General features: G+C 42.3%; 4 protein-coding genes and 2 long non-coding RNA genes across 12 annotated transcripts; 5 read left to right on the top strand and 1 right to left on the bottom strand.

Annotated features, from left to right (window-relative positions):
* Nucleotides 1-22,722: 22,722 nt before the first annotated feature.
* Nucleotides 22,723-25,342, top strand: LOC144995087 (uncharacterized). 2 transcript variants are annotated; one of them, XM_078954514.1, is made up of 3 exons: nt 22,723-22,826; nt 23,078-23,423; nt 23,670-25,342. In XM_078954514.1, exons 1-3 carry the CDS (start codon nt 22,723-22,725, stop codon nt 24,798-24,800), a joined length of 1,581 nt encoding a protein of 526 aa, XP_078810640.1. In that variant the 3' UTR covers nt 24,801-25,342. The 2 variants fall into 2 exon arrangements, with proteins under 2 accessions (XP_078810640.1, XP_078810639.1); XM_078954513.1 differs by having other exon boundaries at nt 23,078-25,338.
* A 264-nt stretch (nt 25,343-25,606) lies between these two features.
* LOC144995086 (uncharacterized) lies at nt 25,607-27,436 on the top strand. The gene is made up of 2 exons (XR_013658719.1): nt 25,607-27,142; nt 27,305-27,436. It is a non-coding gene; the product is annotated as an uncharacterized LOC144995086 (long non-coding RNA).
* Nucleotides 27,437-48,284: 20,848 nt separating this feature from the next.
* Nucleotides 48,285-63,310, top strand: LOC144992612 (equilibrative nucleoside transporter 1-like). Of its 2 annotated transcripts, none has more exons than XM_078949443.1 (13): nt 48,285-48,466; nt 49,277-49,394; nt 51,889-51,970; nt 52,087-52,259; nt 56,858-56,997; nt 57,084-57,218; nt 59,188-59,285; nt 59,503-59,584; nt 59,760-59,830; nt 60,704-60,812; nt 60,893-60,978; nt 61,861-62,060; nt 62,382-63,310. In XM_078949443.1, the coding sequence occupies exons 2-13, from the start codon at nt 49,369-49,371 to the stop codon at nt 62,491-62,493; spliced, it is 1,314 nt and encodes a 437-aa protein (XP_078805569.1). In that variant the 5' UTR covers nt 48,285-48,466; nt 49,277-49,368; the 3' UTR covers nt 62,494-63,310. The 2 variants fall into 2 exon arrangements, with proteins under 2 accessions (XP_078805569.1, XP_078805568.1); XM_078949442.1 differs by having other exon boundaries at nt 59,745-59,830.
* A 17,356-nt stretch (nt 63,311-80,666) lies between these two features.
* On the top strand, nt 80,667-86,563 carry LOC144992638 (uncharacterized). Its single transcript, XR_013656712.1, has 6 exons — nt 80,667-80,806; nt 81,953-82,073; nt 85,196-85,358; nt 85,573-85,765; nt 85,858-85,935; nt 86,486-86,563. It is a non-coding gene; the product is annotated as an uncharacterized LOC144992638 (long non-coding RNA).
* Nucleotides 86,564-91,652: 5,089 nt separating this feature from the next.
* LOC111947145 (uncharacterized) lies at nt 91,653-100,660 on the top strand. 5 transcript variants are annotated; one of them, XM_078949441.1, is made up of 8 exons: nt 91,653-91,738; nt 92,449-92,554; nt 92,716-92,786; nt 92,865-92,891; nt 94,171-94,893; nt 94,975-95,145; nt 98,593-98,685; nt 99,491-100,660. In XM_078949441.1, exons 5-8 carry the CDS (start codon nt 94,281-94,283, stop codon nt 99,721-99,723), a joined length of 1,110 nt encoding a protein of 369 aa, XP_078805567.1. In that variant the 5' UTR covers nt 91,653-91,738; nt 92,449-92,554; nt 92,716-92,786; nt 92,865-92,891; nt 94,171-94,280; the 3' UTR covers nt 99,724-100,660. The 5 variants fall into 5 exon arrangements, 3 of the variants coding, with proteins under 3 accessions (XP_078805567.1, XP_078805566.1, XP_078805561.1); XM_078949440.1 differs by lacking the exon at nt 92,865-92,891; XR_013656657.1 differs by lacking the exon at nt 91,653-91,738 and adding an exon at nt 98,447-98,470 and having other exon boundaries at nt 92,358-92,554; nt 92,865-94,893; nt 99,491-99,716.
* Nucleotides 100,661-110,667: 10,007 nt separating this feature from the next.
* LOC110014915 (reticulon-3-B-like) lies at nt 110,668-143,907 on the bottom strand. The gene is made up of 8 exons (XM_020702194.3): nt 143,644-143,907; nt 139,882-140,032; nt 137,933-137,989; nt 137,722-137,860; nt 114,019-114,088; nt 112,072-112,118; nt 111,160-111,218; nt 110,668-111,031 (listed from the first exon to the last, which is right to left on the bottom strand). The coding sequence occupies exons 1-8, from the start codon at nt 143,840-143,842 to the stop codon at nt 110,983-110,985; spliced, it is 771 nt and encodes a 256-aa protein (XP_020557853.2). The 5' UTR covers nt 143,843-143,907; the 3' UTR covers nt 110,668-110,982.
* Nucleotides 143,908-144,179: the final 272 nt, after the last annotated feature.

Genomic DNA, 144,179 nt, shown 5'->3' with positions numbered 1-144,179 from the left:
AATATATTGTTCATTTATTTACAATACTCTTTAAAATGTTGAGATTTTTTTATATAAAAAAAGTTTAATTTTATATGAAATTACAAATGTTCGTATGCATTTGAATGCAACGCTCCGAGCCTTCATGACCCAGCGACCTGTGAAGGCAACATTCTACCCAGCAACGCCTCCGGATTGGATGAGCAGCCCAGGTGCAGGATGGGACATGGTCCGCCATCTTACAAACAGTTGCTTCCAACACTGTGAGGAAGCGCACGCTCGGAGCTGTTCTTCGTGTGTATGCCTACTTACATGTTTATTGTTGATAAGCCAGCCTGAAGAAGATTTATTTTGATCGAAACGTTGCAACCTTGGCTTGTATTATTTTTTTATTATTAAACCGAAGTTGATCGGTATATCACGTTTCCTAGTTTATTATTAGCATAGCCTCCTAGTATTAGCATAGCTTCTTAGCCACGTGTGACGGAGGTACCTTCTGCAACGGGCCTAAGTACACCAGGACCACAGTAAGCCATGCCACCGCGCCCACACGACGACGGATGGATACTGGTGCAGTCCAGAGGAGGCAGACGGAGGGAACGGGCCTATGAACGCGACAGGCCACAGAACAGACGTGCAGCTGCGGATTTTTCCAGCTACCCACGCCGAGACGGACGCCGATCCTATGCGGACGTCACCAGAGAGGGAGCCCATTTTCTGGAGCCGACCTTCTACGGCAGACAGCAGGTGAGACATCGCCCTGCACCGCAGCCGTTCTATAGCGGGCCGCGCTACCCATTTCAAGATGGCGCTCAACGTGCGCCAAGACCTAGGCCACGCGGTCCCTCCAACCAAAATGGCCGCTACGTCTTTGTACCAGCAGGTGCTCGGAATGAAGCCCCCCCCCACAGGGTACAGTCTAATGACCCTGATTTCACAGAGAAGGTGCGTGTAATGAACAGACTGATTAAAGCTGTACACCACCTCACCAATGTGTCCAGAGAGGCTCATCCTCCCTCCCTGGACAAAATAACAAACAATCTAGCTACAATTATCAAACCAGCATCCCCAAATCTACAAACACAGACTTTGATTGACGGCAATGCTAGAAATTGGGCCTTCACTACCGTTCTCATCCTCAGAGAGCATTATCAAAAGAACATTGACTCTGAAGTTCAAAAGCTCACCCAGTTTCCTTCACCAGACTGGAGAGGCCCCTTTGAAATAGCCACAACGTGGGCGAAACGTAATTTAGGCAGACGCCTGAGACAGGATACAATAGACCGTGCCCAGGCGGTCATCATTGCCAGGACGACAGAAACAGCACCTCCTGCTCCACTTCCTGTTGCTGCTGCCGTTTCTTCTCTCCCAACGCAGACAGCTGACCAGACAGCAGAAGAGGACCCACATGCTGTGATTGAGCTGGCTCCATCATCACCTCCAGTGAACCAGCCTCCCTCCACGAGACCACCGAGCTCAGCTGCAGCACAGCCACCCCCTTCACCACAAAGCAGCAGTCATCAGATCACCACGATCGCCCAAATCCACGCAGCGCCTCCACCTGCGCCAATCTCCCGGGTTTCAGTGGAGACCATGACAGAACCACAACAGGAGGACTGGTCACCTCTGTTTGACCTTGAGGAGGCAAGTGAAACAGAACTTTCTCCTCCCAATTCTCCATCTCGTCTTTCTCCTGTAATTCCTCTTCCACCACGCATAAATCGCTCTCAAATAAGCTCTACGGCAGAAAGTGTCGTACGAGTTCTCGACATGCAGAAGGCTGACTCTGAAGCCGAAGAGGAAATCACTCTGGAGCCAGAACCAGCAGATGAGCAGATCACAGCGCTGAGCCAGAGAAGAGTAAGCCAACGCTCCCCCCACAGAGAAGGGAGTCCTCCTCCTCCCGTCCAAACCAGCACCATGGAAAGCAGAGGGTACCACACACTCACCCCTGCCACTCTCTCCAAGCTGAGATCCAGCGTGCAATCTCGCCTAGCCATCGAGCGAGCAGAGCAGACGACAACTTCTGCAGCAGAAATGCAGGTGTGTGCTCCAACACGACACGACAACACGCCCCGCAAATTTACAGAATGGCACCTGCACATACAACAGAAGAAGGTCATCATAGGAGACTCAAACATCAGCCGCCTCCCACCTTTCAAAGGTGGAAATGTACAATTGGACAGTTTTCCTGGCGCCAGATGGCATCATGCAGAATTTCTCCTGAAGACGGCCACCTTCCAAACGGAACCAGAGGTTCTCCTGCTATCCTTCGGTCTCAACAACAGATCCCAGAGGGATAAAAAAGCTCCAGTCAAAGAGATGATCAAAGCCCTGACGGTGGCAGGACAGAGATTCCCAGACGCCACGATCCTCGTCCCTCACGTCAGTTTTTCACCTCACCTTTCACCAGATGAAAAAGTCGTCCTTATCCATTTAAATCAACACATCCAAGAACTGACAGACTACATCCCCCCACTCAGTGGCTTCTTTGAGACCCAAACTGACAGCATCCACTGGACGGCAGCTACCGCGAAGAGGATTCTGGAACACTGGGCTTCGTGGTTAAACTGAAGCTCCCTCTAAGCCTCTCACAGAGGGAGGGGAAAGATGGAGTTATGAATCTATGTGATAACTTTGTTCTTTCTCTTACACAGCTTTCCCTGCTGAGCAGAGGTCTTACTTTCATCCCATCCAAATGTAACAGTAAGAATTTGACCTTTCAATCCAGACATGACTTACAGGAGTACCATCGCAGAATTAAGTTAATCGTTCACTATAAGGACAAAAACAGCATCCAACCTCAGCCATTTACATTGAAATCTGACTGGACCCCCCCATCTGCTACTCTCCCACTACAAATTAACCGTTTAATAGACCAGGATATTTCATACTTTGAGAATGATTTTAAAATCACTCATAACACTCCAAATTTGAATGGGGAGGAAACCAAAGCTTTAAAAGAATTAGCCCAAAATAAAGATATAGTGATCAAACCAGCCGATAAGGGCAGTCTAACTGTAATTATGGATAAAAAAGATTATTTATATGAAGGTTACAGACAGTTAAATGATGTAACTTATTATCATAAACTCAATAAACCCATTTATTTAGATACAATCCCCCTAGTAGATACAATTATTAATAATTTATGGAAAAAGAAATTTATTAATAAAAAACAAAAAACTTACCTGCAGGGCAACTCGCAACCGAGGCCCAGACGTTTTTATATGTTACCCAAAATCCATAAGGATCCCCAAAAATGGACCGTTCCATCTAAAATTCCTCCTGGCAGACCCATTGTTTCAGACTGTGAGAGTGAAACCTATTATACAGCAGAATATTTGGACTTTTTTCTGAATCCATTATCTAATAAACATGACAGTTACCTTAAAGATACATATCATTTTATTGAAAAAATTAAACAGCTAGTAATCCCAGCAGACTCTTTTCTTTTCACTATGGATATTGATAGCTTATATACCAATATTGACCACAAAGAGGGCATTGACAGTATTAAAAGAATCTTTCATAAATACCCAGACAAAAAACGACCAGATAAAGAACTTCTCCAATTATTAGAGATTAATCTAAACAGAAATGATTTTGAATTTAATGGAGAATTTTTTGTTCAAATTAAGGGCACAGCTATGGGCAAAAAATTTGCACCGGCTTATGCCAACATATTCATGGCAGAGTGGGAATCCTCTGCACTACAGAAATGTGCTTTAAAGCCGCTCTGTTATTACAGGTACCTCGACGACATCTGGGGCGTGTGGACCCACTCTGAGCAGGAGTTTGGGACCTTCCTGGGGACTCTCAACAGCCACAACCCTTCCATCAAACTCAAATCAACATGCCACGCCTCTTCAGTCGACTTTCTAGACACGACCACATTTAAGGGAAGTGACTTTCACACCACACACAAATTGGACATTAAAGTTTATTTTAAACCCACAGACACACATGCACTGTTACATAAAACCAGTTTTCATCCCAAACACACATTTGCAGGTCTGGTTAAATCCCAGCTGCTCCGCTTCCACAGAATCTGCACCCAACAGGCAGACTTTAAAAAGGCCACCAAAATTCTTTTTTCGGCATTATACACAAGGGGTTATTCCCGCTCCTTTCTAAGAAAGTGTTTTAAGTCATTTCAACAAATTAAACCTATTGATACAGCCCCCCTTTTACCCATTGTCACAACACATTCGGCAGCCACGTGCAGGATGGTGAGAGTCCTCAGGAGGAACTTCCGGGATCTTGTTCAGAGCCAGGGGCTGCTCGAGGAGCACAGATTTCTGCCAGCCTACAGGAGAAACAAAAATCTTAAGGACATTTTAATTAGAGCCAAACTTCCTCCCCCTACACAACCAAAATCCAGAGCACTCACCTCTTTTTTCAAACATTTGGATTGGATTTGCAGCCACCACAACAAAAATGTGTTTCCGTCTCTATGCAGGGGGAGCCCCCACTCTCAAAACTGCATTTATATTATCTCCTGCTCCACCTGTGGGATACAGTACGTTGGGGAGACTGGAAACACTCTCTTAGTTAGATTCACCCAACACAGACACAACATCACAAAACAAAAAAACACAGACACTTACCTGGTCCAACACTTTATGCTTCACGGATGGGATTCAGTTAGAGCAACGATCGTTCAGATGAATCCCAGATGGTCAACCCCTGAGAGAAGAAAAAATGAAAGAATTTGGATTTCTAAATTAGACACCCTCCATCCAAAAGGTCTTAATGAGAAAAAAACATCTTTGTTCTCATAGGTGACGCTTGGCTGCTCTTCCTTCCATTGTCCAGCAGAGGGAGATGCTAAACATTCCCTCTACACATTCATATTTTGTAACCCCCTTTCATTTTTGTGTCCAGCAGAGGGAGACCAATAATTGACACAATCCATCTCCATATAGCCCTGCCCAAAGATTTCTGCCCCTAAACCTAACCGTCTCTGACTTGAAGGCCCTAAGCCTAATCAGATTGTGAGAATTTAGATTCAACACAAAAAATACTAAATTTTAAATATTCTATATGGTCTGGAGAGGAGGGCGAGATCTGAGTGGAGACAGAAATGGTCTGTACATATGGGGGTTCCAGGTTTACAGCGTGGAGCTCTCGCCCCAACCCTAACACCTAACTCGTCTGAACCTTCTGCTTCTCCGCAGGGTCTCTGTCTCTCTTCTCTCCCCCCCAAATCACTTCTTTCTATTTTTTTAAAAAAATTGAATATTGCCATGTTCTTTATTTTCATGACTGCAATTTAAAACTAACATCTATCACATCTTTTTCTTTTAAAGGGATTACTCTCACCTTTGCCACTGCAGCCTTAATTATATTGGATAAAAAACAATACTCTAGTTCATTTTTTGGTTATCACTGTTACATTAAGAACAATATACAATAAATGCATAGTTGAATGTTTTTTTACACAGAACACAGTGATTGATCCTGTGCAGAATTTCCATAGCGTTGTAATTTATTATATTCACTTACTATTTTTTTGCATTCAATTCTTGAAAATGTAATGTTTAAATATATTGTTCATTTATTTACAATACTCTTTAAAATGTTGAGATTTTTTTATATAAAAAAAGTTTAATTTTATATGAAATTACAAATGTTCGTATGCATTTGAATGCAACGCTCCGAGCCTTCATGACCCAGCGACCTGTGAAGGCAACATTCTACCCAGCAACGCCTCCGGATTGGATGAGCAGCCCAGGTGCAGGATGGGACATGGTCCGCCATCTTACAAACAGTTGCTTCCAACACTGTGAGGAAGCGCACGCTCGGAGCTGTTCTTCGTGTGTATGCCTACTTACATGTTTATTGTTGATAAGCCAGCCTGAAGAAGATTTATTTTGATCGAAACGTTGCAACCTTGGCTTGTATTATTTTTTTATTATTAAACCGAAGTTGATCGGTATATCACGTTTCCTAGTTTATTATTAGCATAGCCTCCTAGTATTAGCATAGCTTCTTAGCCACGTGTGACGGAGGTACCTTCTGCAACGGGCCTAAGTACACCAGGACCACAGTAAGCCATGCCACCGCGCCCACACGACGACGGATGGATACTGGTGCAGTCCAGAGGAGGCAGACGGAGGGAACGGGCCTATGAACGCGACAGGCCACAGAACAGACGTGCAGCTGCGGATTTTTCCAGCTACCCACGCCGAGACGGACGCCGATCCTATGCGGACGTCACCAGAGAGGGAGCCCATTTTCTGGAGCCGACCTTCTACGGCAGACAGCAGGTGAGACATCGCCCTGCACCGCAGCCGTTCTATAGCGGGCCGCGCTACCCATTTCAAGATGGCGCTCAACGTGCGCCAAGACCTAGGCCACGCGGTCCCTCCAACCAAAATGGCCGCTACGTCTTTGTACCAGCAGGTGCTCGGAATGAAGCCCCCCCCCACAGGGTACAGTCTAATGACCCTGATTTCACAGAGAAGGTGCGTGTAATGAACAGACTGATTAAAGCTGTACACCACCTCACCAATGTGTCCAGAGAGGCTCATCCTCCCTCCCTGGACAAAATAACAAACAATCTAGCTACAATTATCAAACCAGCATCCCCAAATCTACAAACACAGACTTTGATTGACGGCAATGCTAGAAATTGGGCCTTCACTACCGTTCTCATCCTCAGAGAGCATTATCAAAAGAACATTGACTCTGAAGTTCAAAAGCTCACCCAGTTTCCTTCACCAGACTGGAGAGGCCCCTTTGAAATAGCCACAACGTGGGCGAAACGTAATTTAGGCAGACGCCTGAGACAGGATACAATAGACCGTGCCCAGGCGGTCATCATTGCCAGGACGACAGAAACAGCACCTCCTGCTCCACTTCCTGTTGCTGCTGCCGTTTCTTCTCTCCCAACGCAGACAGCTGACCAGACAGCAGAAGAGGACCCACATGCTGTGATTGAGCTGGCTCCATCATCACCTCCAGTGAACCAGCCTCCCTCCACGAGACCACCGAGCTCAGCTGCAGCACAGCCACCCCCTTCACCACAAAGCAGCAGTCATCAGATCACCACGATCGCCCAAATCCACGCAGCGCCTCCACCTGCGCCAATCTCCCGGGTTTCAGTGGAGACCATGACAGAACCACAACAGGAGGACTGGTCACCTCTGTTTGACCTTGAGGAGGCAAGTGAAACAGAACTTTCTCCTCCCAATTCTCCATCTCGTCTTTCTCCTGTAATTCCTCTTCCACCACGCATAAATCGCTCTCAAATAAGCTCTACGGCAGAAAGTGTCGTACGAGTTCTCGACATGCAGAAGGCTGACTCTGAAGCCGAAGAGGAAATCACTCTGGAGCCAGAACCAGCAGATGAGCAGATCACAGCGCTGAGCCAGAGAAGAGTAAGCCAACGCTCCCCCCACAGAGAAGGGAGTCCTCCTCCTCCCGTCCAAACCAGCACCATGGAAAGCAGAGGGTACCACACACTCACCCCTGCCACTCTCTCCAAGCTGAGATCCAGCGTGCAATCTCGCCTAGCCATCGAGCGAGCAGAGCAGACGACAACTTCTGCAGCAGAAATGCAGGTGTGTGCTCCAACACGACACGACAACACGCCCCGCAAATTTACAGAATGGCACCTGCACATACAACAGAAGAAGGTCATCATAGGAGACTCAAACATCAGCCGCCTCCCACCTTTCAAAGGTGGAAATGTACAATTGGACAGTTTTCCTGGCGCCAGATGGCATCATGCAGAATTTCTCCTGAAGACGGCCACCTTCCAAACGGAACCAGAGGTTCTCCTGCTATCCTTCGGTCTCAACAACAGATCCCAGAGGGATAAAAAAGCTCCAGTCAAAGAGATGATCAAAGCCCTGACGGTGGCAGGACAGAGATTCCCAGACGCCACGATCCTCGTCCCTCACGTCAGTTTTTCACCTCACCTTTCACCAGATGAAAAAGTCGTCCTTATCCATTTAAATCAACACATCCAAGAACTGACAGACTACATCCCCCCACTCAGTGGCTTCTTTGAGACCCAAACTGACAGCATCCACTGGACGGCAGCTACCGCGAAGAGGATTCTGGAACACTGGGCTTCGTGGTTAAACTGAAGCTCCCTCTAAGCCTCTCACAGAGGGAGGGGAAAGATGGAGTTATGAATCTATGTGATAACTTTGTTCTTTCTCTTACACAGCTTTCCCTGCTGAGCAGAGGTCTTACTTTCATCCCATCCAAATGTAACAGTAAGAATTTGACCTTTCAATCCAGACATGACTTACAGGAGTACCATCGCAGAATTAAGTTAATCGTTCACTATAAGGACAAAAACAGCATCCAACCTCAGCCATTTACATTGAAATCTGACTGGACCCCCCCATCTGCTACTCTCCCACTACAAATTAACCGTTTAATAGACCAGGATATTTCATACTTTGAGAATGATTTTAAAATCACTCATAACACTCCAAATTTGAATGGGGAGGAAACCAAAGCTTTAAAAGAATTAGCCCAAAATAAAGATATAGTGATCAAACCAGCCGATAAGGGCAGTCTAACTGTAATTATGGATAAAAAAGATTATTTATATGAAGGTTACAGACAGTTAAATGATGTAACTTATTATCATAAACTCAATAAACCCATTTATTTAGATACAATCCCCCTAGTAGATACAATTATTAATAATTTATGGAAAAAGAAATTTATTAATAAAAAACAAAAAACTTACCTGCAGGGCAACTCGCAACCGAGGCCCAGACGTTTTTATATGTTACCCAAAATCCATAAGGATCCCCAAAAATGGACCGTTCCATCTAAAATTCCTCCTGGCAGACCCATTGTTTCAGACTGTGAGAGTGAAACCTATTATACAGCAGAATATTTGGACTTTTTTCTGAATCCATTATCTAATAAACATGACAGTTACCTTAAAGATACATATCATTTTATTGAAAAAATTAAACAGCTAGTAATCCCAGCAGACTCTTTTCTTTTCACTATGGATATTGATAGCTTATATACCAATATTGACCACAAAGAGGGCATTGACAGTATTAAAAGAATCTTTCATAAATACCCAGACAAAAAACGACCAGATAAAGAACTTCTCCAATTATTAGAGATTAATCTAAACAGAAATGATTTTGAATTTAATGGAGAATTTTTTGTTCAAATTAAGGGCACAGCTATGGGCAAAAAATTTGCACCGGCTTATGCCAACATATTCATGGCAGAGTGGGAATCCTCTGCACTACAGAAATGTGCTTTAAAGCCGCTCTGTTATTACAGGTACCTCGACGACATCTGGGGCGTGTGGACCCACTCTGAGCAGGAGTTTGGGACCTTCCTGGGGACTCTCAACAGCCACAACCCTTCCATCAAACTCAAATCAACATGCCACGCCTCTTCAGTCGACTTTCTAGACACGACCACATTTAAGGGAAGTGACTTTCACACCACACACAAATTGGACATTAAAGTTTATTTTAAACCCACAGACACACATGCACTGTTACATAAAACCAGTTTTCATCCCAAACACACATTTGCAGGTCTGGTTAAATCCCAGCTGCTCCGCTTCCACAGAATCTGCACCCAACAGGCAGACTTTAAAAAGGCCACCAAAATTCTTTTTTCGGCATTATACACAAGGGGTTATTCCCGCTCCTTTCTAAGAAAGTGTTTTAAGTCATTTCAACAAATTAAACCTATTGATACAGCCCCCCTTTTACCCATTGTCACAACACATTCGGCAGCCACGTGCAGGATGGTGAGAGTCCTCAGGAGGAACTTCCGGGATCTTGTTCAGAGCCAGGGGCTGCTCGAGGAGCACAGATTTCTGCCAGCCTACAGGAGAAACAAAAATCTTAAGGACATTTTAATTAGAGCCAAACTTCCTCCCCCTACACAACCAAAATCCAGAGCACTCACCTCTTTTTTCAAACATTTGGATTGGATTTGCAGCCACCACAACAAAAATGTGTTTCCGTCTCTATGCAGGGGGAGCCCCCACTCTCAAAACTGCATTTATATTATCTCCTGCTCCACCTGTGGGATACAGTACGTTGGGGAGACTGGAAACACTCTCTTAGTTAGATTCACCCAACACAGACACAACATCACAAAACAAAAAAACACAGACACTTACCTGGTCCAACACTTTATGCTTCACGGATGGGATTCAGTTAGAGCAACGATCGTTCAGATGAATCCCAGATGGTCAACCCCTGAGAGAAGAAAAAATGAAAGAATTTGGATTTCTAAATTAGACACCCTCCATCCAAAAGGTCTTAATGAGAAAAAACCATCTTTGTTCTCATAGGTGACGCTTGGCTGCTCTTCCTTCCATTGTCCAGCAGAGGGAGATGCTAAACATTCCCTCTACACATTCATATTTTGTAACCCCCTTTCATTTTTGTGTCCAGCAGAGGGAGACCAATAATTGACACAATCCATCTCCATATAGCCCTGCCCAAAGATTTCTGCCCCTAAACCTAACCGTCTCTGACTTGAAGGCCCTAAGCCTAATCAGATTGTGAGAATTTAGATTCAACACAAAAAATACTAAATTTTAAATATTCTATATGGTCTGGAGAGGAGGGCGAGATCTGAGTGGAGACAGAAATGGTCTGTACATATGGGGGTTCCAGGTTTACAGCGTGGAGCTCTCGCCCCAACCCTAACACCTAACCCTAACCCTAACCCTAACCCTACCCTAACCCTAACCCTACCCTAACCCTAACCCCTAACCCCTAACCCTAACCCTAACCCCAACCCCAACCCCAACCCTAACCCTAACCCTAACCCTAACCCTAACCCTAACCCAACCCTAACCCTAACCCTAACCCTGCCTCTGCAAGGAGGTGGGGCCCTGTCCTTCCACCTAACCCTAACCCTAACCCTAACCCCAACCCCAACCCTAACCCTAACCCTAACCCTAACCCTAACCTATGATTTTATTGACAAAGTGAAACAATTAGTCATTCCACAGGATTCAATTTTATTCACCATGGACATTGACAGTCTTTATACAAACATAGACATAGAGGAGGGAATTCAGTCCATCAGAAACTGTTTTTTCAAGTATCCAGATCACAGAAGGCCTGACAAGGAGCTGCTGCAACTGTTACAAATCAACCTGAGAAGAAATGATTTCATGTTTAATGATGATTTTTTCTTACAAATCAAAGGTACTGCCATGGGTAAGAAATTTGCTCCAGCATATGCAAATATTTTTATGGCAGAATGGGAAACTTCAGCCCTGCAAAAATGTTCATTGAAACCACTGTGTTATTTCAGATACCTGGATGACATTTGGGGAGTATGGACCCATTCTGAGCGAGAGTTTGAGATGTTTCTGAGGACACTCAACAGCCACAATCCATCCATAAAGCTAAAATCCACTAGCCATAAAACATCTGTGGATTTTTTGGACACTACAACATTTAAAGGTGATAATTTCCACATCACTCACCAATTGGACATCAAAGTCTTTTTCAAACCCACAGACACACATGCTCTCCTACACAAAACCAGTTTTCATCCAAGACACACCTTTGCTGGATTAATCAAATCGCAGCTCTTAAGATTTCACAGAATCAGCAGTCAACCATCTGATTTCAGGCAATCCACAAAAATACTGTTTGCATCCCTGGCCACTAGAGGGTATTCTCGGTCCTTCTTAAGAAAGTGCTTTAAATCCTTTCTTGAAACCAGACCCATCAATCTTTCACCCATCATGCCAGTTATTGTCACGTATTCTCCCTTCTCCCTGAAGCTGTTGAGGGTCATCAGAACAAACTTTCAGATTCTCGCTCAGGAGACCACAGTTCTGAAAGACCACACAATCATTTCAGCCTTCAGAAGGAATCAGAATCTTGGTGATCATTTAGTGAAGGCGAAAGTTTCCTCTTCTAAGCAAACCTCATCCAGGAGTCACTCACAGTTTTTCAGGCAAAAAAAGTGGCTCCAAAGTTTTTATAACCACAATGTTTACCCCTCATCATCAAGGGGCACTCCGCACTCTAAGAACTGTGTTTATTTGATCACCTGTCTGAAATGTGGGTTGCAGTATGTGGGGGAAACAGGAAACTCCATATTGATCAGGTTCACCCAACACAGATATAATATACTCAAGCACAAAAACACCCACACACATTTAGTTTCTCACTTCATCTCCCATGGATGGGATTCTGTAAGTGCGTCAGTAATTGAAACTAACCCCAGATGGACAACAGCTCAGAGACGCAGAGCTGAACGGATTTGGATCACAAGACTTGAAACCACACATCCAAAAGGGCTCAATCAGAAGGGCCCTTAATAACCTCAACACTTTTATTCATTATTCATTTAGTTCGATATCTCAAATTTAACACCCCCCCCCCTTCTCCTAACCCTAACCCTTTGACCTTTGCCTAACCCTAATTTTCGAGCACCCCCCGTTTAACCCTTACCCCTGGGCTTAACCCTAATCCTAACCAGAACCCCTTGTTCTGCTCTAATCCTAATCAAAACTCCATCAGGATAACATTCAATTATAACCTATAAAGCTGGGCGAGCAATCTGTTTTCCCCACATACTTCATTTATTTATTTATCCCAAACAAGGATCCTATTTGAGTCTGAGGGAGGATGACCTCTGGACTGGGTTCCAAGATGGCCCGAGCATTAAAATCACGCCGCCTTTGGCGGCGCGATTTTCAGTCGACTTCCCCTAACCCTAACCCTAACCCTAACCCTAACCCTAACCCCCTAACCCTAACCCAAAAACCTAACCCTAACCCTAACCCTAACCCCTAACCCTAACCCCTAACCCTAACCCTAACCCTAACCCTAACCCCTAACTCTCTTCAAGTGTTATTATAAGTCTTTTAAATATGTCTATTTTAACTTTCTATTGTATTTCCTCACTGGGGTTTCCAGAATAAAGTTTTACAATATAATTCCTTTTGAACTTTGTATCTGTAATTTGGTAAAAATATATTTTCCAACTCACAAATGACCTCACCTTGAAGTTCCAAGGAATATACACCAGAGGGCGCCAAAGTGAATTCCCCAATGCCGCCACTAGGGGGATCCAAATCTTTGTCTAATTCTACAAATAAAAATTCATTTTTCTTTGACAAAGGTTCTCATTTGATTTGGGGAAAGAACCATATCCCATTTGACAGAGACTTGCTGGAAGTCTGATCCTTCTGTGGGTGACTTGACAATCGACCCCTTTGCAGCAGTAGGATTCTAGTCAGACTAAACAGACTTTGACTTTAAGCACCCTACAGCTTGGAACCCCTTGATTCACAACATCTCTCAAAGTTATGGGTTTGAAGTTAAAAAAAATTCTTTCTAACTCTACCCTTTACATCATACAAAGCAGTTTTCAACAGTAAGGTAAAACCCTAACCTTTCTGAAACAAACTTTCGAAAGGAATAAAAATAGAATTTGTTTGAAAGAACCCCACCAGAAAGGGATCATGGGTAATGATGACGTCAGGTCCTCTGATTGGCTGGTAACTAATACTTTAATTCTACCTACTTAAGCAACCATAACTAACTAATCACACACAGAAATGAGTAAACAAAAACCAACACAACAACAGAGGATGATGGAAAAACGATTTTATTTCACCTTGGTTATTTTATGACAAAAAAACAATTGGAGCCCTCTGATTGGACCATGGGGAACCCCATACAAATAAGGACAACGAGAACAGCAAAATGACCTAAAAGGACCTAAAAGGTAGTATAAAAAATGGTAACAAAGACATAACAAACATACACAACAACTCACACAAGGTAAAATTTTACAGTCTCAGAAGACCAACAACTTTAGGATCAACTCCTTTTGGAAAAACGTGAAGGACAAACACATACTGGCAAACCATCACTCAGGAGGATAGTGAAATAAATGACCTCTGAAGAGACCCACCACGACCCCTGCTGGACAACTGGAAGACGACATCTTACGAAGGACTTCGCTGGAATCTGCTTTGCTTAGAGCAAAAAAGAGTCCTTTTCAGGACTTCTCCTCTCCCCCTCTTCAAGCCTCACACCTCGGCCCAGACTATCGACGCCCAGGACCGACGAAGGACCCTCCGGACCACCTTGAAGGCCAACAGACCTTACCTCAACGAATCCAGGATCCAGACCCGGATGACGCAGCTAGAAAGCGAATCCTAGACCCCAGATCCCCAGAGGCGTAGAACCCTAACCTCCTCGTTCATCCGAACGGACCACCACTGAGGAACGCCCTTCACTTCAGGGGAGCCTGGGCTGGCTAGCAACCTGACGGTGACAACCGCTAGCCAGTGAGGAACCGGGCTCTCGGTGAGTTTTGTGTGCCTTCCTGGTTCCGACTATAGGAACAGCACTCTGGAAGGTTGTCTTGGATTGATAAGACATTAAATCACTTTCCAGTCTTCTAAGGGGTTAGCCCTACGCACTCACGAACACCCCACCACATACACAGTCCGAACTTCAACTGAAGGACGCAGGTAAGCTTTTTTATAGGCATTTGAACCACCTGAACTTCGAACGGACCAATCAACAAGGACCAGCTACTTCACCCAGTGGACCAGAACCTTTCAAACACGATTTGGGTTGTCTCCAAGACCCCCCACTACGTCATTTTTCTAAAAATCGCCGTCGAAGTTTTTTTACACATCTCAGAGCAATAGCTACCCCTCAAGGATCATTTTTAGCGAATAAAAAACCGTAAAAAATAATTCTAAAGTAATAAACGACACAGAACAATTTTCGACCGAACCGGAAGTACCTGGCCGCCATCTTGGATCACCCCCGTTTTTTTAAAAACACCGTTACGTGAAATCAACCGTCGAAGCCGTTTCTCACTACCACGAAGGTAAAATACCCTCTAATAATCAATTTGACCGAAGAAAAAACCGTAAAAGTCGTTTCTAATCGTTTAAACGAATGAAAACAAATTGACACGTGACCCCGCCGAACCGGAAGTGCTTGGACTCCATTAGAATCCGGACGAAATTTCTAGAAGACTTTTAAAGCAAACCAACCGACCAATTTTCAATTTAAAGGGACAAACACGTTCCTAATTACATGTAGAAGCCATACTGAACGACAAATCAGAGTTTTCAGTCCGTTTCAGAGATCGTTTTTTTGTAGATCTATCCGCCATCTTTGTAGTTCTTCATAGAATCATTGTAACGGGGTTTTTACGTTTTTTAAACCACATTAAACAACGAAACTCGTTTCTAATTGATCAAAAACATACCAATTCACATCCAAAGACCCTTTGTTACAGACGTATAACTATTAATGGACAAATTTATGTTTAATTGAAAAATTGTAGTTCAGATCGCCATTTTTGTAGTCTTTTAGACTCCTCTCTACTAATCAAAGAGGTCTGTTCTTGGTAAGTCTACAAAAGCATTTTTCTTTTACATTTTGACCCATAAAATTAACAAAAACATCTTATCATTCGTCCTAATCATCGTGAACACCTTCTTGTTTAACCGTCCGAGGAATCATTTCAAAGATATAATATAAACCTATAACAAAACAATCAAATTGTGCAATAAATTAATACAATTTCTAATAATACCATAAACCAAAACAATCTAATCAAACCATTACTTTGACACACGAAAACCATAAAATAAAATAATAAAAATTTAATAGAGAAATTTCAATTCGAAACAACCACAAAATTGGACACTTGGAACTGACCACAGGAATTGATCAACCTGTGGGGCCTCCACGGTGAGGGCGTCTGGAATAAAAGGCCGAAACGTCTGTTGACCCGTTGGAATTTCCACTGAAGATCAGCTCCAACCAATCTAGTACTTTAGCCTTAGCTATCATTATAGTGATTTTTGAATTTCCTCAGACTTCACTATTTTGACTTAAATAGACATAGGTAATATTTCCTCAAAACCAAATTCCAAATTCAAAACAAAAATAATTCAAATGAAAAACAAAAACAAAAAATAACTAAGAAAATATATAAACCTCCAATGGATCAAACAACGTAAAAACGCAACTCCTTACTAGACGTGGTGAGACTACTCTTCCCGATTTCCAACATCAATTATTTGAATGACCGTGAGGGCAACTCCACACCTGTACCACGTCCTTCGATTCGCGGCACCATCACAAACAAAGGACCCGCATTGATTCTGGCTGCAGCCACCAGTGACGCACAAAAACAAATACCAAAGGTAAAACGTCTACTACAGAGAGCCTTTGACCACACTGGACCAAGGTGAAAAGGAACCTGAAGGAAAAGGAATGGATCCAATGTCTACAAACAAGAACACCCAAGGAACTAAACGACAAGGACAATCAATGACAAAGCACCCCTGGAACACCAGAAGTCCGGTTTACACACTTCCAGGACCGAACAACTTGAAAAGGAATCCCTAAAACGACCCTCCAGACCATCCATTCTGATAGTTTTTCCGATTTTATTTAAAGTACTTCCTTTGAATAAAAAATGTTTTTGGTCAATATTGTTTCTAAAAAAGACCTTCTTGACTTACTCCATCACTAGGCTTAATCCTTTTTACTTCTTTGGAAATACAACTTCTTTATGTTATGGATTCTTTATATTAAAAAATTATTTTCATTCTCATTACAACATAACTCTTACTAATTAAAATTGGATCCCCACATGTTTGATTAAGAACCACCCTTCTAAGCCAACCCCCACCCCCACCCCACCTCACAACACCCGTCTCTTCCTCTTTCCTCATGATAAGCCCACTACCTCAAGAGATGCTCTCTGTTCCCTCTTCAACCCATCTTTCCTCTTGGACCCTTTTATACACCACATGCACGCCAAGGTAGTAGATTAGTCTATACCACCACAACTACATACTCAAAGGATTTTATCCTGGGCACACACCACTGATACAAAGTCCTTTCCTTTCACCTCTTGCACTCTCCACCCCTCCTCTCCACCACACCGCACAGACTTCTAGGTATCAGACTTGTCTGTACCATCACAATCTCACCACATACTCAAGGGTCTCATCCTGGTTACGCCTTACTGATCCACTCATGTTCCCTCATATCTCCCTTCTTTCCTCCCAACCCCTCTCACCTAATAACATCCCCCACACACACAATCCTTTACCTTAATTAGATCCTTATACCTACTCTCAGACCCACCTTCAATGAGACACCTGACCCAAGACCCTCTTCTAATCCTAACCACTCATTATAAACATCCCCCCCCCCCGCCCTAAACCTAATTAGATTCTAAAATCTACTCTCAAACTCACCTTCATTATGACACCTTAACCGGGACCTCTCTTCTAATCCTAACCATTTATTATAACCAAAATTCCCCCCCCCCTTTTTTATTTTCTACTAACTCTTCCTTTCTGTATTTCCTCCACTAGCTACCTACACACACAAGGTCACTTACAAAGTGACCAAGTACATACATATGGGAGATACTTGCACATGCATGGCCCAGACACCACACAGTACATCTCATCCCACCAGACACCATACACCACTGACGAGGCACCTGTAACTGTCCGTTACCTCGACTGAACAGGAGTGAGTGTGCAACCCCCCACCCCCTAGAGATCTCAAGGCCGCCAGGCTGACCTCTTTGGGGCTCCAGTTTCGCTTCGCGAAACTGTCGCAAAAACCTAACCCTAACCCTAACCCTAACCCTAACCCTAACCCCAACCCACAGACTTGGACCATTCCCTTTGAAGTCCCTCCTGGACGACCAATAGTTTCGGATTGTAACAGTGCCACCTATCACGTTTCACAATACATTGAACAATTCCTGGGCCCCCTCTCCACCAAACATCCCAGCTATGTTAAAGACACATATCACTTCCTGGAAATAATCCGGCCCATGGCTGTTCCCAAAACGGCTTATCTCTTCACCTTGGATGTAGACAGCCTGTATACCAACATCAATACTCAAATAGGCCTAAAAACCCTCCAACATATTTTTCAAACCTACCCAGACCCCAAGAGGCCAGACAGGGAACTACTCCAGCTCACAGAACTCTGCCTCAACAATAATGATTTCTTTTTCAATAACCAGTACTTTCTCCAGATCCATGGGACAGCCATGGGCCAGAGATTTGCCCCCTCCTACGCCAATCTGTATATGAGTGAGTGGGAGCGAGAGGCACTGGCAAAATGCCCTCTAAAACCCACGCTATTCCTCCGTTACTTAGATGATATTTTCGGTATTTGGCCCCATTCTCTCCCCCAATTTGAAGATTTTATCAATATCCTTAACAACCACCACTCCTCCATCTCAGTCAAACACCAAATAGAACCCCAACAAATCAACTTTCTTGATGTAACAGTTTCTTTCACGGCCTCCAACACTACTCACAAATCCTTCCAGACTAAGGTCTTCTTCAAACCTACTGACACTTATGCACTCCTACATAAATCCAGCTACCATCCCAAACACACTTTCAAAGGCATAATCAAATCTCAAATCATCCGCTTCCACCGTATCTGCTCTAACCCCACCGATTTTCATAACGCCACCAGTATTCTCTTCAAAAGTCTCCGCCCTCGTGGCTACTCCAAACGTTTCCTCCGCTCAATCAAATATTCCACCTTGGCCTCTCTCGCTCACACTCACTCTCCCCCTCTTCTTCCAGCCCAGGCCCATCAATCTCAGCCACCCAGCCCTACCCCCTACCCTAATCAGGGTCTGTATCCCAAATCCCACCCTTCCATTCCTGTAAGCCCAGCTCCCTCTACCCACCCCCAAGAGCCGAATCAGGCATCCAGTGCCCCCTACCCGAACCAGGGTCTGTATCCCCCCACCCCAAGGCTGAGTGGCCGGGACCCGTCTTACACACAACTGACACAAATAAACACAAATCCTCCTCAATTAATTCCCTTGGTTTCCACATTTTCACATAGAACTACTCCTCTCTTCCGGACCATTAAACAAAACTTTTCAAACTTTCAGAATCACCACCAGACATTCCAAAATCATAAGATCATATTAGCTTATAGAAAACACAAGAGCCTCCAGTCCATTCTCACTAGATCAAAATTCACAGAAAACAAAAAAACACCCAAGCTTCCCCATAACCACCACTACAAACCAAGAAAATTTATCACCAATCATCACACTGGTACAGGTTTCCCGACACTAGGCTCATTCTCCATCACGACAACCAATGTAGTGTACATTATCACCTGCACACTTTGCCACATTAATTACATTGGTGAAACTAAACACTCTATCCATACCCGTTTATCACAACATCTGCGTAACATTGGGACAGGCCGACTCACCACTCACCTAGTTCAACACTTCCAAACCCACTCACCCACTTACCTCATTATATCTGGTTTGGAGAAAAATGACCGTTGGACCACTGGGCAGAGGAAGAGGGCAGAAAAAATTTGGATACATAAATTAGGGACAACCATACCAGGGGGGCTTAATGATGAATAATCACTCTGTTTACATGCCCCTCCCCCCGGTTGGAGATCTCTACCTCCCCCAGCAACTCCCCCCCCCCTCTTTTATTTTATTTATTGATTTATTATTATTGTTTTTTTTTTTTTTTTTTTTTTTTTTTTTTTTTTTTTTTTTAATAATTCAACACATCCCCCTCACTATCATATACCACTTTCCCAGAGAACTCACTAAAAAAAGTTAACTCAACCAGTAAATCTCTCGGCTACAGTGGCCGACATTCAGAGTTCGATTCCCCCTGCTTCTCCTTTTTTTATCGTTTTACTCTTTCCTCCCCCACTCGTTAAGGTTTTCCAAAATTTTATTGTTGATTGTTTTTATACTAACCTTATATTAATTTATCATTTTTAGCATGTTGTACATATTTCTTCTACTGTAAGGATGTTTGTTTTTTAGCACTTACTTTTAGCACTTATAACTTTTTGTACAGCACTTTTAATACTAACCTTGAAAGCACTTCTTTTGGAAACCTACTTCTCTTTTATCAAACACAAAAAGTATTTATGCAAGGAGATTGATTTATACTTTGATCATATTCCCTCTTTCAATTTTTTAATTTATGTTTTCCTTTTTCTTCTTTTCCTTTTTATTTATTTATTTATTTATTTTTTTCCCTAAATTGATTTACACTTTTCACTGGTGGGACATACAATGTCATTAGCTCACACTGAACTGCCCTGCCTGCCAACCTGAAAACCAGGGTTCAACTCCAGCTCTCTCCACACCTTTCTGAAAGCAGATCCAGAACAGGTTTATTTACTATTATTATTATCTTTTATTGTTTTCTACCTTCTTTCCACTGTTTCCTTCCGTGAGCTCAGTTGGCCTGTGCTAAAAAAAGTTAACCCAACCCTAATCTAATCCCAACCCCAACCCCAATCCTAACCCTAACCCTAACCCTAACCCTAACCCAGGCACCATACACCACTGACGAGGCACCTGTAACTGTCCGTTACCTCGACTGAACAGGAGTGAGTGTGCAACCCCCCACCCCCTAGAGATCTCAAGGCCGCCAGGCTGACCTCTTTGGGGCTCCAGTTTCGCTTCGCGAAACTGTCGCAAAAACCTAACCCTAACCCTAACCCTAACCCTAACCCTAACTGGGCTTTTACTACCATCCTGATTTTGAGGGAACATTATCAGAACAATATCAACGAGGAGCTGAACAGACTCTCTCAGCTTTCCACAGGAGGTTGGAGAGGACCTTTTGAGATCGCCACCTGCTGGGCCAGAAGACACCTGGGCACGCGTCTGAAACAGGAAACCCTGGACCGCTGCCACAGAATGCTGAACACCAGGTTAAGAGAACCGGTCCCCCCCTCTCCTCCTCCCTCTGTTTCAGAGCACATAGAAGAACTAGAGGAGGATTTAAGCTTGGAGCTGACTCCATCACCTTCACCAGCAGTCCAGCCCCAAACCCCAAGGCCACAGAGCCCAGCAGGAGCACGTAAACGTGCCCCCAAAAAGACCAAGAGGAAAAGCACAGAACGGGACTGGTCACCCCTGCTTGAACTCACAGAGATGGGAGACACAGAGTGTTCATCCCCTGCAGCATCTCCTCCTCCTCCTCATCATCATTCTCCGATGACTCCTCCACCAACACGAAGAAAGACCATCCCTGCAGCAAAATCATTTCTCATCCCAGAGCTGCAGCCAGTAGATGCTCAGCGTGCATCGCAGGAGCAGAGCACAGAAGCTCCTCACCCCACCCCAGCTGGACCTGCAGCATTCTCTGCAGCAGCTGTGCAGGTATGCACTCCAACACAACATCTCATCACTCCACGCAAATTCAGAGACTGGCATCTCCACATACATCAGGAGACGGTCATTGTGGGAGATTCGAATGTTGGCAGACTCCCATCCTTCAAAGCTGACCACATTCAAGTGGACAGCTTTCCTCAAGCGACATGGCAGGATGCTGAGTTCCTGTTAAAGAACGCCACCTGCCATACTCAGCCAAAGACCATCCTTTTGTCCTTTGGCATCCATCAGAGGACACATAAGGACAAGGACATCCCAGTAATTGAGATGTTTCATACATTTGAAGTGGCAGAACAATTATTCCCAGAAGCCAATATTGTTATTCCCATGATTGGTTATTCACATCGCCTGCCACCACAAGAAAAAGCGGTCCTGGATCATCTGAATGAACACATCGGGGAGCTGTGTAACCACATTTGCCTTTCAGATGATCCAGTGGAGACAGACCAGGACAATGTGAACTGGACAGCAGATACGGCCATGAGGATGCTGAAATATTGGAGTCCTAGGTTTCTCCCTCTTGGTCCGACAGAGGGAGTGAATGAGTAATTCAATCAGGTCCCTCGCCCCCCTTGTCTTCATCCAACAGAGGGTGGTAAAGAGCAACCTAGTCTTAAGGTTTGATTTTAAAATGTCATTTCTTTTGGGTTTTATTATGGTTTTCTGACTTTCATTTCAATCATCCCCATTCAGGTAGCTCTAATCCCAACCATGGAGTATATTTTCTAACCCTAATTTGTGATTTCTGATCCCCAGCCAGGTGAATTAATTGCTCTAACCCTAACCGTGTGTAATTTTTGCCCCCCCCAACCCTAATTTGTGATTTATGACCCCCAACCAAGTGACTTAATTGCTCTAACCCTAACCGTGTGTAATCTACTTACCTGCAGCGGCCACCAGACCGATCTTTTCATGAGCGGGATGATCCTGAAACACAAGGAAAACATTTTATTCAAGGGGGATGAGGGTGGAACCATGGTGGGGACAGAAATGGCCAGTGCCTCAGGGCCCCGTGCTTACAGCGTGGGGTTCTTATTTTTCATATTCCTAACCAGCCCGAGCCTTCTGCTTCCTCGCTAGGTTCTTCCTCTTCTCCTCAGATCTTCCAACTCCATTCAGGATGACATGCTGTAAAAACGCAACCACCTTAAATTTTGAAAAAAATGATTGTGTAAACTGTTTTATGTTCCTATTAAGGTCTGATGGTCAGCATAACCTTTTATTGAGGAGAACTTCATCAATCACTGCAATTCTTTATAAGTTAAAGTCTGTTTTCCAGATTATTAGTCACTAAAATGCATACAAATGTATATTGTACATAGAAGATATTTCAATTAAGATGCTTTAAGGATAATTTGCTTCATTTGTTATATTGTTTCATGTTTTACAGTTCAAATAAGCTAAAAAAATATTGTTCTATGTGAGATTTTAAAATCACGAGTGTCATTGAATGCAACCCTCCGAGTTGGCATATTCCTATTCTCCACCGTGCCAGTGGAGGGCGCATCCTGCCCGGAGACAAGGACTGATTGGTCACTGATGACCCCAGGTGCATTTTGGGTGTGGATCCGCCCTGCAGACGGTCTTTTGACTCTGATCTCCACACGGAGCGGACCTTTCTCGGAGCGCAGCTGCATTGGCAGGTTGTCATTGTTTTTCAATTTATTCAAAGCCGTTGCCTGATGAAGACTTTTCATTGTTCGAAACGTTGCAACTTCGGCTTGTACATATATATATTTTTTACCTGAACGCTCCTGAAAATAAACCGAAATTCGTCGGTGAAAACACGACTCGACCTCCATTTTGTTTTTGCATGAGCATAACCAGCTAAGTCTGAAAGTGCAAATATGCCACCGAGGCCGCATGAAAACGACTGGATTCTGGTCCAATCCAGGAAAAGCAGCAGAAGAGGTCGTGTTTTTGATCGAGACAGGAGCACATTTGTACGTCATCCAGAAGGGAGGCCACGACGCTCCTATGCTGAGGCCGTCAGAGAGGACCCGCTGCTTAGGGAGCCCAGCTGTTTCGGAGCGCAGCACGTAAGACACCGCAGCATACCGCCAGCATCTGATCACTGGCACGTTTACCCTGACGGGGAGGAGAGGCCACGTGCTCAGAGACCTCAACGCTACGCCACACCTGCAAACCAATATGGCAGCCACTGGATCACAACACGGGGAGACGCAGCTGGAGCGCCCCCCCACAGAGTGCAGTCAGATGACCCGGATTTCACTCAGAAGGTGCGTGTCATCAACAGACTGATAAAAGCAGTGCATCACTCCATGAATGTGTCAAAAGAAGGTTACCCTCCAACCCTAAACAGAATAAGCCGATATTTGGCAACAATCATCAAACCTGCTTCCCCCAGCTCACAGACACAGACTCTAATACAGGGGAATGCTGAAAACTGGGCTTTTACTACCATCCTGATTTTGAGGGAACATTATCAGAACAATATCAACGAGGAGCTGAACAGACTCTCTCAGCTTTCCACAGGAGGTTGGAGAGGACCTTTTGAGATCGCCACCTGCTGGGCCAGAAGACACCTGGGCACGCGTCTGAAACAGGAAACCCTGGACCGCTGCCACAGAATGCTGAACACCAGGTTAAGAGAACCGGTCCCCCCCTCTCCTCCTCCCTCTGTTTCAGAGCACATAGAAGAACTAGAGGAGGATTTAAGCTTGGAGCTGACTCCATCACCTTCACCAGCAGTCCAGCCCCAAACCCCAAGGCCACAGAGCCCAGCAGGAGCACGTAAACGTGCCCCCAAAAAGACCAAGAGGAAAAGCACAGAACGGGACTGGTCACCCCTGCTTGAACTCACAGAGATGGGAGACACAGAGTGTTCATCCCCTGCAGCATCTCCTCCTCCTCCTCATCATCATTCTCCGATGACTCCTCCACCAACACGAAGAAAGACCATCCCTGCAGCAAAATCATTTCTCATCCCAGAGCTGCAGCCAGTAGATGCTCAGCGTGCATCGCAGGAGCAGAGCACAGAAGCTCCTCACCCCACCCCAGCTGGACCTGCAGCATTCTCTGCAGCAGCTGTGCAGGTATGCACTCCAACACAACATCTCATCACTCCACGCAAATTCAGAGACTGGCATCTCCACATACATCAGGAGACGGTCATTGTGGGAGATTCGAATGTTGGCAGACTCCCATCCTTCAAAGCTGACCACATTCAAGTGGACAGCTTTCCTCAAGCGACATGGCAGGATGCTGAGTTCCTGTTAAAGAACGCCACCTGCCATACTCAGCCAAAGACCATCCTTTTGTCCTTTGGCATCCATCAGAGGACACATAAGGACAAGGACATCCCAGTAATTGAGATGTTTCATACATTTGAAGTGGCAGAACAATTATTCCCAGAAGCCAATATTGTTATTCCCATGATTGGTTATTCACATCGCCTGCCACCACAAGAAAAAGCGGTCCTGGATCATCTGAATGAACACATCGGGGAGCTGTGTAACCACATTTGCCTTTCAGATGATCCAGTGGAGACACACCAGGACAATGTGAACTGGACAGCAGATACGGCCATGAGGATGCTGAAATATTGGAGTCCTAGGTTTCTCCCTCTTGGTCCGACAGAGGGAGTGAATGAGTAATTCAATCAGGTCCCTCGCCCCCCTTGTCTTCATCCAACAGAGGGTGGTAAAGAGCAACCTAGTCTTAAGGTTTGATTTTAAAATGTCATTTCTTTTGGGTTTTATTATGGTTTTCTGACTTTCATTTCAATCATCCCCATTCAGGTAGCTCTAATCCCAACCATGGAGTATATTTTCTAACCCTAATTTGTGATTTCTGATCCCCAGCCAGGTGAATTAATTGCTCTAACCCTAACCGTGTGTAATTTTTGCCCCCCCCAACCCTAATTTGTGATTTATGACCCCCAACCAAGTGACTTAATTGCTCTAACCCTAACCGTGTGTAATCTACTTACCTGCAGCGGCCACCAGACCGATCTTTTCATGAGCGGGATGATCCTGAAACACAAGGAAAACATTTTATTCAAGGGGGATGAGGGTGGAACCATGGTGGGGACAGAAATGGCCAGTGCCTCAGGGCCCCGTGCTTACAGCGTGGGGTTCTTATTTTTCATATTCCTAACCCTAACCCTAACCCTAACCCTAACCCCTAACCCTAACCCTAACCCTAACCCTAACCCGCCAGCGACAGTCCAGCCCCCATCTACAAGGCCACAGAGCCCAGCTGAAGCACGTCAACGTGCCACCAAGAAGACCAAGAAGAAACACACAGAACGGGCCTTGTCACCTCTGCTCGAATTCACAGAGAGAGGTGACGTAGAATGTTTGTCCCCTACTTCTCCTCCTTTTCATATGTCTCCTCTGACTCCTCCTCCATCAGGAGTGAAGCTCACCTATGCAGCAGAACCATCTCTCATCTTGGAGCTGCAGTCATCACACGCTCAGCGTGCATCGCGGGAGCTAAACACACAAGCTCCTCACTTTACCCCAGCGGGACATGCAGCAAATTCTGCAGCAGCTGTGCAGGTATGCAGACCAACACAGCATGCCATCACTACGCACAAATCCCGAGACTGGCATCTCCACATACGTAAGGAGATTGTCATCATGGGGGATTCGAACATTGGCAGACTTCCACCCTTCAAGTCTGACCACATCCAGGTTGATAGCTTTCCTGAAGCCACATGGCAGGATGCTGAATTCCTTCTAAGGAACGCCACCTGCTACACCTTACCAAAGACCCTACTATTGTCCTTTGGCATTCACCAGAGGACTCATGAGGATAAGGATGTCCCGGTGACTGAAATGTTTCAAACATTTCGGGTGGCAGAAAAACTGTTTCCAGAGGCCAAAATTGTCATCCCTATGATTGGATACTCACATTGTTTACCACAGCAACAAAAAGCAGTCCTGGACTATCTCAATGAACATATTGGAGAACTGTTTAACCACATTTACTTTTCAGGTGACTCCATTGAGACAGGGCATGACAATGTGCACTGGACTGCTGACACAGCCCTGATGATGCTACAACACTGGAGTCCTTGGTTAAAATAATTCTCCCCCCTCAACCTGCTTAGAGGGAGGGAAAGGTTGGAGTGAATAACCTGTATTATAACTCTTTTTCTTTGCTTTTAGTACAGTTCCAGCACAACAGGTTTGCATCCCATTAAGACGGAACCAGATTCACTCCCTCTTTGTCCAACAGAGGGAGCTTATGAGTAACCCAATCAGGTGCAGTTCCCTTTCTGTGGCCATCCAGTAGAGGGGTTTAAAGAGTATTTAGCCCTAATGTGAAACCATCATTTGGACTCACTATAGCTTTCTGGCTTTTATTCTAATTATGTCCTCCCAGATCATTTTAACCCTAACCAAGTGATTGAATGTTCTAACCCTAACCCAGTGATTTTTGGTTTTCTAACCCTAACCCAGGTTTTTTTTCCTCACCTTAACCAAGTGAACTTCAGGCCTTAACCCTAATCTGCATAATTCATAATCCCTTAAACACATTCACTTCTCTGGACCCAAAATTAGGTATTTATTACCTTTACTTACCTGCAGCGGTCACCAGACAGACCTCTTCAGCAGTGGGAGAATCCTGAAACAGAAGAAATAAGCACAATCCAGAGGGGATGAGGGTGGAGCCATGGTGAGGACAGGGAAGGCCAGAGCTTCAGATCTCCATGCGCCTCGCATGGAGAACTTAATTTTCTCACTCCTAACCCTAACCCCTAACCCTAACCCTAACCCTAACCCTAACCCATAAAGACACTGTCATCCAGATCAATTCCCCACCAGGACCTGGGTTCAAACCCAAGAACAGCAGAAACAGAGGTACCCAAGGGACTACTGAGCAATATCTCCAACAACACCCACCATGCCTACACCTCAGGGCAATGCCTTTTTGGGACCCACACCAACTCCCACTTGGCACTTTGAAGACAACCTACAGCTGCAACATGGTAAGAGCATCCTCACCATGACCCAACCCCATGGACTTACATCTTGGAGCAGGGCTGACTCTGAAATGGCTTTTTACTCTGCACTTTTCACACAAGCCCCTTTAGTTTCTTTAACCCTGTTTGCCCGGATGTCTTACTCCATTCTTTTATTTCCCCATTTAGATCCCCCGTGGTCTCCAGGTGTGTGGTGCGGCCCCCCCCCCGAAGCATAACCATGCTAATAGAGGACAAAAGCATGATGAACGGGCATGCAAAGGTCGAACATGACCTGCAAAACATCCCTTCTGAGTCCTCTTCCATTGGGGGACCGTCTCCATGGGCCCTGGAGACCTCGTTGCTTCTCCTCTTCCCTTCTTTTCCCTTCCTTCCCCCCCCTCTGCTTTTTCTCACTCCCTCTCCCCTAGTCACCCTAAACAGGGAACTAGCCCCCCCCCCCTTTTTTCTTAAACCAAATGGTGAAGCGTCCCTAATCAGGGAGCTAAACCAACCCCTCTCCCCCCTTTCCCCCCCCCTTTCCCACCCCCCTCCTCTAGTCACCCTAAACAGGGAACTAGCCCCACCCTCCTCTTTCCTTAACCAAATGGTAAAGCATCCCTAATCAAGGAGCTAAACCAACCCTCCCCCCCCTTTTTATCCCAACCCCTCTCCTCTAGTTACCCTAAACAGGGAACTAGCCCCACCCTCCCCTTTCCTAATGGTGAAGCGTCCCTAATCAGGGAGCTAAACCAACCCCTATTTCCCACTCCCCCTCCCCTAGTCACCCTAAACAGGGAACTAGCCCCACCCTCCTCTTTCCCAAACCAAATGGTGAAGCGTCCCTAATCAGGGAGCTAAACCAACCCCTTTTTCCCACCCCCCCTCCCCTAGTCACCCTAAACAGGGAACTAGCCCCACCCTCCTCTTTCCCAGACCAAATGGTGAAGCGTCCCTAATCAGGGAGCTAAACCAACCCCTCTCCCCCCTTTTCCCCCCCCCTTTCCCACCCCCCTCCTCTAGTCACCCTAAACAGGGAACTAGCCCCACCCTCCTCTTTCCTTAACCAAATGGTAAAGCATCCCTAATCAAGGAGCTAAACCAACCCTCCCCCCCCCCTTTTTATCCCAACCCCTCTCCTCTAGTCATCCTAAACAGGGAACTAGCCCCACCCTCCCCTTTCCTAAACCAAATGGTGAAGCATCCCTAATCAGGGAGCTAAACCAACCCCTCCCCCCTTTCTCCCAGTCCCCCTCCTCTAGTCACCCTATACAGGGTACTAGCCCCCACCCTGCATCCTTAATCAGGGAGCTGAATACCTCCCCTCCATAAACCTACTTGTAAAGAGGGTAGCATCCCCATCCAGGGAGCTAGCCCCCCCCCCTTTTATTTATTTATTAATTATTTCATTTATTTATCTTATTATTTATTTATTTATTTATTTTTTTCTTATAGATTAATCAAAATTAAAAAGTAGGATCTCTAAGGTTTTTTTAGGAACAGCAAAACTTTTATACTAACCTATTTTAACTGATTTTATTTGTCTTTTAACCTGCATGCATTTGATATATATTTTTTATGTTTTAATAAGGCGTGGCACTTAATTTTAGCACTTATTTTAATGTACTAACAATTCTCTATGGATGTTTTCCATGTTTTTAGCACTTATTTAACTTTGCTGCTTCTAATTTACCCACAAGATTAAGTTTTACCAGATCCTTAACAACTTGGATTAATTGATTTTTAATCTTTTTTTACTATAAATATTGATCTAGTTGGTCATTTTTAGACTTTTTTATTATTATTTTCTTTTTATTTTTTTATTTTTTTTGTTTTCTTCTGTCTCCCGTCCCTTTCTTATCCCCCTCAGCACCCAAAAGTCATTGTAAGGCTTGGTAGCCTAATGGTAAGGACAACTACCCTTCATGCAGACATCCAGGGTTCGAATCCAGACCGGGCAGACTGACAGTTGGAGTTTGAATTCTCCTTTATTCATTTAGTGCTTATTTTTTATTTCTAGCTTTTTCCTCCCCCTTCTTCAGTACAGCAGGCCAGTGCAAACAAAATACAAACGTATTTTTGCAAACCCCAACCCTAACCCAACCCTAACCCTGCCAGCGCCGCTGTACTGTATTTTATTTCCAATTCCTGTTTTTACTTTTTAACCTGACAGCCACTTGAGTTCACTCCCAACCAGGTGCAAACTATTAGTCAATCACCCAAGCACCATATAAGAGAACACACAACATGGAGTCAGCAACCCCTGAGGAAGCAACAAACGTTGCGAAACGTCGGGTTCAAACTCTGCTCCAAAATGTAAGCCCTTTTTAACATCTTTTTAGTAAAGATTTTAATCCCTTTTGGGACCCTTTTTTTTAAACTTTTTTGCAGTTTCCTTTTTTGAAACGCTTTTTAGCATATTTTTAACTAAGTGGGTTATTTACATGGTGGGGGGCTCTGCCTGTGAAGCTCTGTCATTTCTTTTCTAAATAAGTACATTTTTGGAAAATAACCTTCTTCAAAACCCTCCTTGAACTGCTGAGGAACAAGCTCTCTAACCAGAGAGGCATCCCAACCCACAAGGACATTTCACCACTAACAAGCCACTGCTCCGGTGGCGGACCGCATAAAGACACTGTCATCCAGATCAATTCCCCACCAGGACCTGGGTTCAAACCCAAGAACAGCAGAAACAGAGGTACCCAAGGGACTACTGAGCAATATCTCCAACAACACCCACCATGCCTACACCTCAGGGCAATGCCTTTTTGGGACCCACACCAACTCCCACTTGGCACTTTGAAGACAACCTACAGCTGCAACATGGTAAGAGCATCCTCACCATGACCCAACCCCATGGACTTACATCTTGGAGCAGGGCTGACTCTGAAATGGCTTTTTACTCTGCACTTTTCACACAAGCCCCTTTAGTTTCTTTAACCCTGTTTGCCCGGATGTCTTACTCCATTCTTTTATTTCCCCATTTAGATCCCCCGTGGTCTCCAGGTGTGTGGTGCGGCCCCCCCCCGAAGCATAACCATGCTAATAGAGGACAAAAGCATGATGAACGGGCATGCAAAGGTCGAACATGACCTGCAAAACATCCCTTCTGAGTCCTCTTCCATTGGGGGACCGTCTCCATGGGCCCTGGAGACCTCGTTGCTTCTCCTCTTCCCTTCTTTTCCCTTCCTTCCCCCCCCTCTGCTTTTTCTCACTCCCTCTCCCCTAGTCACCCTAAACAGGGAACTAGCCCCCCCCCCCTTTTTTCTTAAACCAAATGGTGAAGCGTCCCTAATCAGGGAGCTAAACCAACCCCTCTCCCCCCTTCCCCCCCCCCTTTCCCACCCCCCTCCTCTAGTCACCCTAAACAGGGAACTAGCCCCACCCTCCTCTTTCCTTAACCAAATGGTAAAGCATCCCTAATCAAGGAGCTAAACCAACCCTCCCCCCCCTTTTTATCCCAACCCCTCTCCTCTAGTTACCCTAAACAGGGAACTAGCCCCACCCTCCCCTTTCCTAATGGTGAAGCGTCCCTAATCAGGGAGCTAAACCAACCCCTATTTCCCACTCCCCCTCCCCTAGTCACCCTAAACAGGGAACTAGCCCCACCCTCCTCTTTCCCAAACCAAATGGTGAAGCGTCCCTAATCAGGGAGCTAAACCAACCCCTTTTTCCCACCCCCCCTCCCCTAGTCACCCTAAACAGGGAACTAGCCCCACCCTCCTCTTTCCCAGACCAAATGGTGAAGCGTCCCTAATCAGGGAGCTAAACCAACCCCTCTCCCCCCTTTCCCCCCCCCCTTTCCCACCCCCCTCCTCTAGTCACCCTAAACAGGGAACTAGCCCCACCCTCCTCTTTCCTTAACCAAATGGTAAAGCATCCCTAATCAAGGAGCTAAACCAACCCCCCCCCCCCCTTTTTATCCCAACCCCTCTCCTCTAGTCACCCTAAACAGGGAACTAGCCCCACCCTCCCCTTTCCTAATGGTGAAGCGTCCCTAATCAGGGAGCTAAACCAACCCCTATTTCCCACTCCCCCTCCCCTAGTCACCCTAAACAGGGAACTAGCCCCCACCCTGCATCCTTAATCAGGGAGCTGAATACCTCCCCTCCATAAACCTACTTGTAAAGAGGGTAGCATCCCCATCCAGGGAGCTAGCCCCCCCCCCCCCTTTTATTTATTTATTAATTATTTCATTTATTTATCTTATTATTTATTTATTTATTTATTTTTTTCTTATAGATTAATCAAAATTAAAAAGTAGGATCTCTAAGGTTTTTTTAGGAACAGCAAAACTTTTATACTAACCTATTTTAACTGATTTTATTTGTCTTTTAACCTGCATGCATTTGATATATATTTTTTATGTTTTAATAAGGCGTGGCACTTAATTTTAGCACTTATTTTAATGTACTAACAATTCTCTATGGATGTTTTCCATGTTTTTAGCACTTATTTAACTTTGCTGCTTCTAATTTACCCACAAGATTAAGTTTTACCAGATCCTTAACAACTTGGATTAATTGATTTTTAATCTTTTTTTACTATAAATATTGATCTAGTTGGTCATTTTTAGACTTTTTTATTATTATTTTCTTTTTATTTTTTTATTTTTTTTGTTTTCTTCTGTCTCCCGTCCCTTTCTTATCCCCCTCAGCACCCAAAAGTCATTGTAAGGCTTGGTAGCCTAATGGTAAGGACAACTACCCTTCATGCAGACATCCAGGGTTCGAATCCAGACCGGGCAGACTGACAGTTGGAGTTTGAATTCTCCTTTATTCATTTACTGCTTATTTTTTATTTCTAGCTTTTTCCTCCCCCTTCTTCAGTACAGCAGGCCAGTGCAAACAAAATACAAACGTATTTTTGCAAACCCCAACCCTAACCCAACCCTAACCCTGCCAGCGCCGCTGTACTGTATTTTATTTCCAATTCCTGTTTTTACTTTTTAACCTGACAGCCACTTGAGTTCACTCCCAACCAGGTGCAAACTATTAGTCAATCACCCAAGCACCATATAAGAGAACACACAACATGGAGTCAGCAACCCCTGAGGAAGCAACAAACGTTGCGAAACGTCGGGTTCAAACTCTGCTCCAAAATGTAAGCCCTTTTTAACATCTTTTTAGTAAAGATTTTAATCCCTTTTGGGACCCTTTTTTTTAAACTTTTTTGCAGTTTCCTTTTTTGAAACGCTTTTTAGCATATTTTTAACTAAGTGGGTTATTTACATGGTGGGGGGCTCTGCCTGTGAAGCTCTGTCATTTCTTTTCTAAATAAGTACATTTTTGGAAAATAACCTTCTTCAAAACCCTCCTTGAACTGCTGAGGAACAAGCTCTCTAACCAGAGAGGCATCCCAACCCACAAGGACATTTCACCACTAACAAGCCACTGCTCCGGTGGCGGACCGCATAAAGACACTGTCATCCAGATCAATTCCCCACCAGGACCTGGGTTCAAACCCAAGAACAGCAGAAACAGAGGTACCCAAGGGACTACTGAGCAATATCTCCAACAACACCCACCATGCCTACACCTCAGGGCAATGCCTTTTTGGGACCCACACCAACTCCCACTTGGCACTTTGAAGACAACCTACAGCTGCAACATGGTAAGAGCATCCTCACCATGACCCAACCCCATGGACTTACATCTTGGAGCAGGGCTGACTCTGAAATGGCTTTTTACTCTGCACTTTTCACACAAGCCCCTTTAGTTTCTTTAACCCTGTTTGCCCGGATGTCTTACTCCATTCTTTTATTTCCCCATTTAGATCCCCCGTGGTCTCCAGGTGTGTGGTGCGGCCCCCCCCCGAAGCATAACCATGCTAATAGAGGACAAAAGCATGATGAACGGGCATGCAAAGGTCGAACATGACCTGCAAAACATCCCTTCTGAGTCCTCTTCCATTGGGGGACCGTCTCCATGGGCCCTGGAGACCTCGTTGCTTCTCCTCTTCCCTTCTTTTCCCTTCCTTCCCCCCCCTCTGCTTTTTCTCACTCCCTCTCCCCTAGTCACCCTAAACAGGGAACTAGCCCCCCCCCCCTTTTTTCTTAAACCAAATGGTGAAGCGTCCCTAATCAGGGAGCTAAACCAACCCCTCTCCCCCTTCCCCCCCCCCTTTCCCACCCCCCTCCTCTAGTCACCCTAAACAGGGAACTAGCCTCACCCTCCTCTTTCCTTAACCAAATGGTAAAGCATCCCTAATCAAGGAGCTAAACCAACCCTCCCCCCCCTTTTTATCCCAACCCCTCTCCTCTAGTTACCCTAAACAGGGAACTAGCCCCACCCTCCCCTTTCCTAATGGTGAAGCGTCCCTAATCAGGGAGCTAAACCAACCCCTATTTCCCACTCCCCCTCCCCTAGTCACCCTAAACAGGGAACTAGCCCCACCCTCCTCTTTCCCAAACCAAATGGTGAAGCGTCCCTAATCAGGGAGCTAAACCAACCCCTTTTTCCCACCCCCCCTCCCCTAGTCACCCTAAACAGGGAACTAGCCCCACCCTCCTCTTTCCCAGACCAAATGGTGAAGCGTCCCTAATCAGGGAGCTAAACCAACCCCTCTCCCCCCTTTCCCCCCCCCCTTTCCCACCCCCCTCCTCTAGTCACCCTAAACAGGGAACTAGCCCCACCCTCCTCTTTCCTTAACCAAATGGTAAAGCATCCCTAATCAAGGAGCTAAACCAACCCTCCCCCCCCCCTTTTTATCCCAACCCCTCTCCTCTAGTCACCCTAAACAGGGAACTAGCCCCACCCTCCCCTTTCCTAAACCAAATGGTGAAGCATCCCTAATCAGGGAGCTCAACCAACCCCTCCCCCCTTTCTCCCAGTCCCCCTCCTCTAGTCACCCTATACAGGGTACTAGCCCCCACCCTGCATCCTTAATCAGGGAGCTGAATACCTCCCCTCCATAAACCTACTTGTAAAGAGGGTAGCATCCCCATCCAGGGAGCTAGCCCCCCCCCTTTTATTTATTTATTAATTATTTCATTTATTTATCTTATTATTTATTTATTTATTTATTTTTTTCTTATAGATTAATCAAAATTAAAAAGTAGGATCTCTAAGGTTTTTTTAGGAACAGCAAAACTTTTATACTAACCTATTTTAACTGATTTTATTTGTCTTTTAACCTGCATGCATTTGATATATATTTTTTATGTTTTAATAAGGCGTGGCACTTAATTTTAGCACTTATTTTAATGTACTAACAATTCTCTATGGATGTTTTCCATGTTTTTAGCACTTATTTAACTTTGCTGCTTCTAATTTACCCACAAGATTAAGTTTTACCAGATCCTTAACAACTTGGATTAATTGATTTTTAATCTTTTTTTACTATAAATATTGATCTAGTTGGTCATTTTTAGACTTTTTTATTATTATTTTCTTTTTATTTTTTTATTTTTTTTGTTTTCTTCTGTCTCCCGTCCCTTTCTTATCCCCCTCAGCACCCAAAAGTCATTGTAAGGCTTGGTAGCCTAATGGTAAGGACAACTACCCTTCATGCAGACATCCAGGGTTCGAATCCAGACCGGGCAGACTGACAGTTGGAGTTTGAATTCTCCTTTATTCATTTACTGCTTATTTTTTATTTCTAGCTTTTTCCTCCCCCTTCTTCAGTACAGCAGGCCAGTGCAAACAAAATACAAACGTATTTTTGCAAACCCCAACCCTAACCCTAACCCTAACCCTAACCCTAACCCCTAACCCTAACCCTAACCCTAACCCTAAGCCTGAACGACAAAGGATGACAAGAGGAACCTGTAAGGAAAAAGGAAAAATGTCCTGCAGAAGAAACCTACTTACCTGAATAAGCAAAGGAAAATGAAGAGGAACCACAATTGAACATTCAAGTTTTCCAAGGATATAGGAGCCTAATTTTTGACCATGTAAGTCCACTTTTCCTAATTTTTGAGTGTGGGGCGGATGACTCTGGTCTTCTGGACGAAAGGAAGGCCAATGCCTTCGAAATTCACCGCCTTTGGTGGTGAATTTCTAATCTTTAACCCCTGACAAGCTCGCGCCCCTTTGTCGGTCTGGTGCCGGAGTTTGAAGCCCCACTTCCTACCATGCTGCAGAAGAAAACACGTTCTCTCAGACATGATGTGCTGGACTATACATGCCTCCCAAGTCACCTTATCCTAAGCCTAACCTCAGTGAAGAGACAAGCCCTTTCTGAGAGGATTTCTGGAGGATAAATGGCTGAAGAGGAACAATAAGAATTGTTTGTGCAAGCTGGATGGATTCTTTATCTGCTTGGACCTCACGCGTGCGTGAGGCGGGGTAAGCTCCTACTCCTTAAAACTATATGTGAGGCCACAAGTCAAAAAAACAAAAAAGTTACGGAAAATTTCGGAGGAGCAGAGAGTCAACAGCCACATGACAGGATCACAAAGGCAATCTCCGCCCACCTGCTCCATATAAGCTGGTCCTCTGCCTCTCACGAACCCACTCACCTTCAAACCTGCCATGCAGAGACACAAGAAAGCAGAAGGCATTCAAGCCAGGACCAAGCTCTTATATACGACGGACAAACAAACAAATTTCGCTCAGTTCTGCACCTGATGAAGGACCAAAACGTCCGAAATATTGCGCATATGCTCTGAACGACAAAGGATGACAAGAGGAACCTGTAAGGAAAAAGGAAAAATGTCCTGCAGAAGAAACCTACTTACCTGAATAAGCAAAGGAAAATGAAGAGGAACCACAATTGAACATTCAAGTTTTCCAAGGATATAGGAGCCTAATTTTTGACCATGTAAGTCCACTTTTCCTAATTTTTGAGTGTGGGGCGGATGACTCTGGTCTTCTGGACGAAAGGAAGGCCAATGCCTTCGAAATTCACCGCCTTTGGTGGTGAATTTCTAATCTTTAACCCCTGACAAGCTCGCGCCCCTTTGTCGGTCTGGTGCCGGAGTTTGAAGCCCCACTTCCTACCATGCTGCAGAAGAAAACACGTTCTCTCAGACATGATGTGCTGGACTATACATGCCTCCCAAGTCACCTTATCCTAAGCCTAACCTCAGTGAAGAGACAAGCCCTTTCTGAGAGGATTTCTGGAGGATAAATGGCTGAAGAGGAACAATAAGAATTGTTTGTGCAAGCTGGATGGATTCTTTATCTGCTTGGACCTCACGCGTGCGTGAGGCGGGGTAAGCTCCTACTCCTTAAAACTATATGTGAGGCCACAAGTCAAAAAAACAAAAAAGTTACGGAAAATTTCGGAGGAGCAGAGAGTCAACAGCCACATGACAGGATCACAAAGGCAATCTCCGCCCACCTGCTCCATATAAGCTGGTCCTCTGCCTCTCACGAACCCACTCACCTTCAAACCTGCCATGCAGAGACACAAGAAAGCAGAAGGCATTCAAGCCAGGACCAAGCTCTTATATACGACGGACAAACAAACAAATTTCGCTCAGTTCTGCACCTGATGAAGGACCAAAACGTCCGAAATATTGCGCATATGCTCTGAACGACAAAGGATGACAAGAGGAACCTGTAAGGAAAAAGGAAAAATGTCCTGCAGAAGAAACCTACTTACCTGAATAAGCAAAGGAAAATGAAGAGGAACCACAATTGAACATTCAAGTTTTCCAAGGATATAGGAGCCTAATTTTTGACCATGTAAGTCCACTTTTCCTAATTTTTGAGTGTGGGGCGGATGACTCTGGTCTTCTGGACGAAAGGAAGGCCAATGCCTTCGAAATTCACCGCCTTTGGTGGTGAATTTCTAATCTTTAACCCCTGACAAGCTCGCGCCCCTTTGTCGGTCTGGTGCCGGAGTTTGAAGCCCCACTTCCTACCATGCTGCAGAAGAAAACACGTTCTCTCAGACATGATGTGCTGGACTATACATGCCTCCCAAGTCACCTTATCCTAAGCCTAACCTCAGTGAAGAGACAAGCCCTTTCTGAGAGGATTTCTGGAGGATAAATGGCTGAAGAGGAACAATAAGAATTGTTTGTGCAAGCTGGATGGATTCTTTATCTGCTTGGACCTCACGCGTGCGTGAGGCGGGGTAAGCTCCTACTCCTTAAAACTATATGTGAGGCCACAAGTCAAAAAAACAAAAAAGTTACGGAAAATTTCGGAGGAGCAGAGAGTCAACAGCCACATGACAGGATCACAAAGGCAATCTCCGCCCACCTGCTCCATATAAGCTGGTCCTCTGCCTCTCACGAACCCACTCACCTTCAAACCTGCCATGCAGAGACACAAGAAAGCAGAAGGCATTCAAGCCAGGACCAAGCTCTTATATACGACGGACAAACAAACAAATTTCGCTCAGTTCTGCACCTGATGAAGGACCAAAACGTCCGAAATATTGCGCATATGCTCTGAACGACAAAGGATGACAAGAGGAACCTGTAAGGAAAAAGGAAAAATGTCCTGCAGAAGAAACCTACTTACCTGAATAAGCAAAGGAAAATGAAGAGGAACCACAATTGAACATTCAAGTTTTCCAAGGATATAGGAGCCTAATTTTTGACCATGTAAGTCCACTTTTCCTAATTTTTGAGTGTGGGGCGGATGACTCTGGTCTTCTGGACGAAAGGAAGGCCAATGCCTTCGAAATTCACCGCCTTTGGTGGTGAATTTCTAATCTTTAACCCCTGACAAGCTCGCGCCCCTTTGTCGGTCTGGTGCCGGAGTTTGAAGCCCCACTTCCTACCATGCTGCAGAAGAAAACACGTTCTCTCAGACATGATGTGCTGGACTATACATGCCTCCCAAGTCACCTTATCCTAAGCCTAACCTCAGTGAAGAGACAAGCCCTTTCTGAGAGGATTTCTGGAGGATAAATGGCTGAAGAGGAACAATAAGAATTGTTTGTGCAAGCTGGATGGATTCTTTATCTGCTTGGACCTCACGCGTGCGTGAGGCGGGGTAAGCTCCTACTCCTTAAAACTATATGTGAGGCCACAAGTCAAAAAAACAAAAAAGTTACGGAAAATTTCGGAGGAGCAGAGAGTCAACAGCCACATGACAGGATCACAAAGGCAATCTCCGCCCACCTGCTCCATATAAGCTGGTCCTCTGCCTCTCACGAACCCACTCACCTTCAAACCTGCCATGCAGAGACACAAGAAAGCAGAAGGCATTCAAGCCAGGACCAAGCTCTTATATACGACGGACAAACAAACAAATTTCGCTCAGTTCTGCACCTGATGAAGGACCAAAACGTCCGAAATATTGCGCATATGCTCTGAACGACAAAGGATGACAAGAGGAACCTGTAAGGAAAAAGGAAAAATGTCCTGCAGAAGAAACCTACTTACCTGAATAAGCAAAGGAAAATGAAGAGGAACCACAATTGAACATTCAAGTTTTCCAAGGATATAGGAGCCTAATTTTTGACCATGTAAGTCCACTTTTCCTAATTTTTGAGTGTGGGGCGGATGACTCTGGTCTTCTGGACGAAAGGAAGGCCAATGCCTTCGAAATTCACCGCCTTTGGTGGTGAATTTCTAATCTTTAACCCCTGACAAGCTCGCGCCCCTTTGTCGGTCTGGTGCCGGAGTTTGAAGCCCCACTTCCTACCATGCTGCAGAAGAAAACACGTTCTCTCAGACATGATGTGCTGGACTATACATGCCTCCCAAGTCACCTTATCCTAAGCCTAACCTCAGTGAAGAGACAAGCCCTTTCTGAGAGGATTTCTGGAGGATAAATGGCTGAAGAGGAACAATAAGAATTGTTTGTGCAAGCTGGATGGATTCTTTATCTGCTTGGACCTCACGCGTGCGTGAGGCGGGGTAAGCTCCTACTCCTTAAAACTATATGTGAGGCCACAAGTCAAAAAAACAAAAAAGTTACGGAAAATTTCGGAGGAGCAGAGAGTCAACAGCCACATGACAGGATCACAAAGGCAATCTCCGCCCACCTGCTCCATATAAGCTGGTCCTCTGCCTCTCACGAACCCACTCACCTTCAAACCTGCCATGCAGAGACACAAGAAAGCAGAAGGCATTCAAGCCAGGACCAAGCTCTTATATACGACGGACAAACAAACAAATTTCGCTCAGTTCTGCACCTGATGAAGGACCAAAACGTCCGAAATATTGCGCATATGCTCTGAACGACAAAGGATGACAAGAGGAACCTGTAAGGAAAAAGGAAAAATGTCCTGCAGAAGAAACCTACTTACCTGAATAAGCAAAGGAAAATGAAGAGGAACCACAATTGAACATTCAAGTTTTCCAAGGATATAGGAGCCTAATTTTTGACCATGTAAGTCCACTTTTCCTAATTTTTGAGTGTGGGGCGGATGACTCTGGTCTTCTGGACGAAAGGAAGGCCAATGCCTTCGAAATTCACCGCCTTTGGTGGTGAATTTCTAATCTTTAACCCCTAACCCTAACCCTAACCCTAACCCTAAACCCTAACCCTAACCCTAACCCCTAACCCCTAACCCTAACCCTAACCCTAACCCCTAACCCTAACCCTAACCCTAACCCATCCAGCGCCGCTGGGCCCCCCCCCCCCGAGCAGCGCCCCCCGCCAACCCCCCCCAGCACAGGCAAAGGGACCACCCCCCCAAGCCAAGCCAGACCACCACCCCACCCCCCCACCACGCACCCCCACACCCAAGCCCAGAGGACCACGCAGCGCCCCAGGCCGCCCCACCCAGGCGCCGGACCCGACCCCCCGACCAACGGAGCCCCCACCACCCCCGACCAGGCACCGGAGGCCCCGACCCCCACCCCGGCCCACGGCAGAAGGGCAAGGAGCAGCGACGACCATGCCCCCCCCACCCCCTAAGTCACGGAGTTAGCTATGGGAGACCAGAGAGACCGAATTCTTTCAAAGTTACTTGAACTTTGGGCTGACATTTTTTCCAAGCTGATATGATCAAGCAGCAGATTTCTGTGTTGACTTATATTTATATTTTTTTTGCTTTTCCAATTTATTAAAATAGTTTTTTTAGCAATGCAAAGAGTTATGAAAATGATAGAGCCTAATCCTCCTTCTACATCGATGGCACTCATGTCACCAAGCACACAAAGTGACGGTGAAGCTGTGATTGAAACCTTAAGCCAGACTGATAGATCGGCACATACCTGCTGCCAGAGAGCCTGGACAGGCGTGCAGAACCATAGTGCATGCATGTAATTGTCGGGTAGATTACTGTCACAGTGCTGACAAATGTCTGAGTTACTGAGACCCATCTTGAACATCCTCTGTCCAGTGTAGTAAATTCTGTGAAGAGTTTTGAAATGGATTAGCTGCAGATTTGGACTTTTTGTCAGTTTAAAGGTGTTTAGATAAAGTTCTGACCAAAAACTTTCATCTGTGCTGATGCTCAAATCCGCATCCCATTTTGTTGTCGGAAGTGAAATATTGTTATCTAAATTACATAAAAGTTTGTATATTTTGGAGAGAGTTTTATTCATTGAGAAATTGATCAGAGTGGTAACTACATCTGGTAGCTTTAAATCGTTGTCTCTGTATTTAAACTTTTTAGTAATAATTGATTTAAGTTGCTGATATTCCAAGAAGTTATATATTCCATGTTTGTCTTGAAGTTCCTGGGGAGTTATGAATCTTCTATCAATAATTATGTGCTCTAGTTGTTTTATGCCCCCTGCTTGCCAAGCTGGGAAGTGGATAATTTTTTTGTTTATGAGGATGTCTGGGTTGTTCCAGATGGGTGTCATTTTGCACGGTTGAATTGATGATTTTGATATTTTGAGAAATTCCCACCAGGCTGTTAAAGTGGCATTTATATTAATACTTTTGAAACAATCCTGTTTTTTAACTATTTGACTAATAAATGGAAGATCTGACAGGTTGATCTTTCCACATAACGCCTGTTCCAAGTCTAACCATGAGTTGGTTTCTGGATTATTTTTTAACCATTTTAAGATGTATTGTAATCTATTTGCAAGAAAGTAATTGTGGAAGTTAGGTAATTCTAATCCTCCACAGCTTTTTGCAGATTTTAAAGTTTTTAGACTAATTCTTGCAGGTTTATTGTTCCATAGAAAGCTTGATATGGATGAGTCTAATGTTTTGAACCATTTTAATGGCGGTTGTGTGGGAATCATTGAGAAGAGATAATTAACTTTGGGTAAGATTTTCATTTTAACCGTGGCTACCTTGCCCATAAGGGACAAAGGCAGGTTGGTCCAGCGTGTTAGGTCGTCCTGTATGTTTTTCAGTAATGGGGTGTAGTTTAGCAGCACCTGTTCTGATATTTTGGGGGAAAAATAAATACCTAGATATTTTATATTGCCTGATTTAACTGGTATTGTGAGTCCTTGCTCCGCATTACTGTTCAGTGGTAATAAAACAGATTTATTCCAATTAATGGAATAGTCTGATATAGAAGAGAATTCATTAATGATTGTTGCCGTTTCATTTACAGAATGTATATTACTTAAAAACAGTAATATGTCATCTGCATAGAGACTAATTTTATGATGGCTGTGTTTGGTTTTAATTCCTTTAATACTCTCATTCTGTCTTATTGCTGCAGCTAGAGGCTCGATAAATATTGCAAAAAGCGAGGGGGAGAGTGGGCAACCCTGTCTAGTTCCTCTTCCAAGAAAAAACCTGTTGGAAGTCTGTTTATTAGTTCTAACTGATGCATTGGGGTTGTGATATAATATTTTGATCCAATTGATGAATGATTCTCCAAACCCAAACTTATGGAGGGCAGCAATGAGGAACTTCCAATTTACTCTATCAAAGGCTTTTTCAGCATCCAGTGATAGTATAGTCATTTCCTGGTTTTTGATGGTGGCAAAGTCTATTATGTTAACGAGTCTGCGGACATTGTCATCCGAGTGTCTGCCTTTGATGAATCCAGTTTGATCAAAGTCAATTATGTGAGGAGTGACTTTTTCTATTCTCTGTGCTAGTGCTTTGCAGATAATTTTTACATCTGCATTAATTAAAGAAATGGGGCGATAGCTTGAAGGACTCGTGGGGTCTTTGTCTGGTTTTAGAAGAAGGATAATGTTGGCAGAGTTCATGTTAGGTGGTAGAGATTGGCTTTCATTGATAAATTTTACCGTTTTATAAAACGTTGGTGCCAGTTGTTCCCAGAATTCCTTATAAAACTCTGCAGGAAAGCCGTCAGGCCCTGGTGCTTTACCATTAGGCATAAGTGACAGAGCTTTATGAAGCTCAGACAACGAGAGCGGAGAGTCTAAATTTGTGATTTGATCTTCGTTTAACTTGGGCAGGTTTATATTGTTGAGAAATGAGTTGATGCTTTGTTCTGATGGATTGATCTGTGGAGTGTATAAGTTTTGATAAAAGTCTTTAAACGCATTATTAATTTTTACCGGGTCATGGGTGACATTCCCTGTTTGGTCCATAATCGAAGTGATTGTTGATTTTTCTTTATTAATTTTAAGCTGATTAGCTAGAAATTTGCCAGATTTATTTGAGTTTTCATATCTTTCCAGTCGAAGCCTTTGTATCTGGAATTGTGTTTGTTTATTGATGATGTCATTTAACTGCAGTTTTAAATTTTTCAGGTCGCCCAGTATGTGTTCCTGTGCAGAAGCAGCATAAGCAGTCTCCAGAGTTTTTATTTTATTTCCTAATTCTAATAAATCTGCTTTCTCCTTGCGTTTTTTATGCGTTGAATAAGAGATGATTTTCCCTCTCATGACTGCTTTTGCTGCTTCCCAAAGAATACTTGGTGATATTTCAGAAGTATCGTTGAATTCTAAGAAGGTTGCCCACTCTTTTTTAAAGAATTCAATAAATTCCTGGTCTTTTAACAGAGACGTATTAAACCTCCAGGTTGAACCCGAGGGTCTGGGTACTTCCCTTGAAATAGTAACAGAAACTGGTGCATGGTCACTGATAATAATTGGATGAATGTTGGAACTTTTAATTTCTTTCAAAAGGGAGTTACTGACTAATAAATAATCTAAACGAGATTGTGAATGGTGAACTGGAGAAAAAAAGGTGAACCCCTTAGTGCTTGGATGACATGAGCGCCAAGCGTCGCAGAGACCCAGATCATTCATGTACTGCTTTAGAATACTTGCAGACTGCCATGTACGCTGGTTTGCTGCTGTGCTGAGTCTGTCAAGTTCAGGGTCCAAAACAAGGTTGACGTCTCCTCCTATAATGATTGTGGAGTCAGAGTGAACTGAGAGTGAGGTGAAGAATCTGTGAAAGAAGGAAGAGTCGTCAACATTCGGGCCATAGATACTGGCGATGCAAAAGTCTTTATTCTGAATGGATATATTAATGATTACAAATCTGCCTTCTGGGTCAGTAACTGTATCCTTATGAGTAAATGTAACATTTTTATTAATCAAAACTGCAACCCCTCTTTGTTTGGAGTTGAAACTGGCAGAATACATAGCTGGATACTGGGAACAGCACAGGAGTTGACCAGCTGATAAAGATAAATGGGTCTCCTGCAGCAGAGCTATATCTGCTTTAAGATCATTCAGGTGATTTAACACTTTCAATCTCTTTGGCCCAGAACCAAGTCCACGCACATTCCAGCTAACGATGTTAAGACTGCTCATAGCTGTTCTAACCGGGAGAGTGCAAGGCTAAATAGTGCGTGTGCCCGTCCGTGTGCGCGTGCCCGCTGTGCGTACCTGCTACACTGACAAGCGCTATGCGTTGTGGGTGAACGTGTCTTGGCTATGAGCTGCATGTTACGTGCGTCCTGTGTGAGCCTAAGTGAGGTTTTTGCAGTTTATCAACGTGTGTGTGCGGGATCGCGTGTGCATGCTCTTATGCGCGCTAGTATGCACGCGCGCCCGTTCCGTGCATAAATAAATACTCACCATGGTTGCGTTGACTTTACCTGATTCACATATGAGGACATGGGAAGGGGGGGGGACAAGAGAAAAGAGAGAGGGAAAGAGAAAGAACAAAAAACAAAAACAACGAAACAACAACAGAAACATGAATGTGAGAGAAAGAAAAAACACTTTTCCTGAGAGGTGTGGATTATTGATGATCCGATTATTTCCTAGTTAAATAAGTTTGCGGGTTTCTTCTGGGCAGCGCAGATGTCAGTGCGCCTCTGAAAGCCTTCAGCACAGCCAGGGTGTTACCTCTGGGTCCCGGAACAGCTTGCCATTCACAAAAAGTTTATCAACAGCAACCACCGCGCGTGCTCCAGCAGACAGGTGCTTCCTCCTCAGCGGGAAGAGGATTTTCCGACGGCGGAGGATCTCGCCTGGAAACTGATCATTCACGCTATAATGTGTGTCTTTCAGCTCGCGCCCTCTGCTTTTTACCTGCATCTTTTGTTTATAATGTTCAAATTTAGCAACAATAGGACGGGGACGCTGATTGTCCGGCCTTTTTCCTCCGAGCCGGTGAACCCTGTGGAAGGAGATCTTCTGGACTTCTTCCTTGGGGAGTTTCAGGTGGACCTCTATAAAGGACTTAACAATGTTCTCCGGGACTTCCCCTGCCTCTTCTGGAATCCCTGCGAACACTAGATTGTCCCTCATGCTCCTCGCCTGAAGATCCAGGAGGGTTTCCTTGATGGATCGGTTTTCCTCAGAGAGACGGGCGGTGTCGTGGCCCAAGATCTTCACGGTCTCTCTGAGGGCCTGGTTCTCCGCTGCGAGCTCCTGCACCTGCTGTTGGCTGAACTCCAGAGACTCTCGCAGACCTTGGAATTCCTTATGGAGGATCTCCAGCAGATTTAAACGGCAATCAAGGCTGGAGAGCCTTTTATCAATTGAATCCAGGATATCACTCATGTTGCTGCCTGGGGAGGAGGCAGCCCCCGGGGAGTCTTCGGGACGGTTGCGTTTGGTGGACGGAGTGGCGGTGTTGGATTTCTTCATGAGGCAGGTATTGAAACACTCGTCGATGTAATTCTCCAGATCCTCCAGGTCCTCCAGGTCATCCAGGCTGGCAAATGCTTGACAAACTTTTTCAGATTTTTATTTTTTAAACTTTCTGGATTATTTAAATATGGCGGTGTAATTAAATAAATCAAAAATGTTTGTTCACAACTTACGCGCCGCCAAGTAAACTCACCACACTCCTCTCGTCGGCTCTCGCGATACTACAGCATCACGTGCTCCTCGTCCCCTCGTATCCTTTTCAAATCCTTCCACCATAACCACCATGAACATTATTCTTCAAGTACAGTAATCTCTCGCTATAACACAGTTTACTTTTCACGGTACTTCACGGATTTGCATCGTGCATTGTGTTCTGCATTCTGATTGGCTAAAAAGTCACTCCGCTACTTCTCTACCTGTGCGTCAATAACGTTGCAGTTTAATATGTACAGGTACGTAATCAGCTTGCCAAATTTACAGTACGTTCATGCAAATTCTCTTGCAATTTCGAGTTTCTCCAAAACCCATAGAAAAACAAAAGAGCGACAACAACTGCCTATCACTATGTTCTTCTCCCGAACGAACAATCACACCTGCACCGGGGGCTTCAAAAGAAGAAAACACTACAGAGAGAGGAGTCAGGATGCAGCAGCTCAGTCTGAAGAGCAGTAAATACACCTGAGTCACCATTTGTCCGACTGTACTTTGTATTTTTTTCATAATCATTTTAAATTTTCTCCCGTTTAATCCAATTACTCGGGTCGCGGTGGGCGGGGCTAATCACTGCAATTTAAAGCCTTCTGTTCACATTAATGATTCAAATTACTATTTGACAGTACAGAAGTTATTTGCTGAAAAAAAAACATTTCTAAAGTACTTTTATATGTGAAACAAATGCTTGAGCCTGTAAAATGTTTTTTTTCTCTCTTTTCAATGTATAATAGAGTATTTAATTGTATATTAATTGTAAGAAAAAATAAAGGTTTCTACTTCACGGATTTTGTCTATCACGGGTTATTTTTGGAATGTAACCCCCGCGAAAAACAAGGGTTTACTGTATCATTATGCCTGTCATCAATTTTCTTTTGTCCACTTGATGGAAAATGAAAACAGATCAGCTCAAAATTAGGGTCAGTCAGTGCTTCATAGGGTTGCATCTTGCCATCTGTTAGTAATAATTAGAAATAGAATAGTTAGAAACTCCCTTTTTTACTATTATTACATTTACCTATACCTTTTATTACACTAATGGTTTAAACTTAATTCACTGAGCATGTATTATCATCTCAAAATTATATTGCACCCTAAGACAGCACAAACAAGCTATTGTCCTCACAGTTTCTCCTCATCCTCCCTTTTTACTTTTTGTGTGTTCTGGTGTTTGTGCTCTGGCAAATGTCTGTGGGAACATCAGAGAGATCTGACACTTGAAGCTTTATGACCTTCAAGTATCCAGCCTGCAACAGCATGTGGGTGGGTTTTTCACACCATAGATCCCCAGACCATCTTTTGAATATGTAAATGTCAGGTATATATACCAAGACCTGTTCTGAGTGTCTTTGTTCAGACCTGGTTCAGACCTTGTGATCCTGTTCTTCTGTCTGTACCCCGGGGAAAAAAGCTGTGCTGTTTTGTGCGGAGTAAATCTACACTGAAGCTAAGTAACTGTCTCTGAGTCTTATTCATTATTTCTGTGTGTTGGAAACTGAAAAGGGAAACGAACCAACCTAATAATAATATTTTATTAATACAGTCCTTTTTAGAAAATCCAGTTTCCTCACACCATCACTATGATTGACAGTTGGTTAGAGACTAGCCATCCACCTAGAACTCTAACCAAAAAAGCAGGTCAAGTATCCATAAAGTAAATCATTCCAAACAGAGCTGAAAGTAACAACTGTGACTCGATACACTCTGGCATCAGAGATTAGTCAGAATATAGATTAAATACCACAGATGGTGAAAATTACAAATTAGCAGAGTGGAGCTGGAGCACAATCATGACAAACCCAATAAAAGTATATACCAATAACCATTTGATTTTCTCATTAAAACCCACCAGTACAATGTATCATTTCAAACATAAACAGGTTTTAAAACACAAGTTCATCATAATCAATGAGAACTACTTTAAATTAGAAATAACTAGGGATGGCCCGTTTGACACGGTGCTTCGGTGCGCGTTTCAATTTCATGAAACAGAGTGTTTCGGCACAATGTTTTGGGGCGTGTGTCAACTAGCGCAGATCACGTGGTTGATGACATGACGCGCCAAATGCGTCGTTTGGTCGAACCACGGTTCAGTTGTCACTTGCATTTTGAACAGTTGGGCGCGCTATTCTCTAGAAATTCTAAATGAATCCCGAACGTTTCCCAGAGCAGTTCTATTGTTTCCCCTGTATCAGAATCAGCGTCAGTTCATTGCACTTTACCATGACTCCTAGTAAAAAACATACTGTGGCTCAAGATAGTTTCTACTCGATTTCTCCTAATAAAACAATGCACTATGAACGTTGTGTATAAAAAAAAATACTTCAATAAATTTATGATGGCAAGGCAATTTGACATCAGTAGCAATAGCTCAGTGGAATGGTTGATGGGAGTCTCATCCAGAGGTCCTGGGTTCAAGGCCTACAAATTACAGGGTTTTTTTTCTTTTGCTTTGCGGTTTTTTTCTTCATGTGATGTGTGTTTTGCTGTCAAGCACTTCTCACAGAAAACGTCACATGTTGTTTTACGTTGTTCTTTTTAATAATCATTAACAACATTGTTTTGCTTCACGTTTTTTCATCATTTCCACATTGAAGTGTTACAAGGAGCTTAGTTGAAGCATATGATATTTGTCCAGTCCACCACCAGATGCCGCTGTTCTGTGTGGTTTCAAAGCACTGAATGGGTGGTTCATTTTTCCGGCACAATTACATGAACCCCAAGGGAAGTTTCATGGGGCTTCAATTCCCATCCCTAGAAATAACTATTCTAATAACCCTTACAATGCCATTTTACACCAATAGAGGTCATAACCATAATTGATAGAAATATGTTATTTTTTAGATTAAAAATGATAAGTCTGCATGTCTAATTGATTTGACTAATTTTATGAACTCAGATGAAAAGTGGAAATAATAAAGACTAAACACATGACAAATTCAAAGCCAGTCAATGTAACGTACAGACATTTCCCTTTTCATTTTAGTTACTAAGACCCAGCTCTAGCTAAACCAGGAAAACTTGATCTCTCAGTAGATTTAAAGTAACAGCAGTTTTCTTGCAGCAATATTACTTTCTGCTTTCACAACACTGTTATTTACACAGAAGCAAAGTCCACAAACGTACTGATATCAGAGACTAAAGGTGAAAATCTGCCTCAGGAAAACTAATTTTGCTGAGATGGCAGAACAACAAGAGGAAGATCTCAGAGGAACGTGACCGAGAGGGGAAGAAAGATTTCACAAGAATTACCAAGAAACCTTCATAGACTTAACCTTCAGTTTTCTGTTCATCAGGAGCAAGTGCAGAACGATGGCGACTAAGAGCTTCTTGTAAAGAAGGTAAAATTAGCAGCTGCCATCTTTAATGCATATTGAATTGTTTCTCTTGTATGAGCCTTTCCTGTTTTCAAGGCGTCTGTACTCCTCCTTTGTGACTGAGTTGTTTTTTTTTTTCCATTTTTCTGCCTTAAATTTGTTTTGAAATTTCTGAGCCATTGACCCTCCTCACAAGAAAACAACATACCAGAACACATCCCACAGAGCTTTCAAAATTGTAATGAAAAATAATGTTATTAAGGAGTTGACACTTGTTGGATGTTAGCACAGAAACCAGCATGTCATGAAGTTTGGTTGCTTGAACTCTTAGATTTAGGATATTTCAAAGTGTTCCTACTGCCCTTATATGACCACACAGCTAATCTCGTGAATGTGTTTGAAAGGCAGGAGACAACAATTGAGAAACAATTGAGCATTAAACCGGAACAGAGAGCAGCTATTTCTCATGTCATGGAATTTGAAAGAGGCCCCTTTGTTCGGATGTTTAAGGTTTCTAACATCTGTTGTCTTCTTCAGATGATCCAGACACAAACAGAAAGACAAGTTGTGGATCTAATAAATAATTATGTCTAAAGAGACTTAAAACTTTCAGGTGAACTTGTTCTGGATAGTTTGCTGATACTCCTGAAAATGTATTGAGGTATCAGACTTAATGCTAACCTGCTTTCTGTGCTTAAACAGTTTATAGCCATTACTGTTTCCGTAAAGAGTGATGTATTCATTTTTCTACTTTTATGTAAAGGATGTTATACATTTTAAATTAAATGTTTTGGACAAGTAAAAATAGTTTATGTAAACCATCTGATTCAACAGCTCCTCCTCCACTCAGCCACACCTCTGGTCCCCTGTGCAAGCAGCCCACTCAGTCTTCACTCAGTCTTCAGATACCCGTTTTTTCATGTGAAATGGCCTCACACTCACCAAAAGACAAGTAAGTTTGAAACCAAATAGAGATTTTTCTGAAATTGTCTAATTTATGAAATGGTCCTGATCAGCTAATTGACAAAGGAATGAAAATGAATGACTAATGTTTTTTTAGAGTGAAAACATTTGGGTTGTAATCAGAGCTCCAAACTGTTAATCAGAAACTGTTAGCACCTGCCAGTTGCTGAGCTTTCGCTTAAAAAAAAAAAAAAAGATAGTTGATCAGTTTGCTTTTCCATGGAATCACAGCTAAAATGTTATACCTACAGACTTTTAGGTGCCTCAGTTTGATCCTGAAGTTGTTTTCAGAAAACATTTGTACTATCTGCAGCCTGAAGATAAGGAGCTGCAACTGAAAGATACATACACACCCAAAAACACAGCCTCACATGCACACAGGCATTAATGAAAACACCAGTGCTTTTTTTGCCTCAAGTAGAATAAAATAAAAACTCAAATAGAAAATAAAAACATTTTACATGAGAGAAAATAAAAAATTATAACTAAAACACTGATCATTTTTTTATGTAAACACCCTCAGAGCAAAGACACAGAACCTTGGTCTCATCTTTTCCATTGTCGTCAGCTCATTTACTTTACTATCCGCAAAAGCTCACTGCGAGAGTCAGAAAGTTTTACAGGTCCGCCTCGCTGTTTCCCGCTCATTTAAGTGTATCGTGTTTAACCATCCTGGCCCCACTTCCACAGTTTGTCACCTACCCCCCAAACACTTCCATGACTTTTTGAAGGATGTTTGTAGCTCTGCTACGTTATTTCACTACTTAATCAACAAATGTAATACTATTTGGTAAGTTCAATACAATGTCCACTCTCTAAATTACAGTTTTCTTTTGCTGTCTCGTTGCTTCAGGTTTTTTTCCAGTGCAATTTTGCATGTTTTTGTTTTTACAGCACATCGTGTCAGGGTTTTGGATATGAACCCCAGGAAAGCAAACAAGCTAAAGCACAAAAAGGTCTCAGGTAGGATAGGAGAAATAAGCCTCAGAGAGCAACACAGTCATAGGCCAGCAGGTGGAACAGCAGTCACTACTGAAGAAAGTTATATGTCCAACCACAATAATGGATAATGACAGGGGTGTTTACCTTCTTGTGCGAGGGATGCTCATGGCTGCAGAATTTCAAGGCGAAAGAAACCGAAGGCCTACGTGAGTCCAGACCAAAGACTGAGGAGGATTATCTTGTTGGAGGTTTGGTTGACATCAGCAAGTCTCACTTCTTGAAAACCTGTGGGGAACAAACCAGATTAATTCCTGAGAGAGGCAACAGGTCAACACCGGTGGAAAGCAAACTTCGAAGGAAAAGGCAGCTCAGAAGCACGAGACTTGTAGGGCTTGGTAACAGGACAGAGGTGAAGATGACCTGACACTGAGTGAAGTGCTCAAGCTCCATATGAAGGCAGGCACACAGGTGGAGTGAATCAGTTGATTCTACTGCTGAGATGAGCTGCTAAGGTGGAGTGGCCCAGGATCATGACACATTGTGTTCTGCATCCTGCCTCTTGGCTTGACATATTGTATATAAAATAAAGGGATGAATAAAGTCTTAAGTCTTATTTTATATTAAACGATCTGTTTTAAACTTGGGTTTTAAATAACATAGTGATTTTAAGCTTGACTGTCACATCAGTTCAGTGGTAAAGACATGGGGTGTAATGATTAATTGATAAATCACTGAATTAAATTATCCAACCAGATAGATCCTTTTGAGGCCAGTTGTTCATTTAATTGAATTGAATTGATCTACAACATTGATAAAATCGAATCTATATGAACTAAATATATAACCAGTATTGGAAAATACTATGTGGATTGAGACGTGGCAGGTTTATTTCAGTATAATGTAAATAACACCAAGTGTATCACAGCGGACAAATGTTATATAGTGCTTAACTACCTACCTTAAAAGGCCCAAAGCCCTGTACAGTCACAAGCCCATTCACCCATTGACTCACACATAGCTGCTCCACTGCGAAACACTGGCGCCAACCTAGAATTACCAGAGGCAATGTGGAGTTCAGTGTCTTGGCCAAGGGCAGGCAGGGAGGGTATTGAAAATGCTATCTTCCGATCAGAGGTCGACCACCTCAATGCTGCACTATAGCCGCCCCAACACAAAACTTATATGTGATGGCAGCAAAAAATGACGTCATTACAGTCCAATTTTTCTGTGTCCGTTTAAAACTATAGACATTTCTCTGTGACATCGTTTAGCTCAGTGTGACTGCACATTTTCCTTAACAACTGTCTCTAAAACATCTGCTTGAATAAAGGGAATCTCAGAGACTCATAACACACAATGATACACACACAATGATACACACACAAACACACAGACAGCCTGTCTACACACAGTCACATGCACACAGACTTACACATTCTCAGATACACAAATTCACATCGGAGACTGATACAGACAACCCCACACAGACAGACACGAACACAGAAATGGACACACTCATTTGGCTGTTTTGTTATTTCCAGGTACTTTGGAGTCTGGCTGATTTTCTTCATGCTTGGCCTGGGGACTCTTCTGCCATGGAACTTCTTTATGACTGCTACAACGGTCTGGGATTCCTGTTCTGCTTTTTTCTTCCGTATTTCATCCAACTACAACATAAAAGTTTCAAATAGAATTTAAACAAAAAATATGATGAAGTGTTACTTTGTTGGTTTTTGCAGTACTTTACCAGCCGACTGAAGGACTCTTCTTCATCAGATCTTTTGGTCAACCAAACAGAGGCAACAGGTCAACGCCGCACAGTTTTGGAGGCAATGTTCAACAACGTGATGACAATGTGTGCAATGCTCCCACTTCTGCTTTGCACCTGTCTCAACTCTTTCCTGCATTCCCTGTAAGCACGCCACATCAATCACATTAAAACAGACACTTTTTGCCAGTTTCTAAACCTAATCCAGTCCAAGATAGGATTTTTTTAAAGATCTCTTGAATTCTGAAGCTTTTCCAAGAAAGCTGTCTGCAACAAACTGATCAGAACTTTACAAAAAAAATGCATCCTCCAAAAATACTTAAAAGACAACTCAAGAGGAGTCAGCCAGATTTGTAGTAACATCAAGATCTGTTCTTCATCTTTGACTCAGAGGCTCATTTGCCTTCAAATTTCTCTGACATTCATGTTTCATTCAAAATATGAAAAACAGTGGAGCAAGGTAAGAAATTACAAAACTAAACAGAACTCTTGGTTCTAGGCTGCACAGTGGCGCAGTGGTCAGCAAACTTGCCTCACAACCTGTCTTTGTGGAGTTTGCATGTTCTCCCCGTGCATGTGTGTCTTTTCTCCAGGGACTCTGGCTTCCTCTCACCATCCAAAAACATGCTGCATAGGTTAATTGGTTACTCTAAATTGTCCATAGGTGTGAATGTGCATGGGTGAGTGACAGTGGTGCTGCGACAGACTGTCAACCGGTCCAGGGTATCCCCAGCCTTTGCCCATAGCCTCCAGTAGCCCCGTGACCCCGAAATGAAACAAACGGCTCAGAAGATGAAAGAATGAAAAAAATAACTATTGGTTGTCTTCTCTTCGTTGTACATTAAATTAACCATTCAATGACGTGGCACATTAACCATCCTAGAGGGAGTGTGTAGATCAAAATCGGTTTGGTTCTGAAACTGTTCCTTGCAAATACAATGAAACCTTTGTCACCAAGGTAGGACCAAACTGAATCTGAATTCAGAAGCAAACAGTCCAACTGAATCAACAAGTCTTCTTGTCAAAACACCATTGTCAACAGTGTCAAATGCTGAGGAAAGTTCTAATAGAAGAAACTGAGCATTTTCCATTGTCTGTGGCCATCATAATTTCATTTGAAACAGTTAACGTTTCAGTAAAACAATTTCTGTAAAAGCCAAACAGAAATTTATAATAATAATTATTTTTCTGCCATAACTTTTTTCAGAATTTTTGAGAGAAGTTAGAGTTAGGAGATTGGCCTGTAATTTTTAAGTTTACAGGGTCAAACTTGGCTTTTTGGTTCAACACACCCCTGCTTGAAGAGACTGAAAACCGCACCATAATTGAGGGAGACATTTATTAGCTTTGCAATGAAAAGATTAAATAGGTTTAAAAATAACAATGAATGGCTTAATAGAAATAATATCATTTGGAGAAGAGGGATTTCATTCTCTGTAGTAGGGAAGAGACAGCCTGAATGGTCACTGAATTAAAACATGACCATGTATCTGACATGTCACTAAAAGACTGAAACTGCTGGAGAGATGTTTCGTCTTGTTCACCTTTCAGCATATCCTTTCAGGGGCCGCAACAGCAAATCAGCTTTCACAGGTTTGGCAGTGAGCTTTACGCCTGATGCCCTTCCTGACAAAACCCTGTATTTAATCTGGGCTGGGGACTGGCACAGGGAGACCCAGACTTAGCAACATACGTAACCCTTGTGCTATCTTAGATGACCCCACCCTTACATTGACGTGTTTTCCCTACCATGACAAAGATGGATAAAGTTGGGAAGATTTCATGTAATCCATGGACACCAGTGAGGTTCACAAATCATTGAAGAAAAAAGGTTCAGCGCACTGTCTAGTGGGTCTAGATGACCCATCTCCCAATCTTAAAGTGCCTAGGATAGCACAAGGGTTAAGCAGTAGCGTGAATGGTCTTGCTCAAGGACCCACACTGGATGAAGCTCATCGCAACCTCTGGAAATCTAGTTTTCCTCCTCTGTAGTTGCAGTCTACTTAGCCAGTGTTGTTTAATATTTTTTGAGCCAAGCCACACTTTATCCTTGACAAGCCTTAACCCTAACCCTAACCCACCAGCATCCAAAAATTAAAAAAGGAGAAACTCTGTAGTCTGTATTGATGAACAATCCCTCCATGATCCCACGTGCATTTTTGTGATAATTGCAGCAGAAAAAGCTGGAAGTTACAGCTGTTTTTCTAAAAGATGTAGTAAAAGTTAAGTTAGTTTTCAGTAATAATTTTCAACTGAATCATTTTACCCTGGTAGTTGTTTTTTCCTCCAGTTTATTAACATGCAAGTTGACGTAACCTCACAAAAAAACAAATATATTCTTTCTAAATAGTAATAGTGATGAGAGCTGAAGGCCTCTGTGTTGGACATATTTTACTTTAACAACAGGGGTTATGAATCTTCAGACATGCCAGAGGTATGTCTAAATAAACCCCTCTCGTAATCGAGGCCAAACTTTATTCATTTTAATCATATTTGAAAATCCTTTGTGTTGGACCGTATGGAAAAGGAAAGAAGGGAAGAAGAGAGAGGGGTATTAGAGAGGGGGGGATAGGAAGGTAATTATAGAGGGGGGGGTAAAACGATGAAGCAGCATAAAGCGACAAGTTTCTGGATGGTTATGCTCATTACAGTTAGGTTCAGATGTAATACAAGTCTATAATGGCGGAGCCTGTCCACACACACATTCAGATGTGATAACATACCTGTTGGTTCCAAAAAGTGTTCACATGTCAACATGTACACAATACACATAATGTTCACACACGCATACTTATGCATTCAAAACAACTAGAGTGAAATATTTCATTAAATCACACAAACTATTAGTGCAAAGGTGAGCTAACACCTGTGCTCAAGTCAGTGTTTATGTTTTTCTAAAATGGATGATGGGATGTGAAAAGAAGGAGGGAGAGTTCCCAGCCATCCCCAGACCAAGACCCTCGCCGCAGCAGCAGCGACAACCAGAACCCCCCCAACGCCCGAACGGCAGCAGATAGAGAACAACCGCCCCCCGGGCGACCACATCCGCCACCCAGGTCCAGGGCCAGCAGGACCGCCGCGAGGCCCCCAGTGCCAGAGAGCAGGGAGGCACGGGGGGACAGAGAGTGCAGCCCCAGCCCAACCAGGAGAGTAGCCCCCACGCCACACCGGGAGGGCCCAACGCAAGGCCCCACCCCAGTGGAGCGCCCACAACCCCAGACGAGCACCTAATCACCACCCAGGAGTTCTTGGGATCCCCCCGCCCCAACCCCAGGTACGAGCCAGAACCCCCCAAGGGAGACCGGCTCCACGCTCCAGACAGCCATCCACCCGACCCACGGTTGGTCCAGGAAGAAGCAAAGCAGGGGCCAGCCATCCCCGCCCAGGAGGAGGGCACCCAGGAGAAAAGGGGGTCCACAAGGGGTGTTGTAAAAATGGCCCGACCAGGCTCGGCCACAGTTGGAAATTTGGCGAGGGCCAGCACTCAGGGGCAAGGACCAGAACCCACAAAACAGGGACACGGACACCCCCGGCTCAGGTGTGATCTCCGGCTGCTGGCCTTGCCAGAAAGCTCAGGGATCCCTCTCCCTGCATGGAGAGAGGATTGTCGGGCCCGGGAAACCAGTACCCAGGGAACACGGCCCCCGTTGCCAAGGTCCTGTTACCCCCTGCCAGGGATGGGGTAGGGGACAAATGGTCCAAGGTTCCACCTTCTTTGCGAAACAAATGTGTGTGTGTTTGTGAGGGTGTGTGTGTGCATGTATGTGTGTTGGAGTGTATATTTTGAAGAGTAAAGGGTGTGTGTACTAAGGGGGTACAGTTAAAATTGGTGGGTAGGGCACTAAGGGGACATCTATTCACAATGGCGGCGGCGCGCTTAGACGCGGCGGCTCTGTGCTCTCTCTGAGTTTTAAATGAGGACGGGTTTGCAGACGTGCTGTTCTAACAGTTTTTGATCCAAGTGCTGAACCTTTCCTGCGCGATGACTTCTCTTTTTCCAATTGTGGTCAGAAACGTGACCTCAGTTGATGGTGTCCTGAGTTGACGTCACTGACGTACGACTTCCATTTACTGGGGAATATCCGATTTGTCTGCTTACATGGCACACGCTAATGCACGTATCCGATTCATTTCCACATATAAATAAGGCCTGAATCCGATCTGAGAAAATCAGAATCCATGCGTTTTTTTCCTGCTTACACGTTCACCGGTCATATCCGATCTGTGCCACATGAGAGGAAAAAATCGGAATTGGGTCACTTGAACCATGCAGTGTAAATGCGGCTTTTGTGACCTAAAAACTCATGTTTCAGAGGTGCTTTATCATTTCAAACTTTATGAAGATCTCACTTTGGAGTTATCAGGTCAAGTGTATGAGAAGCACACCAGGGAAAGTTTAGACTCAGAGAGGAGAACTTGTGATTTAAAATTTGAGATGTTTATGATAATTAACAGATGCATAATGAGCTTGATACAGGCTTGGTTTCTATTTTAAACTCAAAATCTAGGCTTTGTCCATATTTTTTTTAAATTATAATACCTTGATGTCTGTATTTATGCTACATTTTCTTGTTCTTGTTTTTTTTTTTTTTTTTTTTTTTACTTAATTCTAAGTCTTTTTTCCCCTCTGCTGTCAGTTGCTATGGTGACAAACAAATTTCCCACGTGTGGGATCAATAAAGTATCTCTGATTCTGATTCGGATTGTGATTATTCTTACTTTTTAAATCTTTTTTTTGTCAGTATCCCTCAGCGCCTGAGAGTGATGGGAAGTCTACTTGTCATCATGTTGGTCTTCATTATCACAGCCATCCTGGTCAAAGTTCCTCTGGATCCATTGCCCTTCTTTTGTCTAACTATGGGGAAGATCGTTATCATTAACTGTAAGAGATTTTTCTAATAAACTTGTTGGTGGCTTTCAAAATGGAGGATGGTCTGTTTGATAATGATTGTAAATGCTTGTTTACAGCTTTCGGGGCAGTTCTTCAAGGCAGTCTGTTTGGGATGGCCGGTCTGCTCCCAGCTTCGTACACAACCCCCATTATGAGTGGTCAAGGACTAGCTGGAACCTTTGCTGCCTTTGCCATGATCTGCGCAATTGCAAGTCTGTTCATAGTTCATTTACTCATAGTATCCTGAATTTATCATTCTAAAGTCAAGTTAAAGTCCCATCTGTCACACACCTATGTGTGCGAAATTTGTTCTCCGCATTTGACCCATCCCCTGGGTGAGCTTCAGACACAGCCACGCTCGTGAACCATTTGGTGGCTTAACCCCATGATTCGGCCTGGGTTTGAACCCACGTCCTTCCAGTTACAGGGCGGACACTCTAACCACAAGGCCACCGAGCTGGTTCTATTTTTATGTTAAGGCTGCATGTTAGCACTCCCCACAGCAAGAAGACCCCTGGTTCAAGTCCTGGTTGGGGACCTGAACCAGAACACCAATGAGGGATCTGTCTGTGTGGAGTTTGCACTTTCTCTCCGTGCATGTGTGGGTTTTGTCCGGGGACTCCGGCTTCCTCACACCGTCCAAAAACATGCTTCATAGGGTAACCCTTGTGCCGTCCTAGGCACATTAACGTCGGAAGTTGGGTCATCTAGACCCACTAGACCAGTGTTTTTTCAACCTAGTGTGCCGTGGGAGATGGTCAAGTGTGCCGTGGAAAATTGCCCTCATTCACTGATCTAAAAACATTTCCCATCTCCAGGAAATCAGCTCTTTGTTCATCCAAACAGGTCCTGATAAAACACTGAGTAGTTAGGAATATGAAAGATCATAAAATACTTTTTTCTTTGTGTTTATTTGATTCTATTAAAGACATTTTTATAAGATTGACGGTAATGCGATTTAGCTGCAGCTATAACTGTTTTCTGAAAAGTCCCGCAGCTTTTACTGTCTCCACGACTCCACCAATCATTCTTGAAGGCTTAATCACATGTCATCAGTCTGACCAATCAGAAGTGTTTAAAGTCTTCACTTCCTTGTTCCAATTTAGCTCATAACTCACTCAGTTCCAACAAAAACACCAGCTAAAGCTCGTCTTTAGCGGTGTAGCTTTCCACAGAATCTGGTATCAGACCGTGGAACAAGTGAACAAAACCATGAAGCTCAGAGAGCTTCATGGTCTTTCTGCCGTTTTCTGGCAGTTTTTACACTACATCTCCCATGATGCATTGGCTTAAAGGGACAGCGTCTCAGCGTACAATAAGTCGTCCTTGTTACACGTCTTGAAACCACAACGAAGTTAACCACAACAAACTTAACTTTTATTACATCTTTTAGAAAAAACATCTGCAACTTCCTGCTTTTTCTGCCACAATTATCACAAAAATGCACGTCAGATTGCCGGGGGGGGGGGGGGGCGCTGTAGATCAAAACAGACTATGAGTTTCTGCTTTCTTTCTTTTTTTTTTGGGATGCTGGTGTGCCGCGGGATTTTTGTCAAGGTTTAAGTGTGCCGTGGCTCAAAAAAGGTTGAAAAACACTGCACTAGACAGTGTTCTGAACCTTTTTCTTCAATGACTTGTGATCTTCACTGGTGTCCATGGATTACATAAAATCTTTCAACCTTATCCACCTTTGTCATGGTAGGGAGAACGTCAATGTAAGGGTGGGGTCATCTAAGATAGCACAAGGGTTAATTGGTTACTCTAGATTGTCCCTAGGTGTGAATGTCAGTGTGTATAGGGGTGTGATTGTGGCCCTGTGACAGACTGGCGACCTGTCCAGGGCCTATCCCTGGCCGGGATAGTCTCCAGCAGCCCTGTGACCCCCAAAAGGCATAAAACAGATTAGAAGATGAATGAATGAAAAATGAATGAACATTTTCATGTTAATGTTAAAGTTCTTTTTTGTCTTCATTGTTTGTGTTTGTTTTCTGAATGTATTTGATGTCCAAAATTAGAATTATATACCAATTCCTTTTTTTATTTGGTTATTAGTTGTTAATTTCTTGAATGTCTTTCAAACTCTGCTTATGTTTTATTTGATTTTTTGTTTGGAAGTCAATTTGTTACCATTTTGATCGATTTAAAATCTGTGTGTTCCATCCAATCCTCTGTCTCTCCTAGGTGGCTCCGACATACAAGATGCAGCCTTTGGTTATTTCATCACGGCCTGCGGTGTCATTTTCCTTTCCGTCCTGTCCTACATCATCCTGCCTAAATTGGTAACAGACATCTCACCTTGTGATCCTGATGATGTATAGGTCCGTTGATGGTGGTGGTGGTGGTGGTGTGTGTGTGTGTGTGTGTGTGGGGGGGGGGGGGGGGGTTTGAAGGTTTCTGACTCAAACCAGGCAAAGTAGTGGTCTTTGCCAATGAGGCATCCGACTTTTCAGGTACCTAATAGTATTGTAGCTCAAAATCTTTTGTCCATGTTTTCAGGAGTTCTTCCAGTTTTATCAGGAGAGAAAACATAAAGTCACATCAGACGACAGGCAGAACTCACTTCAGCTCATGAACAAAGGTACTTTTATTTGCTATTAAAACTTGTGCTTTTTATTGATATGTGCTATTGATATTTTATAAAAGAGTAACATTTCGAATGATTTTTTTAAATTTTACAATTAACCACAAAGTGGTTATAACTACTGTGTAGAGGGCAGGGTTTGACTGTAAACTAAAAGATTCTAGATGTTCAGACATAAAGGAACCAGTACCTGATGTGGTGGAACCAAACAACATTTCCTGCATGGTGAAGATCTTAAAGAAGGTGAGATCTGATCTGTTATCTATAAAGCTGAAAACTTCTGAGTTTCTGTCAATGTCAGCGTTACATTCAAACTTACAAATCTCTCTCAGTTTACAAGATTCCAAACTTGACTTAAATATTTAAAGAATAGAATGACTTCAAATCCTGCCTTCCACCAGCTCCAGCTTTTGAGTCCTCTGAAACTCTTCCATTTAGTGTGGGTTTCCCTTTCCACTGTTGTCTTTTGCTTGCTCAGTACTAGAATTACACCCAACGCTCTTCATGGAACCTGTAAGTCACGTTTTTTTAAGGTTATTATAAAATTAGAATAACCTGCCAATCTTGGAACTATGTGAACTGAATTAAGTATTTATTAATTATGATTGATTTGGTTCAGTTAATAATTATCACTTTCTGTCTGGCACTTTAAGAGATCTTCAGTTGTGAACTGGTACTAAATGCATAAACTTCACTGTATAAATTTAACTTTGAGGTCAAAAGTATGTTCAGGGTTAGTTTGTTTGTGAGGGGGCATGTTTATAATATTTAAAAAGGTTTCTGGCAAGTGTTTCTGTATGCAATATTGCAAGAGCCTTAAAGGAATTATAGGTAGGTGCTAAATGTTGACACTCTATTAAACAATGAACTGCCATGTAAATGCAAAATGTGGTTTGCATATTTCTAAAGATTCCTCATTTTTGTAAATACGTTCCAGCATTTGTAGTTCTAAATTCATTATTTGTTGTTTTTACTTTGCTTGTTTTTGCTATTCATAGAATGACAATGCAGCTGAAGACAGGACTTGCATCTGTATTGCATAGCTTTGAACCTAAATTAATGACAACAAATGTCTATAATATTTAATTCAATTGTTTCTGTGATTTCTGAATTTAGATCTGGGTCTTGGCGCTCTCTGTCTGCTGTCTATTCACGGTCACCATTGGAATATTTCCCGCTGTCACTGCCGACACTCGGTCTACCCTCTCAGCTGGAGGCTCTTGGGGTAAATAGATAGTCAAATGACAGTCACATTTCTTTTAAAAGAAGTAACTGGACTCATAGTTTCTATCTTTAAATACACAGAGAAATACTTCATCCCAGTTTGCTGCTTCTTGCTCTTCAACTTGTGTGACTGGGGTGGGCGGAGCTTGACCGCTGTCTGTATGTGGGTGAGTTTTTGTTTTTTTTGACTGATTCCTCCAAAATTCAGCTGCGCCAAGATTCACTTTGTTTTGATATAATGTGCAAGACCCGAGGGCAGCTGGATAGCTCAGTTGGTTAAGGACTTGGGAAATCAGGGTTCAATTCCCAGGGTGTGCAATGACCTTCATCCAGTGTGGGTCCTTAGGCAAGACCCTTCCTACTGCCTAACTATTTAGCGCACAAGGGTCCCCAAGTCTGATTCTCATTGTGCCAGTCCCCAGCCCGGATAAAATACAGGGTTTTGTCAGGTAGGGCATCTGGTGTAAAAATATCTGCCAAAAGAACTGTGGGAATCAGTGAAAGGTGAACAACTATGCAAAGCCAAGGGTTGTTGTGGTCTTGTGGATGGTCATTAAACCTTTGGATGGACCATCACTGGTTTAATCAAGAGGACAGGGCAGCAGGATTAAACTTGGGTGGGACTAATACTCAGCACTGTGTAACCCTTGTGCTATCTTAGACCATTACATAGACGTGTTCTCCCTACCATGACAATGGTGGATAAAGGTGGAAAGATTTCATGTAATCCATAGACACCAGTGAAGATCGCAAATCAGTGAAGAAAAAAGGTTCAGCGCACTGTCTAGTGGGGTCTAGATGACCCAACTCCCAATGTTAAAGTGCCTAGTATAGCACAAGGGTTAACCCACCCTCAGTGCCTCAACTCCATGTCCTTGACTGAAGTTTCTCCAGTGGAAGGAACTGCTTAGTGCCCATGGGTGAAAATATTCTTGTACTGGTAGTTTCCAGCATGACAGTAAAACAAGGCAACCTAAAAAAGATTTTTTTTTCAATGAAAAACAGTTTGTGCAATAAATACATTAACAATCCATTCTTTGTGTTTACAGCCAGGAAAAGACAGTTTGATACTTCCTGTGTTCGTCCTGTGTCGAATGGTTTTCATTCCCCTCTTCATGTTGTGCAACGTTGAGCCTCGTTTTCACCTGCCAGTCTTCTTTCACCATGATGGCTTCTTCATCATCTTCATGATCCTCTTTGCCTTCAGTAACGGATACCTGGCAAGCCTCTGCATGTGCTATGGCCCAAAGTAAGAAACTGACTGACAGGAAACTTCTTTACCCAACAGCCACCTTGAAATTATCTGTTGGGGTTCAACTTTAAAGTGAACAACTTAACAATGTTTTCGGGTTCAAAGCATGTAACAAATTAAAGCAGAGTGAGCTTTTCCTGAAAAGGAAAAAAGGTCAAATCAAGCAGTGATGCAGATAGTGAAGCAACAATGTAGCCTTCACTGACATCTTACTAGCCGACCCACAAACCTGATGAATGAGTTTACATGATCTCTTTAAATGATTATCATGAATAATCGTGGGGTATGACCATCTAACAGAAATGCTTTCTTCAACAGAAAAGTTCTTCCTCATGAAGCCGAAACAGCTGGAGCAATCATGGCTTTCTTTCTATCACTGGGTTTGGCCTTAGGAGCTGTTTCATCCTTTCTCACCAGAGCACTGGTCTAATTGACCTGGAGGTCAAGCAATAGGAGGTCTAACAATTACCTGCAAAGAAAACCCCTCCTGTTTGAACTTAACAACTGCTTTATTAGTGTGATCTTAAACTTCAACTCTGAATCAGGACTTTAAGGTCAGTTTTGATTCAGAGATTTCGGTTCAGAACCGACTCAGAGACTTTGCCTTGGATGTAAAGTCAGGATTCATTGAAACAGTTGACTGTCTTTATGTTTCTGTTTTAAAAGGTCATGAAAATCTGAGTTTCACCACCTAACTCAAGATCCCTTCGACTCTGGACTTTGTTCTGGTGGTAGTGCTATAGCCTGATTAAATAAATGTATGAATGTCATTGAAAGGACATGGTTCCACATTTAAAACTAAAACCTGGGGGGAGGTCAATCAAAAGGACGACGATTTGGATTATATATCTCGATAATTATAACACTTTTTTTTGTAAAACTCATCTGTGCTCATTGTAACCCAAGAAAAACATCTGCATTTGCATCATCTAAAATTTTATACTTTCACAAATATATAAAAGACATTTTGATCTGTCGGTTTGATTTAAAAAGCAATCACATTTAAGTGGTGGATGTGTTGAATTTGAATCACTTCATAACATCTGAGTTTACTTTTATCCCAAAAGAAAAGCTTTGTTAAGTTAAGTTCAGATGAAGGCACTCATCTAGAATAACGAAACTAAAATTTTGTGTTCTGGATTTGTTCATAAAATTGTATAAGTTAAATGTTATTTAAGTTTTTGTTTGAGGCACTTCGTTTGAATGACTACTTATTTGTTTGTGAAGAATAAATCTTAAACTGTCAAGTTGAGTTGTTTTTTTCCCAACCCAGAACCATGAATTCTTGATTTGAGCATTGGAGAACGTGAAATAGAATAGCCTTGGGGGATGAGGGTAATGTTTGATGCATGTAGAGTACGTGGAACATCTGTTTTCAAACCGAAATCCTATGGTGCTGGTCTATTCAAGTGTCCTGAATCTGAACGGATGAGAGACAACAATGACCCATAGAAAAACTCCAAAGTTACTACATGGACAGCAGTCTAAGCAAAGATGCCCAGATTTCCCTTTAACCTGTCACTTCCTCCAGCTCGCCTGAGGGGGACCCCAAGGTGTTTCCAGGTCAGCTGAGAGATGTTGTCTCTCCAGCGTGGTGTGGGTCTTCCCCGGGGCCTCTGCCCAGTGGGACATGCCTGAAACTCTTCCCCAGGGAGGCATCAAGGAGAAATCCAGACCAGATGCCCAAGCCACCTCAAGTGGCTCCTCTTGATGTGAAGGAGCAGTGGCTCTAATCCAAGCTCTATCTGGGTGACCAAGCTCCTCCCCCATCTATAAGGGAGCACCCAGCCATCCTATGGAGTACGCTCATTTCGGCCGCTTGCATTTGGGACCAGATTCTTTCGGTCATGTACCAGAACCCCTGACCATAGGTGAGTATTGGAACAAAGATCAGCCAGTAAATTGAGAGCTTTGCTTTCTGGCTCAGCTCTCAAGCTCAGCTCAGGAGATACATGGATGTCTTAACAGAGGACATGAAGTTGGCTAATGTTAGGGTAGAAGATGTCCATGATAGAGTGAGGTGGAAAAGGATGATTCGCTGTGGCGACCCCTGATGGGAAAAGCCGAAAGAGAAAGAAGCTTTCTGGCTCAGCTCTCTCTTCCTCACAATGGACCGGTACATCTATGACTACAGATGCTGCTACAATCCACCTGTCGATCTCATGCTCTGATCTTCCCTCACTCGTTCATTCAAGACCTCAAGATACTTGAATGCCTCCACCTCAAGCATGATCACTCCACCATTCCAGACAGAACATACTAACTTTCTCCAGTCAAGAACCATTGCAACAATTCACCCTCAACTCAGCGAAGGAAACATCACAATGGCGTTCTACCGCTGGGGCATCAAATAGTAAGTCAGTCTGCCCTCTAATGTTAACAACAAAAACTTATATAACCGCTTTTTGTGCAGCCGTGTATTGTGTGAGCGTGATAGATTATAAATTTACATGGATTAAACACTTCGCCCAACTCTCAAACACCAAAAAACAGATTTCCCAAAATCCACAATATATATGCAAAACCAAAAATTAAAACCCAAGTCTCTTGCTAACAAAAATAAAATGTTCTGGAACAAAATTAGTATTCGACAGTCTCACGCACTTGGTGAGGGCACTGCGCCTCACTGGCTGGAACGCGTTCCACCCATCAATGAAGCTGCTGCTGATTCTCGGATTGGACGATCTGAGCTCTTGGGAAAATATACTCCGTCAAAAATTATACGGAAAATAATCCGAGCTGGGAAAGATAATCCGCCTTACGAGATCGCCTGCTCCTCCATGCTCCTGGTCCGCTGTCAGCTGTGCATTCTTCCTTTTTACCGCTGTCATTAAAAAAAAAAAAGTGTGTCGCCCTGTCACCTGGCTGTCACCTGTCAGCTGGTCCCGTTCAACCAAAGGGGCTGACGACAAATATAACACATGACCTGAAAAGTTCATTGAAACAAAACCTCTTAAATAAATACACAAGTTTTTCAAGTTTCAGGTCATGGTCAGAAACTGCTTTGTAGTGACAACCCTTACACCATGGCCTCTGACTCAGCGGTGCTGAAATGGTTCAAAACATTAGACTAATCTACAGTATATCAAGCTTTTTATGGAACAATAAACCTGCAAGAATTAGTCTAAAAACTTTAAAATCTGCAAAAACCTGTGGAGGCTTAGAATTACCTAACTTCTACAAGCACTTTCTTGCAAATAAATTACAATACATCTTAAATTGGTTAAAAAATAATCCAGAAACCAACTCGGACTATGCAAACCAGGCCCCTGCTCTGGTCATACAGAGACAAGACAACCTTTAAGGCTCCCCCCATACTCCCAGAGCACCCTACACAGGACACCACGGGGGATAAACTCCCATTTCCAAATCCACAAACACACATGGACTGGATGAACAAACTACCACAAACCTTCCAGCACCCTAAAGAGAGTGTAGAGCTGATCCACTGTTCCATGACCAGGATTGTTGTTCCTGGATCTGAGGTTTGACTTTTGGATGGACTCTCCTCTCAAGCGCCCTGGTATGGACTTTCCCAGATAGGCTGAGGAGTGCAATTCCCCTGTAGTTGGAGAACACACTCCATTCCCCCTTCATGAAAAGAGGAACCACCACCCCTGTCTGCCAGACCAGTGGTACAGTTTCTGACCGCCATGTAATTCTGCATGGAGGTGTCAGCCAAGACACCCCTACAGCATGCAGAGACTTGAGATACTCAGAGTGGACCTCATCCAGGTTTGGAGGCCGGCCACCAAGGAGTGACCCCCCCCAGAAGAAAATTCGCAGTCACTGCTTCTTTAACCCTTGTGCTATCCTAAGTACTTTAACATTGGGAGTTGGGTCATCTAGACTCGCTAGACAGTGTGCTGAACATTTTTTCTTCAATGATTTGTGATCTTCACTGGTGTCCATGGATTACATGAAATCTTTCCACCTTTATCCACCTTTGTCATGGTAGGGAGAACACCTCAATGGAAGGGGGGGGGGGGTCATCTAAGATAGCACAAGGGTCAATTCAATTCAATTTTATTTGTATAGCCCAAAATCACAACAACAGTCGTCTCGATTGGCTTCGAAGTAAAACATGAACTCAAAAGGATCACGAATACAAAGAGTTCAACAGGAAAATACTAAAATGAACTAACAAACTGACTAAGCTATACTGGCATCCCTGCCCTTAGACCCCCCTTCGCGGTAAGGAAAAACTCCTGAAAAAAACGGATTCCGGAAAAAACGAAGAAACCTCAGGGTTGCCCACATGAAGGAGGGATCCTCCCCGAAGACGGAGAGGCGATTTACCAGAACTCTTAGAGAAGAATTAACTTATCTAAATCTACAACTACATATATAAAGTCCAGCAGACGAGCTTCATCCAGCTGTGGTTGGGGGGACAGTCAAAGGCGCGAGTTGAGCCGGAGACAGGAACCACAGCCAGGTGTAGGAGCAGGAGCAAAGACGTGGTACTCGGTCAGCAACTGGAGCACGGATGAACCAACTGGAGTCTGGAAGCACTCCCACTCCCGTGGAAGGGAGAGGAAAAGAGGGACAATACATGAATCGCACTGCACCAAACAGAGGCATGGAGAACTAAATGATGAATAATGATCGAGAATGGAGAAGAGAGGAAGGGTAGAAATAGAAGAGAAAAGAGGACAGAACCCTGGAGCACCATAGTTACCCCAGCTTCAACTTCTAGCAGCCTTTTAAAACAAATATTTACTATTAAGTTTGATTTAAACAAATTAACATTAAGTTAAATAATCTCTGAATACAAACTAGTCTGACAATAATCCTGTCCACAGAGGAATGTTTTCAGTCTAACTTTGAATGTAGAAACTGAGTCGGCCTCTCTTCCATGAGCTGGGAGTTTATTCCATAAAACAGGGGCTTGGTGGCTAAACGCTCTACCTCCAACCGTACTTTTACTGATTCTAGGAACCACAAGCAGTCCTGCATTTAGTGAGTGAAGTGTTCTGTTTGGGTGGTAAGGGACTATGAAGTCCTTAATATAGGACGGGGCCAGTCCATGTAAGGCCTTATAGGTTAACAGGAAGATCTTGAACTGGATTCTAGAATCAACTGGGAGCCAATGGAGCGAAACCAACACAGGAGTGATGTGATCTCTTCTGCTAGTTCCAGCTAACAATCTAGCTGCTGCGTTCTGAACAAGCTGGAGACTTCTTAAGGAACTCTTAGGACACGCTGCTAACAAGGAATTACAGTAATCCAGTCTAGACGTAACAAATGCATGGATGAGTTTTTCAGCATCACTCTTAGAAAGTATATTTCTGATCTTAGCAATATTCCGCAGGTGAAAAAAGGCAGTTCTACACGCCTGAGATATGTGAGCCTTAAATGATAAATCCTGGTCAAATAAAACCCCAAGGTTTCTAACTGTGGAATTGGGGGCTATACTTACACCATCCAGGGAGACTATCTGAGCAGACAGAGTATCTCTGAGGTTTTTAGGACCAAGTATAATGACCTCAGTTTTTTCTGGGTTCAAGAGGAGGTAATTAATTGTCATCCAGGTCTTGATGTCACTGATGCAGGCGTTCAGTTTCTCTATCTGGTCATTCTGGTCAGGCTTCATGGATAAATACAACTGCGTATCATCGGAATTACAATGAAAATTAATGCTGTGTTTCCTGATTATGTTTCCTAGGGGTAGCATATAAAGCGTAAACAGGATCGGTCCCAAGACTGAGCCCTGTGGAACTCCATAGTTGACTTGAGTGCACTGAGAGGAATGGCCATTTACATTAACGAACTGATACCTATCGGACAGATAGGATTTAAACCACTGGAGAGCAGATCCTCTGATCCCTATGTCCTGCTCTAATCTATGGAGTAAAATACCGTGGTCGATAGTGTCAAAGGCTGCACTGAGGTCCAACAGGACCAGAATAGAAAGTAGTCCCTTTTCTGAGGCCAATAACAAGTCATTAGAGACTCTAACTAGTGCAGTTTTCGTACTGTGGTGGGGTCTAAACCCCGACTGAAAGTCTTCAAAGTGGCTGTTGTCCTGTTGGTGGCAGTAAAGCTGCTTAACTACAACTCTTTCTAGGATTTTAGAAATAAAGGGCAGGTTTGATATCGGTCTATAGTTGGCCAAGATGCTAGGATCCAAACTGGGCTTTTTCAGAAGAGGTTTAACAACTGCATATTTAAAAGACTGTGGCACGTAACCCGTTTCCAGAGAGGCATTTATCATTGTTAATATGGGATCATTAATTAGGGGAAAAGTTTCTTTAAAAAGTCTAGTGGGAATTGGGTCTAACAGACACGTTGAGGATTTGGAGGACGTAATAATTGATGTTATTTCCGCTTGATCCACAGCAGTGAAGCAGTCTAATGTTACAGAGGTTTCTATGGATGCCTCCATTTCTACCGCTTCAGCCTGTTCTGGGCTGATAGTAGGAATAACTTGATTTAACTTATGTCTAATATTTGAGATTTTACTATCAAAAAATGTAAGAAAATCATCAGAGCTGAGAGAAACAGGAACATGTGGTTCTACTGAGCTCTGACTGAGAGTTAATTTAGCAATAGTGCTAAAAAGAAATCTTGGATTGTTTCCATTCTCTGATATTAAGGTTGAATAGTACTGGCTTCTAGCTCTACGCAGAGCTTTTTTATAATTTAATAGGCTATGTTTCCAGATATCCAGAGACTGCTCTGAACCGGAGCGGCGCCATTCTCTTTCCAACTTACGGGTTTCTTGTTTAAGAGAACGAGTGTTAGAGTTAAATAATTATCATTTGCTTGCACACTATATCTCCATAATATGATTGTCTCATTTCTATCTTTCAGTAAGAAAACAATGACCTGAAAAGTTGTGATTATACGAGAATATGATGTTCTTGTTGTTTCTGATTAAATGACCCACATTCATGTCTGCAACCTTCAGTTTTCAATAAAAGAAGGCTCCATGCACTAGGATGGGAGAACTCCTCTGTGACAGTTCGCGCTGTCACAGACCGATTCTCCTGCAGAAGTCTAGCAAAAGTTCTCATCTCCTGTGTGGTTCTTCTCTTTATTAAGGAAAAAGTCAGAACCCTGACAACTTGGTGCCGTGACCCGGATCTCAACATACCCACCGGTGGTGGACTGAGGATGACGCGCTGAAGCCGTGCGCACGCCCGGACAATATAGGCTGTCCGGAAGAAAGTCCCGGGAGGTGAATTCTTCGCCGGGCCAGCGTCATAGGTCTAACCCTCATCTGCCAGCAGTGGCTTGACGAAATCCGACCGGAAATGATGAACCACAGGACTGAGTGAGTTTTGCATACGATCACAGTGTTGAGAATAAAATAGCAGAAAAGGTTTCTGGCTAAAACGGGTAACCAGTCCCAGCATGCAAGAGAAAAGTAGCAGAAAAGTTTCTTCTGGCTACGGGTAACCAGTCCCAAGCGCAAAGAAAAAATAGCAGAAAAGTTTTCTGGCTAAAACGGGTAACCAGTCCCAAGCGCAAAGAATAAGATAGCAGAAAAGGTTTTCTGGCTAAAACGGGTAACCAGTCCCAAGCGCAAAGAATAAAATAGCAGAAAAGGTTTTCTGGCTAAAACGGGTAACCAGTCCCAAGCGCAAAGAATAAAATAGCAGAAAAGGTTTTCTGGCTACGGGTAACCAGTCCCAAGCGCAAAGAATAAAGTAGCAGAAAAGGTTTCTGGCTAAAAAGGGTAACCAGTCCCAAGCGCAAAGAATAAAATAGCAGAAAAGGTTTTCTGGCTAAAAAGGGTAACCAGTCCCAAGCGCAAAGAATAAAATAGCAGAAAAATTTTCTGGCTAAAAAGGGTAACCAGTCCCAAGCGCAAAGAATAAAATAGCAGAAAAGGTTTTCTGGCTAAAACGGGTAACCAGTCCCAAGCGCAAAGAATAAAATAGCAGAAAAGGTTTTCTGGCTAAAACGGGTAACCAGTCCCAAGCGCAAAGAATAAAATAGCAGAAAAAGGTTTCTGGCTAAAACGGGTAACCAGTCCCAGCATGCAAAAGTAAAAAAGAAGGAGAGGTATTTTAGAGACCCTCTCTGGAGTACTCCTGTAAAAAGGCAGTACAGGTGGCAGGGAACATTAAAAAATTAAAAATAAAAATTTTAAAAGTGAAAAATATATAAAATGGTATTACTATAAACACACTCATATTTATAGTTGCATTTTATTTCCATTTTTTTTTCTTCCTTCCGCATAAATATCAAAGTGACCTTGGTGTCGGAGATTCGAGCTAGTTCGATCTCCCTGGACCAGGAACTCGGGACATAGCGTGCCATACCTCCTGGTTGGCCAAGGTCACCAAAGTAATCTCGGATTGTTTGCATCTTTTTCCTGTCATTGTATAATAAATTTATATATTTTCGCATAAATATCCAAGTGACCTTGGTGTCGGAGTTTCGAGCTAGTTCGATCTCCCTGAACCAGGAACTCGGGACATAGCGTGCCATACCTCCTGGTTGGCCAAGGTCACCAAAGTAATCTCAGAGTTTTTGCATCTTTTCGACAACCTCAAAAGTGTGGACTGCAGACGGTTAAAATTGATTTGTGTTTAAATTCAACGGCCTACAGTTGTGACTATGGGTAATAACTTGAGTAAATCCCCTGACGGGGCTCCTTTACAGGGGGACGAAAAATATATATGGTGCAAAAAGACCCAAAACAGCCTACAATATATGTTGAAATAAAAGATAAAGTATGGTGTGAAAGGACAACTAAAAATCGAAGAATAGAAAAAAGTAGTTGTTAAACTAGAGACAGTATGAGTGAGATAATGCAGCTGCGTGTGCCTGAGTGAAATTCTGTTGTCGCAGTAGGTGTGCATGTGTGTGTGTGTGTGTGGGTGTGGGTGTGTGCGCGTGTGTACATGTGTGCGTTTGTTTTCCTGCATTAGCAGGACAAATGATCAGAATACACGCAACACTGGAAGGACATTTTGAATTAGTAGGACAGGGCCAGTGTCCTCCTAATTCTTAAGAAAATCTAAGACTGTAGAAGGGTTCCTATTGGTCTACTAACCCTATAGAACAAAAAAAAACAAAAAAATGAAAAAGACCTCTTAGTACATATATACCCGTTTTTGTGTCTCACCTGTGTATGACTCACTACGCCCCTAGAGGCTGCATGTGGTATAGCAGGACTTCATTAATATTCACACATGTGTGAATATTAATGAGTTATGTCCTGGTAATTATTACACTGTCCTTCTTATTCATGTATGGTGACTGTCAGCTGGAATACTGAGAAATGCTCATAATTAGCCTTTCAATTGTTGTTAAAATGACACATAAAGCTTTATATTATTTTTACATAGGTTTCAAGTATTATTAACTATCACACAAAGGAAATTAAATATACAAAGTGGTTTGAAAAAGTATTCAACACATTGCAAATTCTGTCTTGTTTTGCTTGAATAATGAAGCTTTATTTCTATAGCTCTTTACAATGCCTTTAGGTGAACCAAAGTGCATCGCAATAGAAGAAAAAACAAAGCTTAAAATTAGGAATGTTAAAAACCAAATAAAAACAGCATACAATTACAAAAAGTAGGCAACAATAAAATATATAAAAGACTAACAATAATGCAATAGAGCAAATTGAAGAAAATAAAAAACACCAACTTCTAATCATTAAAAAAAACTTCTAAAAAAGAATGTTTTTAATTTACATTTTGAACTGTTAAGGTCAGATATCATGCACATTTCTGCAGGAATTTTATTCCATAACTGAGGGCAAGATACAAAGGGGAAAGTACATTCACCCCAGCAATTCTGTTTTGACCTGGACACATTAAGCAGATACTGGTTAAAACTCAAGAATGGCCGTGGACAGTTAGCTCAGTTACGTAAACTGTGCCAAAACCACGAAGAGCTTAACATTAAAAGTGTAAACTAAATTCTAAAAAGAACAGGAAGTCAGTGAAGTGACCTGAGTACTGGAGTGATATGTTCATGTCTGGATGTTCTAGTTATCAGTTGTGCTGATGTATTGTGGACTAACTGGAGGCGGTTCAGTACATGCTGGCTGACACCAAAGTCCAGAGAGTTGCAGTAATTTATGCAGGAGGGGATCATGGTGTGAGTAACTATTTCAAGATTACTGCACCAGGAAGGTTTAGCTTTAGTTAAAAGGGGCAAGTGATAAAATCAACTTTTAAAGACAATGTCAATCTGTTTGTCAAATTTAAAGCAACTGTCAAATATAACCCCTATATTTCTAACAGCAGTATAGTCTGCTGTAGAGGTGTCACCAAAAACAATGCTCTCTGTTTTTTCTATCTAACTTCTGTGATCTGCTGTGAAATACAGCCAGACGTTCAAGCTCTGCGCGGCATGCGCTCTCGTGCTCGCCTCGTCAGTGACCTACAATCACAGGAAAGGCAAAAGGATTGGCTATAACTTCAAAGTACTGACGAGAGTAGAAGTGATTGACATGTCAATCAAATTAAGCACCAAATTATGGCACCGTTTGTAGCAGTTTATTTCACACACTTGTGCACAACTGCCATTGTTGCTTATCACTGTAGTCACACCGTTTAAACACAAAGCTATGTCATGCTATGGTATACGCCTTGATGCTCCTTCACACACTCAATGGAAATGCTCACTTGAATAGCCTGGACCATACTAAACTGGCCAAGAGAGGACCAGTCCGGTCCGGATTGATCAGAAGAAATGTCACATTTTGCGATGAGCAGAAGTGTAAGGGCTGGCCCCAAAGAGAGCGGAAGGGTTAGCTAAAAAAAAGCTAGCGGGTTACTAAAATATTATCTCAGAATTAGCCCAAAATACCTCAGCATGTTAGCCAAAAAAGCTAACATGTTGCTAAAATAATATCTCAACTCAGAATTAATCCAAAGAACCTAAATATTTCCCAAATTAGCTAAAAAAAACTTACACGTTGCTAAAATCCTAGCTTAACTCATAATTCGCCCAAAAAAAAGGAAGACAATAGAAAAGCTAGAATACTCATTGCTAAACTTTTATATTAACTTAGAATTAGCTGAACATTTTGATACCCATATTGCATAGGTTTTAAAAGCGCATAAAGTTTTTAAAGGATTTGAAATAATTACTATTCATTTTCATTGAGGTTAGTAAACTGTGAAAAAAAAGACTACTACAGTAAATTATTAGAAGACAACAGCAACAACATCAAGGAAACATGTGGAATAATAAAAAAGAATAAAACAGGCCCACCAGTAACTAATTATTTTGATAATGGACAAATGGAAATCCATGAAATAAATAAAATAGCAAATGAATTTAACAATTATTTTGTAAATCTTGGACCAAACTTGGCAAACTGTATTCCAAACAAACCGGACTATAATATTACTTCAAATATAAAGAATAATTCAAACACCATGCTATTATACCCAGTAACTAGTGAAGAAATAAAAAAATGTGTAAAAGGGAGTAAGAACAAAAGGTCTACTGATTGTGACGACCTAGATATGACACTGATAAAAGACATAATTGACTATGTTATACATCCTTTAAGCTATTCTTTATTCTTTATCTTTCACACTCGGAGTCTTTCCAGACAAGATGAAAATTGGCAAGGTCTTACCACTCTACAAAAATGGAGATAAACATGTTTTTTCCAACTACAGGCCAATATCTCTGCTGTCCCAGTTCTCCAAAATACTAGAAAAAAGATATGTAGATAGACTAGACAGATTCCTGAATAAAGAAAATATTAAATGCAACAGTCAATATGGTTTTAGAGCAAAACATTCAACAACAATGGCACTAATGAAATATCAGAATCAATTGACAAAAAGAACCATCGCATTAGCATTTTTATAGACGTCAGAAAAGCATTTGACACAATAAATCACCAGGTTCTCCTTCAAAAACTTAGCAGGTACAGGATCAAAGGGGTGGCCCTAAAATCTAAAAGATCGACAACAATATGTACAAATAAACAACACCAAATCTAATTTATCTCATATCACCTGTGGTGTACCTCAAGGGTCAGTCCTCGGCCCAAACTATTTAATATCTATAAAAACGATTTAAACTCAATATCCCAAAAAATTGATTCCATTTTATTTGCAGACGACACAACCTTTTATTACACGGGAGACAATATTGAACATATGATAGAGGTGGTGCAGATTGAGTTAGGAAAAATTTAATCGTGGTTTGACGGAAATAAACTATCAATAAATAGTGACAATTCATATTATATGATATTTAGTAATAAAAATACAAATACAGTTAAATTAAACATAGATAATATTAATATCAGAAAAGTTAAAGAAGTAAATTTTTTAGGAGTTATTATAGACAAAAAGCCATCTTGGAAACCACAAATTAACAATGTCAAATCCAAAATAGCAAAAGCAATTGCTGTACTACACAAAGTAAAATGGTTCTCAGACAGTAGTTCATAATATATCTATTATATAATTCCTTGATTATGCCATACCTGAACTACTGTATAGAAATTTGGGGTACAACTTATAAAACATATATTCATCCAATCTACATATTGCAATAAAAGCAATAAGAATTATTACAAAAAGTAATTATACGGACCTGTCTAATTCATTATTTATTAAATTAAAACTATTAAAACTTTTTGATCTTATAAACTTTAATATTTTGAAATGTATGTATAAAGTAAATATGAAATGCCTTCCTCCTAATTGAATGAAAAGATACATGAAAAAAAGTAAATTTAATCTAAAAGGACATGAGATATTTGTTGAACCAAAACACAGAATACTGCTAAAAGAACGATGTGTATCAATATATGGAGTTGATAAATGGAATAAATTAAGCATAGAAATTAAAAATGCTACAACGGTATCAAGTCTTAAAAACTACATTAAAACCAGTTTAATCAATTAAATAAATGAAAACTAAGACAAATAACAATTACTCATCCCTGAGGTACGGTGTTCATTTCACACTGGTTGATGTAATTATAAGATTTTGTTTTTTTCTTTCCCAATCTTCTCTTATTGTATACTGAATCAGCCGAATGCTTGTGTGTCTGTATCTTTCTTTTTTTATTGATTGATTTATTGATTGTTAAAGGGCCAGACAAAATAAGTTTTTCCTGTTTCTGTCCCCTTTTCATTTTTTTTCCTTCTCTATCATGCTTGAGTTTACAACTTAAGTTTATATTATATGTTTTTATTAATGAATAAAAATTAAATAAAAAATAAAAATGGCATACCTTGCGAAAAATCATAATTGTAAAAATACAAATACCATTAATAAGGCAAGGCAAGGCAAGTTTATTTGTATAGCACAATTCGTACACAAAGTAATTCAAGGTGCTTCACAAAACAGAAAAATGCATTAAAATCACAATACATCATAGAAATAATCAACGTAAAATTTACTTTAAAAGAAAAGAAAAAATTTGAAAATTGATTTAAAAATAAAGGAAGGAGAGGAAAGAAAAGTGCAGATAGGACCTTTCAGTCATATGCACGGCTAAACAGAAATGTTTTAAGTCTAGATTTGAACATGAACACAGAAGAGGCCTGTCTTACGACTTCAGGGAGTCTGTTCCAGATTTTAGCTGCAGAATATTGAAACGCTGATTCCCCTTGTTTAGTTCTGACTCTGGGTATCAACAGGAGGCCGGCCCCTGAGGTCCTCAGAGTACGAGATGATTCATATGGCACTAACATGTCAGAGATGTACTTTGGTGCTCGGCCATGGAGAGACTTGTACACAAGCAGAGCTGCTTTGAAGTCTATTCTTTGAGGTACAGGGAGCCAGTGCAGAGACCTGAGCACAGGACTAATGTGATCATACTTCCTGGTTCTGGTCAGGACTCGAGCAGCAGCATTCTGGATGTACTAAAGCTGTTTTACAGCTCGTTTGGAGAGGCCGGTGAGCAGGCTGTTACAGTAGTCTAGACTACTGGAGACAAATGCATGGATAAATATCTCCAGGTCTGGCTTTGACACTATGTTTTTGATTTTGGCAATGTTTTTCAGATGGTAAAATGCCGCTGATGTTACTGACTTGATATGACTGTTAAAGTTTAGGTCAGAGTCCATGATTACCCCTAGATTTCTGACTTGATTTGAGGGTTTAAGAGACAGAGAATGAAGGTAGCTGCTGACACTTTCTCTTTGTTTCTGTGGGCCAAAAATAATAACTTCGGTCTTGTTTGAGTTTAGCTGGGGAAAGTTGTTCTGCATCCACGCACTGATCTGTTGGAGTCAGTGGCTGAGTGTATCCACCGGCCCATATTCACCTGTTGTCAGTGACACATAGAGCTGAGTATCATCTGCATAGTTGTGATAAGATATGTTATTACTGTGTATTAACTGCCCTAGTGGCAGCATGTAGAGGTTGAACAGAAGGGGTCCCAGGATCGATCCCTGGGGCACACCACAAGTCAAGGCCATGTAGTCTGAGACACAACTCCCAATTTCAACAAAATATTTCCTGTCTTCTAGATAAGACTTGAGCCAACTTAGGGCAGATCCAGAGATGCCAACCCAGTCTTGGAGTCTGTGAAAAAGGATCCCATGATCAACAGTATCAAAGGCAGCACTCAGGTCTAACAGGATTAAGACAGAGACTTTGCCATCATCATTGTTCAGGCGGATGTCGTTGGTTACCTTGATAAGAGCAGTTTCTGTGCTATGATGGGGTCTAAAACCTGACTGTTAAACATCAAATGAATTGTTTAATAAGAGAAAATCAGTGAGCTGTTGGTAGACAACTTTTTCAAGGACTTTTCCTAAAAATGGCAGATTAGAGATAGGTCTGTAATTATTCAGTACAGTGGGATCAAGACCGCTTGTCTTCAGGAGAGGTTTAATGACTGCAGTTTTTAAGACCTCTGGAAATATTCCAAATTGAAGAGACATGTTAACTATTTGAATAATTGGTGGCAACACACTGTTCAGGACAGACTTTAGAAATCTAGTGGGTAACACATCAAGGCAGCATGTAGACGAGCTCAGACGGGTGATGGTCTCTTGGACAGTTTGGTCAGTGACAGGTACAAAGTGAGTCAGCTTAGAGTGAGTAGGTGGCCGTTGGATAGTTATATGTGTTGTGGAGTTGATGGCTTTTTTAATGCCCTGAACCTTGTCATTAAAAAATAAAGCAAACTCATTACATTTTGGTGTGCAAACCAGTTCTATTGGTAGCTGGGTTGGAGGGTTAGTTAATCTGTTTACTGTTCTGAACAGGACACGAGAGTTGCTGCTGCAACTTCCAATGATTTCAGAGAAGTACCTTTCCCTTGTTCTGCATAAGATCTGGTTGTAAGCGTACAACTCCCCCTTATACATTTCATAATGAACCTGGAGTTTTGACTTGCGCCACTTTCGCTAAGGTCTGCGGCACTGTTGTTTCTGTGCCCTGACTAGATCATCGTTCCTCCAGGGAGCTTTCTGTCTATGTTTTCTCAATTTAACCTTCATAGGGGCAATGGCATCCAGAACATTCAAGATGCTAGAAGTAACAGAATTCAGCATTTCATCAACATTGGCACCAGAGGTGTTTTCAGGGTCTATCATTTCTACAAACTGTGCCCTAGTGCTCTCATTTATTTGTCTCCTTTGGACAACTGCAGGGCCAGGCGGTGGTTTGGGAGCAACAGACAGGTCAAAGAATACACAGAAATGATCAGAGAGGGCAACATCAACCACACTGACGTTGTAAATATTAACCCCCTTTGTGATGAGCAGGTCCAGAGCGTGCCCTCTGCTGTGGATGGGGCAACTCACATGTGAATTAGATCAAAGGTTTCAAGGACAGCATTGAGCTCTTTTGCATTTCTGTCATTGACATTATCAACATAAACATTAAAATCACCTGTAATGACTAGACCATCAAAGTCTGTGCACACAACTGAGAGCATTTCAGTAAAATCATCAATGAAACTTTGGCTGTGCTGAGGAGGTTTGTACATGACTATGCAGAGTAAGGGAGGAGTTTGTTTTAACTCAATCTTAAAGGACACATACTCAAATGATGAAAACACACCAAATGATAGTCTGCGGGTTGCAATATTATCTCTAAACAGTGCAGAAACGCCTCCACCCTTTTTATTTTCTCGTATTTCCGATTCATGTTTGTAGTTGGGGGGAGTTGATTCACCTAGAACTATGTTTCCTGTGTTTTTGTCAAGCCATGTTTCAGTTAATAACATAAAATCAAGATTAAAAGAAGAGATAAGATTATTGATTTAAAATTTTTTTAAAATTTTTTAAAAGATTTGTTGCATAAAGATCTGACATTGAGTGCAGCAAGTTTGAGATTAGTTTCCTTGGGACTGGTCAAAACCTTCTTGCAGGGGATATGAACTAGATTTCTTTGATTGGACAGTCTAACTGCCCTTTTTTGCATTCTACATAGTGCAACTACAGGTATAGCACCAGAAGGAAGTTGTTCATCACAGGGCCCCAGTTTGACATAACCTTTCCTAGGACACTGGGGGCCCGTTTCATCCTAGCTCTGGGGGATAGCACGTCTAGAGGTGCGCAGGAGAGGTTGAGTTGAGGGTAGTTTGGGTGATGGACCAGGAGGAGCGGGAGCTGGACGGGATTTGGGTGAACGACGGAGGGGGCGTGTTGGAGGGGCTTTGGATGAAGGACGTGTTGGAGGGACTTTGGGTGAAGGATAAGGAGGGGGCGCTGGAGGGGTAGGAGGAGAGCTCCTGTGTGGTGTGAGGCTCACAGGTGTTAGGGGAGCCATCTTAATTCCTGACTTAATCAGGCTATCAAAATGGCTAGGTAGGGCCATGGGTGAAAGTGGGGGGGACGAAAAGGAAAGTGAGTCTTCACTGGGAGTAAATGTAGCAGGCGGCGCCCACAGCTGGTCAGATGTTGGTATTTCTGGAGCCAAATCTGGTGGTTGTTGTTGTGGTTCTGCAGCTGGGTCCTTAGCTGGCGGTGGTTGTTGTGATGCTGGTGCAGCTGAGTCCTTAGATGGAGGTGGTTGTGGTGCTGGTGCTGCTGGATCCAAGTCATTGACCGATGGTGGTGGAGGTAATTGTTGTTGCTGTTGTGCTGTGGTTCCTGGGACACTGGCTCGGTCCTTCCTTACTGCCTTGGCCTCTATGCCCCAGAGCGTGGAGGAGGTTCTTCACTAACTCTCTTGCTCCACCTCTGTTCAGGTGTGGGCCTCTTCCCATGAATAGGTCCTTTCGTTTCCAGAATGTATTGAAGTTCTCAATGTAATGGAATCCTCTGGAAGCACACTCTCTGGAGAGCCAATTGTTCAGCTGAAACAGATGGCTAAACTTGAGTGACACCCCATCGATGTTAGGAAGAGATCCACTGATGAATGCTTCAACCTCTACTTTGTCAATACAAGCATAAATGTGCTTAACTTGCTGAATGTTTTGATACAAATATTGGATACGCTTCAAAAGTGAACACATTTTGTAAAGGATTTTAAAAAAATTCCCATAATTTTCAATGAGGCTAGTAAATTAGCATAAATTGACTAAATTTTAAAAACCGTAAAAAATACGAATAACATAAGTACAAGCATAAATGTCTTTAACTTACTGAGTGTTTTGATACCAAAGGGTTTAAAAGGAAACACCGTTTTTAAAGGTTTTTAAAAAGAAAATCCTATTCATTTTCTAGGGAGCTACAATTGGTGTAAATTGTGTAATATCGTAAAGACCGTAAGGTTTTACCAATACCAAAAGACTAAGCATCCTTCTCCTGAGCGTGCTGAACATTTTGATACCAGGATTGCATAAATTGCTAAAAGTGTACTCAAGATTTTATGTAAAAAAAATACAGAAAAAGATATAAAGAACAATACTAAAGGTAAACAGGGTCACTATTGTGCGAATGCTTTGAAGCATTCACACAATGAAGAATTCAGACCAGCTCCTCCAAGCTAAGGGAATTGGTAATTTTCAATGCCAACCCTGGTTGTGACAAAATAGATAAATACAAATAAAAAACTTTTTTTTTAAAACATTTTTTATTTATGTATTTATTTATTTTTGCCCATTGTATTTTGGTTGGCATGCCCAGTATTTCACTTTGAATTTGTTTAGTATTTAGTATAAAAAAATTGTCAGTCATAATCAGTAAATCAGTGCTTCTCAAATAGTACTTTAATACAGGCACTTTAAACTTCTTTTCTGCTTAAGACTAGAACAGGGTTTCTGTGTGACAAAATAAAGTTAATATGATTTGAAATTTGAAAAAGGATTCATTTTTCTTTTTTCTTTTGTTAATGTTAAAAGATACAATTTTAAGTATACTTACACAATTTTTATAGATATTTACCTAATATATATATTGTCACTGCACGAGTGTGTGGGGGGGTGGGGGTTAGGTGGGCGCGAAACATTTTCTTTTTCCTAGGGGGGGCCTGGCAAAAAATAATTGAGAAGCAACTTGAAGAACTGTTTGGGAGCTGAAAGAGAGGGGTCATTTTAGGGAGTGGATAAAAAAAGCCAGTTGTCTATAAAAAGCTGAATTTTTCATCAATACATAACATCATCATTTAGTCTGGCCTTCCATTGGCCAGAAGGCCACCCGTCAAAATTGCAGTCGTGGGAGTTTTAAAGCTTGCAGACTTCTGGGAGACCTGATGGTTCACTAAAGATTCACACTCCACAGCAGTAGGGGGCAGTAGCGGACGTTTGCGCTGGTTGGTACGCACGTGTACGCCTCATCTGATCTGATCAAGAACTTTCGGCTAACGATCCTCGAGCGGAATAATTTCTTCTGCAGCCAGATTCTCTAGCGGAAAGGAATTAATGCAAAACGTATCACCTGACTGTGGACCAGGTAAGAACCATCATTTTAAGTAATGTGTGTTTCTTTTCACTTTCGCGTACTTTCGCCGCCTCTCTTTCGAACTAGCTCGTCCGCTTTTCATTGCGCTCGACCGCCGGCTTACATCTTTGCATTGACTTTCGTTTTGTGGTGTGAATTGCTTGGTTTAATGTCGTATCACCTGACTGTGGACCAGGTAAGAAACATCCTTTCAAGTAATGTTTGTTGTTTTTCACTTTCGCGGACTTTCGCCGCCTCTCTTTCGAACTAGCTTGTCCGCTTTTCATTGCGCTGCAGCCAGGACCGCCGGCTTACATCTTTGCATTGACTTTCGTTTTGTGATGTTACCGAATGGCTTTGGTTTAATGTGTACCTTTTAAAAACCATTAAATTCATCAAGTGCTCTTTAAATAGTGCGGTTTTCTGTGTTCGGTGTTCATCTGTATGACTGGGGTTTTAACTTTTAGGTAAATACTGAGGTTCTTGTCAACTAGCTAATATCAATAATGATTGATTGGTATATTTCAAGCGTAAAAAATACAGGACAAAACACAATTATTTCAAACTCATCACAGAAACAATTAAATGCATTGATTAGAAAAAAATAAAACACACTTATGTCACATATGGTTCATTCATTTTTTGTGATAATTAACTAAAGTTAGTAGAGTTTGATTGCTTGAAAAGGAGTGGGAAGAAGCAAACTTATAAAATCCCACGCCTACCTAATTACTTAATTTCACTGTTTTGCATAATTATGTAATCCGGTCAGTGCAACCTTTATGGCATGATTGTCTTTACAGGACTTTGTGGTGCTGGTTAGACATCCCTAAAATAAGTGTCTCACGGTGACTCTTGTCCCAATAGCAGTCGCTGAAGCCATTAAGGTTTTTAAGAAAAAGCTCAAAACTAATCTTTTTAGCGTAGCTTTTACTTGGTTCTTACATGCCCACATGATTTTATTGTATATTTTACTTGCGGGATGTGCATGTTGCTGGATTTTGATGTTTTTATGTATTTGTTTGTTTTTATTTTATTTATTTATGAATGCTTTTTCGTATTACTGTTATTTATGTTACTGTGGAAAGCACTTTGAGATGCTTGAAAGCAGGAAAAGCACTATATAAATAAATCTGAATTAACACATAGTCTTTGCAGGAGATGGCAGCACAGAGGCCACAGAGGGCTAGAAGAAATCCCAGACAAGATGCTTTGTATTATTGCTCCTTGGGTGAAGATAAGGAAGGATTTGATATTAGATACATTGATTCATTTAAAGGTGAGCCACTGAAGTATTTATGCAATTTTTTTTCAATGTTTGAAATCAACATGAAAAACACATAATTTAGGTTCTTCTGTCATAGAGCATTATTTGCAGTATGTGATATTGATCCCAAATCAGATCCTCAATTAAGTTTTATCTAGATTATTTTTGGCATGGTCATTGTGTATTAGTTAAGTGTTTCATTTATATTGCGCAACCTAATTCACACACACTCCCAAAAGCAAAAACCTACAATCAGAAAACTGAATTAAATAGACTATTCAGTTCCCACTATACAGGGCTCCAGACTAACTTTTTTTCACTAGGAGCACTGTGGCCCCCAACTAAAATTTTAGGGGCACAACCAGAAAATTTAGGGGGCATACCTTAAATCAACATTCTAACCAAATCTACTAATCTCCACTGTATTACGAATAAATACTTTAATAATAGATGCCGAAATTACAATGCGCTGTTTCAAATTCATTGTCACATTTTATTCTGCACTTTTAAAGATGCAACAAGCTAAACTGACAGCACCATCGCTGTCATGACAGTACAAATAGCAAACAAAATACCATAAATTTAGAATAAAAAAAGTTTTTAGCAGCAAAGTGATTACCGTAGTAACCTTTTAGTCATTTCACAGTTTCAAACAATACTTAAATGTATGTACACATTAGAGGATGGAAATTCATGTTGGCGACACCAAATAGACTTTATCAGCGAATTTAGAGCAAGGAAGTGAAGACTTTAACCACTTCTGATTGGTCAGACTGATGACATGTGATTAAGATCCCAAGAATGATTGGTGGAAACAGTTAAAGGGGCGGAACTTTTCCTGACACAGCTGAAGCTGGGGCTAAATCGTGGTATCGTCATTCTTATCAAAATGTATTTAATAGAATCAAATAAACACAAAGAAAAAAGTATTTTACGATCTTTCATATTCCTAACTACTCAGTGTTTTATCAGGGCCTGTAGGGATGAACAAAGAACTGAAATCCTGGAGATGGAAAATGTTGTTAAATCAGTTAATGAGGGCAATTTACCACGGCACACTTGACCATCTCCCACGGCACACTAGTGTGCCGCGGCACACTGGTTGAAAAACACTGCATTATGGGACATGTGTCCTGATGGGTTTTTTGTAGTTCACTGATCAATTAAAATAATTTAAAATACCAACTGATTAAAAAAAGGCTACATACATTACAAAACATTAAAATAATTATAAAAGGTGCAATATCACAGATCATATTTAGGGGGGGAAGCATATTAAAACTAAATTAACTAAAGCCAAATAATTTCAAGAAATATGACACCAGGAATCATCACTTTCTCCATCGTCTGACGTCACCTGAATAACAGCAGAGTTCTGACCTGCAGACAACTTGACCTCAACTTTCACCGCAGCTGATATCAGCTGAAGAAGGATATGGATCTGAATCTAATGTCTGCAGACATAACATCGAAGAGAACTATAAACTCTGTTTTGAACCCAGGAGATCAGCTGTTATCAGTAAAAGAAGAAATGCCAACCTTGGACAATTCGACAGTTTATGGACCCTTTTTATTTTTCCCCAACAGTATTACTTTATTATAAAAAAAATATATATATATATATATAAAAAGAGTAAAACAAATGATTAATCACTTTTGAAAATTTTTAAATTGATTGACTTTTGATGATATTACTTCACTAGCTCCTAAAATTGATAAATTGATTCAAAAATCTTTCCTAATGTAGCATAACTTTGCACATGTTTTTAACTTTTGATACTTGATGAAATTTTGCCATGAAAATTCCTGAAACAGTGTTGTCTATTTTACTGGTATAGTATTATTTTTTAAAGCATATGAATGACTTTTAAAAGTAACATAATTTGCATATATTTCAGATGCTGCATTTGCCATGTTAATTTCTAAAATAGTTATTTTTGACGTAGTACTTAAGTAATTCATCTTTGGCATGTGCCTTATTGATACCTTATGATTCTTAATTCTGTCTGATAAAACCTAGGAACTGGATATTGATAAATCATGTAATAAAATGGTTATAGTATAACGGGGTGGAATTATATAAGTTCGCTTCCTTCCACTCCCTTTCAAGCAATATTTATTAATTATGTCTAATTATCCTAAGTTTGATTAGTTACTGTATGAATGTATAACTGATGATTATATTGCTTCTGTGTATAACTTCTATTTGATTGCTTGAAATAAACCATTTCAAATAAAAAAAAATCAAATCAAATCAAAATTGAATGTTAAGGACAACTCCTAATTCCTGTTGTCCTTCAGTCTTGCTGCAGCTTTGCCCTCATGCCCCCCCCCCCCCCCCCCCCCCCCCCAGGGCACTGGTTCATCTTAAACACGTCTATTGTTGCACTTTCCCCGCCGGTTTTTTAAATCATGTTGTCGCTCACACGTGTTTAATGCTAGAGCCCCGTTAGCTGTCAGGCATGAACGTGTGGGACATTTATTCTCCTCAGCTGACCATCTCCCGCGGGAGTGGTGTGCTGCCGTAACAGCCGTGCATGATGAGAGCCGTGGTTTGCTTTGCGAGTTAGAGACCCCTGCTGTAGACTGGCACTGGTACACTAGCCGCAGGTCAGAAGAACGAATCAATAGTTTGCTTGCTCATAGCTCAGACGCACATATCAGGTTGTGATGATATTTGTCTCTGTTTCCTTCCCACAGATGTTAACGCGCACTCGATTATCTCTAGGCCCCTCCCCCTCCACGCATTTTAGCCACTTACAGTAACTTTCCCTATTCTTCTCACACGCATTGGCCGCCTCAGGCATCCCTCAATGACACTCGAGTGTGCGCTCGCATGTGCTCCAGTCTCATGAGTATTCGCGCGAGTGTGTCTGTCTGTCCGTCCGTCCGTCCGTCCTCGCGTCTCATTGATTATTTCATTGATGATTGATGTGCCCCTTCCACGTTTAATGTATACAAAATACGGAGGGCGGGGGAGGCAAATTTACTGGTGGCACATGTGCGACTGGGTGTAAAATTCAGTCGCACACTCTCAAATTTTGGTCGCAGTCTGGAGCCCTGCTCTATGATAACTTTGCATTGTTTCTTTTTTTATTACTCTCCTTTCTTTGTGATGTGTTTGTTACTTGTAGGTCGAGGTGTGTTCAGCTCCCGGCCCTTTCAAAAGGGAGATTTCCTTCTTGAATACAGAGGACAGCTCATATCAAAAAAGGAACAAGAAAGCAGACTGAAAGTTTACCATGACGCCCTGAAGGTTTTTATGTTTGATTTCCAGTTCAATGGAAAGTTGTTATGGTATGTATCTTCTTTTTTAATGGTAATGTCATCTCTACTCTCTTACTGGTAAAAAGTAGTTTTAGTGATGAAATACAGTCTAAGACAAGGTTAAACATTTGTAATGTTCCATGGAAGTTTTAGGTTGTAGCAGGAATGTTATTTCGTCTTAAATACTCAATGTGCTCAATAACTTCCCTATGTAGCATAACTTATTGTCTGCTTCATATTTTAGTATTGATGCTGCTAGAGAGGACGGGTCACTTGGAAGACTAATAAATGATGATGAAGTGAGCCCAAACAGCAAAATGACCATTACCAGAGTGAATGGAGAACCCCATCTCTGTTTATTTGCAATCAAGGATATTGGTCCTGGAGAAGAAATCACCTATAATTATGGTGACTCCGAATGGCCATGGAGAATCAAGGTATCTGTAAAGTTATTGTTATGCTTTAAAATAATGTATAATTCTATATTTAAATTAAAGAATATGATTTACTCTTCATCCTTTCATCTCAGAAATCCAAAGAAAAGCCAAGTCAATCAGCAGAAGAGAATCCATCAACTTCCAGGTCCTCTCCAGACGACACATCGCAGGTAAATTTCAGTATAAATATCTATTTAGCAATTGTAGAAACATTTAGGTATTTAAATATTGAGTAGTATGAAGGTACATGGATCACTGGTAACATCGACCATAAAGGATGCCTGTATTTGATAAAAATTCCTTGGTGGTAGGGAGGCGCCTGTGTTTGGCAGCGGAGCCGCCACCAGTGTGTGAATGTGTGTGTGACTGGGTGAATGGGTCTGTGACTGTAAAGCACTTTGTCCTTGTAGGAAGAAAGGCGCTATACAAGTATACGCCATTTACCATTTACCATTTACTTTAGAAGCATGAACAGGACAAAGCAGGTTGTCCCATTAAGCGCTCATACACACGTGTCCTGTGTAATACTCAACTGGACAGGTTCTGACATTAGCGGGACATAGTGTTAAAACTAGTATACTGGAATTGAAGTTGTCCTAATGATCACTCTTACACACATGTCCTGTGTAATACTCAACTGGACAGGTCCAGGTTGTAGCAGGACTATTTGCTCAGTGTTTAAGCAAAGAATCTAATTCAGCCTCCATCCTTTCATCTCAGAAATCCAAAGAAAAGCCAAGTCAATCAGCAGAAGAGAATCCACCCACTTCCAGGTCCTATCCAGACGACACACCGCAGGTAAATTTCAGTTTAAATACCTATTTAGTAATTGTAGAAACATTTAGGCATGTTAATATTGAGTAGTATGAAGGTACATGGATCACTGGTAACATCTACAGTAAAGGATGCCTGTATTTGATACAAATTCCTTTAGAAGCATGAACAGGACAAAGCAGGTTGTCCCATTAAGCGCTCATACACACGTGTCCTGTGTAATACTCAACTGGACAGGTTCTGACATTAGCAGGACATAGTGTTAAAACTAGTATACTGGAATTGAAGTTGTCCTAATGATCACTCTTACACACATGTCCTGTGTAATACTCAACTGGACAGGTCCAGGTTGTAGCAGGACTATTTGCTCAGTGTTTAAGCAAAGAATCTAATTCAGCCTCCATCCTTTCATCTCAGAAATCCAAAGAAAAGCCAAGTCAATCAGCAGAAGAGAATCCACCCACTTCCGGGTCCTATCCAGACGACACACCGCAGGTAAATTTCAGTTTAAATACCTATTTAGTAATTGTAGAAACATTTAGGCATTTAAATATTGAGTAGTATGAAGGTACATGGATCACTGGTAACATCTACAGTAAAGGATGCCTGTATTTGATACAAATTCCTTTAGAAGAATGAACAGGACAAAGCAGGTTGTCCCATTAAGCGCTCATACACACGTGTCCTGTGTAATACTCAACTGGACAGGTTCTGACATTAGCAGGACATAGTGTTAAAACTAGTATACTGGAATTGAAGTTGTCTTAATGATCACTCTTACACACATGTCCTGTGTAATACTCAACTGGACAGGTCCAGGTTTTAGCAGGACTATGTGCTCAGTGTTTAAGCAAAGAATCTAATTCAGCCTCCATCCTTTCATCTCAGAAATCCAAAGAAAAGCCAAGTCAATCAGCAGAAGAGAATCCACCCACTTCCGGGTCCTATCCAGACGACACACCGCAGGTAAATTTCAGTTTAAATACCTATTTTTAGTAATTGTAGAAACATTTAGGCATGTTAATATTGAGTAGTATGAAGGTACATGGATCACTGGTAACATCTACAGTAAAGGATGCCTGTATTTGATACAAATTCCTTTAGAAGAATGAACAGGACAAAGCAGGTTGTCCCATTAAGCGCTCATACACACGTGTCCTGTGTAATACTCAACTGGACAGGTTCTGACATTAGCAGGACATAGTGTTAAAACTAGTATACTGGAATTGAAGTTGTCCTAATGATCACTCTTACACACATGTCCTGTGTAATACTCAACTGGACAGGTCCAGGTTTTAGCAGGACTGTGCTCAGTGTTTAAGCAAAGAATCTAATTCAGCCTCCATCCTTTCATCTCAGAAATCCAAAGAAAAGCCAAGTCAATCAGCAGAAGAGAATCCACCCACTTCCAGGTCCTATCCAGACGACACACCGCAGGTAAATTTCAGTTTAAATACCTATTTAGTAATTGTAGAAACATTTAGGCATGTTAATATTGAGTAGTATGAAGGTACATGGATCACTGGTAACATCTACAGTAAAGGATGCCTGTATTTGATACAAATTCCTTTAGAAGCATGAACAGGACAAAGCAGGTTGTCCCATTAAGCGCTCATACACACGTGTCCTGTGTAATACTCAACTGGACAGGTTCTGACATTAGCAGGACATAGTGTTAAAACTAGTATACTGGAAGTGAAGTTGTCCTAATGATCACTCTTACACACATGTCCTGTGTAATACTCAACTGGACAGGTCCAGGTTTTAGCAGGACTGTGCTCAGTGTTTAAGCAAAGAATCTAATTCAGCCTCCATCCTTTCATCTCAGAAATCCAAAGAAAAGCCAAGTCAATCAGCAGAAGAGAATCCACCCACTTCCGGGTCCTATCCAGACGACACACCGCAGGTAAATTTCAGTTTAAATACCTATTTAGTAATTGTAGAAACATTTAGGCATTTAAATATTGAGTAGTATGAAGGTACATGGATCACTGGTAACATCTACAGTAAAGGATGCCTGTATTTGATACAAATTCCTTTAGAAGCATGAACAGGACAAAGCAGGTTGTCCCATTAAGCGCTCATACACACGTGTCCTGTGTAATACTCAACTGGACAGGTTCTGACATTAGCAGGACATAGTGTTAAAACTAGTATACTGGAAGTGAAGTTGTCCTAATGATCACTCTTACACACATGTCCTGTGTAATACTCAACTGGACAGGTCCAGGTTGTAGCAGGACTATGTGCTCAGTGTTTAAGCAAAGAATCTAATTCAGCCTCCATCCTTTCATCTCAGAAATCCAAAGAAAAGCCAAGTCAATCAGCAGAAGAGAATCTACCCACTTCCGGGTCCTATCCAGACGACACACCACAGGTAAATTTCAGTTTAAATACCTATTTAGTAATTGTAGAAACATTTAGGCATGTTAATATTGAGTAGTATGAAGGTACATGGATCACTGGTAACATCTACAGTAAAGGATGCCTGTATTTGATACAAATTCCTTTAGAAGAATGAACAGGACAAAGCAGGTTGTCCCATTAAGCGCTCATACACACGTGTCCTGTGTAATACTCAACTGGACAGGTTCTGACATTAGCAGGACATAGTGTTAAAACTAGTATACTGGAATTGAAGTTGTCCTAATGATCACTCTTACACACATGTCCTGTGTAATACTCAACTGGACAGGTCCAGGTTTTAGCAGGACTGTGCTCAGTGTTTAAGCAAAGAATCTAATTCAGCCTCCATCCTTTCATCTCAGAAATCCAAAGAAAAGCCAAGTCAATCAGCAGAAGAGAATCCACCCACTTCCAGGTCCTATCCAGACGACACACCGCAGGTAAATTTCAGTTTAAATACCTATTTAGTAATTGTAGAAACATTTAGGCATGTTAATATTGAGTAGTATGAAGGTACATGGATCACTGGTAACATCTACAGTAAAGGATGCCTGTATTTGATACAAATTCCTTTAGAAGCATGAACAGGACAAAGCAGGTTGTCCCATTAAGCGCTCATACACACGTGTCCTGTGTAATACTCAACTGGACAGGTTCTGACATTAGCAGGACATAGTGTTAAAACTAGTATACTGGAAGTGAAGTTGTCCTAATGATCACTCTTACACACATGTCCTGTGTAATACTCAACTGGACAGGTCCAGGTTGTAGCAGGACTATGTGCTCAGTGTTTAAGCAAAGAATCTAATTCAGCCTCCATCCTTTCATCTCAGAAATCCAATGAAAAGCCAAGTCAATCAGCAGAAGAGAATCCACCCACTTCCAGGTCCTATCCAGACGACACACCGCAGGTAAATTTCAGTTTAAATACCTATTTAGTAATTGTAGAAACATTTAGGCATGTTAATATTGAGTAGTATGAAGGTACATGGATCACTGGTAACATCTACAGTAAAGGATGCCTGTATTTGATACAAATTCCTTTAGAAGCATGAACAGGACAAAGCAGGTTGTCCCATTAAGCGCTCATACACACGTGTCCTGTGTAATACTCAACTGGACAGGTTCTGACATTAGCAGGACATAGTGTTAAAACTAGTATACTGGAAGTGAAGTTGTCCTAATGATCACTCTTACACACATGTCCTGTGTAATACTCAACTGGACAGGTCCAGGTTTTAGCAGGACTGTGCTCAGTGTTTAAGCAAAGAATCTAATTCAGCCTCCATCCTTTCATCTCAGAAATCCAAAGAAAAGCCAAGTCAATCAGCAGAAGAGAATCCACCCACTTCCGGGTCCTATCCAGACGACACACCGCAGGTAAATTTCAGTTTAAATACCTATTTAGTAATTGTAGAAACATTTAGGCATTTAAATATTGAGTAGTATGAAGGTACATGGATCACTGGTAACATCTACAGTAAAGGATGCCTGTATTTGATACAAATTCCTTTAGAAGCATGAACAGGACAAAGCAGGTTGTCCCATTAAGCGCTCATACACACGTGTCCTGTGTAATACTCAACTGGACAGGTTCTGACATTAGCAGGACATAGTGTTAAAACTAGTATACTGGAAGTGAAGTTGTCCTAATGATCACTCTTACACACATGTCCTGTGTAATACTCAACTGAACAGGTCCAGGTTGTAGCAGGACTATGTGCTCAGTGTTTAAGCAAAGAATCTAATTCAGCCTCCATCCTTTCATCTCAGAAATCCAAAGAAAAGCCAAGTCAATCAGCAGAAGAGAATCCACCCACTTCCGGGTCCTATCCAGACAACACACCGCAGGTAAATTTCAGTTTAAATACCTATTTAGTAATTGTAGAAACATTTAGGCATTTAAATATTGAGTAGTATGAAGGTACATGGATCACTGGTAACATCTACAGTAAAGGATGCCTGTATTTGATACAAATTCCTTTAGAAGCATGAACAGGACAAAGCAGGTTGTCCCATTAAGCGCTCATACACACGTGTCCTGTGTAATACTCAACTGGACAGGTTCTGACATTAGCAGGACATAGTGTTAAAACTAGTATACTGGAATTGAAGTTGTCCTAATGATCACTCTTACACACATGTCCTGTGTAATACTCAACTGGACAGGTCCAGGTTTTAGCAGGACTATTTGCTCAGTGTTTAAGCAAAGAATCTAATTCAGCCTCCATCCTTTCATCTCAGAAATCCAAAGAAAAGCCAAGTCAATCAGCAGAAGAGAATCCACCCACTTCCAGGTCCTATCCAGACGACACACCGCAGGTAAATTTCAGTTTAAATACCTATTTAGTAATTGTAGAAACATTTAGGCATGTTAATATTGAGTAGTATGAAGGTACATGGATCACTGGTAACATCTACAGTAAAGGATGCCTGTATTTGATACAAATTCCTTTAGAAGAATGAACAGGACAAAGCAGGTTGTCCCATTAAGCGCTCATACACACGTGTCCTGTGTAATACTCAACTGGACAGGTTCTGACATTAGCAGGACATAGTGTTAAAACTAGTATACTGGAAGTGAAGTTGTCCTAATGATCACTCTTACACACATGTCCTGTGTAATACTCAACTGGACAGGTCCAGGTTTTAGCAGGACTATGTGCTCAGTGTTTAAGCAAAGAATCTAATTCAGCCTCCATCCTTTCATCTCAGAAATCCAAAGAAAAGCCAAGTCAATCAGCAGAAGAGAATCCACCCACTTCCGGGTCCTATCCAGACGACACACCGCAGGTAAATTTCAGTTTAAATACCTATTTAGTAATTGTAGAAACATTTAGGCATTTAAATATTGAGTAGTATGAAGGTACATGGATCACTGGATTTACTGAATTACGGCCAGTAAATTCTGGGCATTGTTTCCACTCAGTTATGCTTTGGTCCCTCTGAGTGATGTGTTTTCACGGCCCATGCATGATGAAGACGGCCAGCGCGTCATATTGGGTCACCGTAGTGCGACCACTTAGCTTAGCCACATTAATGGAAAACTGCATGTTTTTTTTGCTTAATTAGTATTGAGAAATACCTAATTGGAAAGTATAGACATTGAGACTCTTTGTTCAGCGTTAAATTGAATTTTTTTCCTTTCATGAAATACTAAGACCATGTCACGCCATAGATGTTCTTTTGTCAAAAGTTGGTAAAATAACATGACTTTGGCAATGTTTTAGTAGCTTCATTTCCATTAACCACAGAATTGCACAAATTGGATTTTTTTTATAAAGAAATGAACTTATAGGTAACACCTCAATTTTGAAAACACTTGCATTTATCGAAAAAAAAAAACCTTTTGTGTTTTGAGGTGTTGATTTTATCTTTTTAATATCAAACAAGTTTCTCAAACACTTCTGTGTCTGGCTTTTTGAATTTTTTTGAACAATTGTGTAGCTTTGCTCTCCCCAGTGCTGTGACATCACACAAATGCTGTTGGTTTTTGTCTACAGGACTGTGATCATGATTTAGTCGCTGACGAAATGTCACCTTTGGAGAAATGTGTCATATGTGGAGGACCTTTTACTCCTCTGAAATGGAGTGGTGTGAGATGTGAAGGTAATTTTTTGCTTAACAATGTAAAGATATGTACATTTCTGGTTTGAATGTGATTCTATTGGGGCATCATAAAAACATCTATTGCTATGGTATATCTTTTTGAGCTTTTACAAGTGCAAATTAGCTGTATTCATTTTATGTACTTTTAATTTTCTGTGTAGTTTGCAACCAGACCTGGCACAAAAGGTGTTACAATATTCACATGGTGGACATCTCAGAACCTCAATCACTGGTACGTTTTTATTTGTTCTTTTCAGTGAAATGTCTTCCAAATCCATAAAGTTTACTTTTTGTTTTTAATTGTGGGCAGGTTTTAAATGAACAAAGCTCAAGTGAGGTGGGTTCATCAGAAGAGGAATACGTGCCTGATTCCACAGCTGATTCAGACAGCTCATTTGTCAATAAATCAGAGATTTTAAGCATAAATCGCAAACGAGTACAGATCTCGGAGGTTTCAACCAGTCAGTCTGCTTCCAAAAAGAAAAGATTTCACCAAGAAGATTCTGTAGAGGGAGAAAGACTGAGTTCTTCTGAAGCTGCAGGGTCATTATCTCAAGATGAACTCAGAAAAAGACGATTTGAAAAATCTGATGCGACTTCAAATGAAAGAAATGCTCGCAATGAATGCATGACTGATAGCTATAATGCTCGGCCTGAAGATTTACCCAAGTCATCCCTCTTACTCAGAAACAGAAACTACTGCTATATTTGTGGAAAGCTACAGACAAAGTTTACACGCCATTTGAAAAGGCATGAGAAAAAATATGCTGATGTTGCCCAAGTTTTAAGTCTTCCCAAGAAGTCCAAAAAGCGCTTGGAAATGCTTGCTAAGCTGCGCAACAAGGGAAACTATGACCATAACTCAGAGGTCTTAGCAAGTGGCATAGGAACATTAAAACCAAAACGCACATCAAAGAAAAACTACAAAGAAAAAGACTATATTCACTGCATTTACTGTCAGGCATTATATCTCAGAAGAGATCTGTGGAGACATGTTCGAAAATGTTCTTCCAAACCAGGAAAAGCCACTTCAGAGGGACATGACAAAAGAGTCTTGTCTTTGGCCTCTATGAATGAGTCAGCTCTTTGTCAGCAAGTTTCCCCAGGTGTTTGGAAAATATTAGCTGTCATGAAAGATGATGACATAACATCCACTGTGCGAAGTGACTTCTCTATTCTCCAGCTTGCCCAGTCACTCTTTAACAAACATGGACAAGATCCCACCAAATTTGACTACATTCGTCAGAAACTCAGAGAATGTGGAAGACTTCTGCTTGTACTTCGGAAAGAATTTTCAATTAACACCTTTGAGGATGCTGTCAGGCCTGCAAATTTTGATGTGGTTATTACAGCTGTCAAGAAAGTGTCTGGCTATGATGGAGAAAAGAACTGCTACTCTACTCCAAGCCTTGCCCTGAAGTTGGGCCACTCATTGCAGAAAGTTAATGACATTTTACATTGTCGAGCACTTATGGCTCAAGACAGTACACTGATCAAGTCGACCCAAAGTTTCAAAACCCTCTTTTCTACAAAGTGGTCTGAATTCATTTCCCATACTGCACTGTCAACACTAAACGAGCGTCACTTTAACAAGCCTTCCACTCTTCCCTTCACAGAAGATGTTCAATGTCTTCATAGACATCTGGAGAAGATTACTGACGAAGCACTGAAGGACTTGGAGGAGCATAGTTCACCCAAATCATACAGTGAACTTTGCAAAGTCACCATGGCAAAAGTAATACTGTTCAACAGAAGACGAGGGGGAGAAGTTTCAAAGATGACATTATGTGGCTTTCAGGGGAGAGACTCAAGTGCCCTCCACAAGGATATTGCATTTGGACTTACAAAATTTGAACGTCACCTTTGTCAACACTTCAGTCGCGTGGAATTGAGGGGTAAACGTGGTCGAAAGGTTGCAGTGTTACTTTCACCGGACATGGTGAGTGCAATAACACGGCTGACTGAGAAGAGAGCAGACTGTGGTGTACTGGCAGAAAACCCCTTTCTTTTTGCCAGGCCTAAATGTCTGACTCCTTACAGAGGACAGGACTGTTTAAGGCTTTATGCAGCAGAATGTGGGGCTAAAAACCCAGAGCTCCTCAGGTCGACTCAGTTGCGCAAACATGTTGCAACTTTGTCTCAGATCCTGAATCTCAAGAATCACGAGTTGGATCAAGTTGCCAACTTTCTTGGTCACGATATTCGCGTTCATCGTGAATATTATAGACTTCCAGAGGCTACTACACAGCTGGCTAAGATATCTAAACTACTCATTGCCATGGAGAAAGGGTCTCTTCAAAACCTACAAGGCAAAACACTGGAAGAGATTGAAATCGAAGGTGAAGTTGCATTTAAGCTAAGAGTTGGACCTTTCCAGAACTTGAACTGAACTATATCTTAACACAATTTAATTTTACTAGATAAGCTAGAGTTGACAGAGTCAAGTGGAGAGAGCGACAGCGACACAGAGGCCGACGCCGCCGTTGAAGAGGCCGACGCCGCCGTTGAAGAGGCCGACGTCGCCGTTGAAGAGACCAACGCCACTGTTGAAGAGGGCGAGGTTGAAGAAAATCTCTCAAATCCAAAGGCTGGTAAGCACAAAATGATTTTTCTTGAAATTGTTCTGTTCATGAAACCACATGACTAATAAACGTCATCACAGAGTCTCTGGGAAGTGAGAGGATGTGGACACCTGTTCGTTAAATTAAATTCAATTTTATTTATACCACAAAAGATTTGCCTCATTGGGCTGAATGCAAGTAATTATAAAGAGGCACAAGGTTTTTCATAACATATAAACAATAGCTACAAACTAAAGACTGAATACATTTGGTCATCCCTGTCCTTAGACAGTCATTCCTGGTAAGGAAAAACTCCTAAAAAAATGTAAAAAAAATCTGATTCAGGAAAAAAAAGCAGAAACTTCAGGAATGCCCACGTGAGGGCGAGATCCTATCCCAGGACAGACATGCGATTTACCAGGACTGTTATAGAGGAATTAGCTTATCTAACTCTCCACTATGTATTTGAAAGAGTTCCGTCAGATATGGCTGAGGGATCGGTGGGGACAATGCCCTCAGCCCAACTTTATCTTTAGAAATAGCACACAGTGATTTTATGTCTGTGTAAATTATGAGTTCAGGTTTTAATCTTGGAAATCAAACTCAGGATTTAAAGGGTACATTAATTGTTTAGTCACATAACATAACATTTGTTTATAAACAATACGTGGTGCAATCCTGGACCATTTCACTGTACAAAAGACCATATGCTGCAGAGACTGTGAGCTTTTAGCAGTTAGCATCCGGCCGTATTATCTACCTCGGGAGTTTACGAACGTCCTTGCCGTCTGTGTTTACATCCCGCCCAGAGCGCGCAAAGACAGCCATTGAGGTAGTGGTCCAAACGGTTTCAGAGCTGCAAACGAGGCACCCACAGGCTCTCGTGGTCGTCTCAGGGGACTTCAATCACGTCTCCCTGGATGCCCCACCATCAACGATGCATCAGTGCGTGAACTGTCCCACTCGCAGCGACAGGACAATCGATTTGTTTTATGTCAGCATCAAAGATGCCTATCAGGCCACGCCCCTCCCTGCCCTCGGCAAATCAGACCAAAATCTGATTTCCTTACAGCCCACATACACGCCTTTAGTGAAGAGGCAGCCTGCAGCAACAAAGAGCGTGAGGAGGTGGACACCTGAGGCTGAGGGGGAACTCAGAGACTGCTTTGGATGCACAGACTGGAGCGCCCTGCTGGACCCCAATGGAGTGACATCGAAGGAGCATCCCAATGTATAACAGACTATATGAACTTCTGCATGTAGACTGTTGTGCTCACAAAACTGTCCATTGTTATGCAAATAACAAACCCTGGATAACAAGGACAGTGAAAGTGGTTTTAAATAAAAAGAGCATTCCTCAAAAAGGATCAGGAGGAAATTAAAAGGGTCCAGATAGACCCGAGGAGCTGCCTGAAAGATGCAAAAAAACACCTATAAGGACAGAGTGGAGAAGAAACTGGAGAACAATAACATCAGGGAGGTGTGGCGATGAATGAAAACCATTACAGGCTGCAACAAGACAACAGTAGTTGGGGGAAGTGCTGAAAAAGCCAATGTATGGAATACCTATTTTAATAGATTTCACATCCCCCCCCCCACACCCAATTCCAACACCAGCCCTGTCTTGCACCACACCCATCACCGTGCCCTTCTCACTGCCTGTCCTCATCCCTTAGCCAGAGGAGGGCCAGCTCCTCAGACTGCTCCTTCCTCCATCAACCATGATCCATCTCTTCCAGTGTCCTCGCCATGTGATCCATGCCTTCCACCTGCAGAATGTGTTTCCCACCACATCACAGATCATCTGGTGCAGAGGGAACTGCAGAGACTGAACATGAGGAAAGCCCTGGGTCCAGACAGTGTGTCCCAGACTCCTGAAAACGTGTGTATACGAGCTTGGGGCTCCTCTTCAGCATCTGTTTAACCTGAGCCTGGACCTGGGACAGGTGCCATCTCTGTGGAAGAACTCATGTATCATTCCACTCCCCAAAGTCAAGCACCCAAAGGAGAACAAAGACTACCGGCCTGTAGCACTGACTTCACACGTGATGAAGATCTTTGAGAGGTTGGTGCTGCAGCAGCTGACGTCACAGGTCCAGCATGTCCAAGATCCACTGCAGTTTGCGTACCAGGAGAGAGTGGGGGTGGAGGATGCGGTCCTCTACCTGCTACACCATACCTACTCACACCTGGAGGAAGGAGGTGGTGCAGTGAAAAAACTGTTTTTGATTTCTCCTGGGCCTTTAACGCCATTCATCCTCACCTACTGCAGGAAAAATGAACCAAGATGGCAGTACAACCACCCTTGGTTTTTTGGATCATGGACTACCTCACTAACAGGCTGCAATACGTCTGCATGGGGGGATCGTTCTCCAGTACCCTCCGCTGCAGCGTGGGGGCACTGCAGGGGACAGTGCCATCTCCTCTCCTCTTCACGCTGTATACATCTGATTTCCACTACAACACCGCAACCTGCGACTTGCAGAAGTTCTCAGACGATACAGCTGTTGTGGCCTACATAAAAAGAGAAGAGGACAGCGAGTACAGGCAGCTGGTGGAGGACTTTGTGGGCGGGTGCAGGAAAAACCAGCTGCAGCTGAACCTCCAGAAGACCAAAGAAATGGTTCTGGACTTCAGGAGGAAAGCTGCAACACCTCAACAGCTGCACATAGAGGGAGACAGCTTGGAGAGGGTGCAAACCTACAAATACTTGGCGGTCGTATTGGACCACAAGCTGGACTGGACCGCCAACACAGATCAGCTCTACAAAAAGAATCAGTCCAGGCTGTACTTTCTCCGGAGGCTGCGCTTGTTCAATATCTGCACAAAGCTGCTGCAGGTGTTTTCTCAGTCTGTGGTGGCGAGTGCTCTCCTCGATTCTGCTATTTGCTGGAGCAGCACCAGCAAGAAGAACATCTGCCGGCTCAACAAAATCATCAAGAGCTCTGTGGTGGGGCTGAAGCTGGCTCCTGTGGAGGAGGTGGCTGAACTCTGACCGTCTTCAGGTCCATCATGAGGCATCCCTCACATCCACTACATGAGGCCTTCACCAGCAGGAGGAGTACATTCAGCAGCAGACTGCTGTCCCAGCGCTGCTCCACGGACAGACTGAAGAACTCTTTTGTTCCTCGCGCCATCTTGCAATACAACTCTTTAGCTGAACCTCTTAGAAGCGTTTAATTATTTTTATATCATTAATTCTTAATCTATTTAATGTATTGATATTTAACTTATTTATTCCTGTATTTTTAATGTATTTTTATTCTTAAATCCACCACTCATATTGCTTTTATGTCCTTTTATGTGTGTATGTTTTTATGATTGTCAGCAGATGACCAAATTTAAATTTCCTAAGGTATTTAATAATCCCTTATCTATCTGTCTATCCATTTTGTGCATCACAATATGAGAAACATGCTTTCAACAAATAAATGCTTACTGGGAAGTATTTTTATTAATACTATTTTACTTTTTCAGCACAAAGTCAAAACAAAGATGAGAAGGACAAGGAACTTAAGGCATTAAAATGGAAGCGGAGGAAGCCTGACGGAAAGAAACAAAAACAATCTGGTAAGTGCAGCCACCCGTACATAAGTCACATGCGCACACAAGTAAAACTGAATTATGATCAACATTAAACATAATTCAAAGTCCAAAAGACTAATAGTATTTTTTTATGTTTCTCCCCTCACACTGCTTCATCATTCTGAGTAAGGATATGCCTTTTGTACAAATAGTATTGATGACAACTAATCCACAAATTGACAGAAAATCAATTTAGAAAGTGACTGAATATCTCTTTTTTTCCACTCGTTACACTCTTTTAAGACTGACGAAATTATACCTATAATTGGAATACTAAGAATGTTCACATAAGATGTAACTGTAAAACCACATATAGTGGGATTTGTATCTAAGGCCTAATCCAAATTTTTCCCATCTCCTTACCCCTCCATTTGAAGGGGCTTTTGAAGTGGTGTCCGAAATATATTTTTTTATTTTCTACCCTCCATGTGGGGGGAAACTGACCCCTCCCTTGCGAAGGGGTTCCGCTGTGCTGTGCAAGCACTTTTCTTAATGTGGGTGCGCTCTGGAGCACAGAAGTTTAAATGTAAATTAAAGTAATGACTTTGTTGTAGCATGACCCTTTTGAAGTTAGACAACCGCTGTTATGTATATTTGAGCAGTGGAAGCGCTGCGCTATTGCAAGCTGACTATCGACTAATGGTGACGTCCAAGTTTTGAGACACTAGTTTCATTAGTGTCTGTTTGGAGTGCTACATTTATGATGTGGGGAGAAGGGAAGAATTTAGATTGGGCCTAAAAATCTCCTAAAATGGGTGTCTAATTTCAAACTGTGTTTTATCTTTTTTAGCTGCTGAGCAAGAAAAGAAACGAATGAAGCAAATAAAACGACCCTGGTCCAAAGAGGAAGTAAACGCTGTCATGAGACACTTCAAGGACCATATAATGAAGGGAAAACTTGCTTCCATGATAGAATGTGGGCAGTGCAAAAAGGCAGAGAATCCTGTTCTTGACAACCGTACCCTACAGAACATCAGAGACTTTGTGAGAAATCGTGGTATTACCATGAAAAACAAAAAGTAACCCAGCGAACATTTCCATATGGCCCATATGATTTACCTTTGGGCTGAATATCTGGGCCCCGGGTGGGTTTGTCCACGAGTTCCGTGGTGACCCCATCTGTGTTTGCACACACTGGCTTAGAAGGAAACTCAGTGGTCTGAGTTCCCAACGCTAACCAGCTGCTCTGTGGAAAGCATTGTGTGCCAACAACCTGCCTTACGGATAGTGTAGCGAGTTAGCGAGCTACACTGTCTAGCGAGCCAGATTACTCAGTGCCCATTCAAGCTAGTGTGGGCAAACACAGATGGGGCCACTGTGGAACCTGTGAACAAACCCACCTGGGGCTCAACAATTCAGCCCAAAGGTAAGCCATGTGGGGCTCACATTCAAATGTTTGCTAAATGAAGATTTTTGATATATAGTATATAAAAGTATGAATAAGCAGTTAAGGCTTAAATTTTGTTTTTTTGTTCAGTTGTCAAAAGGTTATTTCTTTATTTGCCTTTACATTAGAAAGAATATAATTTTGAAGTAAGGACTTATGGCTATGTAGTTTTTTTCTGAAAACTATCTTTTACATTAGACAGAACATTAACAATAAATAAGCACTAGATTCTTGAATGTTTTTCCATTTAAAACTGCATATTCTTGTCACCTTTTTGACAAGACTAAGTTTTTTTCAACATTTTTGCTGTATTTGCTTTTCATTTCACAAATAGAACTGTCATAAGCATTTAAATGTACTTTTTTATGTTTATAAAAACAATGATTACAGTGAACTACACAGTATAAAAGTTCAATAAAAGGATTTTTGGGTGGGAGGACCCATCAAGGTCGTTGGGTCCTTTGAAGTCACGTTTTAGACATGTTTGTGTGTTTGTATACTGTGGACCTCATAAATACTCTTTTTGTCAGAGGCGGGGCTAATGGAGCTCATTAAAGTGTCCTGGTAATGTTGTGTTTTGTCATATATTATTATTTCTTGTTGTAATAACTTTTTTCAAATTTTGAACTGGGTTATGTGAAGTACCGCCACAAATAGATTTTTTGAGATACTGCTTGTCCTTAGAAATCAAGCAGAAAGGGGTGTCCCCATAATGTAGTAACAAACGTGTTTGAAAAAACTGTCCTTTTAATCCACCAATACCAGTATGTGTGTGTGTGACCATGAGAGAGAGAGAAAAGAGGAATACAAATAAAATAAGGAAAACATGACTAGTCTTACATTAAAGGATTCATTTCAGTGAAATGGTTTATTTTGCTAAGTGTTAATATACCATTAGTTTTGTGTTGTGTATTTTTTGCTTTTCTTTTTCGGGAGCCAGTTTAGCTCATGCTGGTTTGCGGCGCCTTCCGTCCGTGAAACCCGGGTTCAACAACGGGCTGCTCCCTGTTCCCTTCTCTACGCCGGTTCCAAGCCCGGTTTGAGAAGGTTGCGTCAGGAAGGGCATCCGGCGTAAAACATTGCCAAATTTACCATGCGACTTGTTCGCTGTGGCGACCCCTGATGGGAGAAGCCGAAAGTGGAAGAAGATTTTTTGCTTTTCTTTTAGTTTGGAGAGAACTATTAAAAGTAATTGTTTGTGTCAGCCTGTGCTTTTAAACTGTGATTCAGACATTAAAATATTAATTGGAGAGAACTTTTTGTAGCTCAGAAACAAAACAGAAGACAAAACAGAAGTCTTGGTTATCGGTTCTGAAGCAGAGAGAGAGATAAGGTTGTTTTTTTCCATCAACCAACTGTATGAGATCGTAAGGAACCTTGGTTTGATCTTAGATGCTGACGAATATAGTGTGACGAATTTATGAACTGCATGGTGAACCTGTACTCCTGAAATCATTGTTCAAAGCAGCAGCAGTTGCGACACATGGGCCATGCCATGTGTCGACAGGAGGAATGACAGTGCTCATACAAAATTATTTTACAGCATTTGGCCTACAATCGTACTTAAAAAGGTTTTGTACAACATGCCCTACCTGTATACGGAAAACCCACATGCGACCAAAGCGGGGAGCTTTTCCTAAGCCATCCTACCCTTTCCAGGTATTACACATGGATTTCATTGAACTTACTGCAAGTGGCCCCTATAAGTACTGCCTTGTGCTAATAGACGCATTCTCAAAGTGGGTAGAAATAATCCCTACCAAAAAAGCTGACGCGATCTCAGTAGCAAAAGGTATCTGTAAAACCATCATTCCCAATTATGGAATACCAGAAATTATATATAGTGATAATGGAGCCCATTTTGTTAACACCATCATCCAAAACATGGCCGCCAGCCTAAAAATGATGTTTAAAAATCACTGTGCATACCACCCACAAAGTGCAGGACTTGTGGAACGCACAAATGGAACAGTAAAAAGCAGACTCAAAAAATGCATGGAAACAACAGGAAGACCATGGCCAGAGTGTTTAGATCTAGTAAAACTATAAATGAGAATCACACCTACATCAGATGGCCTGACACCCTTTGAAATAGTCTATGGAAGGCCCTATAGGTTACCTATAGTAGCCTTAGACTTACAAAAAGCTAATGAAGAAAAAACAATAGCAGATTTTATCATAAGAATGATAAACCAGAAGGAGGTGTCCAATGCAAATTTACTGCCATCTGACTCCTTATCTCCACAGGAAAGCTCACCGGTGAAACCAGGCGACTGGGTGTTCATCAAGGTCCTAAAAAGGAAGAATTGGGCCAGCCTACGGTGGGAGGGACCATACCAAGTCCTCCTAACAACACCCACGGCAGTAAAAATAGCTGAACGCCCCAGCTGGATACATCTCAGTCACTGTAAGTTGCAGCGTGCACCAGAGGCCTAAATGAGGCTGTTGTGGTGAAGTCTGACTACAGAGGGGTTCCGTCTTTTAGTGGCGGTTCGTCTCAATCGTCAGCGAAGAAACCAGCCGAACCCAACATCCATTAGAACCTGGGTCTTTGAAGTGACTCTGCAACCTAGCAGCATGGAAGGCCCACTGCTGGGAGACCACAGCAGGTGGGCGCGGAGCTGCGCTGTGACTGTAGCATGTCTTCTTGTCGCATTGACCTTCCTAGCAATGGAGAAACCAGGAGAAGGCGGTATCAACCTCGTCCACCGCTCATGGGATCTGTATGAAAAGACAACTCACCTCAATATTGCCACCCATGATCATTCCTACAGTACCAATCTCTGGTGGCAACTGATGAACAGAACTGCACACGACAGCAACATCACCAGCTGTTATGTGTGTACTTTCATGCCGTATGCTTCCCACAATACAGGTCTCCGTCCAGGCAATATCACCAGAAGACAACAAGATTGCCTGTATGAACTCAGCACACACCCTGGCTACAACTGAACTAACAGGAGGACATTCAACTCCTGGAGAAAAAGGAATTACTTTGAGCGGTTTTGGGTTCCTCACAATAACCCCCGTGGATCAGGTGGCCCAATGAGAGACCTGTTGCCACTACCACAAGACCCCATTAAGCTCCCGGAGGTGATATCTTTGTTCGATCTAACTACTCAGCTTGTATGCAGAAAACCAACAGGATCAGAGGAAGCTGTGGATTATTCCTGATCAAACGGACATTTGACATAACAAACCAGACCAAAGGTAGGCAAAACCTAGCAGGTTGCAGTACCATAGTGCCTGGGGACCGAGGATCCAGGGTCCTAGCTGATTGGTACTTCCTGTGCGGACACACTGCCTATGCATCCCTTCCTCCAAACTGGGGAGGCCTTTGTGCTCTGGTCCCTCTGGTTCCACCTGTGTTCTCATGAACAGAACCGTCTGAACACCCCACCCCGCACGACGGAAACGTGCTGCACCGGAGTTCCACATGAACGCCCTACAAATGACTACCAATACTGGAGTCCCATGGGAGTTCCGCATCTGGGGTGGAGGAGCAAAGTTCGGACAATCACTCCTTCCATGGATCGGAGTGACAGAAGTAAGAGACCACATCGAGAGCAACAGGTACGCATTGCTGAGACTCCTTAACACCACCTACAAGTTTTCCAATGCATCAGCAGCAGAGATGTCGGCCATAAGAACTATGGTTCTGCAAAATCGACTCGTGCTCGACCTCCAGACTGCATCATCAGGAGGTGTGCAGAATGGTTGGAGACACCTGCTGCACTTTCATCCCGGACGGTACCAGTGATGGACAGGACATTTCTACCGCACTGCACGACTTAACAGGGCTGCAAGCCTATGTTAAATCTGCGACTCCTGGTGCCAGTCCCACCAGTGACATCTGGTCCTGGCTAACACCAGGTCCATGTCGGCACCTCCTGCTGAAATTATTGACCCCTATACTCATCGTTTTGTGCATGTTTTTGTCTGTTTACAACATACGCTCTGCCTTGTGTCATGTCCATGATCGCAAAGGCTACCATGCAGACTTTCATTCGTTACCAGCTTTTCCAACAAGCTGAAGAGGAACCCTCCCCACGTGACTGCTAATACTCCAGAGGCATCGTATGAATCTCTCACACTGAAAGTGCAAAAGCAAGTGGTGAAATGATGTTGTGATGCCTTGTTCTTATGATTAAAAACCATGTTTCACGTTTGTACCTTCCCCTTATGGTGTTTACTCATGACGTGTTTGAAATGATAAAAAGGGAGGGATGTTAGAGTTAAATAATTATCATTTGCTTGCACACTATATCTCCATAATATGATTGTCTCATTTCTATCTTTCAGTAAGAAAACAATGACCTGAAAAGTTGTGATTATACGAGAATATGATGTTCTTGTTGTTTCTGATTAAATGACCCACATTCATGTCTGCAACCTTCAGTTTTCAATAAAAGAAGGCTCCATGCACTAGGATGGGAGAACTCCTCTGTGACAGTTCGCGCTGTCACAGACCGATTCTCCTTCTGCAGAAGTCTAGCAAAAGTTCTCATCTCCTGTGTGGTTCTTCTCTTTATTAAGGAAAAAGTCAGAACCCTGACAACGAGTTTCAGCGTTAAACCACGGTGCTACTCGGTTTTGTCTAACGAACTTAGGTTTCAAGGGGGCAACAACATGGAGTGTACTCCTGAGGGCTTGTAAGGCATCATTAACAAAGTGGTCATTTATACTAGGACTGATGCTATGGGAGCTGGACTCAGAGTATTTTCTCAGAATATCACTAAGTACTGGCTGAACTGTGTGTTTAAACTCAGACACAGAACGGTCAGTTAAACTTCTTCTAAGCTGTTTCTTATTCACTGGGGCAGAAGGATGTTCCAGTGTAAACTGGAAGGTAATCAGAAAGTGATCAGAAATGATGGGGTTAAGAGGAAGGACACTCAGCTGGCTGATCTCTATACCATGGGTTAGAACAAGATCCAGGGTGTGCTTATGACAGGGAGTGGGTTCATTCACACTTTGGGTGAAACCAACATCATCTAATAAAGCTGCAAAAGCCTTTCCTAGACAGTCACTGGGGTCATCAACATGAATATTAAAATCCCCTATTATTATAGTCTGATCAGAATCTAAGACAATACTCGATAAGAAGTCGGAAAACTCAGTTAAAAATTCTTAATATGGGCCGGGGAGGCGATAAATAATTATGAGTAAAACAGGTTTTCGAGTTTTCCTGTTTGGGTGATTTATAGACAATATGATGCTTTCAAATGAATTATAAGCATTTTTAACTTTAGGGCTGAGAAGTAAGCTAGACTGTGATATTACTGCCAAACCACCTCCTTTCCCTGAAATCCTGGATTTCTGATAGTTAGCATAAGTGGGGGAGGGGGTTGCTTCATTCAATCTAACATAGTCATCCTGATGGAGCCAAGTTTCTGTTAAGGCTAGAAGACTGAGGTTGTTATCAATGATTAACTCATTGACTAATAGGGACTTGGAGGAAATGGATGGAATGTTTAATAAACCGCATTTAATTACATCATAATTCTGCTTGTGAGAACTGCTGTCTGTCACTTTGAGGTTTCTATGACGCGTTCCTTTCATTTGTCTTTCAGCACATAAGCTAAAGCTAGGACCTGCTTGACTTTCCCTGCATGGGTTTTGCACCAGCACTAACCCTAAGGGAGGCTCAGAGGAGCGTTTTACACTGCTGCTCTGCGCCCGGGTCTCGTCTCTGGATTGTCAGGTTAACATACTAAGCCTAGCAGAAATGTTTCTAGAAAGAAGACCGGCACCGTCCCGAGTGGGATGGACACTGTCTCTCCGCATGAGAGCGGGCTTCCCCCAAAACCCGCTCCAGTTATCCACAAAACCAACGCCGTTTTCTGGGCACCATCTAGAAAGCCAGCGGTTAAATGATGAAAAGCGGCTGTACATTTCATCACTGACTAAGTTCGGCAGGGGACCAGAGAAAATTACAGTGTCGGACATCGTCTTAGCCAGTTTACACACCGAAGTTACGTTTAGCTTAACCACCTCTGATTTTCTCCGTCGGGCATCATTACCGCCTGCGTGAATCACGACTCAACGGAACCTGGAGCTAACATCCTAAGGTTCCCCTCGATGTCACCAACTCTGGCCCCCGGATAACACCTGACTGTAGCCGCTGGGAGCTCCACGTTTCTAACTTCAGAAGAGCCTATAACCAGAGTTGAGTGTTCAGCGGGTGTGTCGCTGAGGGGGGAGAACCTATTACTAACGTGGAGTCTCGGGTGCTCTAAGTTTTAGCGTTTAGCACTATGTTTCCTCCCAACCGGTGCAAACCCCTGACTGTCTCCCGGCTGTTGGGAGGGCGCTGGGGTGCTAACTAAGTTAGCCCTGGTAGCGCGGCCCGCGCTACGAGTAACGACCTGGCTAGCCGGCTTAGCTTCCACTGTGCGGAGCCGCGTTTCTAACTGTTCCAACCTGGCCTCCAAGTCTAACACAAGACTACACTTAACACACCTACCGCTATCTTCACTAAAGGAGGCAGGGTCATCACTAAACATATGGCACACGGGGCAGGAGAAAGGGGGAGAGGCGGAAAGAGTGGTGGCCATGCTAGGTTCTAAGCTAAGGCTAGCGGTGTTTAGGTAAAGAGAAGTGGTTTATTTAGCAAAAAAGATAAGGTGTCAAGATAAGGTGTGTCCGCAGGACTGAGGAGATCCTTAAAGCATTTCTTCCAGGGGTGTGTATTGGCAAGTGTCTGGCGATACAATACGTGTCCCGATACGTGCCCTGCGATACGATACGTATCCTGATATTTTACCGAAGCATATTTTCTTTCTTTTAACACAATAAAGTGTGATGATGAGGCAGCATGACAGAACGAAGCAAAGTTGCTTCATGTGACAAAGAAGGTGCTTCGTTTTCATATCTGCTCTGGCTGCTGCACCAATTTTCAGCCACGTTTTTTTTCACAAACAGAAGGGGGGCGACAGTGGATCAGGTGGTTGAGCGGGTCGTCCAATGATCGAAGGGTCGGCGGTTCGATCCCCGCTCCCACCAGCCAAATGTCGTTGTGTCCTTGGGCAAGACACTTCACCCTCCTTGCCTCCAGTGTGCCTCCACTGGTGTGTGAATGTGCATGAATGCCCCGGTGATGGTCAGAGGGGCCGTAGGTGCGAACTGGCAGCCACGCCTCTGTCAGTCTGCCCCAGGGCAGCTGTGGCTACATCAGTAGCTACCATCACCAAGTATGAATGATTAGTGAATGAATAATAGAGACAATGTAAGTGCTTTGAGCTTCTGGAAAAGCGCAGAAAAATCTAATCCATTATTGTTATTATTATTACCTGGTAACGCTGATCACCACAATGTCAGCCTTTATTCAGAGCATTGTACACATCCCACTGATCCATCAGGTTGCTAAACTAGAATCTATTGCTGGGAGGTTCTGCAGAACATTGTAGCCGATGCTAAGCGCATTAGCCTTTTACCTGCTGCCATGCTTTACTCGTATTTATCTGAGCTGCTAAAAAGCACAGCAATCCACGTTTTTATATCTTGCTGGCAGCAACATGGCTCAGAGTTTCTGTTTGGTATCAATCCAAGGTAGAAACGAAGTAGTTCATATCTCATAACAACAGGAAGACTGGAGCCAGAGGCTCTGGCTGCAGTCTTCTTGCAGTGCTTGATAGTTGCTTGACCGTTTCCTCCTCTTTGGTATTAGCCTGATCGCTAATATCTAACTCAGTGTTATCTGGTTTAATATTCACATTCATATACTTTAAGTAGTAGCTTTAGCTTACTAGTGAGTAAATTATTGCGTTAACCAGCTGCTGTCCAAGCTACTCAAAACTTGTGATTTAACTGCTTCTCTTTACCTAAACACTGCTAGCCTTAGTTTAGCACTTAGTATGGCTTCTACCTCTTCTACTTTCACCCCTCTTTCTTGCTCCCTGTGCCAAATGTTCAGTGAGGATCGTGCCTCCTTTAGTGAGGATAGTAGTAGGTGTGTTAGGTGTGGTCTTATCTGGATGGGCAGCCCATTTGGACCTGGGGCTGGGATAACTCCTTCTCTGGCCCTGGGACAGAGCGAGGCAACCCTCTGGGGGCCCGCGGTTGCTCTGGGCGACACTTACCATGGCCACAGGGTCCGGTAGGCAGGCCGGTTGGCCCTGTCCTGGGGGGGGCTGCCTGGGGGAGGGGGTGGGTCCACTATCGGTACGGGACCTTGGAGGTTTGGCAGGTTGGGGTCTCCACTGAGGCAATCAGTGGTTGCCCTGGCTGGTTGGCTGCCTTGGGCCTGACCAGAGTTATCCCAGTGGTGGTGCTTGGCGCAGGGGCCATGGTTTGCTCCGAGGAGTGGTGCTTTGTTGGCTCCTCTCTCTTAGTTTGGAGCCTGGGGGTTGGCGATGGGACCCCTGGGCTGGGAGACCTGGGACAAATACTAGGAAGGGGGCTGGGGTACGGTTGTTTCACCAACCAGGCTTACCCCCTTCCTCATATAATCACTTATTAGGGTGAACGGGGGGGGGGGCACCCTGCAATGAACCTTGGGGGGAGGAGCTACTTGAGAGTGGCCCCCCTCCATGGTTGTCGTAGGAAAACAGGCCCATCCATTCTCAATCTTTAATTGCACCTTAGACCCGTGGGACCCCTGTTAGGGGGGGATGCTTTGTCATCACTGTGAGCAATCAGGAGATGCCCACTCAGTGCCCTCCCAGAATCTTAACTGCACCCTTTAGTACACAAACCCTTTACCCCTCAAAAATATACACCATCTGTGCCCTACCCCATCCCTGGCAGGGGAAAACCAGGCCCTCGCAAATGGAGGCCGTGTCCCTTGGGTGCTGGACTCCTGGGCCCGGCAGCCCTCTCTCCATCCAGGGACAGGGATCCCTGTATTCTCTGGTGGGACCATGAACCGGGGAACATATCCCATCTGAGCCTGGGTCCCTGTGGTGCTGGTTCTGGTCCTTGCCCTGAAGCACTGGCCTTCTCCAAAATTCCAACTGTGGGTGAGCCTGGTCGGGCCATGTTTACACTCCTTGTGGACCCCCACTTCTCTTGCACATCCTCCTGCTGGGCAGGGGTGGTGCAGTCAGGGTTCAGATCACACCACAGCACATGAACTGCACTAGTTAGAGTCTCTAATGACTTGTTATTGGCCCCAGAAAAGGGACTACTCTCTATTCTGGTCCTGTTAGACCTCAGTGCAGCCTTTGACACAATGACCACAATATTTTACTCCAAAGATTAGACCATGACATAGGGATCAGAGATCTGCCTTCCAGTGGTTTAAACCCTATTTATCAGATAGGTACCAGTTTGTTAATGTAAATGGAAAGTCCTCTCACTGCACTTGAGTAAGTTACGGAGTCCCAAAATGCTCAGTTTTGGGAACTGTTTATGATTTACATGCTACCCTTAGGACACATAATCAGGAAACACTGCATTAATTTTCACAGTTATGCAGATGATACACAGTTGTATTTATCTATGAACCCTTGTGCTATCCTATTACCCCACCCTTTCATTGATGTGTTATCCCTACCATGACAAATGTGGACAAAAGGTGAAGAGGATTTCATGTAATCCTCACCCAGGATAAGAATCGTTATACCGTTAAACATCCCTCCAACATATGTCATGACCCACATGACAGTGGCCAGCTAAAACACAGACAGACATAAATACAAATCAAAGAGAAACAGTAAGAAAGGCATTGTTAGCAAACTTGATTTGCACAGCATAGTATGGATGCACAAGCAAATAAAAGTACTTTAACCCCTGTGCTGTCTTAGATGACCCCACCCTTACATTGACGTGTTCTCTCTACCATGACACAGGTGGATAAAGGTGGAAAGATTTCATGTAATCCATGGACACCAGTGAAGATCACAAATCATTGAAGAAAAAAGGTTCAGAGCACTGTCTAGTGGGGTCTAGATGACCCCACTAGACAGTGCTCTTTAACATTGGGAGTGGGGTCTAGATGACCCCACTCCCAATGTTAAAGTGCCTAGGATAGCACAAGGGATACACCTGACCAGAATGACAATATAGAGAAACTGAATGCCTGCATCAGAGACATCAAGACCTGGATGACAATTAATTACCTCCTCTTGAACCCAGAAAAACTGAGGTCATTGTACTAGATCCTAAAAACCTCAGAGATGCTCTGTCTGCTCAGATAGTCTCCCTGGATGGCATAAGTATAGCCCCCAATTCCACAGTTAGAAACCTTGGGGTTTTACTTGACCAGGATTTATCATTTAAGGCTCACATATCTCAGGGGTGTAGAACTGCCTTTTTTCACCTGCGGAATATTGCTAAGATCAGAAATATACTTTCTAAGAGTGATGCTGAAAAACTCATCCATGCATTTGTTACGTCGAGGCTGGATTACTGTAACTCCTTGTTAGCAGCGTGTCCTAAGAGTTCCTTAAGAAGTCTCCAGCTTGTTCAGAATGCAGCAGCTAGATTGTTAGCAGGAACTAGCAGAAGAGATCACATCACTCCTGTGTTAGTTTCACTTCACTGGATCCCAGTTGATTCAAGTTCAAGATCCTCCTGTTAACCTATAAGGCTTTCTATGGTATGACCGCATCCTATACCAAAGAACTCAAAAAAGTATATTTTGTTATACATTCTTTTGCTTTTAATTTTATTTTCACTTTTATGTACGGCGACCTTGGGTTCATGATAAAACAATACAATTTATATTATTTATTATTACTGTGTTGCAATCTCAAAGAAAAAAATTGTACAGCAGTAAGATTTTTCTTTCCTGATTTCTTTAACTTGCTACACATATACATTAAGGATCAATGTGACTAAATCAAACCAGAACACTGGGAATGTATGGAAAATCGGCCTTAATCTCAACATTAGATACCATTGAGTTCCTACAATAAACAAAGGCTGGGGGAAAAGACACAATTGCTTAGATGTCACTCAACTTTGGTCCTCTTCACATTTCCAGGTAATCGGTCCTGCAACCTGCAAACACAGCATCCAGGTTTCAGGTGTCCATTCACAAACTGAAACTAAGCCCCATTCAACTGGACCATTCAGAAAGCAGAGAAAAACTAAACAGATTTAAAAAACTAAAAAAAAAGTTGACTTACTTCTGCAGTATTTCTTCCAGCCTGGATCGAGACACTGCCATAAGCTGATCAATCTGACCCTAAACAAACAAATTTTAACTTTGACATAACAGAGCAAACGTTTTAAAAGAATGAAGAATGATGTCAGCTGAAGGAGCAGCAAACGGCAAAAAGATGAGTGTGAAAATAATATAATAGAGAATGGTGTGTTCATTTATTGTGTGTTTCTATTTTGCTTTAGGCACAAGGTGCTTTACAGTCACAGTCTCATTCACCCACGTACACACACACTTACACAGTGATGGCGGCTCCACTGCCAAACACTGGCGCTAATCTACAGTATAACCACCAGGAGCAATGTGGGGTTCAGTGTCTGTGTTTCTCCCACGAAAACAAACAACATCCGAACTTTTGCAAAGATGGATGCGCCGATTGTTTAAATAAAATGAAAGTGTTTAGCCGATCACCGCTAGCTCCACAGAGAAAGTGGCTCTGTGTGTTAGCCTGGGGGCGGGGCTTACAGTGCAGACTCTTCCTGAAAGGGGCTGTTCCTCACTTTTTGACATCACAATTTGAGAGCCCACTTGTTTTCGTGGGTTGGGAGGGGCTGGTGCTCAGAGAGCAGGTCATTAGAGGAATATTCAAAATACATGAACAGATCAAAATACCACTTTGCAGTTGTTGTTTTTTGTGGAGAATGAACTTTATATTAAACTTAAAATCTAAAAAAGTTGATTCTGCAACATGTAGACCCTTTAACTGGTTCATTTTATGAATTGAATTACAAGAATTTTTTAGTAAGTTTCAGAATAGATCCAACAGACCTTCACAGGGTTTTCACACAAAATGAAGCCTTTTAGTTCAACTCTCGGCAAAGAATCCAGCAGAGAAAATATGAGTTTCAGAACACTATGAGGAGAATTTGGCCCATACCTTTTTCTTCTGGTAAATCAAGGGTGTGATGAAGATGAGGACATCAACTGCAGACACACAGACACATTTTTAGAGACAGCAGTCTTTGAAGCTAGAAGGAGGAGAGTCTGTGTGGTGCTGCTGGTAGTAAGTGTTAAGGTTCAGCCCTGTTTTGCAGAACCACACCAGATTAGATAATGAAACATAAAACAATGGGAGAAATAACTGGAACAGAATACATGGAGCCACCGTAAAGTCATTAATTTGCAACCCTTTGTTTGGTAAGATCTTTAGGGAATTACATTCATAAATATCCTGGTCTTTTAGAACCAAAAATGACCATTTATACAACAGAGCAGAGCTACAAGGAGGTATCTGAAATCTGATTGGAAAAAATTGTCACAAGAGAAGTTGGTGGGTTTGAATATTAGCTTTTTGAAGCACTATTTGTTGAAATCTATGTCAGTTAAGAAAAGTAAAAGAATCTATCAAAAACTTTGGTCTGTATTCACAACTTTGTCTCCATCTGTACCTCTTCCAGCAACACTTTTTCCAATTTCCAGGTTCCAAAGTAATCTCAAACCGCATCTATAAATTAAATTATTTCTTTATTTCTAACCAATTCTGTCCTCACATGCTTGGTCAAATGCTGCCTGATCTTAAAAACTCAATCTTTAAACCTACAACAGTTATTCATCTACTGAATAAGACTGGTTTACAGCCCCCTGGTTTCAATGAACTTTGTCCTACCTACGATTCCTCTCCAAAAACTTGAACAATTCTTCTATTTAAGTAAAAAAAAAAAACATAGGAAAAGATAATCCTATCATTGTCTCTGAATTTTCTACATTGAAGAATTGTCATTTATACTTGGAACTATAGAACACAGTGTTTACCTTTTAAAACAAACTATAATGCATCAAATATTTAAGCAATCAGTTCAACTAGGCACTGTCATGGGACCGACCCCTTCATCAACTTTCATCAACAACATCTTCTGTAAATCAAATATACATTTTACTGTTTTGCTGATGAGGTTATTGAAATTGGACTGAAATGAACCTCAGGCTGTTTGTCATACCAAACAGCACTCTATTGTAGAAAGCTGCATTGGGGTTGGGTCCCGCGGGACACGGCGGGACCCAACCCAAAACTCGCGGGATTGGGCGGTTTGAATTGTGCTGCGGTCGGGAGCGGGCGGCAAAAAAAAAAACCTGCGGGATAAGTGGTGCCATGAATATCTCATGAATATCTCATGAATATATATTGTTAGGCTGTGCGGCTGTTGGATTCTTTTGTACTGAAGCTCCGTGAAGGCACCAGATAGAGACGCCTAATGGCCTCTGTCATCTAACCTGTTGTTGGGGGTGTGCAACACCCTGCCCCACCTCTTACTAAGAGCGTGCTTCAGGCCGTCTGTCTGCGCACGCTCACTTTTAACCAAACAGGATTTGGGAAAATATATTTAATAATTAAGTTGCAAATTACACAAAAGAGGAATGCATGAAAAGAGGAGGCTGGAGGAGGGACATTAATCTCCTTAATAATATCAATACAAATACGTGTTTTTTTCCTGCGGGACGGGAGACGATACAAAATCATTGCATCTCTATTACTGTGCGGGACTAAATTCTATGAGTTTTGCGGGTGCGGGCGGGAATGGACATACATATTGCGGGTGCGGGCGGAAGTGTAGCGCATACGTTGCGGGAGCGGGCGGCAGTGGTCAGAAATTCAGCGGGCGCGGGCGGGAGCGGGATGAAGAAAATAGTACCGTGCAGGGCTATACTCTATTGTTCCAGTCCTATTTCAATAACCCAGTTATCGGAGCAAAGCCAATTTCCTCTGCATTCATTACGTTAATTGTGAAATGCTTGAAGAGTTAAAGTAGTTTACAGAAAATGTGTTATTTAGGTGGTGCTGGTGACGTGTCTAATGTTAAAGGTTAAATTAGTCAAGAGAACTCACCCAGGATAAGAATCGTTATACCGTTAAACATCCCTCCAACATATGTCATGACCCACATGACAGTGGCCAGCTAAAACACAGACAGACATAAATACAAATCAAAGAGAAACAGTAAGAAAGGCATTGTTAGCAAACTTGATTTGCACAGCATAGTATGGATGCACAAGCAAATAAAAGTACTTTAAAGAAATGTAAAAGCTTTGGAAATGTATAAATATAAAAAGATAAGTTTTATAGTTTAAAGATAAACTAATAAAATAAGTGAAAAACCTTTCAGTCTGGCTGAAACTGGTCACACATTACAACCTGAGTCCTTCCTCCACCCGTTTCACACCTCTTCATCTTTGCCCCACTCACTCTGTTGTTCTGGACTGATGACCTTAAAGTCCTCCACCTTATCAACCTCTGCTCCCTGGAACCTAACTATTCCTCTTATTTATACGCAGAGAGATGGTGATGGACTTCAGGAAGAAACGACCAGCTTTCCGGCCTCTTAGCATCTTGGCCATGGATGTGGCAGAGGTAGAGGAATACAAGTACTTGGGAGTAACCATCGACAATTCTGAGAACAAATTTCGCACACATAGGTGTGTGACAGATAGTGGGACTTTAACTTTAACAGACTGAGCTGGAGGAGCAACAAGACGGCTGTGTACAAGAAGGTTATCAGAAGACTCTACTTCCTGAGGACACTAAGGTCCTTCAATGTGTGCAGCAGGAGGCTTGACATGTTCTACCAGTCTGTTGTGGCCAGAACTCTGTCTGCTGGGGGGGCAGCATAGCTGCCAGGGACACTAATAGACTGAACAAAATGATTAGAAGAGCTGGCTCTGTAATCGGATGTGAAATGGACACCTTTGAAGCTGCAATGGAGAGGAGGACTTTAATTAAGCTCGTGTCCATCATGGATAATCCGGAGTCTCCATTCTGTTCTTGACGATCAGCGGAGCTCCTTCTCCAAGAGGCTAAGGCAGCTTCGCTGTCACACCAACCGCTACAGAAGATCTTTCCTACCTACCACTCTATTGGACTCTATAACTCATCATCCATTTGCAATAGATAAACTAATTTGAGGTCTGTCTGTTTTTCTCCAGAGCTGTCATGCAAACCAATGTTTGTTTTCTATTGTCACCCATTGTTTGTGTGTTTGTATCTTTGTACCTAACGCTGACGCTGCAACAACCCAATTTCCCAAGCTGGGACAAATAAAGTATTTTTATCTTATCTTATTATTCTGTCTTACTGCAGCTGACTTTCCTTTTTCTCCTTTCCAGAACAAACCTTCACCTTTCTACATGTTCCTCCACCTCTAGATGTTCCTCCACCTGCTCCTTGATTTCTGTAAAATATATAAAGTGCAGTTAACAAACCGTTCAGAGACACTCATGAAAATGTTTTTAACAGGGATGAAAAGAGAGGCGGAGAGAGACGAGGATTGTGAGATAAAGGAAAGTCAGCCGAAAGCTAAGACCAGAAAATCTGACGAAGCGTACGTAGCTCTTGGCTTCACGGTTACTACACTGGGAGACATGGAAAGACCGGTGTGTTTACCGTGTCTAAAAACGCTGGCAGCAGACAGCATGAAGCCAAATAAATTAAGGCGCCACTTAAAGACATTACACCCCAACCACGCTGAAAAGCCGCTGGAGTTTTTTCTGCGAAAATGCGCAGAATATTGGCAACAATCATCCCGGTTTGTGAAGGCGACTTCAGTAAACCATAGAGCACTGTTAGCATCATTTAAGGTGGCGTACCAAATTGCTCAGAACAAAAAACCCCACACCATAGCAGAGGAGCTGATACTGCCTGCAGCAGTAAACATGGTCTCTGTCATGTTGGATGACGTGAGTGCTGCAAAACTAAAAACGATCCCTCTGTCCAATGACACTGTCGCCAGACATGCAGATGACATCGCTAACGATCTTTTAGAACAGCTGGTAGATAAACTCAAAGATAAATGTTTTGCCTTACAATTTGATGAAGCAACTGACAGCAACAAAGACTGTTTGTTCATTGCTTATGTACGCTTTGACTTGACGAACTCCTTGTGTGAGGATCTACTTTTTTGTAAATATGTCAGAGACAGAGCCACAGCTGAAGAGCTATTTAAAATGCTGGACAGCTAGTTGACTGAGAATGAGCTGAAGTGGGAGAACTGCGTTGGTGTTTGCAGTGATGGTGCACAAACCATGGCAGGAAAGAGAAAAGGAGGTTCTGACTGACATTATAGATGTAGTCAATTTTATAAAGACCAGGGGCCTCATTTGCGTAGGATTTGCGTCAGAAGTGGCGTACGGATGAAACATAGGACGTGCGTACGCACAGAAATATTCGGATTTATAAAACCGTGCGCACGCACATCCTACGAATCTTTCCCTTAATAAATCACAACCAATTCTAAATGCAGCGCAGCTTTTGCGGCTTCATGACACGCCCATAGTTGCCCATAAATAGTCAGTGAAACGCCCACAAATGAATATTCATTGATTGCGCAACCATGGCACATACACCGAGAGGAAATCAAAAAAACTTAACTTCCCTCAATGTGAAATAGAAGTTATCATTGGCGAGGTGGAAAAGAGGAGAAAAGTGTTGTTTGGAGGGCACAGTGTGGGCATTACTAATGCCAAAAAGCCACGTGAGCGGCAAACGGTGGCAGACGCCGTAAATGCTGTAGCCTCACAACCTCGGACCGTGGCCGAAATAAAGAAGAAATGGTCGGACATCAAAGTCAAGGCAAAAAAACGTCTGGCGCTGCATCGCCAAAGTGTGTCTGTTATGGGGGGGGGGGGGGGGGGGAACCCGAGCTGACCCCTCTTGATGAGAGACTAGCGGCAATAATTGGGGAATCCCTATTAAGTGGAGTGGTGACTGAGGCGCAGGGGGAACACCGACGCGCCAGATGCACCGGGTGACACCCCCCCAAAAGCTCCAACAGGACGGCTGGAGGAAGTGGGAACCGGCTCATAAGCCACTCGTCCTCGTTTGCCAGCAAGTCTTCTTGCTGCCTAAAGATGCGTTCACTCCGAATTCTTCCATTTGCCACATCTTCTAAGAGCGCCAGATCAGCCATTGTGTGTCATTACGCATTGTGATGGGGCATTTTATTTCCCTCCATTTAATTACATCCGACAAGCTACAAATGTCGGTAATAATCGACGTGGAAATGGGAAATTGTTCAGCGCAAATGTAATTTCTTGTTGCTTTCTGAATGGTTGAGACATACGCCATACATTGTTTTATCAAAAATAAAACAAACTAAAGGCATATGCATGAATACCATAATTCTGTAGCTTATGAAGAAATGTTTTACTATGAAAACAACTTTCCCCAGTGGACAATTAATGCATCTCTCTCTATCTATCCATCTGTCTGTCTGATTGCACCTATATCTGCTCCGCCAGACGGACACACTGACGAGAATATCAGTTTTGTACATTATTTCGTTCTGTTAACTATATTATTTATGAGGATGAATTGCACAACATGCCAATAATGCAGAACATATTTCACTTTTCTTTCTGCAAATAAGTGTTCATTTGAATTTCTGTTGTAATTTTCGTTTGATTTTTTTTATTTGTCTCACTGCTGATCGATCAAACGGGTGTTGGTGTAGCTGTTAATTGTAAGACTTGCTTTGTGAAGTCTTCATGTTATTTCTGAGAGGCAGGATTGTCATTTCACTTTCACGTTTTTCTTCCATCTGCCGACGGTGTCGCCGTTTCTCATTTCACCCGTTTTTGTATGTACGCCTGGGTCAGAGCTTGAAGGACCGCACATTTTCCCGTCAAGTTTGCTTTTTATAAATCTCAACTATTGCGTAGAGAGTGGCGTACGCCTTCTTTTGTGCGTACGCAACGTTGATAAATGAGGCCCCAGACCACTAAAAACAAGAGTCTTCTCTGCTATCTGTGAGGAGATGGGAGCTGAACATCAAGCTGTGCTCTATCACAGTGAAGCAAGGTGGCTGTCACAAGGAAAAGTCTTGTCCCAAGTTTTTGAGCTCAGAGAGGAAATACGAGTGTTTTTGGAGCAGGAGCACAAGTATTAAGTTGCAGAAAAATTTAGTGATGAGAACTTCCTGGGAAAACTGGCCTACCTCAGTGACATATTTGGAAAACTAAATGAACTAAATCTACAGCTTCAAGGGAAAGATAAACACCTCCCTCAGGTCACAGACAAAATCAGCTCTTTCACTCGTAAGCTTGCGATGTGGGGCCGGCGCCTTGATGAAGGAAACACTGATTCATTTGAGAACCTGCATGAATTTGTGGACACTACTGATTATGACCCTGCCTCAGTGATTCCACACATTAAGCAGCATATTGCATCACTGATGGAATTCTTTAAAAAGTACTTCCCAGAAAACAGTTCCCAGTATGACTGGGTAAGAGACCCGTTCAGTGCATCAGCTCCAACTGGTTTCGCGCTCATTGATATGACATTTGACTCCACACTGAGACTGAGGTTCACGTCACAGACACTGAGTGAATTCTGGCTGAGTGTAGAGAGGCAGTATCCTCTCCTAGGGCAGAGGGCTATGGGCATTCTGCTTCCTTTTGCAACATCTTACCTTTGTGAGACTGGCTTCTCTGCGGTTGCTGCACTGAAGACCAAGTACAGGTCCCAGCTAAACATTGAGCAGGAGCTCAGAGTTGCAGTATCAGGCTTTAAACCCCGCTTTGAAAAGCTGTGCACTGCAAAACGTGCTCATTGTAGCCATTAAGCCTGACTTGCCCTTTTTGATAAAAAAGAGAGAGAAAAAATCAGCACAAATTGCTTTCATTTCTGTTTTGTAGTTTTATAAGTGTTTATAAGTGTTAAGTGTTCATAAGTTGCTTTGTAAAGTGTAAAGCACTTTACAAAAGGAGCATAAAATCATATCAAAAGACAAAGAAGAAATAAAATACAATAATAATAAGAAAACCAAACACAGTAAAGCATAGTAAAGCAAGGAATAAAATCAACTAAAAGCTCTCCTGAATAAAAACGCCTTGACCTTAGATTTAAAACAGTCAACTGAGTCAATCTGACACTGCGACGATGGGAAGGAGTTCCAAAGACAAGGAGCAAGGGCTTGAAAGGAGAAATCACCACTGGTCTTAAAGCGGGTTTTTGGAACGTTTAAAAAATTTTGGTAGGAAGACCTCAAGAATTCTGCTGAAGAGTATGGGATCCAAAGGTCTGATATGTACGTTGGAGCTTGACCATGCAAGGACCCAAAAACTAAAAGTAGAAATTTAAAATCAATTTGTGTTGTTGTGTAACCCCTGTGCTAACCTATGACCCCACTGTTACATTGACGTGTTCTCCCTACCATGACAAAGGTGGATAAAGGTGGAAAAATTTCATGTAATCCATGGACACCAGTGAAGATCACAAATCATTGAAGAAAAAAGGTTAGGAGCACTGTCTAGTGGGTCTAGATGACCCAACTCCTAATGTCAAAGTGCCTAGGATAGCACAAGGGCGACAGCAGAACAGAGACCTGATGCTGTAGTATCGCGAGACTCAACGAGACCAGTGTGGCAACTCAACTTGGTGGTGCGTAAGTAGCTGAACAAACATTTCAGTATTATAGAATTTTACCGCCATATCAAATTAGCTGTAAAACTAATATTTGTAACAGTTCAATAAGCCTTTTGACAGCCTGGAGGACCTGAAGAATTGTATAGACGGCTGCTACAATACCTTCGTTACGGGGAAGACCAACACCACCACTCCTTTCCAGGCAACGGAATCAGTGACACTTTAGATTTCATAGATAAAAAGCTCTCCAGCCTTGATTGCCGCTTGAATCTGCTGGAGATCCTCCATAGAGAGTTCCAAGGCATGTGGGAGTCTTTAGAGTTCAGCCAGCAGCAGGTGCGGGAGCTCGCAGCAGAGAACCAGGCCCTCAGAGAAACTGTCAAGACCTTAAGCAGTGACACCGCTCGCCTCTCTGAGGAGAACTGCTCGATCAAGGAAACCTTCCTGGATCTTCAGGCGAGGAGCATGAGGGACAACCTGGTGATCTCGGCGATTCCAGAGGAGGCAGGAGAAGACCCGGAGGCCACGGTGAAGTCATTCATGGAGGCCCACCTGAAGCTCCCCAAGGAGGATGTGCAAAAGATCGCGTTCAAGAGGGTGCAGCGGCTCGGAGGAAGAAGGTCTGACAACCAGCGACCGAGACCAATTGTAGCCAAATTGACCACTTCAAGCAAAAGAAGCTGATGAAGAGCCGCGGCCGGGAGCTGAAGGGAACACACTTTAGCGAGAACGACCAGTTTCCAGTTGAGATTCTGCGGCGCTGAAAGATCCTTTTTCCTCTGAGGAAAAAACACATTGCCAACGGGTCCAGAGCTGTGGTTGCTGTGGATAAATTGTTCGTGGACGGCCGGCTCTTCCGAGACCCGGAGATCACCTCCTGGATCAAGACCTGACATCCGTGCTGTGCTAAAGACAGCGGCTAAACCTATTTAAATGAATGAAACTGGCTCATCAACCATCCACACCTCCATCTCGTTGAAGCAGTATAATTTTTCTCCCCTCTCATGTTTCTGTTGTTTTTCTTGTTGCGTTTGTTTCTTTCTGTTTTTCTATACCTCTTTCTTCTTTTTAGTTTCCCCCTCCCCACCCCCCTCCTCATATGTAAATCCTCCAAAGGCAACGCGTCCCCGGTAAGTTGGTATTTATTTATGCACGGAACGGGCACGCACGCATACAAGCGAGCACACGGGCATGCACACGCGAACCAGCTCACACTTGCGGACATCCCGCAAACACCTCACTTAAGCCCACATAGGACACAAGCAACATGCAGCTCACACAGCCAGGAAACGCACAGCATTCCTTCATCGATCAGCGGGCACACGCAGACGGACTGGCGCATGCACTATTTAGCCTTACACTCTCTTGGTCAGAGCAGCTATGAATAGTCTTAACATCGTTAGCTGGAATGTGCGTGGACTTGGCTCTGGGCCAAAAAGATTGACAGTGTTATCTCACCTTATTGATCTTAAAGCAGATATAGCCTTACTGCAGGAGACCCATTTATGTAAACCATCTGATCGTCCCCTGTGCTGCTCACAATTTCCAATTCAATTCAATTCAATTCAATTCAATTTTATTTGTATAGCCCAAAATCACAACAACAGTCGTCTCGATGGGCTTCGAAGTAAAACATGAAATCAAAAGGATCACGAATACAAAGAGTTCAATAGAAAAATACTAAAATGAACTAACAAACTGACTAAGCTATACTGGCATCCCTGCCCTTAGACCCCCTTTCTGTGAGGAAAAACTCCTAAAAAAAGGATTCCGGAAAAAACGAAGAAACCTCAGGGGTGCCCACATGAAGGAGGGATCCTCCCCCAGGACGGACAGGCGATTTACCAGAACTCTTAGAGAAGAATTAACTTATCTAAATCTACAACTACATATTTAAAGTCCAGCAGACGAGCTTCATCCAGCCGTGGTTGTGGGGACAGTCAAAGGCGCGAGTCGAGCCGAAGACAGGAACCAGTCATGTATTCTTCTAGTTATAACTCCAAGCAAAGAGGAGTTGCTGTTTTAATTAATAAAAATGTTACATTTACTCATAAGGATACAGTTACTGACCCAGAAGGTAGATATGTAATTATTAATATATCCATCCAGAATAAGGACTATTGCATAGCCAGTATCTATGGCCCGAATGTTGACGACTCTTCCTTCTTTCACAGATTCTTCACCTCACTCTCGGTTCACTCTGACTCCACAATCATTATAGGAGGAGACATCAACCTGATTCTGGATCCTGAACTTGACAGACTCAGCACAGCAGTAAACCAGCGCTCATGGCGGTCTGCAAGTATTCTAAAGCAGTACATGAATGATCTGGGTCTCTGCGACGCTTGGCGCTCATGTCACCCAAACACAAAAGAGTTCACTTTTTTTCTCCAGTTCACCACTCACACTCCCGTTTAGACTATTTATTAGTCAGTAAATCTCTTTTAAAAGAAATGAAAAGTTCCAACATTCATCCAATCGTTATCAGTGATCACCTACCAGTTTCTGTAAATATTTCTAGGGAAATATCCATACCCTCAGGTACAACCTGGAGGTTTAATACGTCTCTGTTAAAAGACCAAAAATTTATTGAATTCTTTAAAAAAGAGTGGGCAACCTTCTTCCAATTCAACAATACTCCAGATATCTCACCATGTCTTCTTTTGGAAACAGCAAAAGCAGTCATGAGAGGGGAATTCTTCTTACTCAACTCGTAAAAAATGCAAAGAGAAAGGAAATTTATTAGAATCAGAAAATAAAATCAAAACCCTGGAGACTGCTTATGCTGCTTCTGCACAGGAGCACATTGTTGATATGAAAAATTTAAAGCTGCAGTTAAATGACATCATCAATAAACAAACACAATTTCAAATACAAAGGCTACGACTTGAAAGATTTGACAACTCGAATAGATCTGGCAAATTTCTAGCTAATCAGCTAAAAATTAATAGAGAAAAATCGTCAATCACCTCTATTATGGACCAAACAGGAAATGTCACCCATGACCCTGTCAAAATTAATAACGCATTTGAAAACTTTTATAAAAACTTGTACACATCACAGATGAATCCGTCAGAGCGAAGTATTGACTCATGTCTTGATAAAATGAAGATCAAATTACAAACTTAGACTCTCCGCTCTCTGTCTGAACTTCATGAAGCTCTGTTACTTATGCCTAATGGCAAAGCACCAGGGCCAGATGGCTTTCCTAATGAGTTTTATAAAGAAATCTGAGAACAGCTGGCACTAGGGCTGCACGATATGAGGAAAACTCGTGATATGCGATATTGGTAATTAATATTGCGATAACGATATAAATTGCGGTATATAAACAAATAGCAAAAAAAAACAAAAACATCATTTCCATTTCACTGCAACAGTTTAAAAATTATACTCCAAATGACCCTTGTCGACATAGGAGGTAAACATCGAACATAAAAGGGCTCATCTGATTGATCAAAAACGTAAACGGGCCCTTCTGATTGGTTAAATGCATAAAGGGATTTATTTCATTTGTTTAATATTTCAAGCTGCCATGAGTTTGTTTTAGCACATTTAAGGTAATCATTTATTGCGATTGTTTTTTTTTTTTGTTTTTTTTTTAACTTGTCCTGTCCAACAGCTGGGCAGACAGATGAGAGCTGAGGGCCTCTTGTGTTGGACATATTTTTCTTTAACAAGAGGGGTTATTAATCTTCAGACAAACCAAAGGTATGTCTGAATAAACCCCTTTTGTAATTGAGGCCAAACTTAATTAATTTCAATCATGTCTGAAAATCTTGTGTGTTGGACCGGACGGAAAAGGAAAGAGGGGAAGAAGAGAGAGGGACGCTAGAGAGAGGGGGGGTAGGGGGTGATAATAGGAGGGGAAGGGGGATAAGACCATGAAGCAGCATACAGCAACAAGTTTACTGGTTGTTAATCATTATGGTAAGGTTCAAATGCAGTACAAAAAGGGCGGGGCCCGTCCACACACACACTCAAATGTTATAAACACACCTGCTAGCTGCAAAAATGTCCACCTGTCGACATGTACACAAAACAGATAGTGTTCACACACGCATACTTATGCCTTAAAACCAACTTGTGTGAAATATTTCAGTCATTCAGTCATGCAAACTGTTAGTGCAAAGGTGAGATAACACCAGTGCTCAGGTGAGTGTTTATGTTCTTCTAAAATGGATGGTGGAACGTGAAAAGAAGGAGGGAGAGTGCCCAGCCATCCCCACCCCAAGACCCCCACCGCAGCAGCAGCGGCAGCCGGAATCCCCCCAACGACACGGGAACAACCGCCGCCCGGGCGACCAAGCCCGCCACCCAGGCCAGGGCCAGCAGGGCCGCCGCAAGGCCCCCAGAGCCAGAGGCCAGGGAGGCACGGAGGGAACCACGGAGGGACCACCCCCCCAAGCCAAGTCAGACCACCACCCCACCCGCCCCACCACGCACCCCCACACCCAAGCCCAGAGGACCACCCAGGCGCCGGACCCGACCCCCCGACCAACGGAGCCCCCACCACCCCCCGCCAGGCACCGGAGGCCCCGACCCCCACCCCAGCCCACGGCAGAAGGGCAAGGAGCAGCGACGACCAGGCCCCCCCCCACCCCCTAAGTCACGGAGTTAGCTATGGGAGACCAGAGAGACCGAATTCTTTCAAAGTTACTTGAACTTTGGGCTGACATTTTTTCCAAGCTGATATGATCAAGCAGCAGATTTCTGTGTTGAGTTATATTTATATTTTTTTTGCTTTTCTAATTTCCAATCCAGTTTTTTTAGCTATGCAAAGAGTTATGAAAATGATAGAGCCTAATTCTCCTTCTACATCGATGTCACCAAGCACACAAAGTGACGGTGAAGCTGTGATTGAAACCTTAAGCCAGACTGATAGATCGGCACATACCTGCTGCCAGAGAGCCTGGACAGGCGTGCAGAACCATAGTGCGTGCATGTAATTGTCGGGTAGATTACTGTCACAGTGCTGACAAATGTCTGAGTTACTGAGACCCATCTTGAACATCCTCTGTCCAGTGTAGTAAATTCTGTGAAGAGTTTTGAAATGGATTAGCTGCAGATTTGGACTTTTTGTCATTTTAAAGGTGTTTAGACAAAGTTCTGACCAAAAACTTTCATCTGTGCTGATGCTCAAATCCGCATCCAATTTTGTTGTCGGAAGTGAAATATTGTTATCTAAATTGCATAAAAGTTAGTATATTTTGGAGAGAGTTTTATTCATTGAGAAATTGATCAGAGTGGTAACTACATCTGGTAGCTTTAAATCGTTGTCTCTGTATTTAAACTTTTTAGTAATAATAGATTTAAGTTGCTGATATTCCAAGAAGTTATATATTCCATGTTTGTCTTGAAGTTCCTGGGGAGTTATGAATCTTCTATCAATAATTATGTGCTCTAGTTGTTTTATGCCCCCTGCTTGCCAAGCTGGGAAGTGGATAATTTTTTTGTTTATGAGGATGTCTGGGTTGTTCCAGATGGGTGTCATTTTGCACGGTTGAATTGATGATTTTGATATTTTGAGAAATTCCCACCAGGCTGTTAAAGTGGCATTTATATTAATACTTTTGAAACAATCCTGTTTTTTAACTGGCTAATAAATGGAAGATCTGACAGGTTGATCTTTCCACATAACGCCTGTTCCAAGTCTAACCATGAGTTAGTTTCTGGATTATTTTTTAACCATTTTAAGATGTATTGTAATCTATTTGCAAGAAAGTAATTGTGGAAGTTAGGTAATTCTAATCCTCCACAGCTTTTTGCAGATTTTAAAGTTTTTAGAATAATTCTTGCAGGTTTATTGTTCCATAGAAAGCTTGATATGGATGAGTCTAATGTTTTGAACCATTTTAATGGCGGTTGTGTGGGAATCATTGAGAAGAGATAATTAACCTTGGGTAAGATTTTCATTTTTACCGTGGCTAGTTTGGGTTTGGAGAATCATTCGTCAATTGGATTAAAATATTATATCACAACCCCAATGCATCAGTTAGAACTTATAAACAGACTTCCAACAGGTTTTTTCTCGGAGGAGGAACCAGACAGGGTTGCCCTCTCTCTCCATCTCTTTTTGCAATATTTATTGAGCCTCTGGCTGCAGCAATAAGACAGCATGAGAGCATTAAAGGAATTAAAACCAAACACAGCCATCATAAAATTAGTCTCTATGCAGATGACATATTACTGTTTTAAAGTAACTTAAATTCTGTAAATGAAACCGCAACAATTATTAATGAATTCTCCTCCATATCAGACTACTCCATTAATTGGAATAAGTCTGTTTTATTAACACTTAACAGTAATGCGGAGCAAAGACTCGCGATAACAGTCAAATCAGGAAATATCAAATGTCTAGGTATTTATTTTCCCCCCAAACTATCAGAACTGGTGCAGCTAAACTACACCCCATTACTGAAAAGCATACAGGACGATCTAACACGCTGGACCAACCTGCCTCTGTCCCTTATGGGCAAGGTAGCCACGGTTAACCCTTGTGCTATCCTAGGCACTTTACCTTTGGGAGTTGGGTCATCTAGACCCACGAGACAGTGGGCTGAACCTTTTTTCTTCACTGATTTGTGAACCTCACTGGTGTCCATGGATTACATGAAATCTTTCCACCTTTATCCACCTTGTCATGGTAGGGAGAACACGTCAATGTGAGGATGGGGTCGTCTAAGATAGCACAAGGGTTAAAATGAAAATCTTACCAAAAGTTAATTGTCTCTTCTCAATGATCCCCACACAACCGCCACTAAAATGGTTCAAAACATTAGACTAGCTTTTTATGGAACAATAAACCTGCAAGAATTAGTTTAAAAAGTTTAAAATCTGCAAAAAGCTGTGGGGGCTTAGAATTACCTAACTTCCAGAAATACTTTCTTGCAAATAGATTACAATAAATTTTAAAATGGTTCAAAAGTAATCAAGAAACCAACTCATGGTTAGACCTTGAACAGGCGTTATGTGGAAAGATCAACCTGTCAGATCTACCGTTTATTAACCAAACAGTTAAAAAACAGGATTGTTTCCAAAGTCTTAATATAAACGCCACTTTAACAGCCTGGTGGGAATTTCTCAAAATATCAAAATCATCAATTCAACCGTGCAAAATGACACCCATCTGGAACAACCCGGACATCCTCATAAACAAAAAAATGAAACACTTCCCAGCTTGGCAAGCAGGGGGCGTAATACAACTAGAGCACCTAATTATTGAAAAAAAATTCATAACTCCCCAGGAACTTCAAGACAAACATGGAATAAATAACTTTTTGGAATATCAGCAACTTAAATCTATTATTACTAAAAAGTTTAAATACAGAGACAACGATTTAAAGCTAACAGAAGCAGTTACCTCTTTGATTAATTTTTCAATGAATAAAACTCTCTCCAAAATATACAAACTTTTATGTAATTTAGATAATAATATTTCTCTTCCAATAACAAAATGGGATGCAGATTTGAGCATCAGCACAGATGAATACTTCTGGTCAGAACTTTATCTAAAAAAAAAAAAAAAAAAGAACTTTATCTAAACACCTTTAAACTGACAAAAAGTCCAAATCTGCAGCTAATCCATTTTAAAACTCTTCACTGAATTTACTACACTGGACAGAGGATGTTCAAGATGGGTCTCAGTAACTCAGACATTTGTCAGCACTGTGATAGTAATCTACCCGACAATTACATGCACGCACTGTGGTTCCGCACGCCTGTCCAGGCTCTCTGGCAGCAGGTATGTGCCGATTTATCAGTCTGGCTTAAGGTTTCAATCACAGCTTCACCGTCACTTTGTGTGCTTGGTGACATGAGTGCCATCGATATAGAAGGAGGATTAGTATCTCTCATTTTCATAAGTCTTTGTTTTGCTAAAAAAAACGATTTTAATAAATTGGAAAAACAAGAAAAATATTAATGTAAGTCAATACAGAAATCTGCTGTTTGATCATATCAGCTTGGAAAAAATGCCAGCCCAAAGTTCAAGTAACTTTGAAAGAATTCAGTCTCTCTGGTCTCCCATAGCTAACTCCATGACTTAAGGGGTGGGGGGGCCTGGTCGTCGCTGCTCCTTGCCTTTCTGCCGTGGTTCGGGGTGGGGGTCGGGGCCTTCGGTGCCCGGTAGGGGGCGGTGGGGACTCAGTTAGTCGCGGGGTCGGGTCCGGTGCCTGGGTTGGGCAGGCTGTGGCGCCTGTGCAATTGAGCACAGGTGTTAGCTCACCTTTGCACTAATAGTTTGCGTGATTGATTGAATGAAATATTTCACACTAGTTGGTTTGAAGGCATAAGTGTGCGTGTTTGAACACTATCTGTATTGTGTACATGTTGACATGTGGACATTTTTGCAGCTATCAGACGTGTTTATAACATCTGAGTGTGTGTGGACAGGCCCCGCCCCTTTGAGATTTGTATTACATCTGAACCTTACCGTAATGATAAACATCCAGTAGCTTGTTGCTTTATGCTACTTCATGGTTTTACCCCCCCCCCCCCCCCCCGCTCCTATGATCACCCTCCTACGCCCCCCCCCCAACATCCCTCTCTCTTCTTCCCTCCTTTCCTTTTCCGTCCGGTCCAACACTAAAGATTTTCAAATATGATTAAAATGAATAAAGTTTGGCCTCGATTACAAAAGGGGTTTATTCAGCCATACCTCTGGTTTGTCTGAAGATTCATAACCCCTGTTGTTAAAGTAAAATATTGTAGCGACCTGGGGTTAGCCCCGCCTTCAGCCCCTAAGGCTCATGGGAAGTGGGGAGCTTAGGGTGAAACCTTGAGTCAGAGGGCTGGAAGCTGAATTGACGCTCCATGCTGTTTGGGCTGTATGTGTACTTGGAATAAACGGGTTTGATGCTCAAAAGGGAACATTGCCTTTCTTCCTGTTTATTTCTGCCTGAGACTGTCCGGGGTCGTGCGGTGTATGGGACACAGACAGTTCTCCAATGAAGCCATCTAAATAGCAGTCTGGCTTTTGCTTGTCCACTAAACTGATGGTCCGGCTGGATCGTTACAATATGTCCAACACAAGAGGCCTTCAGCTCTCATCTGTCTGCCCAGATGTTGGACAGGACAAGTTAAAAAAAAAAAAAAGGATAGCACAAGGCCTAGTCCAGTGATTTTCAACCTTTTTTGAGCCATGGCATACTTTATCCTTGACAAAAATCCCACGGCACACCAGCATCCAAAAATGAAAAAAGGAAAAACTCATAGTCTGTGTTGATGTACAGTCCCCCTCTGCAATCTCACATGCATAAGTGTAATAATTGTGGCAGAAAAAGCTGTTGCAGCTGTTTTTTCTAAAAGTTTTAATTAAAGTTAAGTTAGTTTTCAGTAATAATTTTCAACTAAATTATTTGAAATTTTACCCTGGTAGTTGTTTTTCCCTCCAGTTTATTAACATGCAATTCTATGTAACCTCACAAAAAAACAAATATATTGTTTCTAAATAGTGATTTATTTATTAGATATTTTTTAAAATGTTGGTGAAAAGGAAACTGTAATTTTTGAACAAACCCAAATAAACACAAACCTTGAAGGAGAACTAAACTGTTGACCTCCGATTTCATCAAGAAGATTTAAAACCTGTTTGATGTGTGTTGGTTGTGGTTTCAAGACGTTTAACAGGGAAGACTCATTGTACACTGAGACGCTGTCACTTTAACCCAATGCATCATGGGAGATGTAGTGCAAACAGCCGCTGAACGCAGACAGACTCTCGTCTCTGAGCTTCATTGTTTTCTCCACTTGTTCCACGGTCTGACACCAGATTCTGTGGAAAGCTACACCGCTAAAGACGAGCTTTAGCTGGTATTTTTTTTGGAACTGAGAGAATTTATGAGCAGAATCGGAACAAGGAAGTGAAGACTTGAACCACTTCTGATTCAGACTGATGACGTATGATTAAGCCTATGATTAACCCTTGTGCTATCTTAGATGACCCCACCCCCCTTACATTGAGGTGTTTTCCCTACCATGACAAAGGTGGATAAAGGTGGAAAGATTCGATGTAATCCATGGACACCAGTGAAGATCACAAATCACTGAAGAAAAAGGTTCAGAGCACTGTCTAGTGGGTCTAGATCAGTGTTTTTCAACCAGTGTGCCGCGGCACACTAGTGTGCCGTGGGAGATGGTCAAGTGTGCCGTGAGAAATTGCCCTCATTAACTGATCTAAAAGCAAATACCATCTCCAGGAAATCAGCTCTTTGTTCATCCAAACAGGCCCTGATAAAACACTGAGAAGTTAAGAATATGAAATATCATAAAATTATTTTTTCTTTGTGTTTATATGATTCTATTAAAGACATTTTGATAAGAATAACGGGATACCGCGATTTAGCTGCAGCTATAACTGTGTAAGGAAAAGTCCCACCCCTTTAACTGTCTCCACCAATCATTCTTGAAGGCTTAATCACATGTCATCAGTCTGACCAATCAGAAGTGGTTAAAGTATTCACTTCCTTGTTTTGATTTAGCGCAAAAAAGTCTCTCTGTTCTAACAAAAATACCAGCTAAAGCTCGTCTTTAGCGGTGTAGCTTTCCACAGAATCTGGTATCAGACTGGAACAAGTGAACAAAACCATGAAGCTCAAAGACGCTGGTCTTTCTGCGGTCGGCGGATTACGGGCACTACATCTCCCATGATGTAGTGCCCGTAGTGTAGTTCATGTTTCACTTCGAAGCCCATCGAGACGACTGTTGTTGTGATTTTGGGCTATACAAATAAAATTGAATTGAATTGAATTGAATTGAATTGATGCAGTAAAGTGACTGTCTTAGCGCACAATGAGTCTCTCCTCTTAACGTCTTAAAACAACGAACACACATCAAACAGTTTTTGAATCTTTTGACTGAATTTTTAATAGATCTTTTAGAAAAAACAGCTGCAGCTTCCAGCGTTTTCTGCAACAATTATCACAAAAATGCATATGAGATTGCAGAGCGGCTGTAGATCAATACAGACTGAGCTTTTTCTTTTTTTTTTATTTATCTATTTTTTGGGAGGCTGGTGTGCCGCGGGATTTTTGTCAAGGTTAAAGTGTGCCGTGGCTCAAAAAAGGTTGAAAAACACTGGTCTAGATGACCCAACTCCCAACGTTAAAGTGCCTAGGATAGCACAAGGGTTACGGAACAAGTGAATATAAAGGAGTGTCGTAAGAGTGTGTGCACACGGAAATCAAATGAGGAGATAGCGTCAGGGCAAGTCTTCTGTTTTTTACTGTGTTTTGGCGTGGCCGAAAGCAATTGCCATGTTGGCTCCTAAACTATGTGTGACAGACAGGGCTGTGGGTGGTAGTTTGTCCCTCATGGTGTTCCATAGATGAACATTCATGGCCAGCACCTGTCTGTTGAGCTGTGATTGGCTCACAAGGCTGATAAATAGCAGCAGTGGGAGTTCCATCTAGGTGCTGGTTTCCTGGTTTGGCCTTGGTGGGTGAGCTTGACATGTGGACCTTTTTTACTAAAGCTTTTAATCATTTGAGTCCTTTTAAAGTTTTTAAGCATTTGAGTTTGCAAGATTTTAAACTCTATTTATATTATCAAAATGCTGCTCAAGATGGCCGAAGGTGCAGATGGTGGTTCAGCTTGCTCTCCTGCTGCTTCAGCACATCGACCTAGACTGAAGCCTGAGGTCTACAGAACTGTGGATGGCAAAACAATTGTGGAGGATGAACTCTTACATTTCCTTGCTGTGAAAAGTAGAACTTTAAGTCTGGAGGAAATTGTGTTACTAGCTGCAAACACCTTTGACTCTGAATGGATTGAGGCCTCCAAGAGTGCTTGTGAGGGCAGAACCCACTGCCCCACAGCGAAGTTAAGTTCATTTGTTATATTTTTCTCTTCAATAAACCATTTCATTTTATTTCACACATTTCATAACAAAGTTGACTTAATGACTTGTGCACACATTTAGTTAATTTTGTATTGTTTTGAGTAATTCTATTCTTTTAGTTCTGTTTGAGGCCTGATGCTGGGGCAGAGGCTGGAGCAGGAAACTTCCTGATGATGTGGCAGTGGGAGGAGCTGAAGAAGTTCCTGATGACTTGGAAAGGGAGGAGCATGGACAACTTCCATTTGGAGAAGATGGAGGGGAAAGACGAAGTGTATTCTTATGTTGGACTATTGTTTGTATTTTTTGGAATATGTTAAGCTTGCTTTGAGGTACAAGTTCAGTTTCTGTTGAAGCGTTAAATTACTAGTAATTTACTACTTTAATTAATATTTAGGTTTTGAATGTTTTGTATTTGTGCTCCCCTCCCTATTGTGTCATTGGTCTGATCAGCCAGTATATAATCTCCCTAATGTTTCCTGTAGGGGGGTCAGTTTGAGTTCAGTTGGTTTGAGCTTTTGTTATTGATTCGCTCAGTTACATTTTTGTTAAGTTGACCCCATTTTAATTTGAGCCCCTGTCGTGTCGTGTTGTGTTGGGTAAAATAAAAACCCCTGATTTGAAGATCTTTTTGTCCTGTGGCTCAATCTCTGCCGAGCGGACCCTGACAGTGCTGTTTGAGCTCTGCCCGACAACGCAGCGAAATATAACGCACAAAGGAGCGCAAAAAGACGTAAATAATTTGAAAAGTTGTCTGAAAGTCCTAAATGAATGTGGGGAAAATATTCCGAGATTTGTATCACATTACTTGGAGGACTTGCCACCAGTTACATTTACAAGTCTGGATTTTTGCGGCCTGCTGAGGAGAGTGGAGAAGTTGCATGCTGACGTCAGCGCTATGGGATGCGCGCTACAGCTTCAAGTGGATGTGTGTGCTGATCTTCGTGCGATCACCACTGACGTGAATCATCGGGTGTGTAGTTTGGAAACGGAAATGGCTCAGGGCAGTGATCAGCGTGTCTTTGGTGCTGGCCTGGGGGCTAAAGGAGGTGGATCGACGTCAGAGACCCCGCAGGCCCCTAGAGCTACCGGTGCGGCGACAAGTGGGTGTGTCGGTGAGCAGGATGGGAATCCCCACTCTTCGACGCAACACCTGCCCCGTCAAAGGTTTCTGCACGTCCCTCCGCCCAAGGAAAGTAATGTTGGAGAAATCCCTGTCCTTGGATCACACAGGGATACATCCGGATCCCCGAAATGGAGCGACGTTGTAAAAAAAGGCAAAAGGCAAATGGAGAACAAAAAGGTCCCACGAACAGCCGCACCCGGAGTTAAAAGACCGGGTAAAAATATAATCGTGGGCACGGGAGCAGCAGAGAATATCCGTATGGTCACCACAAAAATGGTGAGTGTTTTTGCTTCAAAATTCTCTCCAGATCTTGATCCAGAGACATTATCGGATTATCTCAAGAGGCAACTTGGCCGGGAGGTGATGTGCCAGAGGCTGAACACTGTTAATAATAGATATGCATCCTTCAAAGTTTCAGCTGAGTGCAATAATGTGGCTGACATGTATAACCCAGAAATCTGGCCAGCTGGTACTTATGTGCGGCGATTCTTTGAACCACGTAAAGTTGGTGTCACTGGTTTAAACAACGCGCTTCCAAGCAAGCTGAGGGGCGGGGCTTCACCTCCTAGTAGCGCAGCAGTGCCTTAAAGCTGAACTGATGGATTTAAGAGTACTCTCCTACAACTGTCGTGGCCTGCGTTTGGGTCAGAGTGCAGAGGACCGATCCCGCCGAGTTGTTGTAGACCAACTGCTGGAAAAATGTGATGTGCTTTGTTTACAAGAGACCTTTTTAACAAAGCAGGACTTGGAGGGATTAAACTCAATACATGAAAATTTCCATGGGGCTGGGGAGTCCACGAGGGATATTTGTGATGGAATAATAAGAGGTCGGATATCAGGGGGAATAGCCATCCTCTGGGATAAAAGACTTGATTCCTGTATAAATATCATTAGGCTGGAAGTGGACTGGTGTATAGCTATACACTTAACACAGAATGGCAAGGAATGTGTCATCCTTAATGTGTACACCCCCTATGAGTGTCATCAAAATGAAACAGAGTTTCTTAATAGGCTTGCTTTTATTAACTGTTTTATGCAAGATTATACATTCTTAAATGTGTTTGTTATTGTTGATATGAATTCTGACGTCTCTGACAACAAATCTATTTTTGCGAATCATTTGAAACATTTCTGTGTGGATAATGGTCTGACACTCTCATCTGAAATCTTGCTGCCTGAAGATATTTTTACACACATTAGTGAAGCATGGCATACAACTTCCTGGTTAGACCATTGTATTACAACAGCTGATGCTCATGCCTCCCTGACTAACATGACCATTTTTTATGAACTATTTGCTGACCATATTCCTTTTGGGATGCATATAAATTTGCTGAACTTACCTTTGAGGCAAAGGTACAATCCTGATAGTTCCTCATATTTGGATTGGAGCACTCTCTCAAAAGATGAAGTGTCATTGTACTCTGTACATTCAGATACATTATTAAGTTCCATTTCTCTGCCTAGAGAAGCAATTACATGTAGAAATGGAAATTGTAAAAACCCTGCTCATGTCTCTGCTATCTCCTCTCTGTATGAGAATATAACGAAAGCTTTGCTTGATTCTAGTAGCTTCCTTCTTAAACCAAAAGCTAAGAAAAGGGGCAAACCAGGCTGGAGTTCTCATGTAACAGAATTCTTTTTAAGAGCACGAGAAGCCTCAAGGGAATGGGTTCTCGCTGGGAAACCAAGGCATGGGCCAGTTTTTGAGCAAAAAAGGGTTACCAATGCAAGATATAAGTATGCAATACGTTTTATTTGTAAAAACGACCAGGCAATGAGAGCTGACTCCATGGCTAGGAATCTATTTTGTCACAACAGTCGAAACTTCTGGAAAGAAGTGAAAGTTAATACTGCTGGCATAAAAACAATTCCATGTGTGGTAGACGGGGCCTCTGGCACTGAAAATATTTTAGAGCTATGGCGACAACACTACATAAGAATATTTAACTGTGTCCAGAGTGATATGTATGTTGCCAATGATGCTGATACCACTGGTATAATCACAACACATAATGTTCACCAAGCCATCTCCAGACTGTCTAATAACAAAGCTACTGGACTTGATGGGGTATCTTCTGAGCATGTGAAGTTTGCCAGTACAAGGGTAACTCCACTACTTGCCATGTGTTTTACAGCTTTTCTTGTTCATGGATTTTTACCAGACTCTATGATAGCTGTAATGTTAGTACCAGTGATAAAAAACAAAGCTGGAAAGATTGGTTGCACTGAAAACTACAGACCAATTGCTCTGGCTAGTATACTATCTAAGCTCTTTGAGATAATCCTGCTGGACATGATTACAGAGTTTGTGAAAACGACTCACAATCAATTTGGGTTTAAAGAAAAGCTTGGTACTGACATGTGTATATATGCTCTTAAAGAAATGATTTACAAATATAGGAGTCTAAATTCCTCTGTTTTTCTGTGTTTTTTAGATGCCTCTAAAGCATTTGACAGGGTAAATCATAAGAAATTATTTATGAAACTGACGAAGAGAGGTGTACCCAAATGTGTTGTGCGTATTCTGGCGTATTGGTATGTTCAACAAACAATACAGGTTAAATGGGGAAACCAGGTGTCAGAACCTTTTAAATCCACCAATGGGGTGAGGCAAGGGGGCATTCTCTCTCCTATTCTGTTTAATTTATATTTGGATGAATTGTCTCTTAAACTTAATTCCTGTCGCACTGGCTGTGTGGCTGGAGATCTAATTATCAACCATTTGATGTATGCTGACGATATATCATTTTTAATGCACAAATAAGTCTGATTATGATCTTTTGGACAAAAGAAGACAAAAACCAAAAATTTCCTGATTTTTACCTGTCAAATGCTGTACTTGTGTGTACTAATAAGATCAAGTATCTTGGGCATATCATTTCGGAGGACTTGTCAGATGACGCCGACATCTACAGGCAGTGTCGTGTGGTATATGGCCAGGCCAACACTCTTTCTCGAAAGTTTGGTATGTGTACAGAAGGAGTCAAGGTGACATTATTTAAAGCTTTTTGCACTCCTCTGTACACAGCTCATCTTTGGGCGAACTATAAAAGTGCCAGTATGAGAAAGCTGCAGGTGGCGTACAATGATGCTCTAAGAGTGCTTTTAAATAAGCCAAGGAGGACAAGTGCTAGGGAGCTTTTCGTTTCACTCAGAATTAACACTCTCTGGGCTTGCATGCGCTCGCTTATGTTCAAATTTATCTGCAGATTAAACGCTTCAGAGAATACTCTCATCTTGGCCATAAGCAACATTAGATTTAGTGCAATACGTTTCCGGTCAAATCTATGGAAACACTGGAGGGACTGTCTTTTTACTTGTCTTTGTAATTAAGTTTTTATAGTGTGGTATATGTAATCTTTTTATCTTGGTATTTATTCTTATCCTTGTTAATTTATTTATTTATTTTTTAAGTATTTTTTATTAACTTTTGTATTAATTGTAACTTTACACTGTACCTCAGCTCGTGTATTCTTGACACTGTGTATTTCTTTTTAAAAATGGTGGGTCTGTGTACTCCTTTTTACTGATTGGACCATGAGTCTGGAATAAATTCTATCTATCTATCTATCTATCTATCTATCTATCTATCTATCTATCTATCTATCTATCTATCTATCTATCTATCTATCTATCTATCTATCTATCTATCTATCTATCTATCTATCTATCTATCTATCTATCTATCTATCTATCTATCTATCTATCTATCTATCTATCTATCTATCTGGTGGCATGAGTTCTGACCATGGGGCATGAGAGAGTTGCCACTGCTGTTGTGCTTGGTGTTTTTAGTCATTGTTTTTAATGTTTTAATCAAGCTTGACACCCTTGCTTTTATCCATTTTTAAACTGTTTTGTGCTCATTTTTAGTATCTTGGTGTCTGGACCTGGCTGAAGGTGGCTGCCTCCTCCTTTTATCCTTATGGTAGCTGGTGGGTGCCATATTTAGTATTGTGTAAGGGGGACCCCCCTGTTTTCAGCCCATAAATTAGTGGTGACCTGCTCAGGTGCACCTCTTCTGTTTTGTATTTTCTTTTAATCACTGTTTGGGTTGTGATGTGTTTTGTTTTTGTGTGCATTTGGGCCCTGAGCAGGTACTCCTGGTGAGAGTTGGATCAGAGATCTCCCTTGGTGGTGTTTGTGGCTACCCGCCAGTGCAGTGGGGCTGAGTCGATCCAGGAGGCAGCCGCCCTCATGCAGTGTTGGAGTGCGGTCCAACTGTCCGAGTCTATTTTAACTTTCTCTTTTATGGAATTTGTGTCAAGTTTTTAATAAATTGTATATTTTTACCTTTTATGAAATCCAGTCTCCATTTGGGGTGCACATGTAAGAGGGCGTTCGGTCACATATGGGATTAGTTGGCATCAGCAATTAGAGAGGTCACGTTCTTGGAGATTTTTAAAAAGAATTCTTCCTCCATTGCTGCACTTAACATCAGCCTAGTCCTGTTATTATGCTGGTTTGAATCTCTGTTTTAATTTGTTTTAATGGTTTTTATTATTTTATGTTTTATGATTTTTACGATGTTTTGTTTGTTTTTTCCCTGTGTACAACGCTTTTGGTCTTTGCTGGTGGTGGAAGGTGAATGTTTTTGTCATGGTGCCTCTGTCAGTTCTCCTCCCCCTCCCCTCTCTCATCGCCTCAGAAGATTGAAACCAGCTGTGGACACTCAGCTCATCATCTCACCGCCTTCATAAGGAGATCCAGCTCAGCATTCATCGCCAGTTCGTTACCTACCTCTGTGCTTGTTTAGTCATCTTGTTATTCTGGCTCGCCACATAAACCCGAAACTTACCTTGTCTTATGATCCGCTCTCAGGTTTCTCCACCACGAGTGTCCACCTGGAATATCTTCGCCAAGATCCAATCCTACCATCCTCCCCGGAAAAATAAAGACTTTGTTAATCACTCTTCGCCTGAGTTTCCTTCCGGGTTCCAGCATCTGGGTCTGCTACGTTATTCAAACCATGACAGTTTTCATTTTCAAAAATGAATGAATGTATGAAATGATGTGCTTTCATAGTGATCCCTTTCTTTTTTTGAGCAGTGTAGGACAGACAGGCGACCTGTCCGGGATGTCCCCTGCCTTCAAGTGGCCGGGCTAGGCTCTGGCAGCCCCATGACCCAGAAAGGGACAAAACGGGTTTAGAAGAAGATAAATGAATGACTTCACCTGGTCGTCTTCAGCAAAACAACACAACAGATACCTTGAGAGAATCCACCAGGTCTTCAACAAGCAAAAGTCTTCGAGTTCGACTGGTGAAGCAATTCAGGTGGAGCAGACACTGATCTCCCAGCTCTCGAACGGCCTCAGAAGAAATCGAGATGTCTTTTTCCAGAAGAGACCTGATTTAAGTACAGAGAGCACAGCCAATAATCACTCTGTGTGTGTTTGCAGTGTGACTTCCTTTGAGTTACCTGAATGGATGACCTTCATCTGACTTCTGAATAGCCTGGATCACAGATTTGTAAATCCTGCCAACAGAAAAGAACAAAAACTGGGTTGAAATTCGGCTGTGTCTGACTTGGTGCTTCATAAGTTTCTGGTTCAGACCACAGCCCCTCAACATTTCAAAGAATGTACAGCAAAACTTCCACCGAAGGTCCAGAATGCAATTCAGCCTTAGTCACATGAAGCACTGAAGGTTTTTTGGGTTGTCCGGGCCCGAGAGAAGACACCGGCTCTTGAGGGGCCCCTCAGGTGTGTCTTTCAATTCACATTAGGCTCATACAGCCACCTCAATGAACATCATGATAATGGAATGTACCATTGTCAAGCATGTGATATGTGTATCATTGAAATATTAATAAGGCTAAAGTAACTTACACCCATTTATGACATACGGGTGATGCTGTCGTACGTTCTCCTTACGCCACACCCTAGTCATTAGGAAGGTGCGATTACTGAGTCAATTTTTTATACTTCCAGATAATCCAGAAGGTTTTCTGGCTTTCTGGTTTTTATCTTCTGACTGCTCTATAAACTAACTAATCTACAGACATTTCAGGCATATTTGACATTATCCATCTTTACCATGTTTTGTAATTGTTGCATTTGCTAGTATATGTCTTGTTTTAATCTGCTTTCTGTTTAACTTTATTCTTTTGTCCAATAACCGACCTTATGAATAATCCTTCAAATCGTCCATTTAGAGGGAATTTTCCTCTCTCCACTCCACTGTCACCTTATGCTGGCTCATGATGGGATTTACAGTAATAATCCTTGATTATTTAAAAAAAAAAAGACCCATTTAAACTGAAATACTAATTCAAACAAAAAAATAAAAAAATTGAAAATGTTTTTCTTTGAAACACGCTCAGCATGGGATGACATTGGTTTGTTTGACTAGAGGAATAAAGAAAGTTTTTATTTCTGAAGTTCCTCTGGATCAACACCTCTGGGTTAGGGGTTTACCTTAACCTGTGCCTCAACCGATTGCATCCAACAAATCAGTGTTTGTATGCAAAACAACTTTCTCCAGCTAAACTCAGACAAGACTGAAGTCATCGTCTTTGGTCCACAGAAACAAAGAGAAAGTGTCAGCAGTTCCCTTCACTCTCTGTCTCTAAAACCTTTCAAATCAAGTCAGAAACCTGGGGGTCCTCATGGACTCTGACCTGAACTTTAACAGCCATGTCAAGTCAGTTACATCAGCAGCATTTTACCATATAAAAAACACTCCCAAAATCAAAAAAATAATGTCAAAGCCAGACCTGGAGATACTTATTCCTCCATTTGTGTCCAGTAGGTTAGATCACTGTAACGGCCTGTTCACTGGCCTCTCCAAACCAGCTGTAAAACAGCTTCAGTACATCCAGAACGCTGCTGCTTGAGTCCTGACTAGAACCAGGAATTAGCATCACACCAGGTCTCTAAACTGGCTTCCTGTAGCTCAAAGAAACAACTTTCAAGCAGCTCTGCTTGTTTCCAAGTCTCTCCATGGCCTTAAAGTACATCTCTGACATGTTAGCGCCGTATGAACCATCTGGGACTCTGAGGACCTCAGGGGCCGGCCTCCTGCGGGGGCCCAGAGTCAGGACTAAACACGGGGAATCAGCGTTTCAGTCTTATGTAGCTAAAAGCTGGAACAGTCTCCCTGAGGCTGTGAGACAGACCTCTACTGTGTTAAGGTTCAAATCCAGACTCAGAACATTCCTGTTTAGCCGTGTTTATAACTGAAGGGTCCTTATCCTCACCTCTGTTCATTTTCTTTTATCTTTCCTTTTAAAGTCAATTATGTATGTTTTTAATCTTTGCACTGTTATATATTGTGATTTTAATGCATTTTGCTGTTTTGTGAAGCACTTTGAATTACTTTGTGTACGAATTGTGCTATACAAATAAACTTGTCTGGCCTTGCACCCACCTAAAGGTGATAGTGACACAGAGGCAGGCCAGCACCAGATAGGACAGCACACTGATGACTGACAATGTTGCTACTGAGATGAGAACCAACAGGGACAGGCCGAAGGCTGCTGCAGAGCGTTTGGGTTCTCTCCAGTTGATCAGTTGAAAGGCTGCAGGGACAGGAAACAGTTTAAGTCAAGTCCCACCTTTGTTAGGAATGTAAAACCTAGAAGAAACAGATGGTGCAGTTCCAAAAATTCTACTGGAGACCTGTTGGAGTGCAGATGAAAAAATGTAGTTTTACAGGCCTGTGATATGTGAGCCTTAAATTATAAATCCTAGTCAAATAGAACCCACACTTCATATTAGCTGGTAGTGAGTGGTTATCTTTAATAAATATAACCATTATATGAAAAAAAAATATTGCCAAGAGATCCCAGAAATCTGAGTAGAATTCATGCTTGTCTTGACCTGGATCCTGTCTCCGGCTCAACTCGTGCCCCCTGCCGTCCCCCCAATTCCATCTGGATGAAGCTCGTCTGCTGGACTTTAAATACATAGTTTTAGAGTTAGATAAATTAATTCTTCTCTATGAGTTCTGGCAAATCGCCTATCCGTCCTGGGGGAAGATTTTCCTAATGAATTCTATGTATTCATGATCCTTTTGATTTTATGTTTTACTTTTTCAATTACCGATACGAAGCCCATCGAGACAACTGATGTTTTGAACTTGGGCTACACAAATAAAATAGAATTGAATTTAATTAGATTGAATTGACAATGTCACATGGGTCACTGCCATCCTAGTGGGCCCTGGCACTGTCTTTATTGTGTTTTATGCAGACAGGTTTGTCTGACGCATATTTGGGGATGAAGACCAATGTACTTCATCATTCTTTGATATGAATGTCTTGCTTGGAGGAACAGGAATAGAAATTCCCTCATCTGGTTCAAAATCAGAATCATTAGAATCAGAATTTAGCTCAAGAAAGTCTTCTGATCATGATCAGTGATGACTTCCAGAGCCTCCTGGACTGTCATCGTTCTGCTTCTGCTGCTCATTTTGTAAAGGTCTGCCTGTGTAATGTTGGAAGGACTCCCATGCAGAGAATGTTTTGTATGTTTTAGCCCCTCCCCTGTTGAGTGTCCACTGAATTTGGGTTGAATTTTCCTGTGAGAACATAAATGGTTCCTGTCAAAAATCATAACACCTATGCACCTGTGTGTGTGGGTGTGTGCGTGCGTGTGTGTGTGTGTGTGTGTGTGTGTGTGTGTGTGTGTGTATGTGTGTGACTGGGGTGAAATATGTCTCACAGCTGCAAACAAAGGAATACTATTAATAATAAGAACACCCTTGCACCTGCAGTTTGACTGCTGGGTCAAATTGAGCCAAACAGTATCTATGTGATAGAAACATGCAGGGGGGGGGGGGGTTTGCAAATATATGAGATGAAGCAAATTTATAATATATGTTGATTACACTAATTAAGGCAAGCAGAAGAAGTTTCATGCTGAAAAAAATACTTTTAACTATTTTTTTCTAAATGTTCAAACTTTAAAACGGTTCAATTTGACCCGCAACATAACAAGGAGGGTTAATTCAAGTTTAAATGTATTAACGTCTTTCAGAATATGTTCTTGTCCGTAAGCATAAGCATCATCAAGGTTACCTATTTTTCTAATTCAGACGTAGCTGTCCTTTTTTTTTGGTACATGAAAAGGAAATTATTTTACCTCTCATTACTATTTTTGCTACTCTGGAAGGATTTTTGAGGTAGAAGAGACTTACAGTTAATCGGTGGGGGGTGGGGGGACTGTGGAGAGGCAGTATGGGGAGTGAGGAAGGTGAGTTTCAGGTTAAACAGAAAGATGTTTTATGGGGGGAGCAGCAAAGATAGGGTTTGTGGATTTGTGAAGCTATTCAGAGAAAAAGCTCCTGAAAGAGGCCTGGGGGGCACCCAGAGTGAAGCAAGTGCAGCTTTAGAGGTAAGAAAAAACCTCCCTGACTTTGGCAAAGAAAGTGATCTGACAGAGAATGATAAGGATTGTTAATCATTTTTACAGGTTTTAGCCTGGTTTATTTTGAACATCCTGCTCTTTAACTTTTAAATAGAATCACTATTCAAACTCTCATTATTGTACAGTGGGACAAAACGTATTTCATCAGCCACCAATTGTTCAAGTTTTCCAACTTAAAAAGATGAGAGAGGTCTATAATTTCCAGAATAGATAAACCTCAACTATGAGAAACAAAATGAGAGAACAAAAAATTCAGAAAATCACATTGTCTGGTTTGTAACCCTTGTTCTATCCTAGGCACTTTAACGTTGGGATGTGGGTCATCTAGACCCACTAGACAGTGCTCTTAACCTTTTTTCTTCAATGATTTGTGATCTTCACTGGTGTCCATGGATTACATGAAATCTTTCCACCTTTATCCACCTTTGTCATGGTAGGGGGAACACCTCAATGGAAGGGGGGGGGGGGGTCATCTGGACCCTAAGATAGCACAAGGGTTAAAGAATTTATTTGTAAATTATGGTTGAAAATAAGTATTTGGTCAATAACATAAGTTCAACTCAATACTTTGTTATATGCCCTTTGTTGACAATGACAGCAGTCAAATGTTTTCGAAGTCTTTTCATGGTTTTCACAAACTGTTGCTGGTATTTTGGTCCATTCCTCCATGCAGATCTCCTCTAGAGCAGTGATGTTTTATGGCTGTCATTTCAACTCCCTCTATGGGGTTGAGATCTGGAGTCTGGCTAGACCACTCCAGGACCTTGAAATGCTTCTAATGAAGCCACTCCTTCGTTACCCGGGCAACGTGTGTTCGGGATTGTTGTCCTGCTGAAAGACCCAGCCATGTTTCATCTTCAATGCTGATGTCGGGAGGTTTTCACTCCAAATCTGACCATACATAGCTCCATTCATTCCTTCCTTCACACGGATCTACCCCCATGCTTTACAGTAGAAATTGTGATTTTTGGATGCTACTCAGCTTTCCATCTCCTCCAAACACAACGAGGAGAGTCCCAACCAAAAAGTTCTATTTTGGTATCATCTGACCATAGGACATTCTCACAATCTTGCACAATTGGTGGCTGACTAAATATGTTTTTGCCCCACTGTAAATCCAAATATTAAATGGTAAAATGAAACATTTTGATCTGTATTTGGTTGAAAGGAGGAAATAAAACGACTTTTCCTGTTCAGTTGTGGTTTCTGGACATTTCGGGAACAGAAGTATGTTTGCTACAAACAAACACTTAGACTTAATTCATGTTAAATAAGTTTATTTATAAGGTACCAGTTCACAACTTGACTGTAAGGTCCAACACAAAAACACATCAAGTGTAACCCAAGTCTGTTTTAAACCTATTTTACACATAAACACACATAAATGAACACAAACTCACAGGTGAACCAGCAGTTGGCCTCATCCAGGATTGAACTACAAACATTTTCTGTTCTGAGATCAAATTCTTGCACAGAATGACTTAAATCCAGTTCACCTGATCAGCAGCACTGTAAGGCTTTGTTTGAGGCTCAGTCTAATCTCTGCTCATACACCAACTAGACTGAACTTCAACAGCTGATCAATTGTTTGACGAGTTGAGATCAATCCATCAATTTATCAATCTGCCATCAAATTTTTCAAAAAGATTGTTTCCATGATAACGCTGGTTAACACCTAGCTTTACCAGCTAACCTTAATCCAGATTGTGGCAAAGCAAAACCACAGAAGCTTCTCCTACCTGCTGCTGTTGTGTGGCCTTACCTGTGAGGATAACTTTTCTGAGAAACGATGAAGAGTTGCCAAGCACCGAAGAGTCCACACTAATGCTGGCGTCTGCCATTTTCACTTGTCTTACAGATTTGAACTTCCAACAGTTTGAAAATCCAACTGCTGCTGCGCCAGTTACATCACCACAGGGGGTTGAGCATGAAAAGGGGCACGTCCAAAAAGCTTTGGACATGTTGAAACTCGGACCACTCACACATCTTAGTTTGTTCCGCAGCACATGCCACCAGCTTAGTGGTCCAAATGACAGAATTTCACTCCTTCAATGTGTGTTAGACCGATACAGCTCCAGTGGTTGGGAGGTTGTTCTGAAATGTCTGATATAGTTCAACATGGGTTAGCATTGGTAAAAATTGGTTCTGTCAAATTTTTGATTCTGAATTTCAGGATCCCCATATGTGATAGATTGTTTCTTTACAGTTAATGGCAGGGATTGTCAGTCTGATGCTTGGAATAGTGAATAATGACACAGCTGAACTAAAAAGATTGTTTTTAAAATGTAACTGCTAAAC

The sequence above is a fragment of the Oryzias latipes genome, chromosome 1, assembly GCF_053564925.1.
Source record: "Oryzias latipes strain Hd-rR chromosome 1, Olatipes_Hd-rR_3.1".
Taxonomy (NCBI): Eukaryota; Metazoa; Chordata; class Actinopteri; order Beloniformes; family Adrianichthyidae; genus Oryzias; species Oryzias latipes.
The sequence above is the reverse complement of the archived record's forward strand: the minus strand, read 5'-3'. Positions and strand labels throughout refer to the sequence as shown.

Excerpts from the sequence above, each read along its gene's own strand:
- LOC111947145 (XM_078949435.1), top strand. The coding sequence starts at position 92,479 with ATGTCACCTTTGGAGAAATGTGTCATATGTGGAGGACCTTTTACTCCT. Across the intron at positions 94,894-94,974 it reads GGAAGAGATTGAAATCGAAG|ATAAGCTAGAGTTGACAGAG; the intron begins GTGAAGTTGCAT and ends TAATTTTACTAG. Across the intron at positions 95,146-98,592 it reads TCTCTCAAATCCAAAGGCTG|CACAAAGTCAAAACAAAGAT; the intron begins GTAAGCACAAAA and ends TTACTTTTTCAG.
- LOC144992612 (XM_078949442.1), top strand. The coding sequence starts at position 49,369 with ATGGCCTCACACTCACCAAAAGACAA. Across the intron at positions 59,585-59,744 it reads ACTTCAGCTCATGAACAAAG|ATTCTAGATGTTCAGACATA; the intron begins GTACTTTTATTT and ends GTAAACTAAAAG. Across the intron at positions 59,831-60,703 it reads TGGTGAAGATCTTAAAGAAG|ATCTGGGTCTTGGCGCTCTC; the intron begins GTGAGATCTGAT and ends TTCTGAATTTAG.
- LOC144995087 (XM_078954513.1), top strand. The coding sequence starts at position 22,723 with ATGACCCCAGGTGCATTTTGGGTGTGGATCCGCCCTGCAGACGGTCTT. Across the intron at positions 22,827-23,077 it reads GAGCGCAGCTGCATTGGCAG|GAAAAGCAGCAGAAGAGGTC; the intron begins GTTGTCATTGTT and ends GGTCCAATCCAG.
- LOC110014915 (XM_020702194.3), bottom strand. The coding sequence starts at position 143,842 with ATGTCCAAAGCTTTTTGGACGTGCCCCTTTTCATGCTCAACCCCCTGT. Across the intron at positions 114,089-137,721 it reads ACCTGGTGGATTCTCTCAAG|CTGGCCACTGTCATGTGGGT; the intron begins GTATCTGTTGTG and ends TCTGTGTTTTAG. Across the intron at positions 111,032-111,159 it reads CTGGAAGAAATACTGCAGAA|GTTGCAGGACCGATTACCTG; the intron begins GTAAGTCAACTT and ends CTGTGTTTGCAG.